The 110,954-nt window shown below is 32.9% G+C and overlaps 6 protein-coding genes and 2 long non-coding RNA genes across 12 annotated transcripts; 5 read left to right on the top strand and 3 right to left on the bottom strand.

Annotated features, from left to right (window-relative positions):
- The first annotated feature begins 7,587 nt into the window (after positions 1 to 7,587).
- Positions 7,588 to 12,097, top strand: LOC25483053 (NADH dehydrogenase [ubiquinone] 1 alpha subcomplex subunit 13-B). Its single transcript, XM_013611698.3, has 3 exons — positions 7,588 to 7,910; positions 11,533 to 11,604; positions 11,696 to 12,097. The coding sequence occupies exons 1-3, from the start codon at positions 7,696 to 7,698 to the stop codon at positions 11,838 to 11,840; spliced, it is 432 nt and encodes a 143-aa protein (XP_013467152.1). The 5' UTR covers positions 7,588 to 7,695; the 3' UTR covers positions 11,841 to 12,097.
- Positions 12,098 to 13,053: 956 nt separating this feature from the next.
- LOC25483052 (phosphatidylglycerophosphate phosphatase 1, chloroplastic/mitochondrial) lies at positions 13,054 to 18,427 on the top strand. 5 transcript variants are annotated; one of them, XM_024775320.2, is made up of 8 exons: positions 13,054 to 13,313; positions 14,249 to 15,031; positions 15,745 to 15,808; positions 16,468 to 17,217; positions 17,322 to 17,399; positions 17,561 to 17,634; positions 17,733 to 17,840; positions 18,107 to 18,427. In XM_024775320.2, exons 4-8 carry the CDS (start codon positions 16,536 to 16,538, stop codon positions 18,221 to 18,223), a joined length of 1,059 nt encoding a protein of 352 aa, XP_024631088.1. In that variant the 5' UTR covers positions 13,054 to 13,313; positions 14,249 to 15,031; positions 15,745 to 15,808; positions 16,468 to 16,535; the 3' UTR covers positions 18,224 to 18,427. The 5 variants fall into 5 exon arrangements, with proteins under 5 accessions (XP_024631088.1, XP_039690658.1, XP_013467151.1 ...); XM_039834724.1 differs by having other exon boundaries at positions 13,054 to 13,308; positions 14,249 to 15,808; XM_013611697.3 differs by lacking the exon at positions 14,249 to 15,031.
- A 1,889-nt stretch (positions 18,428 to 20,316) lies between these two features.
- LOC25483051 (protein BLISTER) lies at positions 20,317 to 32,068 on the top strand. The gene is made up of 13 exons (XM_013611695.3): positions 20,317 to 20,799; positions 22,001 to 22,715; positions 22,829 to 23,313; positions 24,399 to 24,518; positions 24,877 to 24,942; positions 25,225 to 25,335; positions 26,668 to 26,744; positions 27,306 to 27,373; positions 28,485 to 28,586; positions 29,147 to 29,334; positions 29,542 to 29,610; positions 30,951 to 31,115; positions 31,417 to 32,068. Exons 1-13 carry the CDS (start codon positions 20,746 to 20,748, stop codon positions 31,495 to 31,497), a joined length of 2,301 nt encoding a protein of 766 aa, XP_013467149.1. The 5' UTR covers positions 20,317 to 20,745; the 3' UTR covers positions 31,498 to 32,068.
- A 273-nt stretch (positions 32,069 to 32,341) lies between these two features.
- Positions 32,342 to 40,563, bottom strand: LOC120578114 (B3 domain-containing protein At4g34400). Its single transcript, XM_039830244.1, has 11 exons — positions 40,437 to 40,563; positions 39,914 to 39,996; positions 39,341 to 39,830; positions 39,118 to 39,242; positions 38,859 to 38,936; positions 38,494 to 38,740; positions 33,762 to 33,844; positions 33,121 to 33,613; positions 32,884 to 33,008; positions 32,710 to 32,787; positions 32,342 to 32,596 (listed from the first exon to the last, which is right to left on the bottom strand). Exons 2-11 carry the CDS (start codon positions 39,983 to 39,985, stop codon positions 32,357 to 32,359), a joined length of 2,031 nt encoding a protein of 676 aa, XP_039686178.1. The 5' UTR covers positions 39,986 to 39,996; positions 40,437 to 40,563; the 3' UTR covers positions 32,342 to 32,356.
- A 28,516-nt stretch (positions 40,564 to 69,079) lies between these two features.
- On the top strand, positions 69,080 to 77,004 carry LOC25483044 (7-hydroxymethyl chlorophyll a reductase, chloroplastic). Its single transcript, XM_013611688.3, has 18 exons — positions 69,080 to 69,140; positions 69,392 to 69,561; positions 70,556 to 70,667; positions 71,909 to 71,993; positions 72,107 to 72,148; positions 72,238 to 72,316; positions 73,580 to 73,631; positions 73,730 to 73,792; positions 73,886 to 73,983; positions 74,950 to 74,985; positions 75,069 to 75,130; positions 75,245 to 75,272; positions 75,460 to 75,539; positions 75,685 to 75,754; positions 75,832 to 75,889; positions 76,245 to 76,309; positions 76,424 to 76,518; positions 76,605 to 77,004. The coding sequence occupies exons 1-18, from the start codon at positions 69,080 to 69,082 to the stop codon at positions 76,693 to 76,695; spliced, it is 1,347 nt and encodes a 448-aa protein (XP_013467142.1). The 3' UTR covers positions 76,696 to 77,004.
- Positions 77,005 to 85,341: 8,337 nt separating this feature from the next.
- LOC25483042 (probable indole-3-pyruvate monooxygenase YUCCA3) lies at positions 85,342 to 87,401 on the bottom strand. Its single transcript, XM_013611686.3, has 3 exons — positions 86,616 to 87,401; positions 86,128 to 86,499; positions 85,342 to 85,949 (listed from the first exon to the last, which is right to left on the bottom strand). Exons 1-3 carry the CDS (start codon positions 87,306 to 87,308, stop codon positions 85,722 to 85,724), a joined length of 1,293 nt encoding a protein of 430 aa, XP_013467140.2. The 5' UTR covers positions 87,309 to 87,401; the 3' UTR covers positions 85,342 to 85,721.
- Positions 87,402 to 95,155: 7,754 nt separating this feature from the next.
- On the bottom strand, positions 95,156 to 95,740 carry LOC25481329 (uncharacterized). The gene is made up of 2 exons (XR_003008327.2): positions 95,541 to 95,740; positions 95,156 to 95,440 (listed from the first exon to the last, which is right to left on the bottom strand). It is a non-coding gene; the product is annotated as an uncharacterized lncRNA (long non-coding RNA).
- Positions 95,741 to 101,865: 6,125 nt separating this feature from the next.
- Positions 101,866 to 102,605, top strand: LOC120580188 (uncharacterized). The gene is made up of 2 exons (XR_005645874.1): positions 101,866 to 102,126; positions 102,229 to 102,605. It is a non-coding gene; the product is annotated as an uncharacterized lncRNA (long non-coding RNA).
- The last annotated feature ends 8,349 nt before the right edge of the window (positions 102,606 to 110,954 follow it).

The raw sequence follows: 110,954 nt of genomic DNA, 5'->3' as shown, positions 1-110,954 counted from the left end.
CCATTGGGATGAGCATCAAAAGATGACTCAATGCTAGGAACTTAACTTCAGCAGAGATAGGTTTTGGGTAAGGAATGTCAATAACTTGACTTAAAGGGACAATAGGGAAATGATTGGTTTTATGTTCAAGTTCAAGTGATGAGTAGTCATTTGGTAGTCCAATTATGATGACAAAAGAGGGTTTTGGTTTATTTTGGTAGTAATAAATGAATTTTGCTCGAATGCAAGCTTGAACAAGGCCTACATAATCTATTGGAGAGTCAGATTCAATCTCAGATGATGAGTCATAAACTGAATTTAGATCAGAGAGATGAATAGGTTCTTTACCCTTAAATACAATAGCATTTAGGGTTCAACATGTATAGGGGTGGTAAAGATGATGGTTGTGAAGAGACTTCACGTATTCAAAATGTAGAAAAACACTTAACTAAAAAAAATCTCTTGAAACATCTTACCTTTCATCATGATTATGCGAAATTGAATACAAAGAGGTTGTTGTGAACCTGATCCAGTTGCTCTTCCGATAGAAATATGTCGGTTGATCGGCTAGCTGGATCAAGTTCAAACAACCTCTTATAACACATTCCCTTTCATCATCACATCTTTTAATATGTTGTTTTACGCTTCTGAACTATGTCGTTTACTTTCTTCCTGTGTTATTTACCATTAAAAACCTCCAAGATCAAGGTTAAACACAATATGGGACAATTCAGATTACATAATCCGAAATATTTATGATTTTTTCAGCATATATAATCCAAACCATTCCAGACTGTTGACGGTGGCATTACACAAAAAATTTTGTCAATTTTTCGTGTGTTTAACATATTTTTGGTAGGTTTAGGCATTGCAAATGTTTACTATGACTGTAGTTACAGTGTAGGATAGGTTTATGGCTATAAATAGCCTTGCTTGCGTCAACATATTCATTCATTCTCCACTTCTCATCTATTCTTTTATTTTCTTTCTCATTTTTTTTTGTAAGGGGTGTTTTTATGATATCATGGTCATTGTTGACCGCTCATTCGATCCTTCAAATTGCTTTGCAGTTTTTGCAGGGATCGTATGATTGTCAGTAGAGACCTTTGATATCGATCACATCACATTTGTTAGGTTTTAGTCTATTTCGGATTTCATAATCCGAAACTACCTACATTATTGTTTGAATTTCATAATTTGAACAAAAGGTATTTTTGGAAAAAAGTATGGCGCGCAATAAGCTCGTAGGATGGGAAAAATAATAGTCCCAATGTTTATATGAATGTTGTGGACGTTGTAAAGAGAGGCCGCACCCTACTTATCAAGTGTGAGGAAATAGAAGATTGTTGTTTACACTAAAAGATTTGCTATCACACACCTAGAAATGACCAAAAGAAAAATTAACTACCGTACGCTCCAAAAGAAAAATTAATCATTGAACTGTAATTGGGGGTATTAAAGGTCATTTCCAAGTATGTGATAACATTCTTTGAAGTCTAAAGAACAATCTTCGAAAAAATATGGCAAAAATATTGTTCGATGCTTGTATGAGTTTAGCAAGCCCTTTAATCTTGTGAAAATTACTCTTCTCACTTATGTAATTGTCGCTCAACATATTTCAACGACAGTTAACTACCACTGACACTTTTAATATCGATTCAATCACTTTTTAAGTCGATTCAACTGATCTTAAAGAGTTAGCGGCAATTAACTATTGCTGAAAAATGCCGAACGACAGTTAACTGCTCCTAATATAGTGAATGAGAAATTTCATAAGTGAGAAGAGTAATTTTCTTACTCCTTTCCTACAATCCCACCCATCAAATGTTACCATCAACTTGTATGGAAATAACAATTTGTCCCTTATACACCCCAAAATTATTTTGCACCAAGCCTCTTTGACACACAAAGTAGGTATCCAAACTTAGGGACCTCTCACCACAAGCCAACACCATCGATACACTTAACAACACGAATTTCCCCAAAAATACTGTAGATCACAATGTTTTCATAGTTTTTGCGATGATTAGTATGTTCTATGGATTGAATTTTGTCTGTATTGTCTATTTTGATGCATTCTTAGGTACGTCGTCCTAATTTTGCATGGTCTCACGATTAATTGCTTATTCTATTGGTTGAATTTTGGCTGTATTGTCCAAAGGTAATACACTTTTTAGGTATGCGGCGCCAATAAATTTTCTAGCCTGCAAAGTGTTTATGTCAAGTTGCTTTTGTGTGTTGTCAAACGGTGGTAGTTTCCCCCTAAAACGATTTTTAGGTTAGAGTTGAGTGAATTTGAAATTCACCTCTTTTCACCTGTGCTTTTTTTTTTCTATAAATACCTATTGCTGTTGTGATTCATTGTCACAAATTATTATTGTTGTGTTCTGATTTTGCAAGGAAGCTACCAAAAAATGAGAATGGAGAACTCTTTTGATTCTTTGTGTGATGTTTTGCCTGGCAGAGAAACCTGGAGGATCAAGGTTTGTGTTGATCGATTGTGGGCTGTGCAGACCTTTATGAAACATGACCAGATCAACTCTCTTGAGATGGTTTTGGTTGATGAGAAGGTAGATGTTGCATTCTAATATGTTTTAAGTTGTGTATGTGTTTTAAATGATATTCATTTTTTATGTAACATGGAATCATTGACAACTTTATGCTGTTTTTGTTGCAATTTTTCTTAATAGAGGGGAAAGATTCATGCAACCGTTCGCAAGCAGCTGGTGTATCTTTTTCAGCCGAAATTGGTTGAGGGTCAGGTGTACAAGATTTCTTTCTTTTCGGTTGCTCCTTGTTCTGGCTTTTACCGTACCACCCTTCATCCATATAAGATAATGTTCCAGATAAGGACTAATGTATCTCAGACTCACAGTTCATTGATTGGTCCTTATGGTTTGTCCTTGACCAAGATTTCTGAAGTTTGCAATCACACTGTTGACTATGACTACTTGGTTGGTATGTGTTAGTTGTTGTTGATGGTTTATTTTTTTGTTACATTTTTTTGTCCTATTTGTGTTGGTTTGTATTATAATTTTTTATTGTTTTTCAAGATGTGATGGGTGTGATGACTGGTATATCCGCTGAGAGGGAGTATATTAGGGATGGGAAGGTGACAAAGATGATTGTGATTGAGCTCACTGACGAAAGGTTTGTTTGTTGTTTGTCATTTATAAAGTTTTGGATGATGGTGATATGTTAAATATGTTGTTTTGGGTGGCTGTTTGAGTTTCATGTTCATTTGATGCAATGGTAAGTGTAAGTGTGCTCTCTTTGGTGACTATGTCGATCTTCTTCAGCGGTTGATGGGAAAGTCTATTGGTGGAATGCCTGTTGTGATTCTGCAGTATGCAAAAATTAAAATTTTCAGAGGTTATTGTTTTGTTTATATTCTATTTGGATTTTTTTTCATTGTATTTTTTTGGTTTTTTTTTAATATTTTGCTGGCCTTTGAGTGAATGAGTCTTTGAGTTTATTATGACAGATAAGCCTTCTCTCCAAAATGTCATGAGTACAATCAGGCTTTTGCTGAATCCTGACATTAAGGAGGCTATGGACTTTAAGGATGGGTATATTTCTAGATTATGTAGTTTTGTGATGCAATTGAATTTTAAACAGATGCTTTAAATGGTGTTTTGTCTTATATTTGATGACATGATTGCTCTCCATGGTGTTGAATCAAGCATATTTGTTCCCATAATTGGGCCAAGGGCTAGGCCTTCAATGGAGGAAGATTTCATTAGCCTCTATCCCCGGAAAAAGATTGCTGAGTTGCAAGCTACCACTGAGGATGGTGTGTTTATAGTTTTTGGTGTTATTGATGGTTTTGTTGAAGGTGAGGAGTGGTGGTATCCGGCATGTCGCTGTCAATAAAGACCACATATATCATTAATTAAATGTATCTAAAAAGTGGATTTTTGCTTATATTAGTGACCGGAGGGTCTATTATGTGTATTTGATCATGGTTGATAGCTCTATTTTTAATGCTGCTTAATCCCATTTAGGCACAAGTTACAATATTTCAAAGTGATTTATCCAAATATCTCAGTGTACATTTAACTTGAGTTAGATGCATTAGGCTTGGGCAACTGTTTGCTTGCTCAAAATTTGTATTTAATTTGATTGTAAGTGTACATTTGACCGGCTATTGTCAGTTACTATGTCCATAATTTAGCATTGGTGTGCATTCCATTTATTACTTAGTTTCTATGATTCATAGAAGTCTAATTGGAGGTTGTCTATCTTCAACCACTACCCATGAAAACCGGGTAATATGCTGCTTTGTTAACCTCAAAATGACCATATTTATTTTGCTTTTTTAGTTTCTATATTGTATAAAATTTTATTTGTTACTTGACAATCAATTGGTCCACATCAAGTTAAGATTACATTTCACTGCATTCCTACTGTTTGAGGTTCATTGCTTTTTTGTTCTCTGACTTGGTTAGGTGTAAACTATATCTTATTTTGGATACTTACTTTACCAGCTTTTTTACTCCAGCTTTTGTTGCTTTTGCTGTTTTACTTGCTGGCCACTGGAGGGACAATTGTCACGTAAGAATTTCTATTTATGAAAAAATTAGTTTGGTCTGAATAGCATAGTGATGGCGGGAATATTATGAAGGAACAAGTCATGTAGGCTGTGATCCGTTGTTGGATGAATTGAACATGTTTTTTGTAAATCGTTATTTGTAATGTAGGTTGTGGATGACTTGTGCGTTATATGAACATTGTGTTTGATTGTCCTTTGGTGGTGGACACATTGTCGAGTAGCGAATTGTGATTGCATGTTATTGTGATATACTAATATCATTTTAGATGTGCATGCGCGCACCGGTCACATGACAATACATTTACATTCGAAATCATTTTATTCGTCTGTCTGCGTACGGGTCTCACAATAATACATGTGCATTCCAGATCATTTTACCCGTGCGTCCGCGCACGGGTCACACACTAGTATATCTCAAAGCTCACCCTTTCATGGCATTGATAAAGTCAGCATGGGCAATGACCACAATAAATTATCTTTATCTAAATCATCTTTTACATGTACAACAAATCACCAAAATTTTTATATATGTTTCAAAGTTTTCTCTAATTTTTATTGGTTCCACTAATCTGCCATGTATTCAAATACTTAAATGACCACGATACTCTCTCTTACTCAACCAATCCACATTAGTATTGTCCTCCCTTAAGATGCGGGTGAAAGACATTTGTCCCATAAACCTCTAAATGTGATACACAATCAAATCATAGTGAGTTTCTTCAAAAAAAAAAAAATTCAAATCATAGTGAGTATAAGGCATGTTATCAGTGATAAAAGAAAGATCATAGTAAGAATTAGATTCAAAGGTCAACGAATGATAGGTTGTCACTCAAGCTAGAATAGCCATTAACCCCACTTTTAAACAGTACCAACCTAATATGTTTTGAGGCTTAAAGTGAATTGTTACATAAGATCTTTTTAAATTAATAATAATAATTTTACATAAAAAAATATATTTTTTCTTTAATACAAATAAATTTATATTTATGTTTCAGTTAAATATAATTTTTAAGATTGATGGTTCGAACATAACTCAATTAGTAGAGACATTACAATATATATGAGTTGAGGTTTCAACCACACATTTATCACTTATTCATCTTTGAATTTATATCATTAACCTACTTTAACAAAAAATAACATTGCTATAATTTATGAAAAAGAGAAGCATAAGGATGAGTAGGTAGGACATCCTCCTTAACAAAAGTTAATGTTAGAGTCTGACTCACAAATGATATCACTAAAACCAAGATCCCAAGTGATTAGTAACACATAATAAATAGCATGAGGCTCCATGTTAATATTATTAGTATGACCAAAACTTCTAGCAAAACCAATGATCCAACCATCTAGAAAATTCCTGAGGAGACCCCCAAATCCTGATCTATTAGGGTTACCCGAATTACCACCAACATTATCTTTAATCACATTATCTGGACGAGGGTGCCAAGAAACCAATCTAGGAGAAAGGGTAAGAGAAGGGCCACCAAAAAATTTCTTGGTGGAATTATAAAGAGTAAATTTGTCTAACAATAAACTAGATGGGGTGATTATTGTTAGAGAAAGTTTCGTCATTTCTAGACTTCTAAATAAATCAACATCCAATAAAAAAGAGTGTGTTATACTAATCAGTTGCATGCATTTTGAACCATATCTCAAGATCATTTTTAATAAGATGATTATGAAAGTTAAACATGAACTGGTGTCAAACCTGCATGGCTTTTAAGCAATCACACAATAAATGTAAAATGGTTTAATACGATAGAGTAGGAATGATACATTGGTTTGAGTATGTAGTCTTGCATTTGATTCATGCAACTAATTGCCAATTTTTAGAAATAAAACTTCAATACCCAATGCTTTGCACAATGAAGCAACCAATTGACCAACCCCTTTACATAATAAATCATCTACAAAATAATATTAAGAATTTACTTGAGTATTAAGTTATAAAAGTAATATAACTGAAATCATACAACTAAAAGCAATATAATTTTCAAGTAAATTAAATTTAAATAAAAAAAATTAAAATTCAGTTCCCCTAAAAAAAATAAATTAAATTAAGTTATGAATTATATTAATTGATTTTGATGGAAAATCAAAATACAATTTTTTTTTGAACTATAAGATTGACACCAATTGTTATTGAATTCCATTAAATGATGAATCGATATTCGATTTCTAAGCCAATAAATTCTTGATCGGACGTTATTTTTTTATTTTTTTGGTTTAGTAGCCTAGTGGCTGGAGCTCACACATATAAAAATGGAGAAGTGGGGTGTCCGGGGTTTGAAGCCCGACCCCTGCATAAATTCAGGCCCGGTCTTGAGGGTGTGCAAGGTCCTCAACCAAGCCGGGCCTCCAAATGATACGGGCCTCTAACGAAAAATTAAATCTAATACCCACCCCCCACTTAAATAAAAAATATATATGTTATATTCTTTTCTTTCTTTAGTGTACACATTTGAGTTTTTTTCTAGACTCTAGTTCTCCTTTTTTTACATAAATCGGATCCTATCAAACCACCCCTAATTTATATAATCACTTAATAAATCAATTTGGAAAGTTATTTCATTGAAAGAATCACAACAATCATTTTTTTCTTTGCATAAACCATTCGTTTTATCCTTTTCCACAACAGAGGAGTGACAAATCCAAACAACGCCGTTAGATAAATTTCACCTCTTTCACTTAATTTTTTTTTTTTAATTCCTTTCATGTTTAGAACTTCTTCTGATTCTGAGTTTTTTTCAATGAAATTTAGCTACACAAAAAAATTACGTTTTATTTTACTAAGGGCCTATTTTAAAAAGAGAGTCGAGCCTCCTATTTCACGGGGACGACCCTGCATAAATTATGCAATGTCCCTACCAGATGAGCTAAGCTCTCGGGGACAATTGGACGTTATTTATCTCCATTCTAAAATACTAAAATCACTTTCTTTACTTGATACCAAAATATGATAGAAAAGGAAGTGTAATAGAAATAGAGGAGGTGTATTTAAAAATGCCCCAAGAAAATAAATCAAACCCACCCAAAAATTCCAAAACCAACACCAAGCTCAACCACATTCATCATTTTCCTCGTACAACACACACACAGAGATTGAGAATCGAGAAGAATAAGAAAGAACCAGAGAGAGAGAGTAATCAAGGAAGGTGAAAATGACGGAAGCGATGATAAGGAAGAAGCCAGGGATGGCGAGCGTGAAGGACATGCCGGTTCTTCAAGACGGTCCACCACCTGGCGGGTTCGCTCCGGTTCGGTTCGCTCGAAGAATCCCGAACACTGGACCAAGTGCCATTGCGATTTTCCTCACTACTTTTGGTGCTTTCTCTTGGGGAATGTACCAGGTTGGACAGGGTAACAAGATCCGAAGGTGCTTTCTCTTTTTTCATTTTCGATTTTGGATTTTATGAATATATATTTGATTTATTAGGGTTTGAATTGCATTATTGATTGAATGTGGAGTTTAATTGAAGGATTGTGTGATTGATTAGTGAGAAGAACGTATGATTTAAAATAATGATGTCGACGAATGGACCGACACGCCACAGACACATGGACACCTATAGAATTTTGATAAAATGACATAATGTAGTGTAATCACATGTGTCGGTATCAACACTGACGTGTGTCAGACACTGGAACACGCCTTTGATGAGTAGTGTTAGGCTATTAGACAGAGAGAAATGATTTGGAAATGAAAACGCTTTGAATTTTGAATTTTATCAATTTGTTAGACTAGAGTATTTTAGTTTTGTTTGAGCAATTTTACTCAATTGTATTGCATCTATGCTTGGGAAACCATACCTTACCCAATTAGTTAGTCAATTACTGGAGATCAGCTTGTTAGAGAGGAAGGGTGTTATATGTAAATTAGTAAAGAAAGATTCCATGTTCTTGAGCGGATTTAGGAAAAGACTTTCCTTGGGATTGATAGGTGATAGTGAGGATTGAGTGGATGTTTAGGTCACTGGGCAATGATAACGGTGTAGACGCAGACTCTTGAAGTTGTGTGTATGTAATCGGGGAGGTGCGGGGCTTTGCATCTGACATTCGTTGGGCTGCCCTCTTTGGGAGCTTGCGTCCCAGTGTTTTTGTGCATGCAATAATCCCCTCTGGTATCATGTTAGTCTCGTAGGATGATATTGAACTGATTACTTGTTTGTTACATTACATGTAAATTGAAATATGAAACTGCCTCATTTATTTCTTCATGGCTAAGCTGTGCAATGCCTTATGCATAAGACACCAGTGATGGATGTTTATGCAGCGATCCAAAAATCTTTCATATGATTATGGCTGCCTATGGGGGAAGCAATAACAATTTTAAAAAAATGAAGTAAATAAAGGATTAAAAGAATTTAAAACCCAATAGAATAGAATAGAAAAGAATACTTAGAAAGTTATGAAAAAAATAATATAAAGGAGCAAGAAAAAGTATTACAGAAACTTTAAAGAAACAAAAGGTGGTGATCGCCGTGCGTAGTGACTGCTGGCAGGATAGTAGTCACCTCAGGGTTAGGCTCGTTGTGTGATTATGGTTGCCGCCGGAGTTGATGTTTGTCAGAAAACATGAAGATGACAAGATCAACAAGAGAAGAAATTGAGAGGTAAAACAAAAACAGTAAAACACTGGTAACGTGAGAGTATCCGTTTTGTTTCCCTTTTTAGGATTTTTTTAACTTATTTGGGCTGGTTTGATTCGGCTTACACAACTCAACCAACACTTTATTTATCATCATAGGGTTTTTCCGCCATGACTGATTTTCATTTCAACAACACTGTACGATGCATAAGTTGTTGGATCAGCTTCATGGCCATTGGGTGTGTTCTAGTTTGTTGGATCAGCTTCTACACATCTTTTTTGGATCAGCGTCTACTATAATCTTGTGACAGTTTGATGTTCATGGGACTTTGTTATAGGAAATTAATGCTGGCATCTTCAAGGGTGTTTCCTCACCTCTGAATTGTTACCAGATTGAATTGTTTTAATGTTCTCGCTTTAGTGTTTATGGCATGGTCTATTAAAGGGTATCAGTGATTACGATATGCCAAGAGACTTGACAGCTCACCTAAACAGACAAGTCTTTTGGAGTTTTTCGTTTAGACTTATCTCTGTTAAGGAGTCGTAATTTCTTAAATAGCGGCTATAGCACTAATTATATAGCGGAATTTGAACGAACTGCTTTTATTCCACGATACACTATCTAGTACCAAATATTGTGAAACGGCAGCTATAGCGACACTATAGCAGTGTTGCTTAGCGGAATTTGAACAAATCTCTATTTTCTGCTATCCGCAATTTACAACTCACATTCCATATTGGCCAACCTTTTGTGCTCATCTCTGATAAAATATTAAAATTTCTTTTTTCATGACAAGTGAAGTTAATCTTTTGGTGTCTTATTTTCTTTAGCCAGGGAACCGGGAAGGGAGGGTCGTCGATATGACTTTAGCCATGAATATGATTCCCTGTGTATGCCTTCAATAATGAGTTTATGCCTACAAAAGTAAATTAAGTATTCTAGTTTTGAAAATGAATTGCATTTTGCATTGAAGAATCGTGGAATTTGTTAGAATATATCTTTAGATTATTTATGTTATAGGTTGGATAAATTGTGAAATCAATTAGTCATCTAATTGAGGAAGTAATATTAGGATCCATGACTTTGTTATCTCTTGATTTTTTTTTCTTTTCTTTATTGGGGTTTTTGGTCCTATTGTTGGTGGCTTTATGCACTTGGGCTTCTACTGGTTTTATTAATACTTCATCTAATTATTGATAATTTAACATACGCAGGAGTATTAGGTTATAATGTTTTGTATTATTTACTGCATAGTACTACCTCCGTCCCTAAATATAGGAGCCTTTTGCCAAAATTGCGGAGATTAAGAAAATTGGTTGTAGTATTAAATTTGTATATAATTACTATTGATTTTACAATTTTATCCTTAAGAGAGAGAGTAAATTTATGTTTTCAATATAATATTTATTGTTGATTGAAGAAAAAATGCAAAATAAATAAGGGTATGTTGGTAAAGAAATAATTAATGTACTTGGAAACACCAAAGGGGTCTTATAAAAAGAGACAAATTATTTTTTCAAAAGGGTCTTATAATTAGGGACGGAGGTAGTATTTTATTGGAATATACCCTTCTCCCTTTTCCTTGTTCATTTGGATCATTCTATACCCTTCTCCCTTTTCCTTGTTCATTTGGATCATTCTATACCCTTCTCCCTTTTCCTTGTTCATTTGGATCATTCTATACCCATAGTTCTTTAACAAAATTCATTAATTTAAAAACATGTATTTTAGATCTTAAATTTGAAGTGTTGTCAACAACTTTAGAAATAGAAACACTCATCTCATAAAAACCAGGTTATACATCTCTTGCAAAAAGGATTTATTTAATCTATGAAGTTAATAGAAAATAGTGAAGGACAAGGACCTGATTGTAATTAGAGAAAATAAGTTGATAGTGGAAATTTTGTTCGGACAAAAATAGCTTCTTAGTTAAACTTTTTGACTAGTTACTTCCCCCTACAAACATGTTCAGGTGAAAAAAATTATGCCGGAAAAATAAGAAACTGTTCAGTTATGTTCCTATGATGGGTTCTATGAGTCGACCTGGAAAATAGGTTGTACTCTTATTAATTATATTTCTTCTATAAGAAACTACGTTGGACCGAATTTGGATGCACAATAATTAGAAAGAAAGAAGTATGTAGTTTCTTGCCATTTAATTTGATAATATGGAAAATTGTTCATCTCATCTGTGCTTGTGATGAAAAAGATGCAGAAGCAATGTAAATTCATGCATATTCTTCGTTAATAACTTAACTTCCCACTGAAATTTTCAGATTTTAGTGATTGCCCTTCTTGCCCTGTGACTGGTTTTTAGGATTGGCGGGAGACCCCTTTTATTTCTTTCCAGTTTTCACATGTCACACTAAAACTATATCTGATGTATCAAAATGTTTCATTTTTGTAAAGGGCACTGAAGGAAGAGAAATATGCTGCCCGGCGAGCAATACTGCCTGTGCTACAGGCTGAAGAGGATGAGAGGTATATGAGATTCTTTCACACAACTTGTAAACCTCATGGTATTAAGTGTTAACATCTGACATCTCCATTTTCTGTCTGTTCCTTCCTGAAGATTTGTTCAAGAGTGGCATAAATATCTTGAGTACGAGGCAGACGTCATGAAGGATGTGCCTGGGTGGAAGGTTGGTGAAAGTGTCTACAACTCTGCGAGATGGATGCCCCCAGCAAGTGGTGAGTTGCGTCCTGATGTCTGGTGATGTTATTTTAGCCATCACTATCAACAATTGGTCTGGTCTGCTCCCTGCATTATGTTACATTGTGATACTTACATCCAGTATCTGAAATAAAGTTGTACCTGGAACATTTGTAATTGTATTGCTGAATTCTAAAACAAAATGCTTTTTAAATTTAGTATTTCATGTTGGCTATCAGTCATCTAATGTATATGAAGATGAATGCACATCCTTGTCATAAGACATTTTTCTCAAGATGAATGCAGCAGTTTTTTTCACTCCCTGTTGATCTTAAGTGATTTGGAAAATAATTGCAACAATTGGTTAATCCGTTGCTTCATGCATGTATTGACCAATTTTACAAGTCACCTGTGTAAAGTGAACTTGAAATGTTAGAAGATAATTGGTTCATTCGTTGCTTGTAGTTTGATATGATTGTAATTTTTTAATGGAGTAATGCTTACTTTGACATGCTTGTACCTTTTTCTCTCGTCCATTTAAATCCAAGCATGGTGGAGCCTAACTTTGGACAACCCTTTCTTGTAACGAAAATTTTCAATTTTAGTTCCTTCAATCATATTCCTAGTTTTGTTTCTTTGCCATCTCTTTACCTTTTGGGTTACTGTGGCCCTTTTTAAAGATTTTTCTACTTCACATTTTAGGATGAGAGCTCCTTTTAACCTTATTTATTTAATGAAAATTACACCTATATGGATTTACCAATCCAACTGGAAAAACTCTTCTTCTTGTGTTTTGATGGATAAATTCGTCCATAACGATGGTTTTTCCTGTTTGGAAATTTGGATGGATAAATCAGACGATATCAGCTCGTCTTTAAAACTATTTTAAAGAATCATGGGTGAAAAAAGAATATCTTTTTTTTTTTTTTTTGAATTTGCTTGCAAACCCTAGAAATTTAGGGCAGTTCGATGTGTAAAAATATTTTTAAATTCCTTAAAACATTTTTCTTTTTAAGATGATTTTTTTTGTAGGTTACTATTTAATATTTTAACTTTTTTGAATTAAATATTATTAATGCAATGTTAGTATTCAACTATTTACACTAAAATAAACCGGTGTGGAGATATGTGCGTCGTCAGCGTCCCTGTTGCTTTTCATGAATGAAAAGTAGGTTTAGCATGGAAAAGTTACTATTTTTTCCACCATGGCGCGCTCACCCCATTATATTTGTGAAATTACGATTATGCCCTTGCTTAATAATAATATTTTTCAATTAAATTTCATTTGATCAGCAATTTTCTCTCTCATGTGAAGTGAGAGCAGAACGCGTTCTCTTCTTCTCCCAACCAACAGAGAAATTGCCGATCCAGACAAGACAAGACAACCACACCAGCGCACCGGTCCACTGTCGTCCAACCGCCGTGACCACTCACCTCCTTCTCCATCCATCACCGGTGCATCCTCCTCCATCTTCTGTGTTGTTTAAAGAGCTATCTCCATCTCTCTCCACAAATCCTAATTCTTGTAAATTGTAAGGTAATGTGAAATTGAATGTATTTTCCTTCAAATATGATTATTCTTTGATGATTACATGTTCTTTGATTGATTTCCATGAGTTTTGCTGTTGTTAAACCTAGTTGATTACATGTTCTTGAATGCTCTTTAACTGTTTGTTGGTTTTGAAAAAGTATAGCTTTTTGTTGATGTTATTTAAACTGTTAGTTGTGATAACTTGTTCTATATTTTTCGTTGGTTTTAATCAATTTTAGTTAACTCTGATTGTTCAATTTATGGTTTTTTCATGTGTTGGTTCACTTTGAGTTCAATTATCAATTTAGAGATTCTGGTTTTTGCTTTTTAACTATCAATTTATGATTTTTTCAAGTGTTGGTTCACTTTGAGTTCAATTGTCAATTTTAGAGACTTTGAAGTACCTTATAATTAATTCTGTCAAATAAAATATATGTGGTTAAAGAAATGTAATACTTTAGTGCTTCATAAATAAAACATAGTTCATATATCACAGATTACCAATATTTACAAGTTGCAAGGAGAATTAAGAAAATCATTCAGCTGCTTGCTTTTAAAACTGAAGGCTGTGAGCACTCATTTGAAAACACAATATAAAAAAGTGTAAAGCTAATAAAAAGCATGCATAATAGACAATATCTACCTGTTAAACAGATGCAACAATGTTACGCCTCTAGTTCTTGGCAAGCTTAGAAGTAATGCACTCTAATGTTTCTTGGTAGTAGATGTGAAACTTTTGCATAGAAGTGTACTGAAACACCATGTATGTCATTTGACTTTGAGCATCTGAAGAATATAATTTAATCACGTAGGCATACTCCAGATTCTGTTAAAATAGATTTTGGAATTTTGGGTATGAATCTATATTATGTTCCCTTTGATCTTTTACATACCATTGTTGATTGTAATCTTATTGTTGGTTTGATTCTTGCTGTTAACAGGTGGGCATACATCATACTATTGGAGCACACAGTTGGATGGCGGGATGACGGCCACCCCAAATATTTTTGTCTTGCTCCGCCACTGAATGGCGGCCTTTCCATAGGGGCGGCCCCAAATAATAATTTTCAAAACAAATTCTCAAAACGTCTTACAAACCATATTTTCCAACATATCGGATCAAAATATGTACCATCAAAACTCAATTGAAAATCTACCACTTGTAGTCAAAAGTAAATCCAAATAAAATCCACATCGAGTACATATAAATACCAAAATCTTCGGAAAAAAACACAATTCCAAAACCATGCTTTAGAACATATCAAAACTAGTCAAAACTAGATTTTAGGAACATATCAAAACTAGTGCACAAAATATATGCAATCAAATCTCCATTTCAAATCCAAAACTTTATAAATCATAAGTAGCGTCAAAGTGAGTATATATTAATATCGAAAATTCCCAAAAACATATATCTCAAAACCGTATTTCTCCAATCTCAATATTATTATGGTTTTGAAATGGAGATTTGATTGCATATATTTTGTGCACTAGTTTTGATATGTTCCTAAAATCTAGTTTTGGTATTTATATGTACTCGATGTGGATTTGATTTGGATTTACTTGTGACTACAAGTGGTAGATTTTCAATTGAGTTTTGATGGTACATATTTTGATCCGATATGTTGGAAAATATGGTTTGTAAGACGTTTTGAGAATTTGTTTTGAAAATTATGGTTTTAGTGACGACGACCTAGGTGCACCTAGTATGTGATTTCAATTAGGTATAGTTACCCCGTTAGATGGAGCCGCCCCAATGGAAAAGCCACCATTAGGAGGAGAGGGCTATCAACGAGATGGAGCTAGTTCTCGATTCAATCGTTTTGATTATTTCACTAAATTGAGTTTACTATACTTTAAAAACATTTTTGTTTTGAGTCGAGAGAAAAGAGCTATCCGTTAGATGGAGCCGCCCCTATGGAAAGACCACCATTAGGAGGAGAGGGCTATCAACGAGATGGAGCTAGTTCTCGATTCACCCATTTGATTATTGTCACTAAAGTTGGATTTTTATATTTTCTTTAAAGTTGATTATTTTGGTATAATCAAACTGAAATGTGATTTTATATTCTATTTGAAGTTGATTATTTTGATCATTTTCATTAAATGGAGTTTTCTATATTTTCTTCAAAGGCTTTTACTATGATTTTCGTCAGTGTATTTTTAAAGGCTTGTAACCCATTTCTCACCTCTTTATAATTTTGGATTTTCTTTGAATTGTTATTATTTGATTGGAAATATTTATAAGTGTAAATTATCATGCGTATAAACGATTGCGGGTTAATAGAATTTTATACGGTTACTATTTTTGTAAATTGACATTAGATTTGAGAAAGTAAATAATCGTGCCCTTGTGCGTTTCCCTTCTAGTTGGTGGTGGTTGTTGTCTCTCACTAAGTCCTTGTGACTTACTCTCTCATTTTCTATTTTTTTCCAGATTTTCAAGCAGCTAAGTGGAGAGCTGCTAGTAGACTCAAAGTTCAGCCGCGTCACTCTTTTTGGTAGGCTTCTTTGATGGATGACACTTTTGTTCATGTATATGTTGAATCAGATTATCTGCAGCTATTTGGAGTCTAGGAATGTTTTATTTTGAGATGTACAAATATGTAAATATGTCATTTTGAAACTCTGGATGAGAATACAGGTTCATAAACAGGATTAAAATCTTGGAAAATATTCAAATTACAGATGATACTATGTCAAAATTTCAGTAGATATCATTTTAAGTGAAAGTCAATTTGGAAAATGTTTGAATTATAGTTTGTCAAGTGTTGTCAATTGGCTTGCCGAACTAGGATGTTCTAGTTCGTGCGCCGGTCACGATTGTGAATTTTGGGTCGTGACAGCTATTACATACCTTTCTTATAGGCATTCAATATTATTTTGGCAACTACTGGATAAAGAAGCAATGAGTGGCAACAACACTAAGCTAGGCTGAATTTTTTTTTAATGAGAAGACTTTGTAACAATTAATATTTATTACCATTTCCTTTTGGTTGGGGTATACATGTTGCTCTTTACTTTTTCAAATGCTTTTCTGTACATATTCGTTTATGTAAGATGTTACTGTTAATTGTCATTGTATTTTCATTGATACCAAATTTTAAATTTGTTTAATCTTAATAAGTCTAATTATACTGATCATTATTATTCTAAATAGTGATCATTGAAGCATACAGCTGTAGCAACATGTGGTCAGGCATTATTTAAGCAAGAAAAACTATTAAAATGCTGTCTACTAGTGCTGCTGTTCAGCTTCCCAGTTGCTCGTACCACATTCCCAGCCATCATCATGCCCAACAAAAGAGAAAACTCACCACTCTATCACTTGCCAATGCAGATAGCCAAGTCCCTCTGAGAAACTTCTATGGTCCAAGTCTTCCTCATACACAGAGTTGCAACAAAGGGCTAGAAAGCAATTACAGGTCTAGATACAATTCCAATTCAAATCAGAACAACAAACACCTGTTCCTTATTAAATACTTCTCACTTGCTGACTCAGAAGACACCAGTAATCAAAATCCAGAAACCAGAAACCACAGTCAACGTCAACCAGATAGACAAAGGGAATTCAAGGAACACAAAAAAGACAGTGCACTTTTCACTAAGATGTGGTGGGCAGATTTGAAAGCGGCATTTGGCCAAAGAATCAACTTTGAGGGCATTCTATGTTCAACTATGGTCATCTTAAAAGACCCAAAATTGTCACTGCCACATATTTCAGTTCCTGATATAAGATACATTGACTGGGCTGCTCTACGTAGAAAGGGATTTAAGGGTATTGTCTTTGACAAAGATAATACTATTACAGTACCCTACTCTTTAACGCTGTGGCCTCCGCTTGAATCTTCATTGGAAAGTTGTAAATCAGAGTTTGGTCAAGATATTGCTGTATTTAGTAACTCAGCTGGTAATTCTAACATGAAGCATTTCAAACTTGTTCTAAAATTTGGCTTTAGTTGTTGTTCACGTACTCATACAATGTTTTGTGCTCTTCATTGTTGTTTTAATCAGGACTTCGTGAGTATGACCATGATGGTTCAAAAGCTAGGAATCTTGAGAGTACAATTGGAATTAAAGTCATCAGACACAGTGAGTGGTGCTTTTTCTGTATGGAATTTTGATTCTGCAATGCTTGTTTTATCTTGAAAATAAATATTATTGTAAGCTTATGTTAAAATGCTAGGATTGTGAAAATTCTGAGGGAGAATTGACTCAACGACTATTGTTGATACTTTGTATGTATACTGCAGGAGTGAAGAAACCAGGTGGCACAGCTGAAGAAATTGAAAAGCATTTTGGCTGTGAAGCATCAGAGTTAATCATGGTAGATAAGAATTTTGTAATGTTTATTTTCTATTAGATACTTATTATGTAGTTTGATTTGATTCAGGTTTATGTTAAACCATAAATATTCGGATGCAGGTGGGTGATCGACCCTTCACCGACATTGTTTATGGCAATCGGAATGGGTTTCTAACTATTTGGACAGAGCCATTGAGTCTTGCAGAGGAGCCATTTATTGTTAAGCAGGTTTGTGTTTGTATACTCATTTTCTTTTGAGTGCTAGAAGTGTTCAATTTGATTATGTTTAATAGTAGAAAAAAGAAATCTCATTCACAGAAGAGAATGTTTAGAGTGAAGTTTGGTAAAAGTGTAGTGAAAGGTTGATAATGCTTAGCTCAACCTTGTACATTTTAATTTTTGATGAATATTGATGCATGTTATATTTCATCACTAAATCCATTTGTGAACATTTCTTTCTGACAAGTATAATGTTTTAATGATTGTGATGATAGGTGAGGAAGCTAGAAACTACGTTTGTAAAGTACTGGTCTAGAAAAGGGTTGAAGCCACTTGACCAGAAGCTATTGCCAGATCCTAGACATTGTGTCAAAGAGCCGCCACATCCTTGATAGTGTCTCCATAACATACTAATTTTTTGGGTCATTAGAGAATACTGTCCCGTAGTAATGCATACAAGTCATTTTTTGTCGCATTATTTACTTTTTTTTTTACCAAACTGGTAATGTACTAGTCTAGTGTGCGTCACGCACGGGTGGATACCAACAATATTTTACAAACGAAAGAACCAATCGGAGCAGCCTCAAATCATCCAATATCAAACAAAAACATAAACATAATGACAACATTAAAGAATGTTCATAAAGATAATAAATATTGAGACACAAAACACATGAAAACAAATTTCAAAAATCAAATAATAGCAATACAACCATATTGATTAATACACTAGTTTATATCGTTGTTGTTTTCAAAATCAATAAATCAACATTGACTTCAAACTGCCAAGACAACTGTAAGGATCCAACTCTGATTAATAATAATGGTGTGAATTAGAGACTCCAAATAAAGGATGAGATAAGATTTTATATAGTAAAGGGTGTGTTCGTTTCAAGTTTATCAAATTTATTCCTAAGAATAACATTCTATGGAAAATAAAAATGGAAATTTTATTCCAAGGTATTTAGAAAAAAAGATGTTTGCTTAACATTATGATATTCCCGGGAACTATAAAAATAGGTATTTACACAATAATTTACTCCCATCTCTATTGGAACTTTATTCCCACTCTTTTCTTTGGGAAATTTTATTTATTCCCAGGAACATTTTATACCCGGGAATAAAATTTAGTAAACTTATAACAAACATAAACATATATATTTCTATCGTTTTATTTTCGGGAACCTATGAATATAACTTGTAACAAACATACCCCGAGAGAAATATTGAGAGTTTTTCTATTCACACCCTATATATTTCTGGTTACATCCCGTATTTTTAAAAAGTTTTTGATAATACCGAAATTGTTCTTTTATATAAATTTTCTTAAAATCTTGATTTCATTCATTTTCACTCTAAAATTCCACTCTCTTTCACCCATTAACGATCAAACAATCCTGATGTTCAATTAATCTCTATAGAAGATTAAAGAGTGAATAAAAACATCTTTCATTCATACTCGATTGCATATAAATAAGTGAATTTTTTCTTCTTTTTCAATAACGCTGGTTTCAATTTTCTTCTTTTTGTTCAGCTGTACTGTACGACAGTTTCAGTTTTACATTGTTGAGGTTTCAGTTTAAGTAGGTTCATGTAAACTTAGTTTACATAATCTACTTAAACTTAGTTTACCTAACCTACTTAAAATGAGTTTAAATATGTACACTTAAACTCAGTTTACATGACCTACTTAAACTAAGTTTATATGACCTACTAAAACTAAGTTTGCATGACCTATTTAAACTGGAGATGGATTTTAGGGTGTAACCAAGAAAAAAGGAAGATTCTTTTTGAAAATTAAATTTTATGAAAGGATAATTTTGTCATTTTAGGATGCAACCAGGATTAAAGAGGATGTAATTAGAAAAACTTATAAACTTATATACTAATGGAACTTCTTATTTTACTAATAACTTCTATAAGTTGCTCATTAATTGTATAGACTTGTTTTTTGACCAAATTAATTGCATAGATTATGACTTTCTACTAAATAAATATATATTTTTTAGGAATAATTTTTTTAATAAAGGAATAAATTATTTTGATTATTTATTAGTGATTTTGAGAGTAAAGTAAATAAAAATTTACAAAAGGACCTCAAAAAAACTTACAAAAGGAGATTCTATAACTTTAAAGTGGAAAAATAAGAATACCGTAGCCTAACCTTATGTATTTTATGAAAGAGAAATATGTAAAAGCAATACATCAAAATATCAAATTAACAAAAGTGATATATTTCTTAAAAAAAAAAACAAAAATTGATATATTTGATTCAAAATTCAGACCAAATACATTAAATTTTGTTAATCTAATTTCATTTTATCTTATACTATTATCTTATATATGGGTGAAGGAGTAATAAAATAATATACATAAAATCACGGTGACTTTAGTAAATTCAAATGTTTGGAGCCTTTGATGGTAAGTTACTTACACACACATGTCCTCTTTAGTCATTTTCATTTCATCTCCCCACCAAAATTAGGACACCAACACCTGAACACATCATCACCACCACCAAACCAAAAACGTTTAAAACCAGAAACAGAGAGAGAGAGAGCCAAATTGTTATTATTCATTTATTAAATTAAAATTTCGAAAATTTAATAAAATAAATTAAAAAAAAAACCCCAAAACCAGAACCAAGAAGAGAGAGAAATCTGCATCTCTCTCTCTCTCTCTCTCTCTCTCTCTCTCTCTCGATCAGATCGGGCACTTCTGTCTGAATTCCAACACTTTCGATTCTCCTTTTAACGTTTCAATTTTCAAATTTATCAAATTGATTCTGCGATCTTGGAAATTCTCTTCAAATTTCTTCAATTCGGATTCATTGCAACGTGAATGGTGATTTATGCATTGAGATTTTGAATTCGTTGATTTCAAAAATCTCTTCTAGATCCTCCGCTTTTCTCAAATGGCGTCGGCTCAGGTGCGGAAGCAAGAGCATCTCGAAGCTGGAAAACGTCGGGTATGCATTTCATTTTCCAAATTTCTTCAATTTTCATTATTAGCTTCTTCAAGGTTTAGAATTAGGGTATTAATTAATTTTGGTATTGTTTATGCTATACATTTTTGTGTAATTTTGGGATTCTTTATCATTTTTTATGAATTTTGTGTATGCTACAGTAATGTGGGTGATTTGTTTTATTATAAAGTTTTTTTTTTTATTTTTTTTTTATGTTTTTGGTATGAGGAGGGTTAATTGAGGGAGATAGGAAGTGGTGAATAGAAGAGGAATTTTGATTGAATACACAATCAAAATTATCAGTTTTATTAATTGCGGATCGCGGAGAATAACAGTTTCTTCATATTCTGCTTTGCAACAGTGTTATAGCGGCTATTTGACAATATTTTGTACTAAATAGCATATTGCAAAACAATAGCATTTTGTTTAAATTTCGATATGCCATAGGGCTATAGCTGTTATTTAGCAACACTGATTATGGAGTGCTGCCTTTGAAGTCTTAACATATGGAAGAGAGAAAGAAGTCAGTCTATTCTGTTATTGGAAGGAAATAGGCTATATTGTTGCTAGCTGCATAAGGATCCGGTTTTTTGTTAATGAATTTTTGTTAATTTCTTAGTTGCGGATAGCAGAAAATAGCGCATTGTTAAAACTCCTCTATGCAATAGTTCTATATCGCTACTTTAGCCACTATTTGACTACATTTTGTATTAAATAGCGTATCGCGGAACGATAGCGGTTTGTCAAAATTCTGCTAGGATATAGCGGTAGTATAGCGTCGCTATAGCTGCCATTTAACAACATTGAAGGAAACTAGAAAGGAGAAAATTTTAGTATCAAAATTCTGCTAGGATATAGCGGTAGTATAGCGTTGCTATAGCTGCCATTTAACAACATTGAAGGAAACTAGAAAGGAGAAAATTTTAGTATCAAAATTCTGCTAGGATATAGCGGTAGTATAGCGTTGCTATAGCTGCCATTTAACAACATTGAAGGAAACTAGAAAGGAGAAACTAGTTCAGTTTTGAAAAAAAAAAACTGATTTTCTATTTTCTTTTCCGAGTGGTTTATAATTTTTAGTATTATTAAATTTTATTTTTTATTTATAAATAATTTTCATGCGTGTGAGTGTTTCAAAATCTATTTTATTATTTTATTTTCCATTGTTTCCCATCTTAAATAATTAATTTTTTGGGTCTTGCAGCTGGAGGAGTTTCGTAAAAAAAAAGCTGAAGAGCGGGCCAAGAAGACTGCATCCTCTGGCACTGTTCAGAATTCAAAAGCCACCCAAAATCAGAAACAGCCTTTGGAAGTTGAAAATGTTCGAGTTAATGAGTCAGATGGAGTTACCACATCTGATGGCATTGGAGGAGCTGTTACTGACACTAGGATAAGTAACCAGAAGAATGTGAATTTGTTTAACCAAAGTAGTAATCAAGGGTCTTTAGCTGGTGCAAGTAGTCTTGTGAGAAATGATCTTAATACATCAACTACTAGTCCGGTGGAGGAACATTCAGATATCGATGAAGCTAAAAGATATAATGCTTCTACTTTTATTACATCTGCAGATGTTAGTCAAAATAGCGAGGCAAATAAAACAAATGATCTATATGGAATTCACACCAGTGGTGTTGGTGGATTTCCCTATGGAACAACAAACCCCCAAAGTACTTTTCTACGCTCTCAAGGAAGTCAAGAGTTTGATAACAGTACTAGTCAGTCTAGCCTTCATGGAATGAATGGAAGTCAGTCAAACAAGAGTAACAATTCTGTGAAGGATTATGCAGTTACTGATGGCTCTTCTCCTTACGTTCCGTCAAAAATTATACGTGAGAACTCTGTTGATTCACTGCAGAAAACTAAGCTGACAAGTTCTAGCACTTTGGATGGTGGCTCTTTGCATGGTTTGGTTTCTGGAGGTAACAATTTAACCTTTATTTTTGTGCTTCTATAGTTTCACATTTCCATTCAACCTGACAATGACATAGTGCTCTCTGCTGATGAAATTTGCACAATATATGATGTACTACAGGCTTCAGTGATTCTATCAGTTCTATGTTTAGAGAGACCATTAGATCTGATAGTGATTTGCCTAGTCTTCATGGTGCAACTATACCTAAATATGATTCCATTGGTTATGAAGTGAGGAATTCCTCTAACCATTCACCAATAAATTCAGCGTCAACGGAATCAAGTTCTAGAAAGTTACGTCCATCTTTTCTTGATTCTCTAAATGTTGCTAGACCTTCTATGGGGTCTCCATTTTATCAACCTGAGCAAGATGCCTCTAAATTTAGTCATTTAGAATCAAGCAGCAATGACACATCAGGGTCTACTTATTTCCATAAGCCATCTGAAGACACTAAATCTGGGGGACTTTTCTCAAATCTTACATCTGCTCCAGTTTTTAGTAATAATCAGGACACACCGATGATAAGTGCTAAGGAAAATGGCATGGAGAAGAAGCACGACTTTTACTCATCTTCACAAAATGAAGACTTTTCAACTTTAGAACAGGTGGTTTCCACTAGTTATGGTCAAGGCATTTCTTTTTTGTTTTTTTTTTTATGCCGATTGTATGATGTTGCGGTGCTTCACTTTTCCTATTTGTTTTTAATGAATGTGCTCAATTTATTACATACATTGATATTTGTAGATGTTTAAGCATTTGGTTGTTAGGGGATATCTGTAATTTATTACTATACACTAAATATATGAGCTAAAACACACCTAACTTTTCATTGGTGTCATTGATATTTTTTGACCGCATGATTTACTGCATATGTTGCAAAAGGGATGTCAATAATTTAGAAATAAGATACAAGCCAACATGATTTATGCAGTGTGATATCCTTATTACTTTAAACCAATAGAATGTGGATATAAATTGTATATCATATTCGTTTGCCAGTTTGAGGACCAGAATATTGGTATACGTAACCTCATTATTTAGCAGGGGAAATATTGAATTTGTTTTCTATATGTCAACTGTTCAGGGTAATCTCAATGGTTTGTGGTAGTCAAATTATTTAGATTATTATTTTAAGGGGGAGCCTTGGTGCAACGGTAAAGTTGTTGTCACGTGACTGAATGGTCATGGGTTCAAGTCCTAGAAACAGCCTCTTGTGTAAAAAACAGGGTAAGGCTGCGTACAATACACCAAAATAGTGGGACCCGTTCCTGACCTGCGTATGTGGGAGCTTTAGTGCAATACTTTACACAATATTAACAACCTCTGACTATTATAAACAACAATAGAGACCAGTTATTGTTTTTCTTTTCAATTCTCTCCTTTCTTTTCTAGAAAATATTTGGAGTCATACTTTACACTTTTCCTATGTTGTTTTTCCAACAGTTCTTTTATTTAACTTCTACCATCAACCTGCAAAAGTTTAAAATTCTTACGTGTTAAAAATGAAATCAGAATCTTTTTAGTCGTTGTTACACAATATTCAATGGGGGGAGGTTATTAATGCATTTGCATGTTGTAAGCGTCTTGGCATATAACGCCACTATTAAATGTGAACACACACACACACATATACATATATATTACGTTGGTTTATATATTTATCTTTGTTTTTCCATTTTTTATTATGCAGCATATTGAAGATCTAACACAAGAAAAATTTTCTTTACAACGCGCTCTTGAGGCTTCTCGAGTTTTAGCCGAGTCACTAGCTACTGAAAATTCATCTCTGACTGAAAATTATAACCATCAGGTTGGTTTACAAATAATAGTATGCCATTTTGTAGCATATTCAAGTTTGAGACTTTTCCAGTTTTTCATTTTTATCATATTATCTGTCTTTTGCTTATTTTCAACCACTTGTCATTGGTATTGACGATTTTTCTTTGTTATCATTATAGAATATATACTATATATACTCCTTCCAGTCCTATATATAAGAAAGTTAATTTGTGCTAGTACTTTGTTCTTTGTTACTTTGGCGTTATACGTACTCTGATTTGGATTTAAATTGCTGCTTTATGTTTGGTTTGGTGTAGAATAGTTGTCTGTAGGGATACAAATCAGTCTCCTGCTTTATTATATAATGATTTGTTTTTTTGTTTTCACAGAGAAGTGTTGTCAATCAATTGAAATCAGAAATGGAGAACTTAAAGCAAGAGATCAAATCACAACTGGTTTGTATCAAAGCCTCCTCCTATCTATTTGCATAATCATTTTGGTTTTTTGCGCAGTATGGTGTTTTTCCTGATATATCTAAGATTTTCACGGTCCTCTTTTCGATTTCAAATTTTTAGTGCTTTAAGTGGAACTTATACTTCCTACAACATTGACTGTTGACCAAATTTTTGTTGGAAAAAAAGTTAATTTCTGTGCATATCTCCGTAGTTGCTTTCCACTTTGTCATTCTTCCCTCTGCCTCTGTCATCGGTAGGTATCTTAACTTTTCACATCAACAGGTTGAACTGGAGGCTATCAAGAGTGAATATACAAATGTGCAACTTGAGTGTAATGCAGCTGATGAGCGTGCCAAGTTATTGGCATCCGAAGTCATTGGCTTAGAGGAGAAGGTAGGGATTTTTCTTGGTATGTTTTGTATTTGTATTTACTTTTGAAGACCGTATAAATTTTTTGTCATCTTCTATTAGAAATCAAGTTGTAATCTGTACTTGTTTTATCTAATGTAAATAACTGCTCTATAGTCATATGAAATTATTGACGTCTACAATGATTAAGATTTTTATTCATAGGTATTGAATTAACTAAGTCAACAGAAAACTCATCATAACAAACTCTAAATTAAAGTTTAAGATTGCAATTGATATAAAGTTTACTTTTGCTTTTGGCTATGTGCACATCACCCTTTTTAAAGATAAAATTAGTAGGTTAACATTAATTAAATTTTTAGTAGAATTTTTTTTTTTTGAAGATTTCAGTAGAAATTATATATTAATAAATAACATTCAAAAGATTTAAATTCCTCTAAAAAAACATTAAAAATATCTAAATTATATATTTAAATGATCAATAATTATCATCCCTGTCTCTGTAGCGTTATGGCTATTTTGGCCGCTCCGCACCGCGATATTGCCGGTAGTGGCCGCTATTGACAACAGAGATTATTAATAACATTATTAGCATAGAATAATATCTCAAATTTTAAATGGTAACTTTTAGAATGTGTGGTTGGGCCCAACACAACCCCCACATAACGGACTGGTGAGATGAGGATTGCCCCCACTTATAAACATATTGTCAGACCATCTCTTATCCGATGTGGGACTCTTTAACATTAACCTCTTCATCCAAAACCCAGGTAGTATATATGAATTAGACAAACCTCTAATGCAAAGATAAATACTCCCTCTGGTCACTATTAAAAGCAAAATACCACTTTTTAGATTCATTGAATCACTGATGTATTGATTTCTATTATAGACCAAATATATCAATTATTCAATGAATTTAGAGAAGATAATTTTTGCTTATAATAGTTACCGGAGGGTGTATATATCATTTGTAGGATGTGCTTTCAAAAAAGGTTGATTTTGTAATGTGAGTACATTTATATTTAATGAGCTCCAACTTGGATGAATCACATCTCCATCCGACCAATGCAATGTCCATGGCTCCTTGCTTCAGCCCAAAAACTTAAGAGACAGATTTGTTAATATTCTAATTCTAATGTAAAATTATATCTGCATTGCCTGGTTTAATAAAAACATCACCACTTCCATCCTTGATATAGAGTGATTATGTAATGTCTATCGAACCAAACACAGACACAAGTGTCACTCTTTTAATGAGCACGTGTAGGTTAACCATTGTTAATAGATTTAGGAGTTAATAGATATATCAGATTCTAACTTTTGATTTATTGTTTTGTTCAATCAACTTCTTAGGCACTCAGACTAAGATCAAATGAGTTAAAGCTTGAGAAGCAGTTGGAAATTGAACAAGCAGAAATTTCTTCATACAGGTAGTTTTGAACTTTTAAATATGCCGCAAATACTAGACAGAAAAATGAAGATTTAGTGGATATTCACCCATGGTTTCTGCCAGAAATGGTGGCACTTACTGTGGGATCTATTTTCGATTATCTGCTTTATCTAGACTTCTGTCTAATGTTGCCGGTCAAGTTATAGCTAAAAATGATTGTGTTATTAGTATGAATGTGTTGGAGTGTTGATCGAACATTTTTGTATGGTCATTGAGATTTTAATTATGTATTAAATTGTCTTTTCTCAAACAACGTATGAAAAATTGAACCGAGTGCAAATCGGAATTAGGGAAGACATCCATAATAAAAACTTGAAGTAATTTTTATTTTTAGCAGAATAATTATTGGAAACCTAATTGGGTTTGGGCACAATTACTTTTTGTATGGGTGTCCTTCAATACAATATGGTACTTCTCATTCTGATGAAATTTGATTAGATGTCATCTCTTCATTTCCTTCCATTTGGTACTTCTCATGAATGAGTTTATCTATAAAGATACCGCAGCATTTTAAGATGACAGCTGATTATAAATATTACAGAAAGAAAATGTCGAGCCTTGAAAAAGACCGCCGCGATTTGCAGTCAACCATTGATGCTCTTCAAGAAGGTAATCAGAATTCAACTTTAATTTATCACAGCAGTTTAGATTTTTGTAGATTTTATTGTTTCCTCTGATTTTTGAGTTGTCGTTGAAATTTCTCTTGGCATTCCAATGTGGACTGATGATGGTAGGGCTAGGGGTTTTTTCTTATACGAAGCTTTTGAAAGAAGCAAAACATCAGGATTAAGGAGGGATGTTAACTAGCAATGGAAATAGAAGATAGAAAAATAGCATCTTCGGATTGTCCAATCTTTCTTCTATCTTGTTTCATGACATGTCATATTAATTCTTAATTTAGGATCCTTTAGTTTATGAGCGTGCTTACATAAGTAAACAATCAAAATACTTGATGGCACTTTTATGATGGCGGTGTTCTGCCCATATTGGTTTAGTTTAGTTTTGGACAAATGGTTACATGTTCTGCGACAGATTCTGGTAGGTCATTAACTGTTTATTTTATTAAAATACTTGTTTGAGATCTGTATTAATTTTTTGCTAGTGGAGTCTGATATCTATGTGTCTGGAACTTTAGTTATAGCTAGTGATGTCTGATATCTATATGTCTCTAATAATTGTTTCTTTAAAACAAGATTGAATTCTTTTTGCATGAAATGTATACCTTTTTATGATATGATACATTCAGGACCTACACCATTGACGCTTCTGATATATGTGGACAACACTCATAGACGGCAACTCATTTAATGTTTAGGACTTGTACACATTTCACTATTTTCTGGGTATTTAGAGAGCTGAATGTATTTCCTTCTTGCTCTTTCTTTTATTGGTGGTATCTTGTAATTTTGATTTGTTCTCTTTTGATATAATTACGCTTTTTTATGGCGATACAAATATTAGGGTGTGAGAATATACCAGTTCTCCAGTTCCATCTTTTTTATAGCTCGCTAGCTTAATTGTAAAAGCTTGCTGTACAAGCTCAGTTAGTTAGGCATACTAATAATGCTAGCAAGCCATTTATTGGCCACTAAACTTTGACTATCTAAATTGTCTTATAAAATAAAAACTTTTCTTACAAAATTCTAGACAAATTTTATGTGAATTAAGTCATATATGAACTTTAAAACCATGTTCATTATTTGTCATTGCACTGATGCAGAAAAGAAGATGTTGCTCTCTAAGGTGAGAAAGGGTTCAGGATTTGGAAAACCTGAGAATAAAACAAGTAAAAGAGATGGCTCTACATCTACCGAGGATTTAGGTTTGTTTCCTCAGTATGGTTATTACTTTGTCTGTTTGGTATTCTTTCATGGGTCATTGACTTATATTTTCCTTGCATGCTAAAGTCACTTAAGCATGATTCTGGGGTTCAATTATTCTTAAAAGTGAATAAGAGAGGACATTTTTCTATTGTGTTATAATGTCTATCTATTAACAATATGGTTGAATGAAGAGTTTTATTGTCATCTGGTTCTGCAGACCAAGCATTTGAATTTATACTGCAGTGTACCTAGTTTAGGTTCATTTTGTTTTATTATAAACTATATTAGCTTAGATAACTTGTTGCCAGACCCAGAATGTCTTGTACTTGGGTAAATAACCAATATCTGGCATCAGATTTTTCCAGCATTTATAAAATTTTCTCGTACCGAGACATTTACAGCAAATATAAACTTGCTGGTACTTGTGTTCACATCATTTAAAAATGAATTTCGGAAGGTTATATGTTGTTTTCTTAATCGAACACTCCCAATCATTTGGATATTTTTACCGGTTTAGTTTTCTAGTTATGTTTATACTTTATACATCTACAAAATGCAGTGAGTGAAGATCCTGCTTCAAACTCTTCCAACACAGAAATCAATGATAATGCTGCTGTTCGTGATGCTGAACCATCTAGTTTGTCCGTAGTTCCTGAAACTACACATTCATCTTTTGGAGTTTCTCCTGTGAATATTCCTCATGATCAGATGAGAGTGATTGAGAACATTAATGCACTTATTTCTGAGGTAGGAGTTGGTCTCTTGAAAACTCAAGCAGTAATATATAATCTAGAAGCAGGATTGGTGTAAAAAGTAATTTTCCAAACAGTAATGAGCAACGTGAGGTCGTGCCACCTCACGCTGCTTTCACCCGTCCTGTTTCATCTCATCATAGTAGAGTGAAATTGCAATCAAATAAGCTTAAATATTCACCTGTATAGCATTTTACTGTAGCTGGCATTGGAGAAAGAAGAATTGATGAAATCCTTGGCATTTGAATCATCTGAGAGTTCAAGAATGAAGGTAATTCAATTAGAATTCTATTTTGTATGACTCAATGGACACTTATTTTCTTTTTCTCTAGTATTTAACTTGCTAGTGGAGTTGTGGAAGAGAACACTTTTTTTAAAGTAAGATTAGATTTGGGTTCTTAGTAACGAATCAGTTGAGAGTTTGATGAACAAATTGCAATCCTCCAGGTTATCTCCTGCTTTTATATCCGTCTCTCTGATCGGATCTAAGATTGGACGTGTTTCTTTCAAAACACTAGTTATATCCCTGTCATAGTTTTACACTTCTATTTTTCTTAGCTGCTTTTTGGTACTACTTTGTGTTGCTCTCTGCCAATGCTGGTTTGTCTCGGTCATTGTTAGATTCTAGTTTTGTCTTGGTTTCTGTTTGGCACCATTTTGCCTCAGTTGCTGCTTTGCTCAGGTTTAATCTCAGTTGTGGATAGTTTGACACGATTTTTGTAGTTGTTGTTTGGTACGAGTTCTGTCTCAACTGCACTTCTGCTCATGTTTTATCTCAGCTGTGATTTGAACTGGTTGTCTGCGTTGTGGTTTGACATGATTTTTCTTTCAGATGTGGTTGGTATTAGTTTCTTCTTAGTTACGCTTCGACACTGGATTCATCTCTTAGTTTGAAACTGGTTTTGTCTCAGTTGCTGTTTCATTCTCTTATTCTTCCAAATTGCAGTCTGGCTCCCGCTTTTGCCAAAGCTGCAATTTGGTCTCAACTTTTCTTAGATGTGATCTGGCGTTTCAGTCAAGCATCAATACCAAATTATAGTATTTGGTTATTTTTACTTTTAATTGGTACTAGAAGATATTAAAATATCTTCATCTTTATATTATCTTGAAAGTATCTTTATATCATACAGTTAGTTTTTTTATCTTTTAGGATCCTAGACTATCTCTTTAAGATTTGTTTCCATGTTTATTTGTTATATCATGATTTGTTTTCCTATTTAATTAAGATTTGGAGTATTTATTAGTATAAGAAAGGTTCAGTGTTTAGTCTTTTGTGCATCAAAAACCAAATCATTGTATATCAGTGTTTAGTCTTTTGAGCAAGTCATCTATATGAATTGTTTCAGTGCTTTATATTATACTCTATGGACACGATATAATCACATTTCCTTTATTTATAGTCTCTACCCTTTTTTCTTTCCTATCTAATGCCCATAAATGGTCACAATAAACTGTATGGCCAATGATGTGTGGTTGAGTTTGCACTGTCAGAAAGTTGAGTTTTAGAAACTTTATTGCGCAAGTTTATGTAAGAATCTTGGTATTTTGATTTATTCTAGTTCTGTTTTAGCCTAACCACACAATTTCTGCTGTTTCGTTTCATTATTGAAGGAGATAAACAAGGAGTTGTCCCGGAAACTTGAGGTCCAGACCCAAAGATTAGAGCTTTTGACTACTCAAAACATGGTTAACGGAAATATTGAAAATATTTCGACAAAACAACCAGATTCTCGTGTTACGTATGAGAACATTCCGTATGCAGATGAGGGTGATGAGGTAAGACAGTTGTGCAATTTATGTTCGTCGAGTTAACTTGTCTGAAAGACAAGCATATCATTTATACATCCTCATCTATTGTCAGTAAATTCCAGTTTTATTATGCAACTGAAACATTCACTGGTTGTAAGCAGTGCAAGAATATAAGAAAAAATGGAAAACATCGATTTCATTGTCAAGGGTGGAAGTAGTTGGTCTATGCTGGAAAAACTTAAGTAGTAGTGAATAGTTGTAATCATTAAGAATACTAGGGTCAGAAACTTGTATTAGAAGAAGGAATTGACATCTCTTTTTGTTTTAGGTGGTGGAGAGAGTGTTGGGATGGATTATGAAGCTATTTCCTGGTGGGCCGTCAAAACGAAGAACTAGCAAACTTCTCTGATCTTACTTACATTATATTGTAATTGTTGTCACGAAAATGTATAAAGCTGTTTTGATGGATCATGAAGCTGTTTTCCAGTATGCCAACCAAGGCAAAGAACCAGCCATTTCAACCCAGATCCATGAGTAACGGGTCAACAAAGTTGCTTTTTGTTCGTTGCCTCAGTACACTGGAGGGCGTGATCTGTGTATATTTGAGTGAATTATACAGCAAATTCTTCAAAAGAAATGGGCTTATTTTGAAAGCTGTTTATTGATTGGCAATTCCATATGCAATTATTTTGGAAGATGGCAATAAATCTGTTCTTCGGTTTTATCTCAAGATTCAATCCAAGTTTTGTGCAATAGTAGTTGGATATGAAAGAGGCTACCAAGAAGCTTTCTGGGAACGGGGCAATTTTCATTAATGAGATGTGGAACTTTTGGTGACTGTATATGCAAGGTGCAAGAGTAAAACATGATATGTAATTGATGTATTTCAGAGTTTTACATTACTTATGAACACTACGTTCCCAAGTATAATGAAACTATAATATACTAGTTATTTTAAAGGAAAGACATTATTTAAGATCTGCAAGAAACCTTGCTCATGCTGCGAGAGGTTCAGTTAATTCCGAAAACAATAAAGTTAGTTGTTTGCAACCTGGTTGACTGCAACGCATGCGACTCAAACAATGCTAATCCGAAAGTTATATCAAAAATTCTGAACAGATTGATGTACCTTGTTTTAGCTTGAGAATGTTATAGTTATTATACTAATAAAAATGGTACTGGAATACACTACAATAAGTTATATTAAAAACATACATACTTCATAAAAATATTTTACAGAAATAATACGAGTGCTTTTGCTGCTTGACTCATTTCTCCCTAACAACGTGCACCCTTAGCATTTCAATTGATTTGCCGTTACGCAACACAAGTTCACACAAGCATTTATCATTTTCTGTGATTTTGCTCTTTCTGCAGAAATCTTCCCACCCTCGCACAAATACTCGGCCATCTTTCCATTTACGTACTTCTCCTCTCTTTTCAATATGTTTTGTTCTCATCTGCGGCAATATATGACGATAGGCTGCTATTCCGTTACTTTGAACATCCTGTGATGACAGAAAGGATGAATACAACTTGAATATCAATTTCTCAACACAAACAATCAATAAAAATGTACTTCACTTCATAAGTGTAAAAAAGATATTGATAACAGTTATACCTTGCAGTGGCAACATACAATGGTGATATGCTTTGTAAAGCAAAGGCAGAAATCCTTGATGACATTCTTCGAAATATTCTGCAAAAGTTTGTTTAATATGCACATATTAATATATGTTAGAAAAAAATGTATATACACAAGAATGAAATGACAAAAGCATAAAAAGAATTAAACCAATATGTTTGGTCTGTAGTCATAATGTTTTGCATAGAAGTATGGATTTCCTGGCTGAATATACATTTCAGCATCAATTTCATCATCTTCAAGATTTGGAGCTGCAGAGCTACTTCCAATGCTCCCTAAACCAATATCAAAGGTTAGGTAAATGTTTACTCTTGCATACACAACTAAATATTGAAATGAAAAAACAAGTTGGTATTTTTTTTCTTCGGTATGATATAAAAAACATACATCTTTTGAAGGTTCTACCATGTTGATGTTCACAACTTCTGTTGATTCCCTTGCCAGCTCCTTTATTCCTTTTTTCTTTCATTATTATATCAGCAACATCCTCGTCCTCCTCCTCATCAACGTCATCGTTATCATCACTATCTTCTTCTTCCTCTACCATTGTGTAATCATCATCACCATCTGCCTCTTCCTCATCCTCTATCGTATTAGTATTTTCCTCCTCGTCCATTACCTTCATCTTTTGACACATTGATGATAGTTCAAGGATTTTGAACTTGAATACATTGTTTTCAATATGCGTGAAAACAAGGAAGTCATTGTCCTCTAAAGAATTTTCTTCTCTGAATAGTTTCCAACCATCATCAAAATAAAGTTTGTTGCCAATAGAACACACTTTGACATGCCAATCACTTCCTCTATGATCTCTTAGGATAAAATCCTTCAATAGCCTTTGTTTTGAAATCATCAATTTCACAAAAGCCGTTGGGATAAGCTGCGCAGTAAATTTTTAAAAAATGATGAAGATCAATGTTTAAGAGTTGATATATCAAGTATTTAATAACTATTTACATCACATATTATTTTCATTATTATTGATATAGTAATATTTGGAGGAAGCATGATTAAGAATAAGAAAATACCATTCTATCAGAGTGCTTCTTTGTGAGGAAGACTTTGAAGAAGTTAGGGTACTCCTTGGCATTGTTAGTCATAATTTGGTTATCTGAAAAAATGCCAACACCATTATATTTATTTTACTTAAGAAATTTCTTTTGGTTTCTTTTTACTTTTTTAATCAATGTGAAAGGAATTGTAAATAAAATTAAACAGAACTTTTCCCCCCTAGGAACTAGGACAAGTCTTTCCAAAACTAAACAACATAATTTCGAATTAATGTCTTATTTTCTTATAAGTATTGCTAAACCTACACCTTGGCCCCACAGTTATAATGTTATTCACTTTAGTTAACAACTATTTTGCACGTAATATAAAAAAAAAAACTCTTACATATTACTCTATACTTATAATACCGTTAAAACAATAGTAAGTAGCAAATCAAGAAAATAAGGCAAAATACAAGATATGATCAAACTATAAAAATAATTAAAGGAAGAACAAAAGGTTTGTTGGAAGGTTCTATGTTCCTTAATTAATTAGTGAACAAGAAGAGGTTAATTTTTTTGAATATATTTTGTAAAACATTTACCTTGTGTAGAAAATGGAAGTAATTAAAGTTGCAAAGAAATAGGAAATAAAATACCATGTAAAGTAAGAGGTTCATTTACCTTTGGAATGTGACATAAAATGGGGTTGTGTGTTAAGGAAGATGCAGATGCTGCTAAGGAGTTAGAGAAACAGACCATGTATTGATGAGCTTTGAATGAAAATTCAACATAGAATCAATTGCTTTTTTCCTTGGAACAATAATAAGTGTTAGTGGCAGTCCATTTACATTTCTAATTTTGCTATTTATTCTTTAGTAACACTTTTAATATATTTGTCTGGTTTTGGAAACTCATTCTGAGTATGAAATATACATTATTGACATTGTAATAGGGATGTGTGCTGCTATCATAAGTGATGATTATTTCTTGATTAATAGGGGTTTCTCCTCTTTAAGATTCATATTTATCAGATAATAAAGGGACTAAGGAAAGTGTGTGATTCAATGTTTGTGACGTAGGATTTTTTTTTTGCTTGTTTGACTGATATTTGAATCATAGGGTGATGGAAGCAAAGATACGATACAAAGGGGGAGATATATGTATCTTATCTTCATTTAATTACTATCACTTGTGGTATATCATAGGTTGTGTGTATTTGCCATAATAAAAGTTTAAAATAAAATTGGACCGTATATCATCATTATACAAAATCAAGAAAATAAAGTGTTGTGAGGGGAGCTTCCCAAAAAAAAAGAGTGTTGTTGGGGGAGCTAAATATTTTGAATTAAATTTAAAATATTATTATTTCATTTTTTTTAGTGACAAATGTTAGTATGTTAACTTATTTAAAAAAATGTTAGTATGTTAATTGTTATTTTTCTTTACCAATTATTTAAAAAATTGTTAGTATGTTACTTATTGTTAGTTTAGTGGTTAATCACATTATTGTTTTTAGTTTGTTTTGAATTAGTTACAAGTTTGTTGGAGAATAGCTTATTTAGTTAGGGTTTGTTACATAGCTTGTGCTTCAAGCAACCTAACTTTATTCTAGTATATAAGCTACATTTGTTCATATATCAATAATACAATTTCACTTCTCAATTCCTATCATCTATTCTTTCTTCTCATTCTCTCAAAATCCACAAAACCAAAAAACCCTAAAACTGTTACTTGCTGTTCAAGATTTCTACCAATACTTGAACCCTAACCCTCATTCAAAATATTATTGTTATTAAAAGGATTTCGGAACATTTGTGGGTATTATGTTTATTGTTAGTTATCTCTAGAATAAAAATAAATCCTATAGTTAAACCAGTTTTATTAATATATTTTTTACAACTAAAGTTATCAGCACAAAACATCAAAACGAGGGCATAAACAAGTAAGGTTACCAAATATATGTCTAACTTGATCAAGAAAATGATGATGGAAAACACGATGAATAGTGCTTCAAAGCGTGTGTGAGGCATACCAATCTTTAATTTCAATTCTCTATCACTAGTTATGCCAGCCGGATGCAAAAGGGTATACCGACGAATCCCTTTGAAGATATTTTGAAATCTTCGATGTGATTTGCATGTTCAAACCAAGCGTATCGATCAATGATAGTTTACAAAATAAAGTTATCTCTATTCATCTCGTGCACTAGAGAAATGAAAGAATGATTTAGTATTGATTTTGGAAGAATTTTGACTTACGAGAATTTGATGTTCTATGTCTATATATTTCTGCCTTTAAAGTATCTCAATTTATAGATAAACTTATGTCCTTTGGTGAAGAGAAACAACTACTTGAAAGAATTTGTTCTTGAATGGTTACATTGCATGAATTGTCAAACATTACTTCTTTTCTTTTAAAGATTAATTCTTCAAATCGAATAATATACACTTAGTCTGAAAAATGATCTTGTTAAAATAAAAACACATATTCTACTCTGTAATTTGAGATTCTTCTTATTTTTGACGCTATAATATATGCGAAGTCCATAAAAGTGACCTAGAGATCGATCTTTTCATGATATTTTGCATACAAGTTTAAGACATTAAAATACACCTTTTCACAATAAATTAGAATTTTTCAACAAGGGAAGGATTAAGTATGAATTTTTGATCCCCATAATTTTGAATTTCTCAAACAATATAATAATTCAACTATTGTTTAAAACTCCAAAATTTCATGGTCAATATTCTTATGATGTTCTAGCTATGCCTTCAAAATTAAGGAACACAATTTGACCCGCAAGTATATGTTTACTCAAAACAAAATTGCAATTTTGCACATTTTGGTTGAAAGGTCAAAATAAATTAAGGCTTCTTCGAAATGCTATAAAACTTTCCAGATCCTTTCTATGCATTTCATAGATGTCTCTACAAACAATCAACTCAAAATTCAATTTCTAGGTCAAAATTTCTTTTGTTTTTTAGATTTTTGGTGCAATAAAAATTCATAATTAATCGGTATGTTGTCGGAAAATTATATATTCTTTTGTTGCAGAAAGTCATATGTAAATGATCTAATCATGCCTTCCAAAAATCATAAAAATATTCAACATCTATGTCACCTTTCTGGACTTCACATATATTACATGGTAAAAAATAGGAAGAATTTCAAATCATAGAGTTAGAATATATGTTTATATTATAACGTGAATTTAAACATTCAACCTTTCTTTAAATGGTCCCTATTTGTCCATCCTAACTTTTTAAATATATTTTAGAAATTTCTGGTGTTCTGAACCAGCCAGAAGACCATATCCACTTAGTGAAGGCCCAATTACATGGTAAAGCTCCAACCCATTACACTCCATTATTCCTATATAAAGGGGACTTCACTACAATTTCGAGTAAGTTCATCCTATCCCTAAAACCTCACATTCTCCTAGTTTTCCACCTGACTTGGGCGTTGGAGCGCATGTGCAGGTACCACCCCTTCCGTATCACCGACAACAGGGAACTTCCATGAATTCCGGAAAGATCTTCAACAATGAAACACTTTGTTCATCAATCCGTCGTATTAATGTGAGCGTCATTATCTCCCTCGAGATAATTCTTTATCGGGCATATCAAATGGGTTTCCTTTTGAATGAGGTACGTAATTCTTTGTATGGTTTTTGTTGTTATTTAAAACTCTTTCCTAATTAAATACACTTTTAAACTATTTTTTTGAAGGGTCAAAGTTTTAAACTTGAATTCATTGTAAAGATCTTATGAGCATTTTGGTCAATTTGGGGTTTAATTGAAAATTAATGGGATGCAACAAGAACAAACCTTTCAACTTAGGTTAATTTAATTCTATTAAATGATGATTAAATTTTCTCTCTTCCCAATATCATTCTTCACTTAGCCAACAATCATGTTAGGCTAATTGAAAATGAATTACTTGAATATAGTCACATGTGTTGATGTTCTGTCTTTGTTAAACGACACATTTTCGATCAAAAGTGTCATTGCTAGGTTTTTTATTTTATTTTATCAGTGTTTAAGCAAGCATATGACTTTTATTTATTGAAAAAACTAAAATGTATATACTACCAAAAAACCATCAACAAGTTAGTCATGGTGGTGTGGATCATTTCGACATGGAATCTCTATGGGATCGCTGTTCCTTCCTTCCCTCTGAGTAGTTCACACGCAGCAATGCAGATTATCGGACGGACTCATTTAGTGCTTCATTCAACATGGAATTGGGACTATAACCATGTACACACACTCATTAAACTTTTCATAGGTTATTGATATGTCATATAATTCGTTTGCGTGATGCGGAACAATATAGTAGATGATTCCTTCTTCTCAGTCTGCTGCTACTATCATCACATATAATCTTAAGAATACAATTGATTGTATAGATTTTGGGGTTTAGAGGAATTGCACTGTTAGGGGTTTTGATAAAATGAAAATGGAAGACAACAGAATAAAAAGAGCAATAGGTTAGTGATTTCCCATTTCCAATCGAAAAAATATAACTTCCAAACTTTTTCAACACATATTTCAACCATTGTGCATTGTTTTTCTTGCAATGCAGAACCAGACACATGATTATGAAATAGTTAATACAAGCTAAATAATTATACAACAAGGCATAGATAAAAAAGATCATCATAGTTGTGACAGAAACTATTACATAAGAAAGGTATTAGAACAAACAAGTCAAAGATCATCATAGGCTAATTGAAAATGCATTAGTACGGTTGCGGCCTCCTTGCTTCATTTCTTGTTAACCTTCCTAACAATGTGAACCCTTATCATTTCTATTGCTTCTCCGTTGCGCATTACAAGTTCACACAAGCATCTATCATTTTCTGTTATCTTGCACTTTCTACAAAAATCTTCCCACCCTAGCACCAAGACTCGGCCATTTTTCCAAGTACGTATTTCACCTCTCTTTTCGGTATGTCTTGTGCTGATTTGTGGCAAGATGTGATGATAGGCTTCTATTTCATTTCTTTTAATATCCTGTCATAAAAAAAGGATGATTGCAACTGAAATATCAAATTCTCAAGATAACACAATCTGTAAAACTGGACATCATTTCATAATTGTGAAAAACCAAATCTACGAATTAGAATCATACCTTGCAGTGGCAACATACAAGGTTGACATATTTTGTGAAGCAAACACAGAAATCTTTAATTACATTCTTCGGAAAATGCTGTAAAATCCATAATAAGCACATCAAAGAAGTAACATTTAATAGTTGTAAATTATGAAAATTGAAATTGCAACAACTTGACATGTTTAGAGCAATACATGGAGAATCACTTAATAAACCTTTTGCGTATGATAAAAAATAAATAAAGCGATTAATAAAGAATCGATATAAAGAATTATACCAATTCATTGGGTCTATAAAGACTATGTTTTGCAATGAAGTGTGGATTTCCCGGTTGAATGTACATTTCAGCATCAATTTCATCGTCTTCAAGGTTTGAACCTGCAGAGCTGCTTCCAATGTCCCCTAAAAAAAATAAATCATTTGGTAATGCATGCAAAAGTACATATAGAAATGAAAAAATAAAATAACAATTTTATCTTCGGTATGATGTCAAAACTTACATGCTTTGCAGGTTCTACAATGTTGATGTCCACTTTTACTGTTTTCCTTGTACACATTTTCACTCTGTGTTTCTTTCCTTATATTCTCAGATCCATCATCATCATCATCATCACTATCATTACCCTCTTCAGCATCATGATCATCATTGTCATCATAATCAACATCATCACTATCCTTTTCCTCTTCCTCATCTTCCATCATATTATTATTTTCCTCATCTTCCATCACCGGCATCTTTTCACACATTGATGATAGTTCAAGAATTTTGAATTTGAATACATTGTTTTCAATATGAGTAAAAACAAGGAAGTCATTCTCCACTAAACAATTTTCTTGTCTAAATTTCTTCCAGCCATCATCAAAATAGAACTCGTCACCAATACGACGCGCTTTGACATACCAATCTCTTCTTCTACGATCTCTTAGGATAAAATCCTTTATTACCCTTCTTTTTGAATGCACCAAGTTCATAAAAGCATTTGGGATAAGCTGCAATAGGTTAAAAAACCAATGAAGATCAATGTTACTTAAAAGTTAAATTAGATGAAGCATGATTATGAATAAGAAAATACCATTCTCTCAGAGTGCTTCTCTTTAAGGAAGACTTTGAAAAAGCCAGGATACTCCTTTGCATTGTTAGTCATAGTTTGGTTGTCTGAAAAATGTCAACATTCAAACTATTAGAAGCCCTGCAAACTCAACACCTTTGGTAATATTCAACAGCAATATGTGTCCAAATAAATTGCTCAAGAAATTGAAATAATAGAAGACATGTTATATAACGATATACAAACAAGGTAACAAATCTATTCACCCTAGCTAGTTTATTTGACTATTTGTCAAACTCAAAATTTTAAGTAAACTTATGATGTCTAGGTGAACACATAAATGATTAAATCACACACATAATAAAAAACAAAGGTAGAAAATCCAAAAAATAAAGCAAAATACTTAAAAGTGTTTTTCTTTTAAATGGATCTGCTGAAACAAGAAGAAAAGAGATCCATTGAACAAAATTTAAAATAAAAAAAAAAACTTGGAGAAAAATAGAAACAAGTTGTGAGAGAAGAGAGTGTAATAACAGAGAGAACACACCTAAGGAGAGAGAAATAAATAGTTTTGGTGTTGAGAAGATGAAGATGCTTAGGGCTTGGTGAAGAGCATTTTATGAACAGATATTGCATCTAATGAATTATGTATTCAAATGCAAAGGGTTAGCTATTAATTGCATATTTCTTGAATGAATAAATATTAGTGGTGGTCCATTTATATTTCTACTTATGCAATTCTGTCATTATCATTTTTCCACTAATTCTCTAATAACACTTTTTATTTGTTTTCCTGGTTTTGGTAACTGATTCTGAGTATGAGATATAGACATATGGTTTTTTATAAATTACTTTCTGATGTGCATCACAAATAATGAATTTAATACCATTGGACTTCTTTTGTATCAAATTAATTCAAGTATTAAAAAATATAAAGTTAGTGTTTCAAATATTCAATGTTAACAGCATGCCATGGATATATTGATACCAAAAAAAATAAAATCAACTGTATAATATAAATGACATGGTTTAAACTAGTACATCTCTTAAAGTAATTTTATCTAAAATGTATTGCTAATTAATCGTTTCAACCACCCTAAGAAACTTTCAGTTGTTTTCTTTTGTATAAATAGCTAAATGTCAGTAAACCGGGGTGCCAAATAATTGCAATTTGCAGTAACACCAAAAACTGGAACATTCACGTGATTCTGTTGTTTACCATGTGTTAAAAGTCTCTCACTTGGATGAAAAAATTAATGTTAAGCAATTTATAACTGAAAGAACACATAAACGTATAAACTCAATGACTTAGGGTTTGAGTTATAATGTAATGTTCAACTCACCTGTATAGTTGTTTTTGGCCAATATGATGATTGTCCGGGCTCCTCTCAAGAGTTACTACATTATCTATATATATATATATGGGTTTTACTCGAAGACACTTTTTATGAAGGTGTCTTTTAGCAAGCTATTCTATGAGCATTTGCTAAAAGACACCAACTAATTTTTGTGAAGGTGTCTTTTAGCAAAGTTGTTAAGAGTCCCACATCGGATAAGACATGGCCTGACAATGTATTTATAAGTGGGGGCAATCTTCACCTCACAAGCCGGTTTTGTGGGGTTGTGTTAGGCCTAACCACGATTTCTAAGATGGTATTAGAGCCTCTCTAAAATCCATTGGGCCACCTAGTCCCACATCAGATAAGACATGGCCTGACAATGTATTTATAAGTGGGGGCAATCCTCACCTCACAAGCCGGTTTTGTGGGGTTGTGTTAGGCCCAACCACGATTTCTAAAAAAAGTTATTACTAAAGGGGGTTTAATTTTGAAACTATTGATTATTGCTGGATTTGCTTCTAATTAAAGGGTTTTTCCTCTTTCACATTAATATAAGGCAACAGGGTAGGAGAGTCTGTTCAAATCAATTTATGATTAGATAGCGACATATTTTTTATTTTATTTTTTAGTATTGCGTCATTTTTACTAGTTGTTATACTATTTATGGATAGATGTTTTTTTCCTTTTGATTTGGTGGGTCACTTATTAGTGGCTTGTTTTAAGCTTTTGAAAAAATAACCCCTTGTACTCTCCATGACTTAATTTTAAATTGAGCTTTCCGAGTGGGAACTATACACATTCACACCATTTTTTATTTTATTGGTAATGAAAAGAAAGCACTCAATGTAAGTAGAAAGTGCTAATAAAATGAATTATCTCAATGCAAATATTTAAAATGAATTACTTTAGGGAAGAGTCTTGGTTACTATTTCTGGATAGAGGATGTGTAACACCCTGAATTTCTATTTTATTAAATTAATGAGGATAAATAGACGGAATTTTATTTATTATTGTGATTGATAGGTGATGAGGGTTAATATGATGAGAAAAAGAAGTGGGAGTTGAGAGTAGAAGTAATAAAACAAGTGGGGTTACAACACTTGTATGCTTTTAGCCGGAATCTTATTAAAAATGGGAGCATATGGGTTGGTTCGAATTAATATGGAATTATTTTCCCACGCTCATTCAATATTTTGCCCCTGGTTAATGATATTAGGTTCTATTCAAATAATCTATGCCGCTTCAACATCTTTTGGTCAACGTAATTTTCAAATTATTTCTTCAATTAATAGACGAAAAGGGAATATATATTAGGAATTCTCTTATCCCATTCGGAAGGATATCATTTCATAATTATCTATGATTGTTTAGGTCTCTAGCATGACTCACTACTTGATCAAATGTGGAGGAAAGTGGGGAAGACGTAAAATTATTGTAAGTTGAGTAGGGGAAAATTAATAATTCCTGAATAGCCCAATTCCCTAGTATTAATAGCGAGATATAAAATCAGAATAAACACTCTTGCTGAATCGGAGAAAAGGAAAGAGGGGAAGAGAGGAGAGGAGGAAACCCTAGCTAAGGAGAAAAGAGCCAAACGTCGCATTTTCAGAATATTCGAGGGAAGGGATAGAATCTTTGCACTTTAGGGTATCTTAATATATGATGGAGGGTAATTAATTCTTAAGATGATGTTGCTCTTATGATGTGAGATTGTGATGAGAGATTTATGATGAAAGAATTAAAAGATGAAGTTGAAAGATGAGAATTGAGGAAAGCTAGTTTAGGTTTTTAAGTTGAGTTTTTTTAGCCTTAAAAATAGTGGATAATCTGGTAGGTTAACTAAGAGTTAGTGTTTGAATGATAGGGTAATCATTCAAACACTGTGCAAAATGCACGGTCTACCCCTAGGAAACGCATGAACCGTGCATTTCATACTGTCTCTGTTTGGCAAGTTTAAGTTCCGAATTAGGTTTGGGCGTCTTCATGAAAATTATAGACATGGATGTTAGATTTCATTTTCTTTTGGTTGGACTCCATTTACATTTTTAGAACTTGAGTTATTATTAAAATACCGCACATGGGTCATGCTGTGTTTTTCATGAAATTTTTGGATAATCTTTTCAGTGGTCTCTAAAACCTCTATGAGAGCATTAGTGAGTTTAAGCAAGCCGTTAGCTTGTATAGTAAAAGTAAGGGTCCTTAATCTATATATCTAAATTAGAAAGTGTGTTTAGGCATAAATAGAAGTGATTACCTCAATAACAAGTCTAAAACATGACCGGTGATAGTGGCTTAAGATAATAGAATATAGTAATGATGAAACTATATATGAAGATAAGATCCTAAACTTAATGAGCCTAAAATAATAGGGGGAAGACATTATGAGCTTTAGAGAGATATTCGCAATTGATTCAGTGAGTAGAAAAGTGTGTGTGTGTGTGTAAGGGTATTTATAGGTGACTGAGATAATGAGTAAGTTTGCCTAAAATAACACTGAAAAAATGGGTTTGAATCGAATCCAAAAACTCGTATGATCTAAAAAGGCTTATCCAAAACACTGTTTTGCAAAACGCATTTTTCCAATAAGCACTTTTCCAAACAGCTTTTCTAAGATGCGGTTTTGTGATTCTGCAACAAACCAGCGAAACGCGCTTTTGCAAAACGTGCTTTTCCAAAACAGCTTCAGTGACAAGATAATTTGCTGCAAATGCAAAAAAGAGATTTTCTAAAACGCTCTTTTCTTATCTCTTTCTGATGAAACACGCTTACGGTTCTGTTTGAAAACTGAGCAATCAATATCATCAATTCTGGAAACTTAGGGTTGTAATTTGCAAAGAGGTTGTAGAGAAGAGGTTTCACCGGAATCCATATATGCCTCCCTCGATCCCAAGGTATCCACCATAAACGTGAACGTGTGTGGTGAAGAACTTTGACGACAACACACAACGGAATTAAAGAAATCATTCCGCCGGGATCGAATACAAAATCTGAACAACTTAAGCAAGTTGTTGAGAAATCAAAACGAAACTTCACCTAGGCAGCGGTTGTGCAGGCACTCGCAATCTCATACGTTTGCAACACCATTGCAGCAAGTCGCACGCTTTTCTTGATTTTCCGACAATGCAAGATTTGATCGACGTCGTTTCCGTGCTGACACATGATCGAAGAAGGTAAACCTTCAAATGGAATATTCGAGCTTTGTTGTTCCTCCTCTGTAACAAATTCAGAATCCGAAAGAACGCAGTCAATTTCTCCAATCTTGAACGATTTTCCTTCAATTAAAGGTGTAATCAGCTTGAGTGGAGACACCGAAACAACATCGGAAGCTTGACCTAAGCTACCAAAAATCAAGTCGGAATCGTGAAATGTGATGAAATAAGAGGAATCGAATTCTGCAGGAATTTCACTAGAATCCTCATCGGAAACTATAACCTCGTCGGAATCTTCAACAGAAATCACAAGTTCGTCGGAGTCTTCAACAGAAATTACAATTGCAGCGGAATCTTCAACTGAAACTGCATCCTCATCAGAATCATCAACGAAAGCATCATCTTCATCTTCCTTCCTAGGGTATCGCTCTGATACCATGTTAAGAATCATGGAATCATAGGGAGAAAGGTCATAGATGTAAGCAAGATAGCAAGCAAAAGAGTACTCATGTGGGAGATACTCATAGAATCTCATTGTAGACATGAATAGATTGAAAAAGATAATGAATGAGTACAATAGTGTTCCTATATATAGAGATTAGTTTGAGTAACTAACTCTAACTAACTTCTAACGAAGCTACTAACCCTAGTTTACTTATCAACTAACTATAGTTGATTACTAACTCAAGTCCAACTACCTTAACTAACTCCATATAACTTCCAACTATCATAATAGTTGAAAAATTTGAGAATAGTATAATAGAAGCTGGTAAGGGAAAATAAAAGGTCAAAACCGTCAAAGTAAGTACACACTTTTTAAATATCAAAAACTTCAACTTTTATACATGTTTCTATTGGTTCTCCCACTCCCATGATAGGGAAACTTCTAGAATTTTGGCATTTTTGTTTTAATTTCCACCCTTTGTTTTGCATTTGTTGTGTATCCTTTTTTGTTACTGTTGTGTATCCATTCTTTTATGAGTAATTCTAGTACTCATTTGTAGACTTTTATGTAATAGTATAAAAGCAATAAGAATAACACATAATCATCAAGTAAGCATTGTATCATATCAGAATGATTTTATTATACAACATAGAAATGTTAAAAGACGACGAAGAGATCGATATGCTTAATCATGAAGAAGATTTTAACTTGCCTCAAAGTTTCTTTCCCAAGGTACAATCTTGAGCTACCATTTTCGTCATTGTATTTGATTGCTGTTACTTGGGTAAAAAGCATTTAGACTTTTTTTCTATTTGCAAAGGCATAAATATTTTTGACTTGATAAAATAATACTTTCTAAATTTTTACTTATACTGCAAATCCAAACAAAATATTTTTACAGGAAAAGAATGCTAAGAGGAAAGAGAAAAAACGTACCAATGACCAATGTGACTCATGTGAGTAAGCTTAATTTGAATATTTAACGTTCTCATTTTTTTTTTCAACACATTATTTTGAGTTTCACTGTTAGAAATGTTATGCGATTCGTACTGATGAGCAAAGAAAATAAATACAAATTGAAGTGATCAGTAACATAGGTATTTTAGTGCCAGTCAACTAGGTTTTGTAATACTCTAAAAAAAACTACTTGTTGTAATTTTTGTTTTTGAAACATTGGAACTATATATTTTAACAACACCATATTTTTTTATCAAATAAAAGATTTTTTTTTTTTTTTTCAGGAGATGCTTGCCAAGGAACAAATTGAGAATGAGAGAAATATGTCTTGAAGAGAATAAGACCTAAAACATTAATGTGTTCAAGAGTTTAATGAACTTGTATTGTGATTTCATATATCTGGTATGATGTTCTGATTTTTTTTCTCCTTTTTAGTGGTTTCTACCCAATTTCATTTATGATGTTGATTAGGGAAACAATTATAAAGTTCATCTCTATAGGGATTGTATTATTTCTACTAAACTACTACGATTATGATTAAGATGTATGTACCAGGGGGTCACTTGGCAAATGGATTGGTATGAGTGACTTACGAGATAGACTAAAAGGTGGACTGGGTCATGTCAGATTTCCTGATCTGAACTGCTGGGGTAAAAGCAAACTATAAATACAACTTGGAATGATTATTCAATTTTAAGAATTTGATCAAAATAGTTAGGCCAATGTTTTGATCATCCTTTATGTAACGAATTAAATAAAGCCAAGTGTCATTAACACTCTTCAATAATTATTACTGCTCCCTAATATCTTACAACTGATAACTCTTGAAGGTTTAAGAACTCCAAATTAAGTACACAGATTATTATTAGGATATGTCTGAAGCTAATAACAATTGAACGGTTATTAGGTAAAACTCCAAAGTTATGGTTAGCAAGCATTGAGACCTAGATCAATCTGTGAACATTTGTAAACTCATAAAACCATTAAGGATAAATGAACCGAATAAAATACAAAGTCAATCAACAGAATACATGGAATACATAATCAAACAATCACATGGAAGTTCCTCTTTCATAGCCTAAACTAGAGAGAATTAGCTATTCGTGATTCTTTTTTTTTTTTTTTTTTTTTTAAAACAAGGTATGCGACCCAAGGGGACAAATCCCACCTCCCACTTGCGGGGGTCCATTTAAATCCAGAGCAAGGCTTTGTATGGAATTGTCCACTAAAATTGGCACCAGAGAGAATCAAACCAGAGACCTTCAGAGAAGCACACTCCAAGATCTCAAATCAACCATTGGGCCAACCCCAAATGAATATTAATAAAGAAACATAATAAAAGAACCACCAATTGATGATTAATTGGCTCCTAAATGGCTCTGGTTGCGCCTAATATTCTAAAATCATGTTTCTGCCTTTGTCTCCTCGTCAAAAGATATTTTTCACTGTCCTAGGGGTCCAATATATATATAGTCATGTGTTTTCCTAAATTTAAGGGTAAGTTGGCCCGTGACGTGAGCATGTAACTTACGATGTGAGCCTTACAGAGAGCAATATAATCATTACGCTTTTCCTTCAATACTCACAATGGGCGGCTCATATCTCATGACTCAAGTGAGACAGAGGTGAACACCTTCTCTTTATCCTTCACATTTCACGTTGCAAGGCTCATAGCTCGCAATACGTGATAGACCCATTTCTAGTTTCTTTAATCCTTTCTTCATTTCTTCTCACTAGAACATCTATAACTAATATGCCTCAATCATCAATGTTTAACTTGTAAAATGCATAGCACGGTTTCAAGACTATTTTCCTATTTTTGTCTTTTCATGACTGATTAAGGATTCATTTATAAATATCGACTAAAATGCATTCAAACTTCCTAATTTTAACTCTAAGATGAAACTAAAAATGGGATAAAACCCCTAATGAATTTATGTTCATAAATCTTCTTATTGGAAATGTCCCCACTCTAAATGAAATTCCTTACCTACTTTTCAAACTCTTTAAGTAAACTAGTAGGCCATGAAAACATGGTCAATGTCTGAAGTAACATGTTGTGCATCACATACTTGACTAATCAGTGGCGGAGTCAGGAAATTTATGGAGCCCGAGCAAATAATTTATCGCAAATTCACATGTGACATAATATATCAACAGTCATAAATCGATACATTTTTTTAATTTTAATTTTAACTAAAAAAATCAAAATAAAAGAGGTTTATCATTTTGTCAACAAAAGTGCAATTTAAAATAGGATTATTAATTGAAATTGACCATGTAATATACGTGAAGTCTGAAAATTGGCCATGTAATTAAATAACATGTATTCTGACCATGTAATTCGAGATTTTTATTATTTATAACCCTGTAATATACGCGAAGTCCAAAAAAGCAACCGAGAGATTGAATTTTTTCATGATTTGTTAGAGGCGAGTTAAGAACGTTAAAATATGGCTTTACACAAAAAAATTATAAATTTTCGACAAACGACAAATTAATTATGAATTTTTAAAGTGTCAAAAGCTCAAAAAACAAAACAACGGAAATCTCGACCTATAAATCGAATTTCGAGCTCATTATTTGCATAGACATCTATAAAATACATAAAAAGGATCTGTAAAGTTTCATAACATTTCGAAGTCGTTTAAATTTATTTTGATTTTTCAACCAAAACTTGCAAAATTGAAATTTTGTTCCGCGTAAGCGTATACTCACAAGTCAAATTTAGTTCCTTAATTTTGTAGGCATGACTAGAACATGATAAGAACCTTCATAATGAAATTTTGTAGTCTTTAAACGAGATACAAATTAATTATAAATTGTTTAAGAAATTCATAATTATGAAGGAATAAAAATTCATAATTAATTTATCCCTGGTCATGTAAAGCTATATTTTAGCGTGCTAAACATGTATGAAAAAAATAATGTAAAAATTCAACATGTAGGTCAAATTTTTAGACTACACGTATATTACAGGGTAGTCAAAAATAAGAAGAAATTTAAGTTACAATGCTAGAATATATGTTTTGTATTTTTAAGGGTCATTTTCAGACATAATGTATATTACAGGGTCAATTTGAACAATTAACCCGTTAAAATAAGAAAGATGAACCCGTCAATAATGTGCTAAATAAAATTCCGAGACCTATTTGCGTGTGAGAATTTTCAGATTGCCCAAATTTTTCTTTTTGTAAGTGTGTTAATTGACTTTTGGGTTGGATCTAATGTACAAAAATTATTGATCCAGCCCGGGCGACCGCATGGGGTCGCCGGGCAATGAAACCGCCCCTGTGACTAACTGAACCCTTCCGACAATAGAAAGAGAGAAGCCTTCCATGCAACTAACTTTATTTTAACTTTATTTGCAATTTGTTGATAAATAGTTACTCGTTGGTCTTCCTTTGAACATAGGAACTCCAACTGATGGCATGTCATTTTCGTTATTCTTAACATGTTTTTCAGTTATTTTTAGTAGGTTTTACAAGCATAATAGATGAGCATTAGATCAATTGCTTATGATTTTGGGATATTTGTATTGTTTTTTATATTTGAGTCTGTAATTCTATTCTTCCTGAGAAATAGCAATTTTAGGATGTTTTGTTGTAATTCACGAAGAAACATGCATATCGGCAAAGTAAGAAATCTGAAAATTTGTAAAGTCCTTGGGAACATGAAAATACGAAGATTTAAGAGATCTCATAAGACGTTACATAGGGAGGAATGGTGTTCCCGAGTTCAAAGACATCTCACATAGAAGCAAAAAAAAAGGCAAAGAAACATGCATTTTCAGCAACATACGTACTCACATGCGCCCAAGAGCACATAATGGGGCGTCAAGCGCCCAGGAACTTTGCACTGGGGCACTATGCCTTGCTTATGAATATAGGTACTCACATGCACCTAGTGCATGGTTCTAGGCGCCTGCCGTCTGTTCCTTGTTTGTCTATATGGCTAGATGGTTACCAAGCTTTTTTTTTGGGGGGGGGGGGGGGGGGGGGGTGAATAGCTTTTTGAAAAACTTTTTTGAGATTTGATAAAAATTGATTATTGGAAATTTGCTTGAACAATCACAAACAACGAATCAATAAGAATCAAAAATATGTGGAATAAGATTTTATCTTAGAATTGAGAGATTCACGATACATATCTTTTTACACAATCAATAGTTAATAATCCTTGAACAAGATACAAAACAATACACAATTTCAAACCAAACCTATATGACAATAAACTTAATTATCAATTGAAAACACAAAACAATTCCTTTGAACTGTAAACAATTTAATGCTACGTCCGGTAAACGAACCCCCTTCGATCTCAAGAACGGTTAGAAAGACCCCCCAAGCCCTTTGGAGGTTGAATGAGATTATTCATTCCATTGAAGCCTTGATTAAGCCCAATCAATCTTCTTGAAAGAACCAAACTACAATCCCTATTAGCACCCTATAATCTATACACTCAAAGACAAAGTGATTCTAAGAAAAAGTGTTTAATCTTGAAGAATGTATGAGCAATGAGTTTTTAAGAATTGGAGATAATAGATGTAAATGATTTAATAATTTGGGAGTTGTGGGAAAAAGAATATATATAGTAAAGAAAAAAAGACTCAATTTTCGTGCCAAAATAACAGAGTGAATCGATTCACTTAATGTCTGAATCGATTCAGACAATAAAAAACAAAGCAGGGAAGCAAGCAGCATGAAACGATTCAATGCATATATGAATTGATTCAAGTGAACCCAGGATGTAAATAATACGATTCAAAATACTTATGAATCGATTTAAACATAGGTAAGAGAGTTTTGTGAGACGGTTCATTTAGAAAAGAGACGATTCAAGTGGGTGTGAATCGATTCACCTGAAGTCAGAAAATTTGGTGAATCGATTCAGATAGTTTTTGAGTCGATTCAACTGATCCAAAATGATTTTAGACACTTTTTCAAAAGGCACAAAACAACAAGACCGAGACACAAAGATTCCAGGGTGCTTTAACATGCTAGCTATAAGACAATCATCAGAAAATAAAACTAAGCTAAGTTAAGCTAAGGAACATCATCAAAAACATATTAAACTGAGTAGTGTAGTCTTCATTCCTTGCATGCCAAGGCGCTGTTTTGTGAATTTTTGGGGCAAAAAGCCTGATATTTTAGCCCTAGTTTAGGTGGAACTCTTCCTATAAATACCGCATTCCACATTCCCAATTTCTCATTCAGAACGAAGCGTTCCAAGAGGAAGTCAGGCACAAGGAGCCTCAAAGGAGGAGTTTCTCTCCTTACTCAATGTTTTTCTAGGGTATGTTTTATTTCTTTTGTAATTTGTCTTTAGTCACCATGGGTAACTAAATCTTTTTAGGCCAGGGTTCTAAGATGAACCTCTATTTTGTTTGTTGGATAATTATTTAATTTAAAGTCTTTTATTCAGTTATTTTTTATTCGCTATTTAGTTTTACTATAGTGCGTAAGATTTGTCTCCTTTGAAGCATAACCCTGATTTAAACACTTAGGTAGTGACATGGCTAATATTGATATTTATATATGTCTAACCTGGAAGTTATTAACTAGTAACTAGCAAAACAATCTGAAAGCGAGCGTACCCTGATAGTAAGTACTTAGAGATGTGACATACCTAATATTGACGAACATCTGCTGAAATCAGATAGTAACTAGTTAGTAATTAAGAAAACAGGTGACTTCAGGACTTAAATAAGCCCAGTAACTTTGTTTTTCTTTTACCTTGGTAAGGTAGACGCTGATAGGGTTTCCCGTTTGTAGAACTACCGAGAGGGCGAGTGTGCTATGTACTTCTAAGATTCATAGATGAAGGAACCTTTAGGAATATTGGGAAGTCATACCTTTGAAAATTTAAGTACTCTAATTTAAGTATATGTTTTGATTACCACTGAGCGAGTAAGACCCCCATGAATCGTCACATGGATCAGCAGGTGCAACTCGACAGGCGAAGATTCATAGATTGGAAAGAATGAAAGTCTTGAACTTGATGATTGTAGCATAGGTCTTGAGCGGATTAGTAGTGATTGTAGCACAGGCCTTAAGCGGGTTAGTAGAAATGTATATCATTAACAACTATATAATGATTTAGTGATATAATCATAAGCTCAATGTCTTTTATATTATTTTATATAATAAAAAATTGTTGAATATGCAAAGACACGAAATTATTTCAAGCAGTTTGTTGAATTCTAAAACAATTTTTATTATATAACAAAAACATGGTTCATATTATATAATCCGATCAAATAGTATATTTTAGAAAGAAACAAAAAGTAGGACGCTTAAGAAACACCACCATAATAGCCAATTCATCATTGCGTTACTAAATTGGCATTGATATCTTAGCTGAGATATATTTCCTTTAGTTTTACACATGATCTGTGAATTTTCTAATTTTTCCACATGGATCATTGAACTGTTAAATAAAATCAGTAAATTAGTAGGATGACAAAATCTAATTGATTGGTTGGATTCTTTAATGATTAAACTATAATGCATAAATTTTTTGACTTGTAGATAGATATAAAAAAGTCATAAATAGATGATTTTATTATAGATTGAGTAAGATAAAGCTACAGTAATAAATAAGATTTGACTTCCATCTACCAATCATATCTTTTTTTTTTTTTTTTGGTTACAACAATCATATCTTTGTGATAATCCTAATAGAGACTTGCTATACGGTACGACAACTCTCGGCACACGAATTTGCACGATACGTTCAACTACAACTGGATTTCTCTTTTAATGGTTGCTACATTCTAATATTTTATAATAAAACATAATCCTAGTTATTATAAAACATCCAAATGAGACAAACGGTAATATATATCTATGCCTGTGAGCTGCAACACATGTTTCACCGTTTGACAATCAATGAAGATCAATATCTTACAAAGCTACAGTGATGTGGAGTAAAGTGTGTTTTCTCATAAATAAACATATGCTAGACTCTACAGATCATTTGGACTAAAATCATAATTGAAAGAGAACTGAAACAACAACATATAACTCATTCGTGCAATAGTGACGAATTTTTTGTCGTGCACTTTAGCTTTTTCCATCCTAATATTAATAGTATCTTCTAATTTTGAGTTAGGAGTTCTTCTATTGAATTTTGCTATTAATTAACTTTGTAGGTTTTTTTGGGTATCATCAGGAGCTATCAAAAAAATCAAGAAAAAAAACAAGTCAGAGACTCACAACTAATTACAAACACCAAAACACCCATCAAGTAAGAAACCGAATATATGGCTAAAACAAATATATTTATATAACAGGATTAATGTTGAAGACACAAGGAGTGCCACACACACACACACACACAATTAAGAATGTATATACAAAACTAAACCTAAATAAACACACACCCAAACCTTAAACAACTATTGATAATTACTTGTTCCTCCCATGTTGATAACATAAGATCGATTCCTCGGAACATCCAATAAGTTTGTGAAAATCATTCATAGCCTCCATGTTGTCGTTGAAGCAAGCTGTATTTTGGATCTTCTCGAGTTTGAGTCGAGCCTCTTCTCTCTGATCTTGACGACTTTGACTCTTCAGTTGTCTCCAATTAGACAAAGTGTTCTTCACTTGAGGATCATCAATAGAAGGATCAACAAGTTTCTTGGGAGGAGTTTGCTGACATGGAGTTTGATGATCAACAGCGACCCTTTCTTTTTCTGACTCTAATTGCATCTTCTTTGTAAGCGCGTTAATGGAAACAAATTTTCTCTTCTTCTTGATACAATTTTCTTTGACAAAAACTGGTTTTGCCGTGAATCCAACACCTTGAATCGCTTTTGTTTTGCTTGGACACATGTTTAGGTTTTTCCTTTATTATCGGAGGGTTTGTCAAAAATAAGGAAGGGTTTTTTGTGAGTATATTTTTCTCCCAAGAGGAAGTGATTTTGTTGAATGTAAGAAAGATAGAGTGGTGATGGGGGCGGAACAATAAGATCAACAGAACAACTGAGTTAGGGTTTTGCAGTGAATAAGAATCTAACAGAGTTAGGGTTTTGCAGTGAATAAGAATGTAACAGAGTTAGGGTTTTGCTCATTGTGTATATGTAACTGTTAGTTAGGGTTTTTATTTGTGAGAAATAGGAACACGCCACCTAGCGGGAGGAACTTTCCTTTCAACGGTAATAAAAGTGTGCATTTATTGGTTAAAAAAAGTGTATTTATTGTTATATCTTTTATATTTTTTATTGGTACAAAAAGGGTCATATGCCCAATTTTGTATTTATTTAATGCATCAAAAAATTTTTTGAAATCGGACCGTTTCTCTAAATTTTAATATTGATTGATTAAATTACCACAAAATTAATTACTCCTTCTGGTCTTTTTTATATGAGACAAATATGTCGATAAAATATTATGTATTTAGTTTATATTACAAACCAAATACATATGCATTTGTTGACACATTTGTCTTTTATAAAAAAATCAGAGGGGGTATTAATTACTTAACTCTCTCTTAATTCTTGGGTTTCAATGCAACCCTAAAAATACATCAGTATTATTTGTTTTATTTTATTTTGAAAAACCTAAATTAGTCCAACCTAAATTGACACTGGAGAGAATCAAACATGAGACCTCGAGGAGGAGCACACTCCCAGATCCTAAGTCATCAGTATTATTGAAAGAGCATTTTGTCATATATCGTAGTACTACTTAGCTCGAGGGACCTTTTCCTTTGGTGGAGAATTCCAAACATTTATTTTTCATCAGTATGTAATTTTGATTGGTTGAGTTTTGATAGTATTCATCAAGATCAGGTGTCAAAGATTTTTTTTAAAACTAAATTGAAAAATAATTGATTGAATGCGACACTGAAATGTTGACATCGGTAAAAATTTAAAAATAAATAAATTAGTTTTTTTTTTTTTTTTTTTTTTTTTTGACTGGAAGATATTTCATTCAACTAGAATAAAGAGAGTCCATACAAACAGTTGCTACAATTTGATCAGGGGCACAACCCACCCAAGATTTAGAACCTAAACTAACAGCAACTTTAACCAAGCCATGGGCAGCCTTGTTTTTGGTTCTACTAACAAAAGCAACACTAACATTAGGAATTAAAGACAGAAGATGAATACAATCAGAGATAATCAAATCCAAATCAGCAATTTTCAGCTTCCCTTGCAAACACTTAACAGTAGATTCCGAGTCAGTTTCAATGACAACAAGTCCAGGATGGTTGGAGGAGATTAGCCAATTAAGGCACCATCTTAAAGCAAGAGTTTCAGCCACTAAAGGGGATGTACTAATATTTTCTATATGAGTTGCTGCATAGATAACATCACCTTTATGATCCCTTTCTAAGAGTCCCCAAGCTGTCACACCATTATCAAAACATCCAGCATCGATATTTATCTTAGTTGAACCCATATCTGGCGCACACCAACAAGGAGGGGCCAAATGTGTTCCCTGGACCGTTTCAGAAATGGTACTATGAGTAAATTCATCAGTAAATCCAGCAATTTCTGCTGCTATTAGGGGTGGACAGAACTTTTGTTTATTGAACACACAATTGTTTCTTCCCCTCCATATTCTCCACAAAGTAATGCCAAACAGTTGAGCAGCATAAATATTGGGACTTTTTAGCCAAGATTGCAACCAAGATAAAAGATTAACATTATGTGGGATATGTAGGCCAAGAGGAGAAGCAAACCAAATCTGTTGCACTAACGGGCAGAGCATAAAGAGATGCTCATGACTCTCTTTTTCACTGTAACAAAGGGGGCAGATTGTGTCCAAGGAAATACCTTTCTTTTCTAGACGGCCTCTGGTAGGGAGAATCAATTTAGCCATCCTCCACAAGAAATTACGCACACAATTAGGGACCTTCAACTTCCATATTGCCTTCCACAAACCTTGATCACTTGTAACAGATGATTCCGGATTGTTTTGATCATTCAGAGACTTTAGATTGTGGTATGCTGATCTCACAGAGTACTGTCCATCTTTTTCCCAATGCCACATCAACTTATCATCAGGGAGCCGCCATGACAAAGGTATGTCTAGAATTTGTTGAGCTTCTTGGTTGACAAAGTTGTCCAACACCTTCATTCTGTCCCAACTCTTTGTGTCTGCATCAATTAACTCACACACCATAGCATTCTCACCCAAACTCGACACCGGGCTCCAAACTTTGAAATTTGTCTGTTTCGGCAACCAATTGTCCTTCCAAACTCTGACATTAGTCCCATTCCCAATAGACCATCTAGCACCCAAATCAATGACTTTTTTCGCTTTGACTAGACTTCTCCATGCATAGCTTGGTTGATATCCAACTTTAGCTTCCATAAAATTTGATCTTGGAAAGTAGCGGCTTTTGAACACCCTTGCAAGCAAAGAGTCTTGATTGAGAATCAGCCGCCAACATTGTTTACCAAGAAGGGCTAGATTAAATTCTTCAAAACCCCTGAAACCAATACCACCTCTCCCTTTAGATTTCCCAAGATTCTCCCAGCTAAGCCAATGAATTTTCCGGTGTTGTTCAGTTGATCCCCACCAGAATTTCGCCAACATGGACTCAATGTTATCACAACAGCCCGTCGGGATCTTATAGCAGCTCATAATGTAGTTTGGAATCGCTTGGGCTATCGATTTAATCAGAGTTTCTTTACCTGCTTTTGACAAGCATTTCTCTTTCCATCCCTTTATCTTCTTCCAAACTCTATCCTGGACAAAAGAGAAAACCTCTTTCTTCTTTCTACCAAAAATGACAGGTAGACCTAGGTAGCTAGAGTGACATGTCACAACCTTTACTCCAATCTTGTTACAGATCATTGACTTCTCATTTTCCGGCATGTTTCGGCTATATGACACTTCAGATTTCTCAAGGCTCACTAGTTGACCTGACGCCTGTTGGTATTTTTGAAGAGTTTGAAGAATAGACTCAGCTTCTGAAATAGTCGCACGAGCAAAAAGTAAACTATCATCCGCAAAGAATAAATGAGTGATTTTTGGAGCGTTTCTAGCAACTTGTATTCCATGAATCTTATTAGCAGCTGCCTCAGTATGAAGTAAACCAGAAAGAACATTTGCACATATAATGAAGATATAAGGAGATATCGGGTCACCTTGCCGAATGCCTCTGTCAGGTTTGAAGCTTCTGCTTGGTTGACCATTAACCAACAACTGATAAGAGACTGTAGATATGCAATCCATGATTAGTTTGGTCATCTTGGGCGGGAAACCTGTTGCTTTGAGAGCTTCTTGAATAAAAGGCCATTCCAGCCGATCATACGCCTTGGCCATATCAAGTTTAATGGCCATCATCCCCTTTTTACCTTTGTTCTTATTCTTGAGCCAATGGAAGCATTCCATGGCTATGAGCGCATTATCAGTTATTAATCTACCTTTCACAAATGCGCTTTGTTCCTCATCAACCACATCAGGAAGAATGGTCTTTACCCTGTTGGCTATTGTTTTAGTGACAATTTTCATGATGACATTACATAGGCTTATGGGTCTAAATTGCTTAGGTGAAGCTGGGTTTCGTGTCGATGACTGACATGTCTTCTATTAAAAAGGTTAGTGCTACAATGTTTGTCTTCCCTTACCATATACTTGTTTTGCAAATCCACATTTAAGAACTTTTTCAAGTGGAACCCCTTTCATCGAAATCCGCAATGTCCACGCATAGTAAATCATCATAATTTAACAACGACATGGGATAGATCATTTCAACAGTGCATCCTAATGCGATCAATGTTTCTTGTGTTCTGCCAACGAGTTTGCAGGTGGCAATGTAGAGTGCCGTTACACGCTTGTTTTCATCCGACAATGAGGGAGTGTCGCATGGCTTCGTGAATCTTCTCCGGTTCCTTTATTACAATTGCTTCATCCAATAGTTTTTTTTTTTGGAACATTGGCTTTTTCTAACATATATATAGGCATGGAAAATGAAACTGGGTATGGATTTTTCTTTGAGTTCGGAGGTAGCAATATAGAGTATCAGACGAACTCGTTTGGTGTTTGGTTGTAATTGTTTGGTTAAACATAGAATTGGGACTAAACCATGTAACAACATTCACTGAACATATTATTGGTTATTGATTGTGGTAATCTTTGTTTGCCCGATGTTGAAGTTATTAACTTTTTCAAAATTCTCCCTCAAGTTTCTTGTGCCAAATGATTGTAACTGTTGTGTGTGACTTAAAATCTTGTTGGAATCTTTTTTTTTTTTTGTTTCTCAAGAAAGTTGAAGATGTTACTTTTTTTCTCAAGAAATCATAAATATAAGGAGGTTTTATAGCTTGGCAACAAATATGAGCTACAAGGATATTTCTTAAAGTGCAAGACAGATTGAGTGATGCCTATATATATATATATACAAGGCATTGGTTTTCAGTTCTAACAAGTTTTGGGATAGAATTTTTCCCATGAAAACCATTTTTCTGGCTTAAACCTTTGTTGGGCCAGTAGGAAACAACAGCTCCTCAACTACACAATCTGCCATTTCAAAAAATCCATCACTTTATGCAAGGGAAGATGCTTTAAACAAAAGAAAAGAACAGTTATGACCTTGAGAGGTAGTTTAAGTGACGCCGCTGAAATGGATGACGCAAAATTTGACATTCCCATTTGTTAGAAACAAAACTGCTTTCGTTACATGTTTTCGTATAAATGGTTAGAGAGTTTTGGCCACACATGTATATCATCAGTTGCTTCTTAGAGCACATTTAGCACATTGGAAAGGTTTTAGACACATATAGGAGCTCATTGAGTTCGAAAATGACAAGAGTTTTGATGTTCTTAAAATTGGTTGAAACATTCTTTTAGAAACTTCAAAGACCTTAATTTGAGTGAACAAGACAAGCTATTTGAAAATATGATAACATATAGTAATCTGTTTATGAAGTATATTTTTTATTTTATGTTAATTATGAGTTATGTGATTTATTTCTCTTTTTTAAGATATTTAAGTTTTTAATATATTTCAATCAACAAACTAAATCTTAGTAGAAAACAAGCTAAATCTTTATTTCAAATAATTTATTCATTAGAATTTAGAATGGATAATATGGAAAATAAAATAAAAATAGTGACATATCTTTTGCTGTCGAATGAAATTTTTTTATGAAGTGTTATATTTTCCATTCACAAAAAAGTGAAAAACATTTATTATATCTTTCCATAAAAAAATTAGATTTATTGTATCTTTATCATCAAGGAACTGTTCACTGATCCATGTGAACAAAAGGTTAATCCATGTGAACAAAAGATTAGAAAGTGCCTTGCAAGAACATAAACAAAATTAAGGAGGATTCAAGCAAACAATACCTTGCATGATAAATCCTCCGTTCAAAAAACCAATATAGTTAACATTAGCAACAAAAAACCTTGCATAGAAAAAAACCAAAAACTCTAAGTTCAAAAACCAATCGACAGGTCTGCAATGGAATTGATGCAAAGAGATCAAGTGCTTCAAGGTGATGGATTCAAGACAGAACAATTTTTAGGTCAAAGAAATTGTATCAAAAAGAGAAAATATGTTTCCATTAGTGGGGTTGAAAAGAAGATGATAGAGTCGGAAAAAGAAAAAGTTAATGATCATGAAACTCGATTAGAACATACCCCTTACGAAAAACCAGTTGATCCTTTTATTGATGATCCTAAAGTGAAGAAGACTTTGTCGAATTGGAGACAAGTGAAGAGTCAAGTTCGTCCAGATGAAAGAGAAGTGGCTCGGTTCAAACTCGAGGGTATCCAAAACACCGCTCGTTTCAGTGACAACATGGATGCTATGCATGATTTTCACAAACTCATTGGATGTTCCAAGTGTGAGGCACAAGGAAACAAATGTTCTCTGTATTTTCAAATGTATCAACATGGGAGGAACAAGAAGAATTAATCAACAACTGTGAAAGGTTTTGGTACTTATTAATCATGTGTTTATTTTGCTTCATCGCAGTCAGTGTCCAGTCTTAGATGATTACAATTGCTACAACGGCGGTGTCCGTATATTTTGCGTGTTTCATAATTCTTAGTGTGATATTTTTTTTTTGGTGGCGGAATTTGAACCCCGGATCTTGCATATATTATATATTGTCGTCATGTGATACTTCTTTTGTCATTGCAAGAACATGTATTTATTTTTATTTTTTTAAGAAAACAACGTTATTTTGTTTCTCTGAGCAAGTAAAGAAAGTAAAAAATACCTTTTAAAAATTTTAAAAGTAAAAATTGTTGATACAATAACTCGAAAATTACCTTATGCGCTGATTGAAAAGTCTATATGTCCATGAATCCTCACTCAATTCAAAAAATTGTCGAAATTGTTATGTTGTATGATTCCAATCCGACACCTTCATTTATAGGTGTTCGTTTCAATGATTGTTTGCTACTTCGTTTATTTAGAGAGAAAAAAGTCTCCTATTTTTTCCAACAGTGTCTATTGGAGGTTCTTGTTCTTGTAGTATAATTAGATCGATCAACAACACTTTGTTTGTGTGTGGGTTTTATGAAATGAAGGTGATAATAGGCTTTTTAGAAACAAGGAAACCAATATGTGTAGCTTGTTGGAAAAAGTTAAGATTCACTCGTACTGATGGATGAAGGCAGCTAACGTTATTTTCTGTTTAGGAGGTCACAGCTGGCTGGCGTGTCCGATAACTTGTTTAGGCATTTGCTAGCCTTGTCAGTTTTATTTTTGGTCTCTGTTTGTTAACTTTACTTTAGTTGCACTCTTGTGGCACGCCTTGTGCTGGAGATGCGGTTTTGTTCTTGTTAATATATTTCATTTTGGCATCTTAAAAAAAAAAAAAAAAACTTTATTTTCTTGATTTTGTAGAAAATAATAGACTTAATTACACTTTTGGTCCTCGTGTTCTGGCCTACTCACGAAACTGGTCATGCCCTTTTAAAACAGAACAAAACGGTCCTTCAATTATCATTTTTGTTGCATTTTTCGTCCTACCTCCTATTTTCAAACTTCAGAAACGCAGAGAAATGACAGTTTTAGACGGTTTTAGACCTACCCCTATGCTCAACCATGAAATAAACAAGGAATAAAACATGTGTGCACAAGGAATCTATTTTATTCAGCACACTAACCAAAAAAACCATAATTAGAAATATATCTTAGAAATTAGGTTTTTTTGGTTAGTGTGTTGAATAAAGTGGATTCTTTGTACCCACAGGCTTTATTCCTTGTTTATTTCATGGTTGAGCATAGGGGATAGGTCTAAAACTGTCATTTCTCTGCGTTTTTGGAGAATAAAATGGGGGGTAGGATGAAAAATGCAACAAAAATGATACTTGAAGGACCGTTTTGTTCTGTTTTAAAAGGGCATGGTCAGTTTCATGAGTAGGCCAAAACATGAGGACCAAAAGTGTAATTAAGCCAAAATAATAATATTCAGAACAAATATTTCTTGAAATATCGCGTGTGTACGGCGTATCCAAACAAATGTTACAACCTGTAATTATTCTTGGATGGAATACAACTTGTAATTAATATTATTCTTTTTAAAGATCTTGTAATTAATTATTTATTAAAAATTGATTTGGTTGAAATTAAATGTTGACTTTTTTTTCTTGTTTTTTTTTGTTTTTTGAGTAAATGTAGACATTTTTTTCTTGTTTGTTTATTTTCCTGTAAATTTATGGATACACTCAATAATAATTTACAAAATCTTTGTTATGGACGTAAACACTTCTATAATTTTAATTCATTATTTGTTACACTAAATAATTGATTAAAAAAAATACAAAAATATCATAATTTTACCCATTTCCTTACATCTTTTTCCTATGTGATGTTAATAATTATTTTTTATAGGCATCAGGTATTGTATTGTCTATGTTTTGACGTATCTTTTAACATTTACCTTATATTTCTATTTGTTTATTATTATTTATTATTGGGATATTTTGTTGTCAATTAAAATTTTCAAAAACTTATGATTTTATTAGTGTATATTTTATGCCTTAGAGTTCTTTCTTTTTTAGTGTTGTTGTTTTAGTTAGGCAGGTATAAACACATGTCTCCTATATTAATCGATACACAAAAAGATCCTCGTGAATTTAGCTCAGTTGGTAAAAATAATGGTATATGCAAGGTTTGAGAGTTAAATCCCGGACACCACCAAATAAAGTTGATACACAAAAAGGATAGTGTACACTTTGATAGAAGGAAAACAACATATTGTATAATAGAGAAAGGTTTGGATAGAAGTTGAGACCATAGATTTTAGCATGATAGTTAAGTAATTTTCGCAACATATTCTTTTTAGTACACAAAAGTTTAGATAGTCATTTCGAGAATAATGTTTTCGAAAAAATGTGAAAGAGGTTGGAAAAACGTTGTCTATTATAGGTGGAGATTTAACTATTGTAAATGGTAGAATAGATATTTTCAATGTTGGAAAATGTGAAAAGATGTTAGAATGCATGCAAATAGGTTGTAAAATGTTTTTTTTTTTGAAGGAAATAGGTTGGAAAATGTTAAAGTATCATTTTATAAGTGTAACGTTTTCGGGAACCACAAAAAGAGGATAAGAAACGTTTTTCATTTGATATACTCCATTTTTGTTTAGCATATAAATGATTTTAAAGGACACTTAAGTAATTTATGCCACATTTTCTTTCCTCGTGAAGTATGCACTTATTGTTTTATAATTGTTTCAATTTAATTTTCCAGGTGGAATATTGTATAACCATGTATTCTATTTCACTCTTTGTAAAATAAAAAAATAAAAAAAAGGTTTTCTATTTCACTCATATCTTTTTCGCAATTTATAGATTCTGTTTTCAATGTTCTACATAGGTTTTGATGGGTTTCCACTTGTGTAATATTGGGACATTTTATGTTATATAACATTGTCCAATCAGGGTGTGCCATGTGGCACACCTTTTTTAAAAATAAAATTCAATTAAAGCTGATAAGAAAACACGTGAGAGTAGAAACTCAGAAAACCAAAAACGCATTCCCTCTTCTCCTTCTCCCCTACGATATCAGAACTCACCACCCACCATCAACTATCCTCCGCCACCGCCGATATCTCCTCCTCCGCCGTCCTCCTCTCCGCCATCGACCACCTTTCCTCTTCTCTTTCTCCCATGCAACAATCTCTTTTTTCAAATTTGATGAATTTGATTTGGAATGGATTTTGAGATTCATTGAGGAAAATCAACTAAAACTTATTAATTGAGGGTTGTTATTGTTGATATCAATAGACTAATAAGTAATAACAACACTTTCAGTTGTCTCTTGAGAGATGGGTTTTTTTTGACAGAAAGATAATTATCTCATTTCATTAATAAGGACATCTTGAATACAATCAGGTAATATAGTGAAATAGTGGATACTAGCATAAAATGTGGCCGCCCTAGCAAGTCTATGAGCAACCTCATTTGCTTGTCTCCTAATAAACTCTACCCTTGAGTTTGTGAAAAAAGATGAGAAAGTAGTCCTACATTCTCTGATGATAGCTCCTAAATCAGATACATCATTTCTAGTGCTGTGAAAACTATCTACTACCCTCTTAGAGCTCTTGAGAGATGGGTTGATTTGGGTTTTTTTGAACTGTAACAAAAATACTGAAAAAAGGGTTACAACGATGTTGCAGAGAAATTGAGCATCTGTTAGATTGAAAATATGTGAGATTGAGCATCTTTAATTGTTACTGAGCATCTTTAATTTGTGAAATCTCTTTATCTATTTTCCTAGTTCTGTCTCACGTGTTTGTTTCCATCAGTTTAATTGAATATATTTTTTTTAAAATGGTGTGCCACGTGGCACATCCTGATTGGACAATATTATATAACATAAAATGCCCCAATGTTACACAAGTGGAACCCCTTTTGATGAGTATGTCCCTCTCTATAATTGGTTGAAATTACTTTTGTACACTTAAATTAAAAAATTGATTTTATTGTGAAATAATAGGAACTATGGCTTTGAAGAAAAATCTATTTGAATTTCCTATCCTTTAAAAATTTTATATATTAAGATTTAAATTATCAAGATAAAGACAACCTTGCATCCTTTAAATGTAACGTTTGTACTTAATTAACATTTTTATTTTTTTACTTTGAAATTGATGGTTTGTGTTAGCAAAAGTGTGAAAGTAGTCCTTGAAATCATAAAATATATGTACCATTACCCTCGTTTGTTGGCCGCATAAGGTTTCCATGTGATGATGTCAGCTATTGTTGAAAATAATTTTTCCAAAGGTTATAAGATAGGATAAAATGAGCCAATTTGTATTTCTCATCTTCAATTTGTTGATTGTTGGGGAAAAGAGATGGGCTAATGTGAGAGTTATGTGGACGGTGTTGATTTTGTTTGAAGAAGTGTCAGGTTTAAGAGTTCATTTTCATAAAATCTTGCTTGTTGGGGTGAATGTAAATGAGTTGACCAAAGATCAAAATGAGCATTAGTTACATATGTCTTCAATAATTTGTTTTATATGTTTTCACTTCTAGCCTCAATCTTGTTTACGCTTGTATTGTATGTGTATTTGAATAAAAGGAAACCCTATGCTAGATGTTTAAGCCATAAATTTCCAAATTAATAATTGCCCTCTTACCAGGTTCTTTTGATGTCTTTCGTTCTATCTTCAAAAATTTTAAAAATTGCTTCAATATTTCAAATTATACTTTTTATTCTCCAAAAGTTTACGACTATATCTTTTAAATTTTACTAATAGATTTCGAACCCTATATGGGTTTAGATTGTATGTATGTAGACTACATCTTTAATGAAGTCTGGACGCTCAAAACCATTCCCAAATGAATGGATTTGGTAGCTGGGAAGTAAAAAAACGATCGCGATGTGACGGTAGAATTGATAAGGTATGTAGTACTCAAACTTAAAATGAACATTTTTAATCATATTTATCATGAACATGTTGAGATTGTGTTAATGAAAATTAATTATGAATGTATTTAAGAAAAACTAGTTATACATTTTAGCTAATCAGTTATTATAGTAAATAAGAATTTTATTTATTGATTGAGTTATACGTTAAGAACGTCCACAATAGAGTCTTACATACAATATAAACTTCTTTTTTTAGGGATCATAATTTTTTTTTAGTGATAGGATGTACATCAATTAGAAAATTTCCCTCATAGTGCCTAAAAAATCAATACCACGAAAAAAATTGAATCTTATAAACCAATAGTATGCGAGATTAACAAAAAAACCTCCCTAATATTTTCTCTCCGATCAAAACCAAAGAACCACCGAGAAAGACAAGTCAAATCCCAAGTATAACTAACTCCCATCCTTACCATATAATAATCCTATACCAAACTTTATAGGTCACCCTTTGAGTAATAAAAAAACGATACGCAGACTCGAAAGAAACCCCACAAAGAGCATAAACAAAGACCGTAACAACCTAGGAAACATCATCCTTAATGGAATATCCCCCCACATAAACTTTATCCCAAGAGGAATACGTTCGACTATCATACAAAATCTTTACCATTCATTAAGTGAACCAATTCGAGTAGCATCGACTCACTTCTTCAAAGCGATACTCATTTCCACCGTGGGAGGGAGCTGACAACATGCAACCCCCTCTCTCCATAAGTAGTCGAGATATGAATAACATCATTCGTAGCACAAATGATATCTCTCCATATGATTGCATCTCCATAGAGGAGTCTCCGACACCACTTCCCCATCATATCTTGGTGAACCAGCCTCTGATCTCAAATCCCAAGACCATCCCCCTTTCGACTTAGGCCGACACACATCCTCGAAGCAAACCCAAGATATCCCAGTGCCCCCTGTTCTACCCTCCCTAAACGAAGCATCTCTCTAGCCAAACTTTCCTCTTCCATTCCTTGACATGGATCTTAATTAACGAGAGGTAGAAGATTTCAATTGAATGAAGCATAAAGTTAATTAAGACCACCCTCCCACCCAAATTAACAAACCTATCACTCCATGAACGTACACTCTTAGCAATAAGCTTAACATCAGGTTCAAATGTCCATTCTTTACTAGGATATGCCCCGACAGGCACACTTAAATACTTGAAAAGAATATACCTCACTCTACAATGGAGGAAGCTAAGATAAATTTAATGTTGATTTCGTATTTGAAGACAATAAAAAATATATTGAAAAAAGAATAACAACTTTAGTAAAAAAAATAATAAAGAATAACAATCATATCTAAAAAATTGTAAATGATCTTTATATGCGGGGATAAATTAGCATACCCCATAGTCTTTAATATGATAATTTTTATAAAAAGAAACTAATATTAATGAACTTATTTAATGTTATAAAATCGATAATTTTCTAAAAAAATATCCTTAACATCTTTGTTACTGCTAACTTGTGTCGGTTTTGGATTTTCGATTGGTTTATGACTTGATTTTAAGTTGTCCTTGTTTTGGGGAAGTTTTCAAGCTAAGCCTTTTTTCGATCTGGTTCTGTTTAGGTTACCACTCTATTTGAAGATTGTTCGAAGGATTATTTCCTAGGTTTTGGTGGGTCGATTGTTCTTGCTTCAGGATTGAGAGTTAGTGTCTATGTCCAATTATTTAGGTTGATTATAGAGTCTTCTCCGGTAGGATGGGAGTTGTGGGGGTGCCTTAGTGATTTGTCTATAGTATATGGTGGGTCAATCGCTTTTGATTCAAGATTCATAATCAATTTTTTGACTCAATTTTTTTGCCTTGTTATGGTGTGTTCTCTGACGGACCGGAGGTCGAATGTAGGTAGAACCTGAAGGATTGTTGGAGTAAGCCTTTTCTTTGGTGTTTAATCGAGCTCAATTGTGGAGATGAGAAGATGATGTTCTGTTTTCGAGGGTTTTGATTGGTTGGATGGCTTGTTTGAAGCGTTATGGTGAGTAGTGGACAATATATGCTTGAATTTTGTTTATGTTGTCATTCGCGAGGAAGTGTGGGGTCTTGATTTGACTTAAGTGTTGACTTTGATTTTTGGTGGTTATTTTTCTTATTGGTGTTGGTGGTAGCACTGAGTTTGGTGTTATGGTTTTTTTTTTTTTTCCTCGATGTTCCATCTATATAAGACTTCTTGTTTTGTAGTTTTAGTTCATGTTTTTCTTCTGCAGAGACTTGATTGTTAAACGTTGTTGTTTCAAAAAGAAAAATATTCACTTTGTTGAAAATAGTTTCATTTTCTTAAAATAAAAGCAAATCCTTAAAGAATATTATTGTTACAGTTTTACTTTTAACCATGTTCATGTACAATTTTAATCTTGAATTTATATATTATTTATTAGCAAAATTATATAATTTTTTTTATATATTTTTATATCAGTCATTAAGATAAATAGAACATAATTTTTCTTCAATTTTTTTTTTTTTTTTTTCATTTTACACACTACTTCCGTTGAAAATAATTGTTGCAGTTTGACCATGTACACTACTTACGTAACTTACTTTGATCATATTTATTATTAATATATAAAGAATAATGTTAATAAATAAAATATTGTTTTATTCTCATAGTAAAGATTTTTAAAATATAAATTTTAATGATTTTTGCTAATAAATTATTTAAGATATTAATGGTCAAAATTATGCATTGACATATATAAAAATTAAAATTGTAACAATTATTTCAAGATAAAGGGAGCACCATTGTTCTTTGTATATTAGTAAATAAAAATGATCAAAGTAAATAACTCGTTAACAAGACCCATATTTTAAATGATCAAAATCTAATACTTAGTTTGAGATGGAGTAGTAGTTAGTTTTATATTCCTTTCGTCTCTTATTATAAGTCTCTTTGACTAATTTCACATATTAAGAAAAGTAGGTAGTGTAGATAATATATCAAATTTGTGTGTGAATTTTACTAAATTGTCCTTTGTTTATGTGTATTTAATTTTCCTTTTTATATTCCAATGCAATTTAGTTGTATTAATTAGGGATATATTTAGGAAAAAATAATAAATGCATCTAATAATTTGTATAAGCCTTATATTTAGACAAGACTTTTTTCAAAGAGAGCTTATAATTACGGATTGTTGGAGTAATTAAAGACAAAGGAAATTAGTACACATGATCAAACTCTAACACTTTGTGCGGAAAAGAAATTTTTTGTATGGTATATTTTTTCTTTTTGTTAACCTTCGATTTTCTAGTAAAAGTTGTCTAGTAATTTGAAGTGCGTTCGAGAGTAATTTAAGTTTGGTCGATTATTATTTCATCTAGGAATCAAACTTATGTTCTTTGGAACAAATTGTCTTTTTGTAGAGTCGATTAACCACTTTTTTTAAGCAAGTTCATTAACCACTTGAGTTTAATTGTTTGATTAAAATTTTCGTATGGTATTAAAAATTAAAATTAAAACTATTGATTTATTTTTCAGTTGATCAAATTATATTTTCGTTCTCTTAACTTAATTTGCACATATATTTTCAAATTGTAAATATATAACCTTCTTCGTAGGGGAATTACTCATCAGGATGACACCTCTTGCATTGGGGGGGGCGGTTGTTCTGAGACTGCGGCTCATCTCATTCTTCATTGTGACGTCTTCGGTTCAGTGTGGCACTATGTTTATCGGTGGGTAGGCATTTCTTTTATTGCTCCAGCTACAGTTGGTGACCACTTTCAGCACTTTGGACAGTTGGCAGGTTTGTCGAGGTCTGCTAATTCTTTTCTAACAGTAATCTGGCATGCTTGTGTTTGGGTTATATGGAAGGAAAGAAATAACAAGATTTTTCAGCAAAAGTCATTGACTTCGGATCGTTTATCAGAAAGGGTCAAGATTATGTCTTTTAATTGGCTTAAGGCAAATATGCCCAGCTTCGCCTTCAGTTATAATGACTGGGGACAACATCCTTATTATGCATGGGGTGTGCTGGTGTAGCTTTTTGTCTATTTATTACGCTGTACCTTTTGAGTTAAGACTGTACCAAACTTTGTTTTGTTGGGTGTTCTCTTTTGCACATTTTGTGCAAGATGAATCACCTTTGATAAGTTAATATATTTCATTTTGGCTTATTCAAAACAAAAATTCATATATAACGGAAATGAAAAACCATAGATTTAAAGATTGAGAGAACATAAAAAAATGAAACCATAAATTTTAAACATGAAATCCATATGAAAATAAATCAAAAAGGAAATAATAAAATAAAATAAATAAATAATTAAATTATTATCTAAAATTTTGTTAAAAGACCAAAATGTTATTGTGCCTTTTTTGAATTTTATTACATTAGAAATCCTCTTCTTCTTAACTTTGTTGTGTGGAACAGAAAAAGCCACATCATCATCAGTGTTCACTCACTCACTCAGCTGAACTGAGTTTACTGCTAAGCAATGTCTTCTCTCTCTTCGCTACCTCTTTCTCTCTCTATTCGTGCTTCTTCTTCATCACAAGGTAAAGTACTACCTACCAGCTCTTCTTTTTCTCTGCATGCTATGAAGCACTCTTACGGACACATGAGACTTACACACGGACACCGATAATAATTTGATAAAATCACATAATTCAATGTAATTATATGTGTAAGCGTGTCCGTATCAGGGACATGCCTAATTTGACGAACGTCCGTGCTTCATAGTGTGCATGCAACCTTCCTTCACTTCTCTTTTCTCATATCAGTCTTACCCTTCTTGTTTTGGTAGCAGAATCCTCCATTTCAAAACAGGACTGGAGGAAAAGGTCAAAACCTATCCCACCAGGTGGAACCTACCCAGCTAAAGATCAATGCAGTCGTTGTGGATTGTGTGATACATATTATATTGCTCATGTTAAGAATGCTTGTGCTTTCTTGGGAGATGGAATGTCTAAAATTGAAGTAAGTCTCTTTAATTTATGAATGATGCTTATCTATGTCATGTAAATTTTACTCTTCAAATTGGTTAAAAAAATTTGTTTTTTGTTTTTGAAACTTTTATGTGATATGAAAGGACTTTTTAATATTGTTTGTAATTGTTAGCATTATGTCAGATGTAGGGATCAAGTTGATTTTGTAAGGCTGAGTTAGTCTTAATATAAAAAAAATAATATGGTAGCAGAGCTATTCATTTGGGTCATCCGATATCGACTTGGGTTGGTCTGATGGTGTTAACGTGAGACCTTGGAGTATGCTCCTCGTTAAGGTCCCAGTTTCGATTATCTTCGGTGCCAATTTGGGTGGGCTAGTTTAGTTACTTCAAAAAAAAAAAAAAGTTATCCAAGCATTAGGTCCAATAGTACTGGGCATGAAGAGGCCAGTGTTGTAATGATGAGTTAGGCCAAGTGTAAAACATAGTAGGACTTGAAACTGAAAGAGAAAAGGAGAGGAACCCTTTTCTTCTCCGACTTGAGTTTTATGTTCGCTTATTTCACAAAGTTACTAACAAAGTGATGATTTTTGGGAACAAAGCTGTGTTGCTTAGCCACATTAATATCAAATCAATTAGTTTGCACCTAGTGGAAATAATCAATAAGCAGCCATTCTAGTGTAGAAGAATCTGGCATTTGAACTAGATTTACTTTTTCAACAAAAATGGTTCACTTCTATTGAATGATTACTTGTCAGGACTATGTTAATGTTAGTACACTTTGTTGCACAAAGCTGATAAGGAATTATATCAAATTGAAATTTCAATATGCAGCAGTTATTTCTTTGTGACTTCAGCATTAAATTAAACTTCATTTATTGTATGCCTAATTCAAGCATTGCCTTAATATTCTTATAAGCATTAATCATGAGAATTTTCATAACTGATATAAATATATCCAGAAAATGACAAAGTTTATACAAACCAAAATTGATTGGACTCTTTATCATTCCTTTTCTGTTTCAGAAATTGGAACCTGTTGTTCATGGTAGAGGGAGAAAAACTGATACCTTAGACGAGACATACTTAGGTGTCTTTGAGGAACTTCTGTATGCTCGGAAACTTAACCCTGTCGAAGGTATATTCTGACTTTAAAATTGTTTAACTCTTATGCTTCCTCGTTCTAATGAGTATGACACTATCAAATTCGAGAATCTTTGAGTGCAGTGTATTTATTGCGCTCAAGTTTTAGAGTTCAAACTATAATTTTGTTATGCTGATAAATAAGCATTTAAAATTATTCTGTTCTGCTTTTTTAGTGGGACCTCTTGGCTATTCTTTACCTTTTAAGAAGCATTTTTTCAATGGTTTCTCTGATATGTGACATTGGTAGGTAATCCCTTTGTGGGTATTTAGATAATTGAATAGTTAGGCTGACTATAAATACTAAATAGGGAGGACAGATCAGCTTGTCATTTGAAAGAATACGGGCCTTTTGACATTGAAAGGTGGGAAAACCCTCAAAGCTCTGCCACTATTCTATAAACCAGGAAATTGTTCCCCATTTTTTGTTGCAAGACCAGTTTGTTCCTAGCATACTTTGATGGCCTCCTAAATTTATTTAGGATCATAGAAATTAAGATCACACCGAAATGTTTCATTGATATAACTATTTCTGTTTCCTTTAGTATTTAGTTTGGAGTAAGGCTTCAATGTCAATGTCTAACGCCTAGTTTGGATAAACAACATAATTAAGCGCTTATAATATAAGTTATGTATAAGCTTTTTCTATAACAAAACGATAAAATAAAGTCAAGCTGATTTCATATAAGCTATAAGTTGTTTTCATATGCTATCATGGAGAGGTTATAGAAACAACTTATAGCTTATGGATACTTCATAAACTGTTTCTATAAGTTCTTAGCAGTTTCGCAAGTTTGTATTCTAGTAGTTAAGCTTAAATTAATCAATGCAAAGAGGCCCTCATTGAGCTTTTGGACAGACCAGAAGCTTAACTGTAATTTAAGATTGGAAAACATTATATAGCACGACACATGGTTGTTGTCAAATGCACACGACGTGTATTCTGCCAACAGCTATTTCAGTTTTTTAAAATTATTTTAATCAAAATTTAATTTAAACCAAGATGATGATGCCATGTAAACAGTCGTACCTGTCGTGTGTGGATTTTGTCGTGCACAATAGCACAGCTCTTTAAGAATTACTTGTCTTGTACAATGAAATTGTGTTTCGAAATGTCCTGCAGTTGCAACTAATTTCTTGATTAAATTATTTATACAATTATGTCTATGATGGGCATAGTCATGTTATCAAAGTTCTGATGAACAGTTTTACTTGTAAAATTCGTTCTGTTCATAGGAGCTCAATGGACTGGTATAGTAACAACCATTGCAATTGAAATGCTTAAATCAGGCATGGTTGAAGCTGTTATCTGTGTACAAAGGTATCATAAAAAATCTACATGTTTTTATTGGAGTCATATTTCTAGTGTCTTTTCGTTCTTTAATCTGACTTTATTTTCTGTGTAATTAACTTTGATCTAACTTTGTATATCAGTGATCCTGATGACAGATTTGCTCCCAGACCTGTTTTAGCAAGGTTGGCGTTTTGTTATTACATTTTTAAGCAAACCTGTTAAGTATCTTTCAATATATAGGTTTACTTATTAAAATACTTAATTTCTTCAGGACACCAGAAGAAGTGATGGCTGCTAAAGGTGTCAAGCCAACATTATCTCCTAACCTCAATACCCTTGCGCTTGTTGAGGTTTGTAATTCCCTTTTTGTTGGAGAATGTGTCGTATAAGCACTGATTAGTGTTTACATCTTTCAATTGCATGTAGAGTCAAATTCTTTACACAAATAAAGTTATCTATTTCATTCATGAAAGATATTTATAACTGTTTAAGGTTCTAGTATCTTGGTATTATGTAAAACATGATAGGCACCTATAAGAATACTCAACAAAAGATATAATTACTTATGTGTACTATAGGAAAAAGAGAAACGCTAGTTAGGTAAATTAGTTTTTCTGTTCTAATAAACTGTACTCTAGTCCTATGACTTATAAATGAGACTAAACTTCCCTTACAGAGATTAGGAAGCTTATTTTGAAAATTGTGTTGATAGTGCTCTAGAGTAGGAGATAAAAGCTACGGGCGAACAATCCGATTTCCCTAGTTTTGGAAGATCCTCCATTGCTAGGATCCTAACGAAACATCACAAAGAAATCAGACCCATTGTCATTTTATCTTTATGCCTTTAATTTGCCATGTGCTCTCAATTTCTAGGAATCTTCAAACTATTAGAATTCGGGAGATGCTAATGACCATTTTTGTTTGCTGATTATGAGAGTTTTGAGGATGTTCTCTACGTAATTCAATTGTTTTTGCATTCTTTTTTTTTTTTCAACAAAATTATGAGTGGAAAAAGATTTGTGAATTGTGACAGTAAAATGATCACATTTTTTGACAATGCCTAAGAGCATCTGGTCTATTAAAAAAGTTGTTCATTGTTTTGAACTGGATATTTTCTTAGAGTTAATGTTATTTCTCTGACCCTTAAAGGTGAAAGATCTGTAACCAAGTTGTTGGTATCAAGAATAACTTGTAGAGAGTCCAAGAAGGTCAAATACCTAAGTTCTTACAATATGTAACTAAGAGAACCTCAACGAAAAAAGCAAAAAAATAAAACTGGAAGAGAAGACAACATGTCAATTTCCGATGTTTTTTGTGTATATGTCACTCCTCTGTTTAGTTCCATCAATTTTAGATTAAGTTTAATAGATATACATTGTTAGTATAAAATTATTTTACACTGTCATCCATCCAGTTAGAACTCTATATATTGCCAAAAACAGCTCATTTTGTAACTGCATTTTAAAATAACTACAAAATATTTTATTCTCATTGACCGTAAGTGTAAAACTAGTTTACACTAACTGTGCATGTCCTGTTTTCTATTTCAGATATTGTTCAAAGAAGCCTTTTTATATTCATTCTCTGACTGTTTGAATTTTCATCATTGACAGGCTGCAGGTGTCAAGCGTCTTCTTTTCTGTGGTGTAGGTTGCCAGGTCCAAGGTACCACTACTGTAAAGGTTTATTCTTTTCTAGTTTCCTTTCCCTTTCTCCATTGTGACTGGTTATGTTGTAATGCAGAATAATTTCTTCAATTGCAGCATTAAGATCTGTAGAGCACCACTTGAATTTGGATAAGCTCTATGTTTTAGGCACAAATTGTGGTATGCATATCTTGTGTTTGCTATTCGTCTTTTTGTTGCAATGTTTTGATTATGTTGGACAAGTTCAAACTTTCTACGACCCTTATTCGACAGTGGACAACGGAACCAGGGAAGGACTGGATAAGTTTCTAAATGCTGCGAGTGATTCCCCTGAAACAGTTCTCCATTATGAGTTTATGCAAGATTACAAGGTTTTCTGCTGAAAACTCATATTTTATAAGGGCCTGTTTCAATTGGTTTATTTGAGTTTTTTATTAGCATAAACACTTGTTAGACTGTTTTGAAGAGCTTATGAAAACAACTTATTACATGTCCATAAATTGTTTTCAACTTATTTCCATTAGTTTTCTGAGATAGCTTACGAAAACAGTTTATAGCTTATATGAAAATTGTTCGACTTTATTTTATCTTTTCTTATAAAAATAGTTTATACATAAGTACTTATGTGCTAAGCGCTTATACTATAATCACTTAATTAAGCTGTTTATCCAAACATGGCTATAGAGCGTAGACAACTTAATGTATTAGTTAAATGTGGAGAAATAAGAGTAGAAAGGAGTCATTTAGAAAATTGCATTGTGCGAATGGAGCAAGAGGAAAGCCCTTTTGAGGAAAGTTTCTGTCCTTAGCATTACCACAATGTTTTGGATAATTCGTTATTTAAAATAATGGTTTATGTTGAAATTTGGGGTCTAACTCATCCTTACAAAACCGGCTTGTAAGGTGAGGAGTGCCTCCTCTTTATAAACTCTTCTCAAGAGTGCTATCTATCCGATGTGGGACTAAATCCACCCCCTCAAAGCCAACACAATGAAGGTGTTTGAGGCTGCAATTAAGGCTAACCAAAGGTCGCAATTAAGGCGACTAGGGGCAGACCACAATTAAGGCGGAATTTCCAACAGTTTACTAGAGCATCATGCCAATGTTGTCAAATATCAACTATGGTGCCGCCGCAACGGATTGCAGTGGCAGACATTTTTACAACCTCCATGGCCAATTTGTGAAGGTTGGTGGCACCATGGCGTTACATGATGGCTTAAAACTGAAGATTTTTGGGTTTCCTCCATGGTCTGCCATTCGCAATCAATGACACTGTTTCTTGCTTTATTACCAAGGTTATATTGCCTTACTCGGTTCCTGTTTAAACTTCCTGGCAGGTTCACTTGAAGCATTTGGACGGTCGTATTGAAGAGGTAAAAGAAGACCCTTTTATTTTACTATTCCCTGGATTCACAAACAAAAATATTCATTTAGTTTTAAATTTTAACTTGAACAGGTTCCTTATTTCTGTCTCCCAGCAAATGATTTGGTTGATGTTATTGCTCCATCTTGCTACAGGTTATTTGTTCTTTTACTGTGTTTAGAGTCACAAGTTTGGTTTTGTTTTGATTTCTTATATGCTCCTTCTTTTTATGTTGCACTAATTGGTCATAATCTCTCTCTCTTCTACAGCTGTTTTGACTATACAAATGGTTTAGCAGTAAGTCGTTTTCTTCTCAACTGTCTTGTCATTTTAGCATGTATTTTATTTCACCTGAACTTAGGACAGCCAACTTTTTTACTTTTACTTGTTCACTTCTATGCAAATTGTTCCATTCTAATTTCTTCACCATCTGTTGTTTTATGTTAAAAAACTATCACTTTATTAGATGGTGTCGAATTTTCAGGACCTGGTCGTTGGATATATGGGCGTGCCAAAATATTCCGGAATCAGCATGACACAACATCCACAATACATTACTGTCAGGTAAAGCTACTTTTAAGATGCCTAAGTCTCTTTTTGCACTTTCTAAGTGTCTACATTTTTCTTGAATTGTCATACATAACTGTTTCTTGAAGGAATATGGCTTTACTAGAAGTTGATTCTGCATATTTTGTTCTTGAAACAACAGGAATGAACGTGGAAGAGAGATGATGAGTCTTGTAAAGAACTTACTTGAGATTACTCCAACAGTTAATTCAGTAAGTTATCAGCTTTGTTTGTTTGAAGAATCCTCTCTCTCGAAAAAACAGATGTAATTTTTTGCTGTATTATTCAGGGGGATAGGCGACCATTTGTCATGGAGACTGTTAAGGCTGATGATAAAGCTAAATTTGGTATGCTTGGAATTCATTTTGTAATGTATTTATTTTATAGAAGTTTCTGTTACACTTTTTTTGTCGTCGACATTTATCCTACATTTAGTACTTGAATCTGGACCAGTGTTGTCAATTGCGGTTTATTCAAATGCTTCTATGCTATGGCCACTATTTGAGAACACTAATTTTGACCTCATGTTCACTTGCTTTATTTAAGATATTTTCTTTTTGATGAAATTCTGTGGATTTATCTCTCCACGGGAGAACATGAAGTTAACTTACCATGGTTTTTACCTTAAGTATCTTTTCTCTATTTGTTTTGATTAACAATGAATATTTGATTATTTTTCCTTGGAATGTCTGATTTAATCAGGAAGAGGTCCTCCTCAGCCTGCCCCAAAATTTGTTGGAAACCTGATTGCATTTTTACTAAATTTGGTAAATGGCTCTTAAACAATTTTTCCATTGATAATTTGATAAATGTATACAACATTAATATGCTTAACATAGTGATTTTTTTTTTTCTTTCTTGGCTCTGCTTTCTACGTTCAGGTTGGTCCAAAGGGCATTGAATTTGCACGATACTCGCTTGATTATCACACCATTCGGAACTATTTATACGTAAACCGGTTGTGGGGAAAGGAAAGGTATGTGGAACAATTTATTTATGGCCATCTTCACTTTGATGCAAAAGTGTGATTTGTTTATATTGTTGAAACATAAATGGTTGCAGGGCTGATAGGCACATGCCTTCATATGCTAAGAAAATTGTGGATATGTACAACAAAAATGGTGAAATTGAAAAGATGCTTTCAGAGAAGTGATTCTAAAGGATTACATGTTCCAATCAGTGACATAGATGTGCCTTCAAAATATGCATTGAGTCTCTATTTTCATTGTGAATTGCACTCATTGTGAATAATCATCAAGTCAAAACTTTGTCTCTAGCTGTACTAATAGTGTAAATGTAAACTATCAGTAATAAGCTTTAGGTCTATATAGTTGTATGAACTTTTGTCATGGTACACAATACAAGGAGAAATAAAAATAAACCATGACTATAAAGTATAAACCATCATATACATTTTGTCAAACTTCAAGATTATAGCTAAATATATTCTGGTGTTTCATAATCACGAATAGTTTGATACTACTGTTCTGGATTCTAGATTCCTTGAACATTATGTTCTTGTGTCGAAATACTATTTAAGCGAATGGCACATGTCGAAATTCTATATGAAGGAAATTTAACAGAGATAGTCCAAAATCATGGATACAAAATTATGGCGTATTATAAAATACGTTTAAAATACAGTAAATGTATACCATGATTAGATGGTAGTTAAATGATATTGTTACATAAACCTGGAGCGGGGTAGGGTTGAGAGACTCTTCTCTCCCTTCTTGCTGCTTTAGAATGAAAAGTTATCTTACGGAATGGGATAGTCAGGATATATAAGCACGAGTAGGGAGAGAGATCTCTCAACAGATTTACTATGAGAAACGTCACAACCCATCACGGCTCGTTTCTAATTATAGCCCATTAATAAATATCATTTTATTCAGTGCAATATTATAATTAGAATTAATAGTTGATATAATAGTTTGAAGGAGAAGGGAGGGGAGAGGTTTGATAAAAAAGAAAGGAGCAAGTGGAAGATATAGAGAAGGCTTTGAGGGTTCAATTTTCTTCATAATACAAAATCTTTTTCATTTTGGGAACTCAAAAATTGTATTGGAGAAGAGTTTTAGGATGTTTTAAAGGTTTACATATATTCTTCAAACTTAATTTACGTAGTTATAATAGTCTTATAATTAAAAATATATTAATCATAAACATTAATTTATCAATCTCTAAAAAATTACTCTTACAAAAACTGTGAAAGATTGTACCATTTTCTCCTATATTTCCAACCCTCCAAAATATTTCATTCTCCTCCCCTCTAAACTCCCAAGCAAAGCCTTAGAGATTATTCACCAAAATAATCAAATTCTAATATACATTTGTCGGCACATTGACCGTATCTTTTCCATGTAGCATTGAGATAAAACCTGTTTTCTTTTGCTTATAAACCTATTGGAAAACAGTCATGTTTTTTTTTAAGAAGCTAAAATGGAAAATATTACTGAACGAAAGAGTATCAAATTACATAAAAAAAAGACGAGGAATGATAAAAGGGTCAAATCCACCCCATTACAAAAAGATGCCCAAAGAAGGTAAAGGATTAAGCCACACAAATGATAAGTGAAAGCAAAATTCGGACGATTCACTTTCAGCCACTAATATGATTGAACCTTAATATTGTCGAGTAATTCTTGTAACATTCTGTTAAGTTTGGATGGATTTAGTTTATTTTATTTTTGTTATGAGTTTGAATGGATCTTTAGTTGTTCTTGAACAGTTAGTTATTTTATTTATTTTAAACTATTATTTTTGCAATTGTTAAATAAATGTCCAATAAAATGACTACAAGATTCTGGAATAGTTTGATATTCGATTTCAAAATTAATGACACACCATCATGTTCCACTATGATCTCATCATGAAACATACCTAAGATCAAGGTCCACAAGGATTTATTCAGAGAACATAGTTGCGATTCTTGATAGCTTCATCAATGAAGATTGGGGCTCTAAATGCTGCAGCCATTTCCAACATGGTAGCCATTTCCAACATGGTTTAATGGCGCCAATACTCTGGAAGAAGTTCATGTATTGATAAGGGAGGTAGAATATGATTAACTATCATATTTTATCATTATCACTTGTTTGATAAAGGGAGATAGAATATGTTATCATGATAAATGAGGGTGTGGAAGATAAATGAGACTGGAGTCTTGGACCTTGGAAAAAGGCACTCTGTTCGAGCGGTGTATGTTAAATAACTTGATTGTTGAGAAGAGGTTGTTGCGCTTGCAATGTAAAAAGTTTAATGGTTATGCACGTAAAAATCAAAGTGTATGGGGTTGTCACACTAACATTTAGGTTCGATTTGCCCCCACCAATAATTGTATATTGGATGAAATAGGAATGACCATCAAATCCTCTTCAGGATACTATTAGTTTCTTGATGTGTATTGCATAATCACACCAATCATATCTCTTAACAATATTATTAGAATATAAAATATTCATTGTATAAATTATTAGATATTATTATTTGCTAAGTTTGTGCGCACATCACGTATTGTATCAGAATGCCCTTGCTTAATTACCAATATAGCAACGAAAGTGGAAGGGGAAGGGCTTTTTTGAAGTAAGAGGATAAAGTTCACCCAAGCTAGTACATCTCATTAACGGTATGCCTGTCTGAAAGTCCTTCACAAAAAAAAAAAAAAAAAACCAAAGGGATCAAATTCAACAGTAACTTCATTATCAATGATAAATTTGCGCACAGAGATAAGGTTTTTAATTAATTTAGGTGCATGTAGGACATTTTTCAAGGCTAGGGACGTATGGGAATAGGTTAGTAATGCATTGCCACGATCAATAACTGAAATATTATGACCACTACCGACAATATATGATTACTAATATTGGAATAAGACGTGAGAGATTACCTCTGTTTGTTGTCATGTGAGAGGTAGCTCATGTGTTTCATTATGTTGTAATGTGTATTTATACAATGTCTTGGGCCTCAAGTATCTCTAACTTGAGCATCAAGTATCTTGGACATCAAGTATCTTTAACTTGGTCCTCAATTATATCTAAATAATATCTAATAATTTATATAATGAATATTTTATATTCTAATAAGTATTTTACCTTTGTTGTCTGAAAATCCTTCACAAAAAAAAAAAAAAAACCAAAGGGGTCAAATTCAACAGTAACTTCATTATCAATGATAAATTTGCGCACAGAGATAAGGTTTTTAATTAATTTAGGTGCATGTAGGACATTTTTCAAGGCTAGGGACATATGGGAATTGGTTAGTAATGCATTGCCACGATCAATAACTGAAAATATTATGACCACTACCGACAATATATGATTACTAATATTGGAATAAGACGTGAGAGATTACCTCTGTTTGTTGTCATGTGAGAGGTAGCTCATGTGTTTCATTATGTTGTAATGTGTATTTATACAATATCTTGGGCCTCAAGTATCTCTAACTTGAGCATCAAGTATCTTGGGCATCAAGTATCTTTAACTTGGTCCTCAATTATATCTAAATAATATCTAATAATTTATACAATGAATATTTTATATTCTAATAAGTATTTTCCAGATTTATGGTTCCAGCAATTCACTCATGCATTAGAGAATTGATGGATGATTTAGAGTAAGAGAATGAGGGAGAATTATGTTGTTAATGTAACAAAATTCATGTCCAAATTGATGCCCAAATGCCAAGCATTTATAGTGCATTATATGACCATTCACATGAGAGAAACCACCCATTTGCCAAAGGTTATGATCATATATATCAAATTTTTTACTTGAATAAATGCTATGAATCATTAAACACCTCTTTGCCAAAGGTTATGATCATGTACATCAGATTTTTGACTTGAATCAATGCTATGGTTCATTATCTATTAGTAAATAATAATGTTCTAATGTATATGAATGATTCTAATGAAGAGTTACAACTTTTGGTGAAGAGTTACAAGTTTTGGTTCTAAAGTGATTCCATTATTTTGGAAATCACCAACGGTATATCCTTCACTTTGTTCTTTGATGTAATCTGAAAGGTCGAAATAATAGGACACTGTGTAGAAGAAAGAGGAACCTTTAAAGGTTTCTCAAATGACCCGGAGGTTTTTACTAAATCGGCTTCCTACTAAAGATAATTTGATACGTCGGGGAATCAATCCGCAAACTTCAGGTCACTGTGCAAGTGGATGCGGTCATTATGAAACTGCAAATCATTTGTTTGTGGGTTGTGCATTTTATGGTAGCATTTGAGTGCATGTTCGGATGTCGCTTGAAATACAAGTGTCTTACAGGTCACAAGTTATTGATCATTTTTGAAATTTTACATATTTAGCAGATGATTATAAAAAGTTGTGTTATGTTAAAAATGTGATTTGGTTGTCGCCTGTTTAGGGTTATTTGGTAAGACAAGAACTATCGTATCTTCCGGAATCTAGACCAATTATTACAACAACAGGTGGAAAGCGTCAAAATGTCTTCTTTCATATGGTTACAAGCAAATATTAGTAACTTAACATTTGATTTGGATCACTAGTGGACTAATCTCATTTAGTGTTTTAGCATTATGAAAGGTTCATAATTACGTATGTGTATGAGCATCAATCAAAGCATCAATGTATATTGTGGCTAAACTATATTTTTTTAGCACAAACAGGGTTTGTAGATACCATCGCTCGAGTCGTATAAAACAAGAACGGCAAAATTCTTCTTCAAAAGTTTTAACATTGTTTTAATCAAACACTCATAGGAACAAAAGAAATTGAGTGGTTCATTTAAGAGATAGACATAAGATATTAAAAGGACTCGCGTCTAAAAATAATTTTAAAAATTGGTTCGACCAAACTCCTCTGTATGTCCCTCTATATCATAAGTCATAACGGAGCCTTCCATTTCATTTGAGAAACCGAGGGGATTCCAACATCTCACATGAATTGGAATCTTCTTTGTTTTTCAAAAGAAATCAAATTTATAGAGAAATAGACACAAAAAATAGTTAATGGGTCTCATCACCAATCGAGTTCGGCCATTATTAAATCTAAGCGAATTCGGCCATTATTAAAATAAATGAATTATTTTCTAAATTCTTTGAGTCTATCTCTCACTTGAAGCACTAGGGTTTCATTGGGGAAACGAAGTATCCAAACCCTTTTCTATGTATCTAGTAAACTGTAGCACTCAAACAGTAGTCATTAGTAAAATAAATTCTGAACACAACATGGAGGAATGGGCTTTTGATGTTGATAGAATGAGAAGGGGTGGTGCCACCCATGTGTTTTCCTATATCATGTCTAAGTGAAAGATTGCATGGCTTTTATTGTAACCTTGGAAGTTCTATAATTTGAGTCGACAAAAGAAACAGAAATGTGGTGCATATTGCAGGCTGCAATTAATGTATATATATTGGATTCCAAATTCTTACATAAATCTTTGTTCTTTGACTTGCATGGAATGGAACACTCAAGAAATCAATGTGTATAAATAGATGGGCGTTTTCTGCTCCCACAGATATTGGTTTTCCCACTTGCAATTCTGTGTTGTGCTAAGTACACTACAGATGGGGACACACAGTGTTGATGGTATTGGTAGAAAGGGTTATGAATAATTCAAAATTCGGTCAGAATAAAGTTTGATCAATAATAATTGTCCCAGTTAGTATTGGAAATTTGGGGTCTAATTCATCGTCACAAAATCGGCTTGTGAAGTGAATATCGCCATCACTTATAAACACATTGTCAGGTCATCTCCTATCTGATGTGGGACTTTTAACACACCCCATCACGACCAACACTATTGGGCTTGATTCGTGGACATAAATGATGGGTGGCTCGATAACGAAAATCTGATAGCAAGTGATCTAATGGATCTTGAAGAGGCTCTAATACCATGTTGGAAATTTGGGGTCTAACTTATCCTTACAAAACCGGTTTACGAGGTGCGGATTGTCCCCACTTATAAACACATTATCAGACAATCTCCTATCCGATGTGAGACTCTTAACTAACTCTTAACGGTTAGTAGTTGAACTCAAATACCATTTGATTGACCATAACTAACAACTATTTGGTTTGATGGTATCTATCTAAGGATTATGTTCCCTCTCAATATCTTCTTAGTGACTTGATTTGTAATGAGTGTATCAAAAATTTGTGAAGGTATAGAAGTCACCTAATCAATGGACCCAAACTATGGAGGTTTGATTTGTTCAGCTACATGATATATATATATAGACACACACACAACCAGGGAAGGTTTACAAACTCTCATTCTCAATATGGGCACTCCTTTAATTTAGTGTTCTATTGAAAATAGCCAGCATAATGATATTAAGAATAGAGTATAAGGTCCCTCAAATAAAAAATTAGAGTATGATGATTACTTCAAGTCCATGCAAAAATGTTGGTGACGTATAGTTATAAATTGCCACCACTTTGAAATGATATAATAATTTCGTTGTTATTTTAGAGACATGTATTTTAAAAGTCATAGTATATTACATGCTTGTACTTGTACATGAAACAAAAATGTAATTTTTTAAGAGCTGTTAAGGTAAAAAATCACTAAATCCAAACATTATATTGTATGCAATTTAGTTCGAATTCTTTATGTAAAAAAATCCGATTTAATTCGACCGATTATATGGGTTTTAGGGGAATGAATTCTTTCAAGTAGTTGTAATGATTTAAAAGAAAAATTGAGAGAATCCATTCTCGAGTTTAAGCTATCCAAATAATTTAATAGCAACATAAATTCAATAAGACTCAATTTGTTTTCAATGATTTTTTTTTTAATGATTTTTACTAAAGACAGTTTTTTTGTTTTCGAATGAATTTAAACTTTGTATCTTGAGGTGGTGGCTCACATAAATTCAATAAAACTCAATTTGTCCAAATATATAAAATTAACTCATCTCCAACCTATTTTCATTATATTCAATCAAAAAACTATTTATTATATATATATAACTCAATAAAACATTAATTATTGGCAACCTACAACAAGAAATATTCCAAAATGATTAGTTTGTTGGCTGAGATTTGACTTAAAATTTTAAATAATTTATAGTTAATAACAAAACTTGCTTGGTGTATGGTGTCTTTGTATTTTGGTACTAGCGTTGTGCTTCTTGTTGCTAGCATTTGATATTTTCTGGTGTATTGTTTTGTTTGCTTTGAGTTAAGATTCTTTTCATTTATTTAGTTCATGTATCTTTAGTCATACTGTAGATGTGCCTATTATGAGGTTGTGTAACTGTAGATGTGCCTATTAAGAACATCAAGAAATTAAATGAAACACTCTAAAAAATAGAGAACTTTTTAGTTAAATGAAGTTCTAAGCACTCCTCACAACAAAGTGTTGTTTGTTTAGAAATACTTCTCTGAACCAAATACATCAGTTTTTATTGATTAAAATGTCTCTTATAAATAGGATCAAAGGGAATATTAGTCTTACACGAAGTTAATAGATCGATATTATGCAGTTCTTACATATGGTAAAGAAAATTATTACTCTGGCAATAGTATGAATAAGCCTTTGTTTGGTAAAAGATCGGGTAGATGATAACTTATAGTTGGTGAATGATGATGCATAGCTTATAGATGACAGTTGATAGCTAATTATGATATACTTGATAAATTAATTGAAACTATTTGATAAAATTAACGGTTCAACTATTTAATAAATGTAAAATAACATTAAAGAACATTTTTAATTCATAATAAAATTGATATCAATTAATATTTGAGGATTTTTTTTTTGAAACAGTTAATATTTGAGGATTTAAATTTATTAATTTAATCTATCTTTTATATATATTATTAAATTAATTTTCATTCACTAAAACAAATAAATTGGTTTTTTATAAATATATGTTAGATAATCTCATTCTAGACACCATCAGGTCATGAATATGGAGGTAAACCTTGTTCAAAAAAGTCTAGTTGGCAAACATTTTTTTTTAAGAAGTTAAATTAGCCTATCTAAATTGGCATAAAGGAGAATCGAACTTGAGATCTCGAGGAGGACCACACTCCCAGATCCCAAACCAATACCACTAGGCCAACCCAATTGGAGGCAAACATTTTCTATTAGATCCAACTCAAGTTATAATAAACAGAACTATATTGATGTCCATGAAATTGTTGCATATTGTAAATCTCGAATTCTATCAATGTGTAATTGCGTACGATTCTATTTGTCTCTATTAAGGTCGGTCCAATAATTTTTATTTTTAGGTGAGATCTATAACAAATTTTAATATATGGGATCTTTTTGGTCGACATATGAGGGTCTTTTTGTTTATAAAATCTAATGAAAAAATATTTTTTTTAATCGGAGACCAAAAACAAAGGTTTTAATGACCTTATCCTTGAATCGACTCTGTTCTCCATCGATCAAATAAACTTCCATGAATTAATTATAAAAAACCATTTACAATAAGAAATCGTGCTATATGATAAAAGAGTAAAATTGTTTATTTTCTTTCAAATTTCGTTCCAATCCATAGCATCAAAGCATCTAATATTTATTTTCTTATGACATCAGGATCTGTCCATGTGCTGTGCAACATGGGAATATATGAGGTTCACAAATTCGTTTCCTTCCAACTTCAATGTCAACATTTATTGTGCATTTTTCTTAAGGACAAAAGCCCTTGCACTTGCCCTTAGGATTTAAATTAATTAAGAGTTTGACCAAAAAATAAATCAGATTATAGAAGAGAGAGAGAGGGAGATAGGTTTGACTTCAGTATTAAAACATGAAATTTGTAATACAATACAACATCATTAGAGTGTGACACAATATATTCCATACATTATAAAAAAAAAACCATAATTAATCAAATAAGCCACATCAACCTTTGTACAGAAAAAAATAATAATATCTAAATTATTATCAAACAGTTGGATTTTCTTAAGGAGAGGGCTAATTTTTTGTGTACTATAATTTGTATTGAGAAATTCTACATTATTTTGTGTGTGCTAGTATTCTTTTGCCTGCCATAAGCAAAAGAAGCTAAGCAAACTCAAAATATGTTTCCTAGTGCCTGTTTGGATGGGCGGTTGCAAATCACCGTGAAAAACTACTTTAATGCAGAAACTTTAATTATTAGCTTCTTAAAATCACGGGAGATTTACACCAAATAGTTTGCAGATATGATTTTGCTTCATCAAACGCCACTTCAAACAGACACTTAGAAGTGTGATATGCATCTCCTATGACGTGCAGCCACTGTTTTCTTTCTTTGTTTATTTTCTTCTTTCCAACTTTTAGCAATGTCTTGAGACACACTAATTGCATCCAATGAAGCACCAGAGAGTCCTCTCCTTGTAAATCCAACAGCATATAGACCAGCATTTCCTTTCCATCCATTTGGAAATGGATCTTTTGGCATTCCATCTTTGGAAAAAAATTCATTCTCCTGTTCAATACATAACATAGACAAATTAAATAATCAACTTAAACAAAGTGAACTACTAAGTACTATGAAGCACAGACACTCTTCAGATTAGGTGTATCTTGGTGTCGGACACGTGTCGTGTCTGATACCAACACAACACCGACATATATAATTACAAAGAAGGACTAAACAAACTAACCTTAAGCCAAGATGGTACATTGCTTCTATAGCCAGTAGCAAGAACAACAGAATCAATATCAAGAACTTTTCCATCAACAAGTTCAACTTTCCCTTGTGAAAATCTCTTTATTCCAGAAACAACTTTAATTTCACCAGATCTAACTTTCTCAAGTGCTCCGATATCTAAAACCGGTGTCTTCCCGGAAGTGTTCTTAAGCTCTAAAGGTCCCATACATGGCCTTTTTAGACCATACTTTTCGACATTTCCCAAAATCACACGAGTTAGACCAAGCAATATCTTATCGACCATCCAAATTGGTAACCTTTTCATCAACATAACAGCTACCTCATAAGTTGATTTTCCGAATATTTCCCTCGGTAACACATGAACCTATTAATCAAAAATCACAAAAAATAAAGATGGTCACAATCTATACACATAAAAATGCAAACAATGAATCAAGATTAACATTAATCAAAGTAATTAATTTTTGTTTAAGTACTCACCGAACTTCGAACAACCATTGATGGATTTGCATTATGGTTACAAAGATCAAGAGAAACTTCCATGCCAGAATTTCCACATCCAACAACAAGAACATTTTTTCCACTATAATTCACACCAGATTTATAGTCACAAGCATGCATAACATTTCCACCAAAATCACTCAAACCTTCAAATTCCGGCACAACTTTCTCCGAGTTTTCACCGGTAGCAACCACAAGCCACCTACAAATATACTCAACTTCAACAACTTTATCACTTTTTATCCTATTGCTCTTAATCCTCCAAAGACCAAAGGTTTCATCATACTTAGCAGAAAGCACTGTTTCATTGAAATTTGGTGTTATGTTAAAGTTTTTCGCATATGATTCGAGGTAACTTATGAACTGAAATTTTGAAGGGTATTCAGGGAAGTGATCAGGGAATGGAAAATTGGGTAGTTGACACAATTGTTTAGGAAGATGAAGTTTAAGACGATCGTAGGTTCGATTCTGCCAAAGCGAGGCAATGCAGTTAGCTCGTTCGAGGACGACAAAAGGAACATTTTGGTCTTTCAAACAAGCTGCAACTGCTAAGCCTGATGGACCAGCTCCAACTATAACAGGTCCATTCACTAATATGCAACGGTTTTTGAGAATGTCTTCGGGGTCGAATGTTTGAGACATTGGTGGCATGTTTAGACTAATGTTATGCATTTTTGTTTGTGTTATGATTGAAGAAGTTAAGGAAATGAGATTGTGTTTTAAGAATGAGAAGAAAAGAGAATGAGAATGAGAATGAGGTGAAGTTTTGTTGTTTGAATTGAGGAGTGTGGAGAGGGAAAGAAGATGTGTGGGGGTATAAATAGAGTGAAGGGGTGGTATGAATTTATGATGTGGCAGTGGTTTCAGAGTAGCATGTGATGTCATTGGAAAATAATAACACATGGGTTATGACTTATGACTTATGATTAGAGATATCTTTATGAATGAAATAAATAACATCACCAAGAATCAATACAATTGTTTAAAAATATAGTAGCACTATCAAACATTTTATATTGAAAGCGTGTCTGATGTCATATGTATTCGTGTCAAAAACCGACATAACATATGTATATGATTGCATTCAATTATTTCATTTTTTAAATTATTATCAATGTTAAAATGATGATATTAGTACATGTACTATATAAGTGCCCTCCACGAGATATAAGTATTCTCGTATTCATTTTTTTGTTGTATTGATCTCTTTCGACAAATATTTTTCTATATACATAAAATCAAACCAATAATTAAATGGTTAAAGAACTCAAGGATCAACCATTTTAACATACTATGTAGGTTTTGGTTATATTTCTATACTCAATTTTAAAATTTAAAATGATAAAGTTATTTAAATATTTCAACAATTAACCTTATAATTCAATAACATAAAATGCTTACTTCATATTTTAGAATTTCAAAGAATTTTTTAATATAACCCATTTTTTTAAATAAAGAAGATAATGAAATTTAGTGATAGCATAATTTATTTTGAAAATTGATAAAAGCCATCAAATTAAAAAGGAACATTCTAGTTTGCTATTGATAAAAGTTAACGAATTGTTATATTTTAACATCTACCACAATTTTTAGGCACTGCCACATGTATATTTCTAGTGCAAAGTTTCAACCATTTAGGGGATCATTTTGAGGTCACTTTTGATAAATCTTATGTAGAAAGGGATTCTTCATGTATGCCTTTTCTTATTTATGAGAAACATCTAGCAAGTTACACTATGCCTATCACATAAGTGTTTTTATTAAATGGTTAATCATGTGGCTCAAGAAAGAGAATAAAATGAAGTTTGTAAAACTTTTCATTTGGAAAGAAATTTACATGACGGTGAGTTCTCATAGGAATCTTATTGTTTTTTTTTAATAGACGAAATGATAAAGTCATTATAAACTTACAATATAAATGAAGATACCAGGATTTGAACCCCAATCACAACATCGACCTAACAATTTCGACATTTTATCAACTGAGCTAGGACTTCTGAATATAGGAATCTTATTGTTGATACTACTCGAAAACGTATCAACTTTTTATTTGATGTTGGTCTAATTATCCCTATCCGACACAATACTCGAAGGAACTCCATGTAGCTTCACAACACTATGTATATAAATCTCAGCCAACTGAGCTACCGGATAACTAATGTTGATAGGAATAAAATGTGCCGACTTCGTCAACCTATCAACCACAACCCAAATCGAATCATGTCCCCTCGGAGTGTTTGGTAAACTCGTCACAAAATCCATAGAAATGCTATCCCATTTCCACTCCGGTACATCCAATGGTGTCAACAATCCTGCAGGTTTCTGGTGTTCAACCTTAGACTTCTGACAAGTTAAACATGCATACACAAAATGAGCAACATCTCGCTTCAACCCAGACCACCAAAACAGCTTTTTCAAATCATGATACATCTTCGTAGCTCCCGGATGAATGCTTAAGCTACTCTTATGACTTTCCTCTAGGATTAACTTTTTCAAGAAACTATTGAGAATGATTTGTTATTTAACTTGATGTGATTTGATTATGCTGCAATTGTTATTTAACTAAGTTGCATGATTATGAATAAGTTGATGATGAACTCCAAATTATTGGAAGTATAAGTGATAAGTTGATTAAGGTGTTTTGTTGTTAAAGTCCATGCATTAGCATTCATTGAGCTTTGTCCTCACCACGATTTAGGAGCTTTGTCCTCTGCACGTTTAGGAGCTTTGTCCTCCGCACGATGAAAGTATATTAATACTTATGATGACGATTGGTACCACATGCATATAAGTGTCTAAGTTGCATTGTCGCATTTGTCGAGTTTTAAAGATGTTTATGTTATTGATGATGATTGGAGTTGTGATTATGTGATAAATGTTTATCAAAGATGCAATGTTGATTATGATGTTAATTATGATTTCAAATTATAATGATTAATGTTATTGTGTTATGAAATCTCACCCCTTCTGCTTGAAAATGTTGCTCTTCGTATGAGTAACTTGCAGGTGATCGTGCTTAGTGTGCAGTTGCTGTTTGTGAGTGGCCTTGCCTCACTGTGTCGTCTAGGTCGCTCTGATACGTAACGGGATGGGGTGTTTAATATGCATGCTTCATTCTCTTATGTGACTATTATGTTATTTATATAATGTTATGGATTAACCATTGAAATATTTTGATGGGGCCTACGTGCCAAAACGTTTTATGGATTATGAAATAATTTTCGCTGCAATGTCTAAGTTATTTGGTTAAATTGTTATTTAACTGGTTTGGATTATGTTAAATGTGATATCCCGTTTGTTTATGCTGTTTACTCTGATATTTGTTTAAGAAATTTTCATATTGGGAAAACGGGGTGTTACAACTAACAACACTCAATTCATTGTTATTATTGATACGAATGCGACTCATTATTTTATTTCTCTTGGCTGTGCTAAGCGTTTGAATAAAAAAGTGATTATTGATAATGTAAACCTTTAAAAAAATGACACCATTTTTGTTGTCGATAATGTAACACTATTTTTCAATAACTTCAAAATCTTTTTTTTTTGTTCCATTTGATCTTCTTCTGCTCTCTTCTTCTTCAACTCCTTCACTCGTCTCGATCTCTCATCCCTTCCACTTGATATAGGAGATATTCAACATATAAATCATCCACATATGGGATGGAAATAGGATATTCAAGATAAAAAAGCATAGTCTATATACTTGCTCTTAAGATGATTCTAGAATTTGAACGTGAACTTGTAAGTATCATTTACAAAGCATAGTGATTTTTAAATATTATTTCTAAGAATAATACAAACATCTTGCATCGTGTTACCGTGTAAAAAACATACTTAGATTTAAGTAACTAACATAGAGCTTTCAATTGAAAGTGATAGTCGCCTAAATATCTGACAAAAATTTTCACTCTATTTGAAAGGTCAGAATGAGTCCATAGGCTTGGCCTCAATTTTATATTGGATTTTGCACATCATGAAATGTCAATTTTTCATCTCCGATTAAAATTTCAAAGATGTATATTCCATTATCATTTTTTTTTTAACAAAAACAAAAATTTCAATCACAAAAGCAAAAATGTCAAATCTGACATGAGGAATTTCTGAAGTCCATCAATGATATCTCAATTACATCATTCGCTTATTATAAACTAAATTTTCATTTTGTATTCCTTCCTATTTGTCAACTTAGATTGTTAAGTACAAATCCATGTTAGTATGAGTTCCATTATGCTCAATGATAGAGAAATTAAACTGCATAGAGATTGAAAAACAAAATTAAAAAGGGTTATAGAGAAAAAAGAAAGGCCTGAGAGACATTGAGATTTAAATTAGTCTCATAATTGAAAAGAAAAGAAGAAACAGAAATAATATAAGGGTTAAGAAACTAAAACAACATGTTAAGATAAATAAAGTTGCATTCAGAGCAAAGAGTAATGGACTAATTGCAATTGAAACCAACCAATGAAAATAATTTACTTTACAGTAAAAAAAAATTTCTCATTTGGCAGTACATTTGAAGTGAATTAATCAAAGAAAATAGTAGAAATTACAACATTCTCATCCGTCACCAACACACACAACCCAGCCATGCACACATAGAATTAAATTGCAACTATTGTCTATTATGTTGGTGTGAGTTTCTCCTTTGACGCCTTATCTCTTTGGGATAGAACTTCTAATCTGGTCCCTACACCCTAAGAAAAAAAATAACAATTTAAAACAACCATTGAAAAGGTAATATTGATGAAGAGATAAATTAGAATTGTTACCAAAGTTTGTATTCCCCAATTGAGAAGTGCCTGAATTGGTTTTTGCATTCAAGCACCAAGCTAAAATTGTATTTTTGTTCATGCATATGAATTGTTGAATACCGCATATAAGTAATTCCAACCACCCCTGCTGTTCTTTATTTTTCGGTAGACAAACTCCCCTCCCCTCCTTTTACTTCTTCACATTTACGACAACCAAACAACCTTTCTCCGGTGACTTGCTTGGTGCTCCATCTCCCCTTCTATCTTTTTCACTCAGCTCTTTATGTGGGTCAGTAGCGTAAAGATTAAATCTGATAACCTCCTTTGTTGTGCGGTTTATTAAAAAAAAACTAAACTATTAAAACTGGCTGAAAACTCTTTTTTACCGTTAAGTTTGTTTTGCCTTTAACAATTGTATATATTCGCTTCTTCATATTTTGCATGTTGCAGTTACTCTCTTAACGTGTTGAAGTAATTGGTGGCAACAAAGGGTAAATTTGAAATAGAAAAAATCAAACCATACAATTAAGAGTACATTAACTCCTTCCTTGTGAGACTCATCTACTCCCTGAAAGAAGAAAAGATAACCTTCAACCATGATCATTGATTCAATAAATAGAAAATAAGACTTGCATTTAAAAAGTTGCAAAAATGATAATTGCTTTGCAATTGTCATCTCCCTGCTCTCCTCGTCTGATTTTTTATCTTGACAAAAATAATGAAGCCACTCAACGTTTTTTGCTTCAATGAAACCGGTCAATTAATTAAGAGAAAAAGTAGAAACTGCTAAAGTAAGACTATTTCCTGCCTTTACAATCTTTGTCTAAGTTCACTTGTTTGAATATCAAAGTTCCACTTTCGTCTTATGAATGATATTTGAGATGATGGATTAACAATTATCAAACCCTCAACTTTCGTTTCCACAGTTTGATAATGGTTAATTCATGTTAAAATGGTGAATTTAGATTAGAGATTAGGGTACATAAGATTAAGGTTTAAAGCTTGGTTGATTAGGATTATGTAATTTAAACTTATCCAACAATCCCAAGACAAGAAGAAGTCTACTCACTCATGTTCATCGTAGACATGGAGAAGAAGAAGAAAGCATAAAAGTAAATAACAAGAAAGTAAAGGAAAAGAAAAGAACTTTTATTAGAAAGACAATTGTCACTTACGTTAGGAGGTCAAAAGAGCTATTTTTCTAAACATAAAGGGTCACTTTTGCCATTTTTTTAATAGGGGGCCAAAATTGCAACATTTTGAAACATAAAGGCGAGAAGTGTAGTTTAGCCTAGAAACTATTATTGTAGGGGACACGTGGCGATTATGGCCCCTTTTTTGGGACACATGACGTCTTCTCAGCAATTTTTGGATGAAAGGGCCAAAATTGCCATTTTTTTTTTAATAGGGGACCAAAATTGCAACATTTTGAAACATAGGGGGCGAAAAATTAATTTAGCCTAATTTCTATTGAATTGTGTGTTTGGTGCATTGAGCTTTCCTAATAATAAGCATTATGGTCACCTTTCAGCAAGAACTTCTAAAAAATATCCCTAAATCCACATTTTAATATCCAGTTTACTACAACAGTATTAGCGTAACAACAACAGCACACCAGTAAGTCCCAACCCCATATTCCATACAAGCACAAATATAATAGATGGCATCATAAGATTTTCCTTGACATGGCTCTTCCTCACACTATATGTATCACACAGGGCCGTCCCTTGTAACTGGAGGCTCGGCTCTCCAGTAAATATAGGCCCCTAATTAAATAAAAATATAATTTTTTTAAAAGAGCAATCATCTATTTAAATTGAAAATAAGATCCGTAAAGGTTTATAATGTTTTATTGAGAGAATAATTTATAATGTTTATTCTTTTTTTTAAATAATGTTTGTTGTTAGAGGCTTAAAGTTTTAATATTTATACGAAATATGGACTAAAAATTACAAGTGCTCAAATAAAATATATATATATATATTGTTTTTATTTGTAAATATATAATCCAATATGTTAAGGAGAATTTGACTGATTTGAAGACGGTATTGAGAATGATGAGAGTCAAATCCACAATAAGCCCTCTCATACTAAAAATTAAATTAAATTATAAGAGAAAAAGTAAATGAAAAAGAAAAATTGATCCAAGAAAAAAAGGAAAAGATAAATTAATCAAAGAAGCAAAAAGAATAAAAGGAAATTTAATTAAACAAAAACGTGAATCCTGGAAGTGTTGAACCAGGGACAAGGAAATAAAAAGAAGCATCTGGACCGCTGGGACAATGCGCAGCAACTATTATATCTATCACGCTGCTTGTATATAATAATTGTTTACAACTCGAAGATCCAATTCCCATTGTTAAATTATCCAAATACTAACACAGTTGTCTTAATTTTAGTTTGAATCCTAAAACATTATATATGAAAATTGAAGATTAATTAATTGAAATTGAATTGACGGATGAAAGGTAAGGAAAGAATTAAGCAGGTACCTGGAATGAAGAAGATGGAAATCAGTCGACAACAACGGTGAGAGGTGGTGCTCGATAGGTAGGTGACAGACAGCAGCGGTGAGAACTGATGGTCGTAAGATAGGCAGCAGGTGATGAATGAATCATCGAAAGAGAGATAGACAATTGATGAAAATGAATGAAGGGGAGAAGCAATTGTGGAATAATGAATCACGATCGTAAAAGATGAAAAGTTTTGTTTTGTTAAAAAAAAAAAAAAAAAAAGGATTTTGGTTGATTTTTTCTATTTGTTTGGAGGATCCAATAAAATAGCACTTTATAGTTTTTTATTTTATTTTTACGGAAGCACTTTTAGTTAATATTTATATAGCGTTTTTATAAAAATAAAATAAAAAAAAGGTTAAATATGGTTTTGGTCCCGATAAATATATCAATTTTTCGTTTTAGTCCCTCTAAAATTTTCCTTCAACTTTTAGTCCCTATAAAATTTCCAATCACTATTTTTGGTCCCTATTTTTAAGTAAATTATTGTATTTTCTAATGAAATTTATGGAATATTGTAAAAATCACTCTAAGAAAAAATTCGGATTTTTAACAAAACATGAATTAAATATGAATTTTTTACCGCCAAAAATATAAAAATTCATATTTAATTCATGTTTTGATAAAAAATTCTAAATTTTTTTGGGAGAGATCCTTATAATATTATACATTTTTCTGCAAAATTTTATTTAAAAATATGAATTCTACATATGAGTTTACTTTAAAATAGGGACAAAAAGTAAAGATTGAAAATTTTATAGGGACTAAAAGTTGAAGAAAATTTTTAGAGGACTAAAATAAAAAGTTGGTATATTTATATGGACCAAAAACATAATTAACCCTAAAAAAAAATGATGCAAGGATCAAACAAGCGACCTCAGTGCAAACTTACCACTCTTTACCATACGAAAAACACCTAAGAATTGTAACGCTATGTTTTTCAAACATACAGCAGCGCCTTTAAAACGCTATTTATGGTTGAATCATAAATAGCACTTCCTGTAATAACTGCTATTAATGATTAATCTGAAACTTTTTATTATGTTTATTATTTTTTTAATTAACCTATACTGGCGTTTTTAAATAAAGTGCTGTATAAAGATAGCATCATAGATAACATTTTTCTTAAGAAGTGCTATCTAAGACCTCCGTATTTGTATATATAGCGCTTCAGTGTTAAAAACGCTATTTATAGGATGCTATATTTTCCCAATTTTATAGTAGCAAACACATCACCATGAGAGTATGAGTGAGTCAGAAAATAGCGACAGACCCGAAATAAAATACAAATTATCATGGGTCCATGAAATTAGAAAGTGAATAAAATACAAATTATGGGTTCTTGCACATTTACTAAAAGACAACTTATGAAAATTCTAGCAGAATTTTATAAGCACATTCACTCAAATACATGCACAAAGGCCTAGATAGAATCCGTTGATCCGAACTAGCTCTAATATATTGCACCAATGTTTTTTAGGAGGCAAGCATATTTGCTCGTAACATTCATAATTGCGTTGACATAACACTGGTGATGCTGTAATAAAAAAATAAATAATAAAAGGGTGTAACTATATGAGAAAAATATTATGTAGGAAGGAACTAATAAAATTTGAGTAACATAGAAAATGGATTACCGTTGACGTTCATTGCAATAATAAATACTGAAAGCAAAATAATCATAACATTAACAAACTTGATAATTTCAGTCATATTTTCTCCTCTTTCGATGTAAGAGATAGAATATATTTTTATCAATTTATTATTTATGAAACTTATTTTTTGCCTTACGTACATTAAATAGTTTTCATATCTTATGAAGATGTTAACAACCTTCCTAAAATTATAATCATTACTAAATATCTTACATGGTAGAGTGGTTACATAAAATCTTACAGTTAAATCTCTTTTAAATACATCAAAGAGTCATGTTTGTCTTTTTAACACCCTTAGTAAAGAGGTGACATAAAAAAACTTACAATCATAATAATATGATAACATAAAAGCTTATAATTAAATCTCTCTTAAGGACATCAAAGTGTCATGTTTGTCTTTTAAACACCCTCAATAAGGAGGTAACATATTTTTCTTTTTAACAATCCTCGAAATTCATTCTAATTTTTTAAATTTGCTTTATTCTTTAACGTTTCATGATAGAAAGTGGAACTTACAAAAAACAAAAGTGGAACTTACTAAAGAGGTAAAAATTTGTTAGATTTGATGTGATTATTAGGCTATGGCTACTACTTAAGTTAGTGTTATCGTTGATACAAACAATATCAATTTCTCCTGTACTAGTATAGATAGTCGTACCAATAATTGGTTAAAATTTTGCATTCTTAAATTATGGTTGATCTTAACCTAACACGATTATCCAACTCAATTTATGCTCCCCCAACAGTCACAATATTATGATGAGATGTTTTATTTGTTTTGGATATCATTTGCATAAAAAATAATTAATCTTAAATTTTAATTTTTGGATGTCATTCGTTTCGACGCTAATTATTTTTATTCAACATCTATTATTTGAAATTACATCACTTTATCTTTGGTGGGATTTAATATATTATGAGTAGGCGGCATAGGATGGGGTATCTGTCTGTCAGAAACAACTTGTTGTCTCACTTATCTCATTGCCTATAAAAAAAAATCTTCGGTGAGATTTGACAATGGAAAATTGTCGATGTGTTATGCTGAATTGATGAAATACTTACTTAGTCGATTATGATGATACAACTGAGTGTATGCTCGCTTTCTAAGCCCAACATTATGATGAATTGTTTTGTTAGCACTTTGATGTAATTTTTCTATTTTTTTTATTGTAAAATTTAGTTTTTAAATGTCATTCGCTTTCATGGTACTTTTTTCATTCAACCTCTTTTATTAGAAATTGCTTCACATTTGGCCGTTGGTTGGATGTAAAAATGAAAAACTACGGTCCATAAAATACACACTTATTTCCCTAAAAAAAAAAAAACACACTTATTAAACATTCTAAAATGATGTGATTTTTTTTAATAAAATATTATTTGTTGATAAAATAATTATCCAAAAATCATCAACTTCAACAAATTCATATAATTACGGGAACATTTACACAAATACATTCATATTCAGATATCGCACCAAGGCTTTTTAGGAGGGGAACACATATCCTCTTGACAATCAAAATTGACTTGACATAGAATTATTGCTTCAATAAAAACTAGAATATGTTGGAACAAAATTTGTTTAACATTTTCAGCTTAAGTTTTGATGATAACATGAAATTAAAAGTTCAATTGGCTATGCTAATATTTGTTCAAGTGTGCAGGACCATAGACTAAAAATTTTACGAGTCTTAAAACTAAGTATTGGTTCTGTAATAACAAATGAGAGCAATGGAATTTACAAAGCAAGCTTATGTTGAAAGTCAGAGTCTGAAGACCATCAAAGTTTGAAGAACATCAGAAGCTGACTGCCAGAGTCTGAAGTTCGTCAGAGTTTCAAGTTAAGAACCTGGAGTTAGTTATATTTGGTTATTTTAAGACATAAGTTTGGAGAAGGAATAAAAGCCTAGAGCAACGACAATTTCAGAGGAATTAGAAGGCATTGAATACTTATTCACTAAAGAGCGCATAAAAAGGACAATTGTACAACCACTACTCCACTCTTGACTCTTGTCTGCACATAGTACAACTACAACTGTGTCTACACTGTTTAATTCTCCAAACAAGGAATGGATTTCAAATTATTCCCTCCTAGGACATTAACCAAATCAAGCAATAGATCATTGGTGATGATCAAACTTCTAAAACGAATCTTTTGATGTGCTGGCATTTCTACAACGTATGTCTCATACCTCTATATAAAGGAATGAAGACTTGAAGATTTGTAGAGACTGAACAATAATTTACCTGTGCCAAAACTCGGCTGAAATTGTTGCACATCAGTTCACTAATATTTTCTTATAAACTTTTATATCTTAGAAATTCTAGAGTCTTAAGAGTCTGTATTTTATTCGTATTGTGAACACCACTGATAGTATATCAAGTGTTCAATCCAAACTTATTATGTGTAATTTATTTGTTTAGAAGTCTTTTGCTTTTTTGCTTGAGCATAGGGAACATCTTGCTTGTGTGCTTGAGTATTTGAAGTCTCTTGCTAGTTTACTTGAGCATTTGTAATCAGATTCTGATTTTAGTAAACTCTCCTTGGAAGTGCAAGGGGACAGGACTACTTCTAGATTATGGATGGAACCTGTATAATTGCTTTGTGTCTTTCTCTTCTCTCTCTTTATCTTTACATTATCCGCTACATTAGACTATGAACATTGTTTCAGGATCTGAACTTTATCAGACTCTAAGCTCTGGACTTAAAAAGAAGAAAAAACTAACACAATTCAACCAAATCAAGCAATAGATCATTGGTGATGATCAAACTTCTAAAACGAATCTTTTGATGTGCTGGCACTTCTACAACGTATGTCTCATACCTCTATATAAAGGAATGAAGACTTGAAGATTTGTAGAGACTGAACAATAATTTACCTGTGCCAAAACTCGGCTGAAATTGTTGCACATCAGTTCACTAATATTTTCTTATAAACTTTCATATCTTAGAAATTCTAGAGTCTTAAGAGTCTGTATTTTATTCGTATTGTGAACACCACTGATAGTATATCAAGTGTTCAATCCAAACTTATTATGTGTAATTTATTTGTTTAGAAGTCTCTTGCTTTTTTGCTTGAGCATAGGGAACATCTTGCTTGTGTGCTTGAGTATTTGAAGTCTCTTGCTAGTGTACTTGAGCATTTGTAATCAGATTCTGATTTTAGTAAACTCTCCTTGGAAGTGCAAGGGGACAGGACTACTTCTAGATTGTGGATGGAACCTGTATAATTGTTTTGTGTCTTTCTCTTCTATCTCTTTATCTTTACATTATCCGCTGCATTAGACTATGAACATTGTTTCAGGATCTGAACTTTATCATACTCTGAACTCTGGACTTAAAAAGAAGAAAAAACTAACACAATTCAACCCCCCACCCTTCTTGTGTTTTTCTCACCTTCGAAATAAAATGATGTAACTAAAGTGATCTATATCTTATGGATTTCAGTCATAGTTTATCATTTATGGATTTAAGAGAAAGAATATAGTTTTATAACTTTACGGTTTATAAACTTATTTTTTGCCTTACGTACATTAAATAGTTTTCATATCTTATGGAGATGTTAACAATCTTTATAAAATTAGAGAGATGGTTAAAAGTGAAACAGTAAAATAGGAGGTGAACTTCCTTATATATACCGAAGAAGTTCAGATTACGTAATCCGAAATGTATTTCGTATTTTTCCGAATTATGTAATCCGAATGGCATATTGGTCATTTTTGCAGAGCACGTCAGTATGACATAGAATGGGAAAAATAATACTCAAATTTTAATTTCTTTACTTTTGTTTTCTTTTATTCTCCAAAACCACACATAACAACCCATCCATCATCCTAATTTCTACACCCATGCACCAATCCCAAAACTAATAACCATGATCAGATCTTCAAGCTACATCAAGAGATAAAGACAAAATCTAGATTTATATCAAGGATGTGAAGCAATCCAATCAATAAGGCATCCTTCTTCAAACAATCTTTTGAGCTTTTATTACTCATTCACTTTATTTACCTTTTCATGCTAAAACATTGAGAATAATGTCCAATTCAAATATGGAGTGGGGTACCTAATATTGTTCTTCTTTAATCTATGTTTTCTTTTGTTTTTCTTACTTTGACTATTACAGTCAAGTTACTCATTTGCTTGAACATTTTGTTACAATATACTTGTAATTTTAATTCTTGTGTATGTGTGGATAGATGGTAAGTAAATTTTTGTTTGATGAACCAACTCCATGCTTGAGAAGTTAGCCCTAAAAATGTGAGATTTCGAGTCATTATATGTCCTTGAACAAAACCAAAAAAAAAATCAAAATATCTCCCTTTCTCCATGTTTCGAGTGAAATCTCTCATTGATTCATGTTCCTCTAGAATTTTACTTGTAACCTTTTTGAAGCTATTTTCTTGTGAAGCATGTATAATGAAAATGAAGCACTTTAAAGAGTGCTTTTTTTATTCATGTTTGCTTCCACAAGAGAAATAGTAGAAAAGTAGGTTTATTGTCAACCCTATAGCAGGACTTATTCGCTGATAAACAATTTAGTGAGACTCAATTACATTCTTCTACAATGAGTGATTTTGTGAGGTGAGTGCCCATTTTTGTTGAGAATTTGTGACTTAGAGAGCCTAAGACTCTAACTTGAAACTTAAGTTGGTGATCCCTTGATTTTTGACTTTGCCCTATGCTTACACATGCATTTGAATTTTGTTCTAATTAAAATCATTACTAAATGTCTCTTAAGTAAATCAATGTGTTGTTATTGTCCCTTTAGCCTACATAGTAAAGTGGTTATATAAAAACTTATAATTAAATTTCTCTTTAAGTACATCAACACTATAAAAATACACTCTATTATAAAAATGCACTCTAACGTGTGTCTTAAAGATACTCTTTAAAGATTTTAAATAATAAATTTGATTATATCAAGAAAAAAATACTATTACATTAATAAATGTATTAAAATATGGTGTTAGAAAACTTTTTAATTGTCAAAATAACTTTTCACGTGAATGTGGATATGTGAATGTGAATGTATTTGTCTGAATGTTCCCGCAGTTATATGTGAATGGTGCGATATGTGAATGTGAATGTATTTGTCTGAATGTTCCCGCAGTTATATAAATTTTTTGAAGTTGACGATTTTTGGGTAATTATTTTATCAACAAATAAGACTTAATTAAAAAAAAATCACATCATTTTAAAATAACTAATAATAAGTGTGTAATTTATTGACTGCTATTTTGCATTTTTACATCCAACCAAAGGCCAAACGTAAAGGAATTTGTAATAATTGAGGTTGAATAAAAAAATATCATGAAAGCGAATGACATTAAAAAACTAAATTTTACAATAAAAAATTAGAAAAATGATATCCAAGTACTAACAAAACAATTCATCATAATGGTGGGCTTAAAAAGGGAGCATACACTAAGTTGTATCATCATAATAGACTAAGAGCAATCTTATAAGTTAGATTAACACTACATCTTCAGTTAAAATGTCTAATAAGTAACATCGACAATTTTCCACTGTGAAATCCTACGAAAGATTTTATTTTTTATAGGCAAAGAGATAGGTGAGACATCAAGTTGTGTCTGACAGACAGATACCCCATCCTATGCCGCCTACTCATAATATATTAAATCCCACCAAAGATCAAAAGTGATGTAATTTAAAATAATAGATGCTACATAAAAAATTAGCGTCAAAATAAATGGCATCCAAAAACTAAAATTTGAGATTAAATATTTTTTAAACAAATAATATCCAAAAAAAAAAAAACAAAACAACTCATCATAATGTTGTGACTGTAGGGGGAGCATATATTGAGTTGCATAATCGCTTTAGGTTAAGATCAACCATAATTTAAGTATGTCAAATTTTAGCCAATTATTGGTACAAGTATCCATACTAGTACCAGAGAAATTGATATTGTTTATATCAATGATAACATTAACTTATGTAGCCTAATAATCACATCAAATCTAACAAAAATTTACCTCATTAGTAAGTTCCACATTTTTTTTGTTTTGGTCAAGTCATAAGTTCCATTTTCTAGGTTATAGAATAAAGGAAATTTATAAAATTAGAATGAATTTTGAGGATAGTTAAAAAAAAATTATGTCACCTCCTTACTGATGGTGTTTAAAAGACAAACATGACATTTTGATGTCCTTAAGAGAGATTTAATTATAAGCTTTTATGTTACTATATTATTATGATTGTAAGTTTTTAATTAAAAACATGACCCTTTGATGTACTTAAAAAGATTTAATTGTAAGTTTTTATGTAACCACTTTACTATGTAGGCTAAAGGGACAAACATATCACATTGATTTACTTAAAAGATATTTAGTAATGATTATAATTTTAGAAAGGTTGTTAACATCTTCATCAGATATGAAAACTATTTAATGTACGTAAGGCAAACAATAAGTTTCATAAATCATAAATTGATAAAAACATATTCTATCTCTTACATCGAAAGTGGAGAAAATATGACTGAAATTGTCAAGTTTAATCTTATAATTATTTTGCTTTCAGTATTTATTGTTGCAATGAACGTTGATGGTAATACATTTTCTATTTTACTCAAATTTTATTTGTTCCTTCCTACATAATATTTTTTCTCATTTTAGTTACATATTTTTATTCTATTTTTTTTTATCACAGCATATGTGCCATGTCGACGCAATGCAGATTGTCTAGGGGAAAAATGCTTGCCTCCTAAAAGATACTGGTGTAGGATTATTACAGAGCCATACGAGGATTTTCCGATGGGCCGTTGTGATTGCATTTGAGTGAATGTGCCTATAATATTCCGTTAGAAATTTCCATAAGTTCTCGTTTATAAGATTCTGGTAGTAAAATTTCCAATAATTTGTATTTACTTCCCTTTCTAATTTCATGGACCCGGAATAATTTGTATTTTATTTCGGGTCTGTTGCTATTTCATCAGTTAAAATACAAGTTTGATTTTTCTCAGACTTGTCTCTGGTTTATTTTGGTTTGTTCAATGCTTGCAGATTTATTCATATCAATATCTTTGAGATTCGGTTTTGAAATTCTAGCACGTTAGTTTTAAGATGTTCTATGCGATGTTCCAACACCAGACACACAAAAACGAATGTTGAGTTTAATGTTTAAACATCGTACTTAACTAACATAAAATACGTAAATGTAGAGACAAGAAAATAAAAGGCACAGGAGAATTGTTAACCCAGTTCGGTGACAAACACACCTACTCTGGGGGCTACCAAGCCAGGAAGGAAATCCACTAGTGTAGTCCTTATTCTAATTTCTCAGCAAACTCCTCGTTTACAACTCTAGACCTAGGACCTACCCGTCTTGACTTCAACCTAGAAACTCCTAGATCTGAGATCCCATCTCACTTCCCTCAATCAATCACAGCCCCTGTGATTTATCAGATTTCAACTCAATATGGTGAAGTTACCTTCAAACAATAACCTACCTCCGTGCTTCAAAGCTTAGGAGTAGCTACAACTTACAACTCAATAAATGAGTCATATCCTTGCATCAAGGTGATACAAGAAGGCTTACAATTAACAAACACTAAAACTCAGTCCTTATCATGTATCAAAGCGATACAAGAAAAAGGCTCACAAAGAACAACGACTCAAAAACCTAAAAACTCTATTCTTGAATGACGGCTTGAGTACTTGATTAGGTCTTGAAGTCTTGAATATATACTGAAGCAACACAAGCTATAATAGTCTTGTTGGACTCCATAACATTATAGATCCTTCAGCTGATCCAGATAACAAAATAGAAACAAATATAGCATCTCCTAAAAAGTAGAAACATCTTTAGGAACCGCCAAACATATCCAAAGATTTCCTAAAAATATTGTGTATATTTTAGGAACAAATCTTCTAGTAGATCCTGGACAAAAACGCGTTACATGGCCAACAAGAAATAAGGCGTGGAAACCTTAATAAGATAAAGCACATGTACAGCTAAGCACAAACACAAGGCACACTGATCCGTGCCATCATATCCAACATCGTACAAGATACCATGATGTTGGAACAACATATCCAACATGAATATTTGTTTTAGCAAAAATGAGGCCAATACTTCAAATACTCAACAATCTCCCCATTTGGCAAATTTTTGCTAAAACAAACTGAAGACATAAAAAAAGTAGAGAGATATCAAACATCCATTTATTCAATCATCTTGAGCACACATCTTATGAAGAAAAAGCAGCACATAAAAAAGAATATCTAAAGAGATTCCACAAATACACTTCTTCAAATCATCATAAACACAGCCATGAAGAACAGTAGAACATTTTCCAAAAACTACTTCTAGAACATTCTTTCAATGAAAAGTAGCAGAAAACAATATTTCTGAAGAGAATTCAGAGATATGTAGATTTTTTTAGAGATACCACACATAGGTCTTCTGTCACACAACTTAATCAACCATACCAGAATAAAATATGATACTACTCATAAAAGCCATTTCCAAATTTTCAGAAAATCTTTACCAGGAACAAGGTTGATAGGAGAAATGAGGTACCACTAAAGAAAATTAGAGGCAAACAGTAGTGGATTTAAAAAAAAAATTGCCTCACAGAAAACAATATTCAGCAAGGGAAAAATAAATTCCCTTACACACATGCAACTGGATGTTCCAACATCAAATACCACATCCTACCACACAACTTGAGCACACCTAAGCACACTTCATAGTATCACTCCCCTCAACATAACAACCTATGAGTGAATACTAACACAGGACAAATATCTTTCTACTACTCCCCGTTAACATGTGCATGCATACTAATAAAGAAAGGAAAACTTACTTCAAGCACCATAGGCAGACAAATGAGATGTTTGGACATCAACAGGGACATCAGATAACATACACCCAAAAGAAAACATGCAAAATAAATGCATAAACAAACATAAACAGGAAGGCATACATAAACATCTACTCCCCTTTTTTTGCCACAAAATATGCCAAAATAGAGAATACCAGAAGTATAAAAATCCTCAGAAGAACATAAATTTGCAGAATACTCATAAAGTGCCAAAAGAACCAAAAAGAGAAGAATATTAGGATTACAGACCATAGGCACACTTGATGCTCAAATTATCCAGGGCATAGCCCAAAAAGAAGAAGAAAAAAAGAGAAAAACCACAGGTTGCAACATGAAAAATGTCCAAGGAATCAAACAGCATCAGGGCTACTGTCAGAGGCTTCCTCTTCATTCTTATTGTCAGCATCTTCTGTTTCTTCTTCTTCCTCACTACCAGCATCCTCTGCTTCTTCTTCCTCATTACCTCATGCTCATCCTCAATAGCAGCATCTTCTAGGGCCAGCTACCTATGATAGATAAAATTCCACCTTTGCGCATTTTCATGAGGGTGAAAAGATTCCTTGTCAATAGGCACATTTGTAACAGTCTGCACTACCTTCTTCCCAACAGACTTCTTTGATGTAGATGAGAGGATGTTTAGAACATCCTCCTCAACACTATACTCAGATTCACTAGAAGAGATACATTTCCTCTTCCTTGACCTTCCAGCAGTAGTCTTTACCTTCACCTTGCTCTAGCCTTTCTTTGGTCCTACACCAGCAGTCTTTGTCCTAGTCTTGGGACTTTCCATCGCAGAGGGGATCTTAGAAATATTTGGAACAACTTTCTTCGGGGTTCTAGTCACAGAGGAAACAACTTTTCATTTCTTACTTCTTAACCTCTTGGCAACACTTTCACCATATCTTTCGTCCAGAGGAACATCATCAGAGTCAATGTTGTTAACATTCACCACATCCTCCTTATCCTTCTCAACATAGGGGTTTTCTTCAGGATCAGTTTCAGTCTCTTTGTCTTCTTCTGCAGCAGAGTTCTCAACAGTATCATCATAAGGGAATTCTTTTTCAGAAGCAGTTTTAAAGCCTGATTATCTTCAACAGGGGTTCTAGAGTCATCACCCTGTTTTTCCTATTGGTCCAAGGATGTTCCAACATCCGGCCCAACATTCTTTCAATCATCATCTTTCTCAGGAGATAGTTGAACAGAGTCATCAACCGTTTTCTCAACACCAGTTTCAGAGTCATCCACATACATGTGCTTAGTACTCTCAATAGCGGAATTTAAGTCTTCTAGCCCTAGTTTTTTACCATATTCAATATCTACAGTAGTTAGGGTTGCATCAGGGTTACCTTTTTCAATGTTAGAAGCAGGAATATAGAGGCAATCTTGGGGGTTTCTTCAGCAACTACATTCTTGCGATCCTTCTCAAAGGTGCCAACATCCGACAGAGCAAATTCGGCCACCGAGCTATCCAATTCGGCCACCGAAATTGACAGCATCCTCCAATTTCTACAATTTTGAGTCACTTTCACAACACTTTTGAACCTCATATCACTGAATCTCTCTAATCACCCCATACATATATGTTTCATAGGCCAATTCACCCCAATCACAAAGTTCGTATCGTTTTGTCCTTTTTCAAAGAATTCAAGTTTTCAAAACAAAACCAAGTTAAAGTTCATAATTCCCATCGAAAACATTTTTATAAATCATGGAAATACTAGACAACCATAGTCCTACCTTTTTTTCCTTGAGAAAACAAATTTTCGGAAATTTCATGTTCTTAAACCATTTTCGAAAAGTTTATGATACGATTGACAAAACCAAGTTCAATCTAACTCAATTGATGTTTTCCAAAGGTTTAGAAAGCTTTACAATAGTTAAATACATTAAAAGAGCTAGACGTCTGATGTTGCAGTGCAGTGCAGACGCGACTTTTCTGTTTTACTATTTTGATCATAAAATTTAAACCGTTAACCCGTTTTTGATTCCGTTTTCGCCTACGTATTCTATTCACTTAGATCTATCACATTTTACTGGAAAAATCATGTTTTCACATCCCAAAATAGCTTATCCCAGAATCACATATTTTCCAAAAACACTTAAAAATCACTTTTACTCAAAATTTCAATTTTCTCCCAAACGGTTTCTCACCACCACTCAATGATCAAAAATAGAAATTCAAATTACTCTAACTCATCATAATCAACTTATTCAACTCCTTAAAAGTCATCAAAAACTACAATTTAACTTATTTCACCATTTTCACCAAAACACAACAACACTACAACATCACACCAAACATGAATAAACTCATGAAATCTTCAACACCAATAGCATAATTCATCATTAACAATATAACCTAACAACATTCAAAGTATAATTTCATGATTTCATCAATATTCAACAACAACAACAACTTCATTTTTACAAATTTTAAGCATCAAAGTAACTTATCAACAACAACAACATCTATGAGTTTTAACCACACAACACATCAATTTTATGAAGTTTATCACACCCACAATTTTCACATGAAATGGGAGCACGAATTCCATCATTCAAAATCACAAAAGGTTACAATTATCACAAAAGCACTTAAACCCATAATTGAAAATACTAGATTATGACTTAATTAGGAAGGAGCATTATCTCCCTTACCTCTAATCTTCAAGAATCCAATTCCTAGCTTCAATTTAGCTCCTAGCCACCAATCCCAAGTTTTCTCTCTCTAGCTCTTTTTTTCTCTTCTAGATCCCCTTTCTCCCTCTACCTCTATCTCAAAATGTTTCGTAAAAATGAGTGAATGAAGATAATTAACTAATTTTCTCATAAAACAAGTGTTTATATAGTCATTACACAATTGGGCTCAATCTCTAGTTGTTTTAATGGGCTGAATATTTTTACCAACTGATTCACCAAGGCTACTACACACTTAAACCGTCAAAATAATGAATAATTACCGTCTTTAATTAATTACCCCAACTCACTTGTAAGTTGGTAAAAATAATTATTGCCACTTATAACACTAAAAATAATTCTCTTAACAAAAGACTAATTTACCCTTGCTCACCAAATGACCAAAATACCCCTGAGACTAAAATGACTAAAATACCCTTCTTAAGCAAAAATCCAGTAATCCCGAATAAAATACACACAAAGACAAATAATCAGATACAAGCACATATAAACATACAAAATAAATAATTAAATTAATTCTAGTGAAAAACGGGCTATTACACAGTCCATCACGCCACCACCGTGCGTTCATGATATGCCTGGTATCGCCACTGCAAAAAATTTAAAACAAAACATTAACATCAGTTTCTCAAAGATTAAAAACAGTTTACAATCATTAAAGTTTCACATTAATAAGTACCTCTCCCTCAGACGCCTTCCTGGCTACATGGACATGGTACCTCGTTAGCAGGGTAGTGTCGTGTGGGCCACCTGGATAACTATCCAGAGGCTCATGGTCTGGCACCGGCAACATTTCCCCCTCCATCACTGCTGGCCATGATCCACATCCTTCTCCATTGCCTCAACATCATCCTCCACCTGATTCTCCACGTCCATCTGATCGTACTCTGGCTCAACCTGAGGCTAAGGCTCGTCATCAGCAACAGCACAATGTGGCCTACCATGTAACACTCCGTTTTCCCAACTTAAAAATTTCAATACATTTATCAGAGTAAATCATCACAAACGGGATATCACACTTCTTAAAAATCATAAATAGATAAATAACAATTTATCCTTCAACAAAATACTTCAAACATCGCAGTAGAATTAGTTCATCATCATAAATAAAGTCTTGGCACGCAGGCCTCATCAAAATATCTCATAAATTCAGTCAAACAACTTAATCATAAATCAAATACGTAGAGGAACAAGAAATAGCCACAAAAGATCCCATCCCGTTACGTATCAGAGCACCTAAAAGGACACAGTGAGGGATAACCACTCACGACAGCAACTCCAGCTACTTAAACTTGATCACCTGCAAGTTACTCATATGAAGAGCAACATTTCCAAGCAGAAGGGGTGAGATTTCACAAAACAATAATATTAAGTATATAATTCAACAATTATATTTAACAACATGAAACCATCATAATATTGATCATAGATAATAATGTATCATTATTTATCACTTCATTCATAGTTCATATAAACAATCACAACTTATCATCTTTGACTCGACAAATGCGACTATGCAACTTAGACCTCTTATATGCATATGGTACCAATCCAGGGCATCAAGCCCCCATCGCTATAAGTATTAATATACTTCCAGGGCATCAAGCCCTCATCGCTATTGAGCTAAAGCTCCATCGTGTTGAGTAAAGGCTCCAGGGCATCAAGCCCCCATCACTATGAAATGCTAATGCATGGACTCAACCTCTTAAACATCTTAAAACAACAACCTCTTATATAATCCAATAATTTGGAACATCATCATCTTCGACTTAGACCGACTCATGCAGTTTAGTTAAATAACAACAGCAACATATCAATATGCAACAACAACAAGATATCATAATATCAAATGCAAGCCAACAACATCTCAAGTATACATTCATAATTCAAGTAATGCGTATAACATTATATCACTTCATAATCAATGTCAAAACATCTCAAAACAACTTCACATATTAAAATTAACATCATAAACAAGTCTCAATACTACCTCAAGGTTCAACTCTTAACAATTGGTGCGACACAGATCGCACAATCCTAACAAGGCACTCTGTTTCTGGGTCACTCGCGAGGTGAGAGCCTCTGCTCGCCATGGCGAGTACAGGTCTAACTCACAAAAGTTCATTCTAAAATCTTTCCAAGTTCAATCTCATTCTACAATCTTTCCTAATCATTATTAGACATGTTCAGGCACTCAACAGCATCTTGGTTCAACTAAAAAGTCAAAATCACGAAATCTTGCAAGCTCTCTGGTCAAGCTCGCGAGGCGAGTTCATCTGCTTGCTATGGCGAGCTGCAAGGTGCAACTCGCGAGGCGGGTAAGGTTTGCTCGCGAGGCGAGTGATAAAGTTCATCACTCGCCGTGGCAAAGATCATAGCTCGGGAGGCGAGCGATGAATGTCGCTACGGGCAGAAGTGCAGTTTTTGTGAAGATTCGCTTTTTCTCATGGTTCAAAGTCTGTCATTGATTCCAGAATTCATCCTACATATTTTCTAAAGTCTAGGAACAGTTTCTACATCAATATAACAAGTTTCCACCGTTTAATCAATAATTCTACAATTTTGATCTAGTTTTCAATTACTCTAAAACTCATCCTACATCATGTTAAATCTAACCATTGAATCACAGACTTAATAGAATTGCAAAGTTAGTCTCACCCTTACCTTAACAATGAAAATCGCAGCACTCTAGGTCTTCCTGTAACGCCCTAGTTATTTATTTAATTAATTTTATACTATGTGGAGTATATATATATATTTATATATGTTGGTTGGTGATTTATGTGGAGTATATGCATATATTTGTGTATATGTGATTTTTGGATGTTTTATGTGGTGTATTATTTTAGTATATGGTTTATTTAATAATAATTAAAATAAGTATGAAATATTAGTTATTTTGGAGTTAGGGGGTTATTTAATATTTATTAAAATTAATGGGGAGTTAATGGAAATATTAGGGAGTTAAGTTAGAGGGAAGTTGGGAAATAGATGTCAGAAGCAGTTTACGTGAAACCAAGCCAAGGGAGAGAAAACCAGGAACAAGAGAGGAGAACCAAGAGTTGATCATTGCTGTGCATTTCTTCTTCAATTTCTAAGGTAAGGGTGAGGTTTACTTCAATAGTATAGATTTTAAAGTCTGATTTGAGTTTAACAGGTTTTGAAGTGAAATTGAGGAATTGGGTTTTAATTGAATTTATGGTTTTTGGAGTAGATATTGTTGTTCTGAAGTTAGAATTTGGTTTTGGTTGCATAGAAACATTCATTTCTCATCTGTAAACTGATTTGGGGAGTGATTGGGAGGAAAATGGGATTTTTGGGAAAAACCAGTTTTCTGCCCGTACAGAAGTTCATCGCTCGCCTCGCGAGTAGCTGCGCTCGCCATGGCGAGTGAGCAACTTCATAGCTCGCCTCGCGAGCAGTCCAACTCGCCATGGCGAGTAAGCCCAGATAAAAGTTGATTTTTGAAAAGTTGTTATAAGATGTTTTGGGGATGGTTTAAGGTACCTAGATGATTTTAAAGATGAATGGTGGAAGTTTTAGGTTAAAAAGATGAATAGGGAACTTAGAATTGGAGTTTGAGTGAGGAAATGTCACTTTTTCCCGAGAGTACCTGATTTTCACTCGCCTCGAGTTCGCCTTGAACTCGCCATGGCGAGCTAGTGTTTTTGTGAACTCGCCATGGCGAGCAGATGTGCTCGCGAGGCGAGCTACTCAGTTCCTGAATGTTGATTTTCGTGCATGAACGGTAGTACCTTAATGTTGTTGTGTTGAGCATAGTTTCATGTAATTATGCATTATTGTGGTTGATTTGATTGCTGAATTGATGATTACTGATGATGAATGAAATGTA

Source organism: Medicago truncatula, chromosome 1, assembly GCF_003473485.1.
Source record: "Medicago truncatula cultivar Jemalong A17 chromosome 1, MtrunA17r5.0-ANR, whole genome shotgun sequence".
In the NCBI taxonomy this organism is placed as follows: Eukaryota; Viridiplantae; Streptophyta; class Magnoliopsida; order Fabales; family Fabaceae; genus Medicago; species Medicago truncatula.
The sequence above is the reverse complement of the archived record's forward strand: the minus strand, read 5'-3'. Positions and strand labels throughout refer to the sequence as shown.

Coding starts and splice junctions, on each gene's coding strand:
- LOC25483053 (XM_013611698.3), top strand. CDS start 7,696: ATGACGGAAGCGATGATAAGGAAGAAGCCAGGGATGGCGAGCGTGAAG. Junction 7,911..11,532: donor CAGGGTAACAAGATCCGAAG/GTGCTTTCTCTT, acceptor ATTTTTGTAAAG/GGCACTGAAGGAAGAGAAAT. Junction 11,605..11,695: donor CAGGCTGAAGAGGATGAGAG/GTATATGAGATT, acceptor TCCTTCCTGAAG/ATTTGTTCAAGAGTGGCATA.
- LOC25483052 (XM_039834724.1), top strand. CDS start 16,536: ATGCTGTCTACTAGTGCTGCTGTTCAGCTTCCCAGTTGCTCGTACCAC. Junction 17,635..17,732: donor AAGCATCAGAGTTAATCATG/GTAGATAAGAAT, acceptor ATTCGGATGCAG/GTGGGTGATCGACCCTTCAC. Junction 17,841..18,106: donor AGCCATTTATTGTTAAGCAG/GTTTGTGTTTGT, acceptor TTGTGATGATAG/GTGAGGAAGCTAGAAACTAC.
- LOC25483051 (XM_013611695.3), top strand. CDS start 20,746: ATGGCGTCGGCTCAGGTGCGGAAGCAAGAGCATCTCGAAGCTGGAAAA. Junction 23,314..24,398: donor ACTTTTCAACTTTAGAACAG/GTGGTTTCCACT, acceptor TTTATTATGCAG/CATATTGAAGATCTAACACA. Junction 27,374..28,484: donor CATTGATGCTCTTCAAGAAG/GTAATCAGAATT, acceptor GCACTGATGCAG/AAAAGAAGATGTTGCTCTCT.
- LOC120578114 (XM_039830244.1), bottom strand. CDS start 39,985: ATGACTAACAATGCAAAGGAGTATCCTGGCTTTTTCAAAGTCTTCCTT. Junction 38,937..39,117: donor TTTATAGACCCAATGAATTG/GTATAATTCTTT, acceptor TGGATTTTACAG/CATTTTCCGAAGAATGTAAT. Junction 33,845..38,493: donor TAGGAAGGTTAACAAGAAAT/GAAGCAAGGAGG, acceptor GCATTTTTTCAG/ATAACCAAATTATGACTAAC.
- LOC25483044 (XM_013611688.3), top strand. CDS start 69,080: ATGTCTTCTCTCTCTTCGCTACCTCTTTCTCTCTCTATTCGTGCTTCT. Junction 75,273..75,459: donor ACTATACAAATGGTTTAGCA/GTAAGTCGTTTT, acceptor TCGAATTTTCAG/GACCTGGTCGTTGGATATAT. Junction 75,755..75,831: donor TTACTCCAACAGTTAATTCA/GTAAGTTATCAG, acceptor TGTATTATTCAG/GGGGATAGGCGACCATTTGT.
- LOC25483042 (XM_013611686.3), bottom strand. CDS start 87,308: ATGCATAACATTAGTCTAAACATGCCACCAATGTCTCAAACATTCGAC. Junction 86,500..86,615: donor CAATGGTTGTTCGAAGTTCG/GTGAGTACTTAA, acceptor TTTGATTAATAG/GTTCATGTGTTACCGAGGGA. Junction 85,950..86,127: donor ATGTACCATCTTGGCTTAAG/GTTAGTTTGTTT, acceptor TGTATTGAACAG/GAGAATGAATTTTTTTCCAA.